Consider the following 144179-nt stretch of genomic DNA (forward strand, 5'->3'; position numbering starts at 1 on the left):
GGTAGACTATTTAGCACAGGATGAGGAGAAATTTATTCACCCAGAGAATGGTCGGCCTGTGGAATTCGCTACCCCATGAAGCAGTTGAGTGAGGCCGAAATATTGTATGTTTCCAAGAAGCATTTAGATATAGTACTTGGAGCGAAGAGGATAAAGGATATGGACAGGAAAGACAAAATCAGGCTATTGTGTTGGATGATCAGCCATGATTATATTGAATGGTGGAGCAGACTCGAACGACCAATGGCCTCCTCCTGCTCCTAGTTTCTCTGTTTCTGTGCAAGTTAATACCCTGAAAACACCTGCAGCTCATCCTGGCTAAAATCCTTTAGCACATTCTAGAAAAAGAAAGGTCCTTCCACTTCACCCCGCACACATTCGGAGGAAGTCATGCTGATTCGAAATGTCTATTTCTTTACAGATGCTGTCAGAGTTGCAGAGTTTTTCCCAGCACTTTCTGTTTAAACCTCATTAGTTATTCTTGGCTGATTTTATTTCAGATTTCTCGCATCCGCTGGAGTTCTCACTGTGGCCTGCATGGGGCCGGTCGTTTCCCCCTTTGTACTGCAGGTGGCGGTGCCGGTGGAGGGCGAGTCATGCCCGTGACCGGCAGGTGGCGGTGCTGGTGGAGGGTGAGGCGTTTTGCCCGTGCCCTGCAGGTGGCGGTGCTGATGGAGAGCGAGGCGATCTCCCCGTGCCCGGCAGTTGACTGTGGCGATGGAGGACGAGTCGTTCTGCCCGTATTTTGCAGAGGGCGCTGTCGTTGGAGGGCAGGTCATTTTGCCCGTTCCCTGCAGGTGTCGGTGTGGGTGGAGGGTGGGCCGTTCTGCCCGTGCCCCGCAGATGGCGGTGCAGGTGGACGGTGGGCCGTTCTGCTCGTGCCCCGCAGGTGGCGGTGTAGGTGGAGGGTGAACCGATTTAACCGTGCCCTGCAGGTGGCGGTGTAGGTGGAGGGTTAATCGTTCTGCCAGTGCCCTGCAGGTGGCGGTGTAGGTGGAGGCAGCGTCTCTCTGCGGCGTTTCCTACTCTCCCGCTGGCAGTTGCTGCTGTGCGGAGGGACTGATCGGGTCGAGGCCGCCTCCCGGGGCTGTGCGTTGGGCAGAGACAACGGGTGAGTAATGGGTTGACAACCTTCCGGTTAGGCAGTGACAGCTCGATCCCTGATTCACCTTGAACACCCACTGAATTCCATCACCTTGACTACAACCTCCCTCTCACTGCATTCCCCATCCCCACAGCCTCCCTGCATTCCCATTCCCCACACCCACAGCCTCACTGCATTCCCCACCCCCACAGCCTCCCTGCATTCCCATTCCCCACAGCATTCAACATCCCCACAGCCTCCCTGCATTCCCCATCCCCACAGCCTCCCTGCATTCCCATTCCCCACAGCATTCCCCATCCCCACAGCCTCCCTGCATTCCCATTCCCCACAGCATTCCCCATACCCACAGCCTCACTGCATTCCCCACCCCCACAGCCTCACTGCATTCCCCACCCCCACAGCCTCACTGCATTCCCCACAGCCTCCCTGCATTCCCATTCCCCACAGCCTCCCTGCATTCCCATTCCCCACAGCCTCCCTGCATTCCCATTCCCCACACCCACAGCCTCACTGCATTCCCCACCCCCACAGCCTCACTGCATTCCCCACCCCCACAGCCTCACTGCATTCCCCATCCCCACAGCCTCCCTGCATTCCCCATCCCCACAGCCTCCCTGCATTCCCATTCCCCACAACCTCCCTGCATTCCCCATCCCCACAGCCTCCCTGCATTCCCCATCCCCACAGCCTCCCTGCATTCCCATTCCCCACAGCCTCCCTGCATTCCCATTCCCCACAGCCTCCCTGCATTCTCCACCCCCACAGCCTCACTGCATTCCCCACCCCCACAGCGTCACTGCATTCCCCATCCCCACAGCCTCACTGCATTCCCCACCCCCACAGCCTCACTGCATTCTCCATCCCCACAGCCTCCCTGCATTCCCCACCCCCACAGCCTCCCTGCATTCCCCACCCCCACAGCCTCACTGCATTCCCATTCCCCACAGCCTCGCTGCATTCCCCATCCCCACAGCCTCACTGCATTCCCCATCCCACAGCCTCACTGCATTCCCCATCCCCACAGCCTCACTGCATTCCCCATCCCCACAGGCTCACTGCATTCCCCATCCCCACAGCCTCACTGCATTCCCCATCCCCACAGCCTCACTGCATTCCCCATTCCCCACAGCCTCACTTCATTCCCATTCCCCTCGGCCTCCCTGCATTCCGCATCCCCTCAGCCCCACTGCCTTCCCCACCCCCTCAGCCCCACTGCCTTCCCCACCCCCTCAGTCTCACTGCAACCCCACAGCCTCACTGCATTCCCCACCCCCTCAGCCCCACTGTCTTCCCCAACCCCACAGCCCCACTGGATTTCCTATCCCCATTCCCTCAGCCTCACTGCATTCCCCAACCCCACAGCCTCACTGGATTCCCCATCCCATTCCCTTTGTTTCACTGCATCCCCATTCCCTCAGCCTCACGGATTCCCCAACCTCCACCCCAATGTAATTTAACCTGACTGCCAGCTACAACCAATCCCCAGAGGATGGTGACGGTCTGGAATGCACTGCCTGGGAGGGTGGTAGAGGTGGGTTGCCTCACACCCTTAGAAAGTACTTGGATGCGCAATTGGCATGTCTTAACATTCAAGGCTATGGGCCAAGTGCTGGCAAATGGGATTAGGTAGTTGGTCAGGTGTCTTTCATGCATCGGTGCAGATATGATGGACGAAAGACCCTCTTCTGCACTGTTATTCCATGAAACATCCCTCCCCCCACTTTATCTTTACATTACTCGTAACTTTGCCTTGGCCAAAAGCCCTGACTTGGTCCTAATCCTGGCAAATTTTCTCTGAAATTAAAAATATGTCAACTAGTCTGCAAAAACATCAAACCCGTTATTGGTGCTGATATTTTGGGATGAATTGATGACGTCTTTTCCACTAAATTCTCAATTTTGTACTAAATATCTGCATTCCTCGGGTGCCTGTGAAATATCAATTGGGCAAAATCGTATACATGGCCTGTAACATTCCCAGCATCTCCTCCGTTCTGTGGTAGTTAATCCCTATTTCTGTTGTTTCCAGAATTCTTCTCGGGTATTTCTTTTGCGTAACCATTTGCTCCCAGCTCTTGGGTCCGTCTTCCCTTGGCCATTTTATTGCAACCTTAAACTCCCTTAATCCCTCAGAAGCAGTTTCCTGCTTCTCTCAGCTCTGCCTGATTCCCTCTGCTCAGTTGTTCTGTGTTTCTCCCCTCTGCTTTATATCCACTTTGTGTCTGAACCTGGCTGTAGCGCTGCTACTTGGTATCTGTGCCAGCTTTTAAATATATATATAGATCTTTACCTCATCTGCCTCAATTCTTGTTGATTGGCATGTCTGCTGGCTAGTTCTGTCCTGCCCTCAAATCCTTTTGAATTGGTAATTTTAGAATTGTTAGCTGCGTGAATTTAAACTTAATTATTCCAAAAACTATGCCACAAAGAGTTGGGGGGGAAAGTTGGTTGATAGTGGGCAATTACTGCAGAGGAACACACTTTGTGAGCAGCAGAATCCAGGAATCAGTTTCTTCCACTCTGGGTGTGTTGAAGGCTAGGCCAGCATTTTTACTGCTCATTCCTGAGGCGGTGGTAAGCCCCTCTTCCCCCCCCCCTTTGACCATGGAAGTCTGTGATGTAGGTACACCCACAGTGCTGTTAGGAAGGCAGCTCCAGTATTTTGACCCAGTGAAAATGAAGGAACGGCGATGACTTTGAGGGGAACTTGCAGGCTTGTTTCCGTGTAACTGCTGCTCTTGTCCTAGGTGGTAATGGTTAAGAGTTTGGGAGGTGCTGTCAAAGGAAGCTTGGATGAGTTGCATGTTTTAGTTGTACAATAAAACTGGAATATCGAGCATATATTTTCATCACATTCCCTGATGAGTATTTGGACCCTTGACTCTGCTGACTACCTCCTCCTTGGGTAACTCTCTGCTTACATTGCTGCTGTCTCTGGCCTTACTGCAGATTTCTCCTGTCTCCTGATCGCGCCCCTGTTGGCTACGTTATCACCTGGGCTTTTTGTATTTGCCCGAATGTTGGAGCATTTCAGATCGAAGTCTGCCTGACTGAGCTTCCATCTCACATTTTCTCTCAAAGCTTGCTGCCCTCCATGTGAGGTAGCGATCGAAATGCTTCTTGATTCGCACAACATGCTGCCAGTCTCCTTCCTGACATTCTCCTCTAATAAGGCTGTTTGACCCTGCACTGTCCATTGCTCTACCAGACATCGCCTCCCCTGCCCCTGCCATGCAACCAGTCTCTTTAATGCTTGATATTAACTTTTTGTTATTAAAAAGGTCACACCCCAAGCCGATTGACAGTAAAAGACTGTGTCTCAGGCTTCTGTAAAAAGTATTTCAAAGTGACCTTTGAATTTATCAAGCCCTGGTTATGGAAGAGGCCTTTTAAAAATCAGGAGCCAATCCGAAAAAGACACTTCTTTCTCTTGATGTCTCTCACAAACATCTTTCCCAATTATGTTTGTGAGGTCCAGGCATTAGGAAGTAAGAGTAGCCATTTAACTCTCGCGACTGAAGATGATCATGGCTAATTTACTCTGCCTTCACTTTCCCTAAGCTATCCCTTGATTCCCGTAATATTGAAAAATCTATCGGCCTCTGCCTCGGATTTACTCATTTGTTGTCTTCCGAACAATGTTTCGAGTCCAAAACGTTTGTCTGCTCTTCAGAGTGGCGTCTGTAGGTTCATTCATCCTCCGAGGCCTCATGGCTACTTTGTCAGCTGTGATGTTAACCAAACGTACAAATTCGTAATGGAGAACATGTGAAATTGGCAGCAAGGAAAGCTAATCACAACGTCATAGCTCTGCTGTCTTGAAATGAAATGAAAATCGCTTATTGTCACGAGTAGGCTTCAATGAAGTTATTGTGAAAAGCCCCTAGTCGCCACATTCCGGCGCCTGTCCGGGGAGGCTGTTACGGGAAACGAACCGTGCTGCTGGCCTGCCTTGGTCTGCTTTAAAAGCCAGCGATTTAGCCCAGTGCTAAACAGCCCTTAAAACATAGATCCTAATTGGGGAGGGGGGGGGGGGGGTGGTCATGAAGAAAGTACCAAATTACTGCATAGTCTGAATATTTTGCCAAGTTTAACTTTGTTCCTAACTGAAGACTGATCAATACAAATGTCTGGAAATGTAATTTGAACATAAACTTTCAACACCAGTTGTCAATAAAATATTTATTACTCCTTTGATCGGCGCAGTGACAGAAATGCCTTCAGAGGTTTATTTTTGTCTAGGTGGATGTTGAGTCTGGAGAAGAGTGTAAATAGCTTGGGTCACATTGAGATCCAAAAAGACGAAGTGTTGGGCGTCTTGAAAAATATTAAGGTAGATAAGTCCCCAGGGCCTGATGGGATCTACCCCCGAATACTGAAGGAGGCTAGAGAGGAAATTGCTGAGGGCTTGACAAAAATCTTTGGATCCTCACTGTCATCAGGTGATGTCCTGGAGGACTGGAGAATGGCCAATGTTGTTCCTTTGTTTAAGAAGGGTAGCAAGGATAATCCAGGGAACTAAAGGCCGGTGATCTTTACGTCAGTGGTAGGAAAATTACTGGAGAGAATTCTTTGAGACAGGATCTACTCCTATTTGGAAGCAAATGGACGTATTAATGAGAGGCAGCATGGTTTTGTGAAGGGGAGGTCGTGTCTCTCTAACTTGATAGATTTTTTTGAAGAGGTCACAAAGATGATTGATGCAGGTAGGGCAGTGGATGTTGTCTATATGGACTTGAGTAAGGCCTTTGACAAAGTCCCTCATGGCAGACTGGTACAAAAGGTGAAGTCACACGGGATCAGGGGTGAGCTGGCAAGGTGGATACAGAACTGGCTAGGTCACAGAAGGCAGAGAGTAGTAATGGAAGGGTGCTTTTCTAATTGGAGGGCTGTGACTAATGGTGTTCTGCAGGAATCAGTGCTGGGACTGTTGCTGGTCGTAGTATATATAAATGATTTGGAGGAAAATGTAACTGGTCTGATTAGTAAGTTTGCAGACGACACAAAGGTTGGGGGAATTGCGGATAGCAATGAGGACTGTCAGAGGATACAGCAGGATTTAGATCATTTGGAGACTTGTGCGGAGAGATGGCAGATGGAGTTTAATCAGGACAAATGTGATGTAATGCATTTTGGAAGGTTTAATGCAGGTAGGGAATATACAGTGAATGGTAGAACCCTCAAAAGTATTAAAAGTCGGAGAGATCTAGGTGTACAGGTTCACAGGTCACTGAAAGGGGCCAGACAGGTGGAGAAGGTAGTTAAGAAGGCACACTCATGCTTGCCTTCATTGGCCGGGGCATTCAGTATAAGAATTGGCTAGTCATGTTACAGCTGTATCGCTTTTCAAGGAGACACATCCTGAGTGAGACACATCTAGAGTGGGGATTGCAACTTGGTAATTTGGTGCAGTGAGGTAATTCGGTGCAGAGTGAGAGAAGGTGCTTTTTAACCCTGGTAAGTGACTGGTAAGTAGTTTTTCTTTTCATTGTCTTATTTATTTATTTTTATTTTGAAATTGTTGTTGTATAAGTTTACCTGAGGTATAAGACATGGCAGGAGATCCCAGACCCGTGTCATGCTCCTCGTGTGCGATGTGGGAGCTCAGGGAAACGTCCACTGTCCCTGGCTCTTTCACGTGCAAGAAGTGTGTTCAGTTGCAGCTCCTGTTAGACTGCTTGACGGCTCTGGAGCTGCGGATGGACTCACTTTGGAGCATTCGCGATGCTGAGGAGGTCGTGGATAGCACGTTTAGCGAGTTGGTCACACCGCAGGTGAAAGTTACTGAGGGAGATAGCAAATGGGTGACCAAAAGTCAGAGCAAGAGTAGGAAGGCAGTGCAGGTGTCCCCTGCGGTCATCTCCCTGCAAAACAGGTATACCGCTGAGGGAGATGGCTCACCAGGGGAAGGCAGCAGCAGCAAGGTTCATGGCACGGTGGCTGGCTCTGCTGCACAGCAAGGCAGGAAGAAAAATGGCAGGGCTATAGTGATACGGTTCTGTGGAAGCAATCGAGACTCCAGGATGGTATGTTGCCTCCCTGGTGCAAGGGTCAAGGATGTCTCGGAGCGGCTGCAGGACATTCTTGGGGGGGAGGGTGAACAGCCAGCTATCGTGGGGCACATAGGCACCAACGATATAGGTAAAAAAACGGGATGAGGTCCTACAAGCGGAATTCAGGGAGTTAGGAGTTAAACTAAAAAGTAGGACCTCAAAGGTAGTAATCTCAGGATTGCTACCAGTGCCACGAGCTAGTCAGAGTAGGAATGTCAGGATAGATAGGATGAATGCGTGGCTCGAGAGATGGTGCAAGAGGGAGGGATTCAAATTCCTGCGGCATTGGGACCGGTTCTGGGGGAGGTGGGACCAGTACAAACCGGATGGTCTGCACCTGGGCAGGACTGGAACCGATGTCCTGGGTGGGTGTTTTCTAGAGCTGTTGGGGAGGGTTTAAACTATTGTGGCAGGGGGATGGGAACCGATGCAGGAAGTTGGAAGGTAGTAAAACAGGGACAGAAGCAAAAGGAAGTAAGGGGAAAAGTGCAAGGCAGAGAAGACATAGTCAAAAATCAAAAAGGGCGACAGTACAGTGACTGAGGTGAGCTCAGTGAATAGGCCCAGTAATACTAAAAGGAATAAAACTGGAGATGTTAAGATTCAAAACAGAGGTAAAAAAACCATCATAAGTGTACTTTACCTGAATGCTCGTAGTATTCGGAATAAAGTAAATGAGTTGATGGCACAAATCATCGTAAATGACTATGATTTAGTGGCCATTACTGAAACATGGTTAAAGGATGGTCATGACTGGGAGTTAAATATCTGAGGGTATCAAACTATTCGGAAGGACAGAGTGGATGGTAAGGGAGGTGGTGTTGCTCTGTTATTTAAGGATGACATCCGGGCAATAGTAAGGGGTGACATCGGTGCTATGGAGTCTAAGTTGAATCCATTTGGGTGGAAATCAGGAATAGTAAGGCGAAAAAGTCACTGATAGGAGTAGTCTATCGGCCACCAAATAGTAACGTTATGGTGGGGCAGGCAGTAAACAAAGAAATAACTGATGCATGTAGAAATGGTACAGCAGTTATCATGGGGGATTTTAATCTACATGTCGGTTGGTTTAACCAGGTTGGTCAAGGCAACCTTGAGGAGTAGTTTATAGAATGTATCCGCGATATTTTCCTAGAACAGTATGTAATGGAACCTACGAGGGAACAAGCGGTCCTAGATCTTGTCCTGTGTAATGAGACAGGATTGATTCATGATCTCATAGTTAGGGATCCTCTCGGAAGGAGCGATCACAATATGGTGGAATTTAAAATACAGATGGAGGGTGAGAAAGTAAAATCAAATACTAGTGTTTTGTGTTTAAACAAAGGAGATTACAATGGGATGAGAGAAGAAGTAGCTAAGGTAGACTGGGAGCAAAGACTTTATGGTGGAACAGTTGAGGAACAGTGTAGAACCTTCCAAGCGATTTTTCACAGTGCTCAGCAAAGGTTTATACCAACAAAAAGGAAGGACGGTAGAAAGAGGGAAAATCGACCGTGGATATCTAAGGAAATAAGGGAGAGTATCAAATTGAAGAAAAAAACATATAAAGTGGCAAAGATTGCTGGGAGACTAGAGGACTGGGAAATCTTTAGGGGGCAACAGAAAGCTACTAAAAAAGCTATAAAAAAGAGTAAGATAGAGTATGAGAGTAAACTTGCTCAGAATATAAAAACAGACAGTAAAAGTTTTTAGAAATATATAAAACAAAAAAGAGTGGCTAAGGTAAATATTGGTCCTTTAGAGGATGAGAAGGGAGTTTTAATAATGGGAAATGAGGAAATGGCTGAGGAACTGAACAGGTATTTTGGATCGGTCTTCACTGTGGAAGACACAAATAACATGCCAGCGACTGATAGAAATGAGGCTATGACAGGTGAGGACTTGAGAGGATTGTTATCACTAAGGAGGTAGTGATGGGCAAGCTAATGGGGCTAAAGGTAGACAAGTCTCCTGGCCCTGATGGAATGCATCCCAGAGTGCTAAAAGAGATGGCTAGGGAAATTGCAGATGCACTAGTGATAATTTACCAAAATTCACTAGACTCTGGGGTGGTCCCGGTGGATTGGAAATTAGCAAACGTGACACCACTGTTTAAAAAAGGAGGTAGGCAGAAAGCAGGAAATTATAGGCCAGTGAGCTTAACTTCGGTAGTAGGGAAGATGCTGGAATCTATCATCAAGGAAGAAATAGCGAGGCATCTGGATAGAAATTGTCCCATTGGGCAGACGCAGCATGGGTTCATAAAGGGCAGGTCTTGCCTAACTAATTTAGTGGAATTTTTTGAGGACATTACCAGTGCAGTAGATAACGGGGAGCCAATGGATGTGGTATATCTGGATTTCCAGAAAGCCTTTGACAAGGTGCCACACAAAAGGTTGCTGCATAAGATAAAGATGCATGGCATTAAGGGTAAAGTAGTAGCATGGATAGAGGAGAGGTTAATTAATAGAAAGCAAAGAGTGGGGATTAATGGGTGTTTCTCTGGTTGGCAATCAGTAGCTAGTGGTGTCCCTCAGGGATCCGTGTTGGGCCCACAATTGTTCACAATTTACATAGATGATTTGGAGTTGGGGACCAAGGGCAATGTGTCCAAGTTTGCAGACGACACTAAGATGAGTGATAAAGCAAAAAGTGCAGAGGGATTTGGATAGGTTAAGTGAATGGGCTAGGGTCTGGCAGATGGAATACAATGTTGACAAATGTGAGGTTATCCATTTTGGTAGGAATAACAGCAAACGGGATTATTATTTAAACGATAAAATATTAAAGCATGCCGCTGTGCAGAGAGACCTGGGTGTGCTAGTGCATGAGTCACAGAAAGTTGGTTTACAAGTGCAACAGGTGATTAAGAAGGCAAATGGAATTTTGTCCTTCATTGCTAGAGGGATGGAGTTTAAGACTAGGGAGGTTATGTTGCAATTGTATAAGGTGTTAGTGCGGCCACACCTGGAGTATTGTGTTCAGTTTTGGTCTCCTTACTTGAGAAAGGAGGGTGTGCAGAGGAGATTCACTAGGTTAATCCCAGAGCTGAAGGGGTTGGATTATGAGGAGAGGTTGAGTAGACTGGGACTGTACTCGTTGGAATTTAGAAGGATGAGGGGGGATCTTATAGAAACATTTAAAATTATGAAGGGAATAGATAGGATAGATGCGGGCAGGTTGTTTCCACTGGCGGGTGACAGCAGAACTAGGGGGCATAGCCTCAAAATAAAGGGAAGTAGATTTAGAACTGAGTTTAGGAGGAACTTCTTCACCCAAAGGGTTGTGAATCTATGGAATTCCTTGCCCAGTGAAGCATTTGAGGCTCCTTCATTACATGTTTTTAAGGTAAAGATAGATAGTTTTTTGAAGAATAAAGGAATTAAGGGTTATGGTGTTCGGGCCGGAAAGTGGAGCTGAGTCCACAAAAGGTCAGCCATGATCTCGTTGAATGGCGGAGCAGGCCCGAGGGGCCAGATGGCCTACTGCTGCTCCTAGTTCTTATGAACCTTGGGCCACACTTGGAGTATAGTGTTCAATTCTGGTTGCCACTACCAGAAGGATGTGGTGGCTTTAGAGAGAGTGAGGAAGAGATTTACCAGGATGTTGCCTGGTATGGAGGGCATTAGCTATGAGGAGCGGTTGAATAAACTCGGTTTGTTCTCACTGGAACGACGGAGGTTGAGGGGAGAGCTGATAGAAGTCTACAAAATGATGAGGGGCATAGACAGAGTGGATGGTCAGAGGTTTTTCCCCAGGGTAGAAGGGTCAATTACTAGGGGGCATAGGTTTAAGGTGCGAGGGGCAAGTTTTTTACACAGACGGTAGTGGGTGCCTGGAACCCGCTGCCAGAGGAGGTGGTGGAAGCAGGGATGATAGTGACATTTAAGGGGCATCTTGACAAATACATGAATAGGATGGGCATAGAGGGATACGGACCCAGGAAGTGTAGAAGATTGTTGTTTAGTCAGGCAGCATGGTCGGCACAGGCTTGGAGGGCCGAAGGGCCTGTTCCTGTGCTGTACTTTTCTTTGCTCTTTGTCTGCTACAGTGAGATGGGCTTGAGGTTCAGTGGCTGGGGTGGCAATTATTGGGTTGAGCTTTGTATTTGAGCAGCATGTGTCACAGTAGTTCTATGAACAAGAACCCCACTCTGGCAATTAGAGCCCTCAATTGCGAAGCTAATCATCGCAAGTGGACTTGTTTGGAAGTAATCTTCCTGCAAATCCCTTTCGGGCAAATTGGGTCATTGACTTTATATTTTTATTATGTAAACAGTATATATTTTCCAGCATTTTCTGCTTCCGCAGTCTGGTTCAAGTTGAAGGAAGGATTGTAAAATGTACAGCACAGAAACTGTAGCAGGAAGTAAACTTCAATCATACTTATTTACCTGGAAAGTACTTAGGACTTCTTTTCATTGTGAAAGATGTAGGTAAATAAATGCAAGTTTTTAAAATTTGGTCCAAGTGATCATCTATAATCTTTTATTAGTGTCACAAGTCGGCTTACATTAACACTGCAATGAAGTTGCTGTGAAAATCCCTTAGTCACCGCACTCCGGCGCCTCTTCGGGTATACAGAGGGAGAATTCAGAATGTCCAATCCACCTAACAGTATGTCTTTCGGGACTTGTAGGAGGAAACCAGAGCACCTGGTGGTGTCACCAAGCCTCCTCCCTTCCATTATCACCACTCCATCAGCATAACCTTCTATTCCGTGGACTCTGAATTTGTTACCCGTTTAACCTCTGGAGCTAGTGTAAAATGCTGCTGATATAAGGTGTAAGCAATTTTTTGAAAGAAAGTTTACAGTGCCAGTCCTCCTTCCATGACAAGCGCTCCAACTGATCACAGGGCCCAAGGGAGCTTCAAGAGTGTTCCTTTTAATCACCAAATGGCATCTGCTGCATCTGCTTACACAAACAGCTACCAGCAGAATATTTAGTTCTGCATCACTAGTGGAATCTGCAAAATAGGATTGTTTAGGAAACGGATGACTGAAAGAAATACGTGGCACTCAATCAGGGAAAAAGGCGCAATCTTTTAGTATTTCATTTTTAATTGGGAATGTTACATTGAGGGAAGGTTCATGTTAAAAGGGGAGAAGAGGGATTGATCAGAAGGCAAAGTTGTATTTTAAATACCAGAAGTAATCCACAGTGTTATTGCAAGGAAAGGTACATTGTTTCAAATGCAAACCAGATGTCCTCCAGCACTGACGTCACGTTTCACAGCATGGAGAAAGATACAAGGGTTGCAAATGTAACCTTGGCATTAACAGCTACATTTAAACACATCTTCTGAATGGGAGATGGGGTTTGCTGTTGATGCTCCAAAAAAGATTCTGTAATGAGCGATATTGTCCTTTGGTTGGACCATATCGAACACACCGGTTCTCATTCTCCCTCGCCCTCTATCGCAAATCCTTTAGCTGACTTGGGCCTATTCCCTCAGACTCTGCCCTCAAACCTCAATTTCAAAGTTTTTGAGAAGCGATTCCCTCCTCCAAGCTCTTGGTTACCTGTCCTAACCATCACATACAGACTCTATGTCCTTTAGCTGAGGGCTTTTAACAATCTTGTGGCAGTGGGGAAGTAAATGGAAGCACTGAGTCGCAGATCTGATGGTCTGGGGTGCAACACTTGGTTTTGCCACTCTTAAGTTTGACCTTTGGAGCCATGTCGCCAGCTGGGGCATAATGATTGTGTGTGTGTGTGTGTGTGTGTGTGTGTGTATATATATAAGCAAGAAATGTTTGGCTGTATTTGGGAGACTGGTGGAAGACCAGTGGGTTCACCCCGATTATTAAAAGAAAAGTCATTCGATAGGCAGGCAATGCCTATAGCTAACTAGTGTAGCAACTTCAGGAGAGCAGGGGGAAATGCTGGTAGGAAGTAAGTTTCATGTATGATGTAACTGCTTTGTTTTTAAAAGTGAAATCACAAATTCAAATGTTGGAGTCTTTGTAGCCACAGTGAAAATAACACTTAATGAAGAATTCCAAACCTAGCCATTGTTATTAGCTGTCAAACCATAACATAGTGCGTTATCAGGGAGGAGAGCCTTGGGGATGCCATTTTCAAATGTAATTAACTTTCAATTGCTCTGTGATTGAAGGTTTTGCAAGTGAGCTTCTTTCCTCGCAGGTTTCATGTATATTTATATCAGCAATTATTTAACTCTGCACAAAATGTATTTTATTTTAAAATCCTTTCAGACAGCTTTGTGACCGGTGCAATATTTAAAAAATCACTGGCAAGGCCAGCATTTATTGCCTGTCCCGAATTGTCCTTGAGAAGATGGTGGGCAGCTGTCAACTTGAATCGCTACATTCCATGTGAAGGGTGCACCCAATGTCCTGTTTCCCTCGATGTCACACATCACCCTGACTTAGGCATTATCATTGCTCACACGTCCAAATTCTGGAACTCCCTAACACCCACGTAATTCATCGATTCAAGGTGACAGGTGGGGTTTGCTGGTTTGGAAGTTGTTGACGGAATTTTGGCAAGTTGTTGCAATGTGTCCTGTACGTTGCGTACATCACAGCCACAGTGTGGAGTTGATGGAGGAAATAGATGATTTTAGATGGTGTGTTTTTTTTTTACCTGGACAGCTTTGTGGTTCCTTTAAATTTTCCAATTAAGGGACGATTTAGCGTGGCCAATCCGCCTATCCTGCACACCTTTTGTGGGGGTGAGACCCATGCAGACACGAGGAGAAGGTGCGACCTTGGCGAGCCGAGCCGGCCGACCTTGGCGAGCCGAGCCGGCCGACCTTGGCGAGCCGAGCCGGCCGGCCTTGGCGAACCGAGCCGAGCCGGCCGGCCTTGGCGAGCCGAGCCGAGCCGGCCGGCCTTGGCGAGCCGAGCCGAGCCGGCCGGCCTTGGCGAGCCGAGCCGAGCCGGCCGGCCTTGGCGAGCCGAGCCGAGCCGGCCGGCCTTGGCGAGCCGAGCCGAGCCGGCCGGCCTTGGCGAGCCGCGCCGAGCCGGCCGGCCTTGGCGAGCCGAGCCGAGCCGGCCGGCCTTGGCGAGCCGAGCCGAGCCGGCCGGCCTTGGCGAGCCGAGCCGAGCCGGCCGGCCTTGGCGAGCCGAGCCGAGCCGGCCGGCCTTGGCGAGCCGAGCCGAGCCGGCCGGCCTTGGCGAGCCGAGCCGAGCCGGCCGGCCTTGGCGAGCCGAGCCGAGCCGGCCGGCCTTGGCGAGCCGAGCCGAGCCGGCCGGCCTTGGCGAGCCGGGCCGGCCGGCCTTGGCGAGCCGAGCCGAGCCGGCCGGCCTTGGCGAGCCGAGCCGAGCCGGCCGGCCTTGGCGAGCCGAGCCGGCCGGCCTTGGCGAGCCGAGCCGAGCCGGCCGACCTTGGCGAGCCGAGCCGAGCCGGCCGACCTTGGCGAGCCGAGCCGAGCCGGCCGGCCTTGGCGAGCCGAGCCGAGCCGGCCGGCCTTGGCGAGCCGAGCCGGCCGGCCTTGGCGAGCCGAGCCGGCCGGCCTTGGCGAGCCGAGCCGAGCCGGCCGGCCTTGGCGAGCCGAGCCGAGCCGGCCGGCCTTGGCGAGGCGAGGCGAGCCGAGCCGGCCGGCCGGCCTTTGCGACCCACCATTTTCACTTACCTTTAATGTGACAGGTGACCCTGCTTGGTCCTAAAAATCTAATTTGCTTTGTCATTCAATGTTACACTTCTACTAAGGACTTCAGCTGATGATTTAAGTTCTCGTTGCGTCCATTGAAGAAAATCAAGAGGTTTGTCCTTGAACTCGCCATGCTTAGACTCAAATGCCTTTGACCTTTTATGGGTTTTAAACTTTTCATTTGCCAGTATGTCCCTGGACACATGGGCCTGGAGCTCTGCACACTGCTCATCCCAGCACTGCTTTGTCTTGCCAAGGACTCTCCTGAGAAGTTCTCTCCAGCATTTCAGATGTGCGATCCTGGCCTATTTGTGTCTCTGGCCCTCGCTTTCTTATTACAAAATGATCCATCTTCGGTTTGTCACATGGTCCTGTTGCTTGCTTACTGGCAGCTACAAAATGGAGGAATCTTTCCTCTGATTTTATGCCTGAAGCATGATGTCCACTGGCAAATGAAAAGTTTAAAACCCATAAAAGGTCAAAGGCATTTGAGTCTAAGCATGGCGAGTTCAAGGACAAACCTCTTGATTTTCTTCAATGGACGCAACGAGAACTTAAATCATCAGCTGAAGTCCTTAGTGTATAGTGCTGAGCTGTTCTCTGCTGCTCCTTCTGGCACGAAGACTCCAGTGGTCGCAGATCTGTCGCAGCCAGCATTGTGCAATCGCTGGTCACTTCTCCCTTGATCAGGAGCGCCGCAACGTTCGCTCCACAACCTTCCCGACACCAGCCCGTGACCCACCCATGGATCGCGACCCTGAATTTAGAAAACCCTGATTTCTTGCAATTCTCAACAGCTTAATATGATTAGGAAAAATCTAAATCTGATAAAGCAACTGAAACTGATGCTGGAGATGAGAATTCTCCTGAACCCAAGGTCCAGTTGTTCAGAAAATTGTCATTGTTGCCACAGAAACCGTGCAGTCTCTATCTGGGTACAATACGTCCAATGGTAGCAGTTTCCATCCCACCTGTAATCGGCTCTACGTCTATATGATCACAGGTGGAACTGTGTAATCAAAGCAAATGCTCCAGTTAATTGCTGCATATTGAGAATGGGCCTGGTGTTGTATTTCTAATTGCTCCATTTGTCGTATTCCTTGCCCATTAGTAAAAAAATGAAATGAAAATGAAAATCACTTATTGTCACAAGTAGGCTTCTAATGAAGTTACTGTGAAAAGCCCCTAGTCGCCACATTCCGGCGCCTGTTCGGGGAGGCTAGTACAGGAGTCTGCTGTTCGTAGCATTGCACGGGTGTAGTTGAGGCCAAGTAGGTCAAGCATGTTCAGAGGATGGTGCGGGATAATTTGATCAAGGCAGGAAAAGATGGATAATGTGAAGAAGGAGGCTGGGAAAGGAGGAATCGGCCTTGTCGAGTGGGGAGTGGGGTGCAGGAGAGGGTGGGGGTAGTGGTTCCAAGAATGGGAAAAGTTCTTAAATAACCAGTTCTGGTAGCTTAAAATGCACTTGGGTCTAAAGTGAATGAAAGATTTAAAAAAATATTTGCAACATTGACAATATCGCTCCATAAAATATCCCAGAGTGCTTCACAGGGGCATTGCCAAGCCACATAAGGACATGTGATGAAAAGCTTGATCAAAGAGAGATTGTAAGAGATGATAGAAAAGTGGAGAGGCTTCGGGAGAAAATATTTTGGGGCTCACAGACCCGCTGAAAAAGTGGCTCGCCATGACGGAGTGAATGAAATTGGGAATGCACATGGTACCGGGATTGGGAGGGCACCGTTTTCTTGAAGGCTTGGAAGCAGCTGCAAATTCAAGCAGAGATGATGCCATGGAAGGATTTGAACACAAACATGAGAATTTTAAAGTTGAGGTGGTGGACTGAAAGCCGTTGTAGGTGGGGGAACCTGCGTGATGGGTGAATGGGACCTGGCAACAGAGGTGAGGCAGTGGGAGGAGGTGGCCCTCCTTGGAGAGGTGAAATTAAGCAGTGTTGCTGATGGGGGAAGATTGTAGTCAGAGGTCAGGATCAAAGCGGAGGTTAACTTGATTCATCCCACTCTTTATTGCTGCCTGCTCACGTCTAATAATTATTTTTCACGTGTCACAGTGGTTCTCCAGTGATAGTTGACGTTAATGCTGTCATCCATTCTGACTTGTGCATTCCCCACCACTTTAACAGTGATTTGTTTGATTGCTGGTGTTACTTTGGGCAGATCTAACATCATGAGTATTGAAACCACCATCACAAGTCGGGAAATTAGCCTATAGTCGAGGTTTTACTAGATTAATACCAGGAATGGCCGGGTTGTTTTATGAGGAAAGCTGGGAGAGTTGAGAAGAGTAAGAGGCAAATTGATCAAAACCTTTAATATCTTGCGGGGTATTGACAGGGTGGATGGCGAGAGAATGTTTCCTCTTGTGGGAGAATCTAGAACTAGGGGGCCACTGTTTAAAAATAAGGGGTCGCTCATTTGATAGAGAGATGCAGAGGGTCGAGAGTCTCTGGAAAACAATGCATCAAAAGGCAATAGAAGCAGATACTTTGAATATTTTACAGGTGGACCTAGATAGATTCTTGATTAACAAGGGGGTGAAAGGTTATTGTGGAGGGGCAGGGTGTCCGCAGCAGTGACAATCCAATCAGCAGTGACAATCCAATCAGCAGTGACAATCCAATCAGCAGTGACAATCCAATCAGCAGTGACCTAACCGAGTGGCCTATTTCTCCTAATTCCTACCTCCATATGTCGCCCCCTCAGTTAGGAGAAGAATAATGAAAGCACTTGTCAGCTCTTGCGTGTCATCAGGGTGTCAAAGTGCTTTGCGGCCAATGGTGTACTTTGACATATAGTCACTGTTGTTTTCTGTGGCAGCCAGTTTGTACATAGTACATTTACAATGACCAGGATTATTTTGTGTGGGTTGAAGGATATGTTGGCTGGAACATTGAGTGATCTCTGCTCCTCTTGCGGGATTTTTTGTTTGTCTTGAGCTTGCAGCGTCTTTAAAACATCTCGAGCTGACTTCTGGTGGAGGCCATGGAGTGAGTGGTCACACATTTGGTGGCTCCTGCTTGAGGCAGGGTTGTTTTGTCCTTGTTACCCGTTCACGGGGGTGATTGCCGGTACGTATAGGAACAGATAGACCTAAGGATTCTACTTTGGGTGATCATGTCTCAGTCCTATCAAACAAGAAGTGTAACTATAAAGGGGCAACAGACCAGGAGTTTTTGAGGAGTGCGATAGAAAGAAAGATAGCGGAGAGCTCTTATTGCCTGCTCAGTGGTCCACGGAGCAGTTGGAGATTTTGGCGGTCAAGTTTGGGCAGAGAAGGAAAGAGGCTTCCGAAGACCTGACTAAGGTGGCTGATCCAATTCGAGCATCGAGTGGAGCAGAGGCTGGAGGCACCTAGTGCGTTGGTGCAAAAAGTGGAAGATTATGTAGCGGACCGAGCTGAGGGAGAAAGTGGACGATTTGGAGAATACGTCAAGGAGGCAGAATCTCTGGATTTTGAGATTGCTCAAAGGTATTGCGGGAACGCAGCCACAAAATATGTAGCTAACATTCTTGAAAGCTCATGAGGGAGGGGGTCATAGACCGATTTCCGCCGAGGTGGATCGCTGAGGAAGGAGGCGAGTAGCTGAGGGCGATGATAGTACTACACAGATATCTAGACAAGGAAAAGATTCGGCGGTGGGCGAAGGAGACGAAGAAGTGCATCCTGGAAGGGAATATGATTCGGATCTACCAGGATCTGAGTGCGAAGATTGCAAAGCGCCAGGCTGGGTTCAACAGGGTCAAAGCGGTCCTAATCATGGAAGGAGTGACGTTTGGGGTGCTGTACCCAGCCCGGTTGTGGGTTATGTACCAGGGCCAGGAGTTCTACATGGATACGACAGAGGAGACGAGCAGATTTTATGCAAGAGCAAGGAGACTTGTAAGAATTTGTAAGACTATGGACTAATCAGGGAGGAGTGGGGGGGGGGGGGGGGGGGGCAGGGGAGTGTTTTTCAGTTGGGTTGAATGTTGTAAATGTTGTATCATGGGTTATTGAGTTGTGGGTATGAATGGCCAATTAGCTAGTTAATGGGAGTGAAGCTAGTTAATGGGAGGGAAGGGGCAGCAGGGTAGCATGGTGGTTAGCATAAATGCTTCACAGCTCCAGGGTCCCAGGTTCGATTCCCGGCTGGGTCACTGTCTGTGTGGAGTCTGCACGTCCTCCCCCTGTGTGCGTGGGTTTCCTCCGGGTGCTCCGGTTTCCTCCCACAGTCCAAAGATGTGCGGGTTAGGTGGATTGGCCATGCTAAATTGCCCGTAGTGTCCTAATAAAAGTAAGGTTAAGGGGGGGTTGTTGGGTTACGGGTATAGGGTGGATACGTGGGTTTGAGTAGGGTGATCATGGCTCGGCACAACATTGCGGGCCGAAGGGCCTGTTCTGTGCTGTACTGTTCTATGTTCTATGAAGTTCAGGATCGATCTGTTGAGAGGGGGGAGAGGGATCTTTTTTTCTTGTTGGAGATGGTGGGGGGTTCGTAGGGATAGGTTGCTGATGTGAACAGAGTTGGTGGCGCAGGTGCTTAAGGGGTAATAGCGGTGGACATCTTGGAGAGGCCCCAGGGAGTGAAAATGTAACTGATAGAGTTGAACAGGGAGAACCGGTGGATGTGGTTTATTTAGACTTTCAGAAGGCTTTCGACAAGGTCTCACACAGCAAATTACTGTGTAACGTTAAAGCGTATGGAATCGTGGGTAGTATCTTGAGATGGATAGAAAGCTGGTTCGCAGACAGGGAGCAAAACGTTGGAATAAATGGGTCTATTTCAGATTGGAAGGCAGTGATTAATGGAGTACTGCAGGAATGTGTGCTAGGACTGCAACTGTTCACATTATATTTTTAACGATTTTTGAGGGAACAAAATGTATCCTCTCCAAATTTGCACTTGATACAAAGTTGGGTGGGAGGTGAACTGTGAGGAGGATGCAGAGATGCTTCCATGGGATTTGGACAGGCTGAGTATGTGGGTTTACACATGGAAGATACAGTGTAATGTGGATAAATGTGAGACTATCTGCTTCAGTAACAAAAATAGGAAAGCAGATTATTGTTTGAGTGGGTGTAAATTGAGAGAAGTGGAAACTCAACGGCACCTTGGTGTCTTTGTGCATCAGTCACTGAAAGTAAGTGCATAGGTGCAGCTGGCAGTAAAGAAGGCAGATTGTATGTTGGCCTTCATAGCGAGAGGATTTGAGTGTAGAAATAGGCATGTTTTACTGCAATTGGTGTGGCCACATCTGGAGTGTTGTGTGCAATTTTGGTGTCCTTATCTGAGGAAGGATGTTCTTGTTATGGTGGGAGTGCAGCGAAGGTTTACAAGGCTGATTGCAGGGATGGCGGGACTGTCACAGGAGGGACTAAGTCAGTTAGGATTATATTCATTGGAGTTTGTAAGAGTGAGGGGGGGATCTCATAGAAACGTATAAAATCTAATAGGATAAGACAGGGTAGACTCAGAAAGAATGTTCCTGATGGTGGGGGAGTCGAGATCTAGGGGCCATAGTTTGAGGATAAGGGTAAACCTTTTAGGACAGGTGAGGAGAAATTTCTCCACCCAGAGAGTGGTGAATCTGTGGAATTCACTACCACAGAGAGTAGTTGCGTTCAAAACGCCTTGTAATTTCAAGAAGGAGATTAGATTTAGCTCTTGGGGCTAAAGGGGTAATTAGATTGGATTGGATTTGTTTATTGTCACGTGTACCGAGGTACAGTGAAAAGTATTGTTCTGAGTACAGTTCAGACAGATCATTCCCTACATGAAAAGAAAATACATAGGGCAAACATAACATACACAATGTAAATACATAGAAGCAGGCATGGGGTGAAACATACAGGAGTGTAGTACTAAGTAGAGAAGATGTGTGAAGAGATCAGGTCAGTCAAGAGGAGTCCTGTCAGGTCGGTCATCTGATCAAGTTCACGGGCCTCTGAGGATTTTCAAACCTGCAAGAGAACATAAAAGAGAAAGGTTAGTGTTAGAATTAAGTTTCAACAGATTAGTAGTTATAGGAGATGTAGGAATAGGATCTGTGTGAGAGAGCTCTGAGAGAGTCACCACGCTCCAAAGCCATCTTTATTTTCCAGCAGGGTATGGGGGAAGGCGGGATCAGGGTATTGAACTTGATGATCAGCCGTGATAATGAATGGCGGCACTGGGTCGAAGGGCCGTATTGCCTCCTCCTGCATCTATTTTCCATGTATGTGTATGCATAGGTGTTTGAGGACATGATCAGTCCTCATTCTCTTTAAATACTCTGCCTATCTCAGTGCTGTGGCAGTTAGCTTGCAATGCTGATCGCTCAATATTTACTGCCCAATCCCCACCAATCTTTCAGGGAGTGCACACTTTTGCTGTTTGATATCATCTGTGATGGTCAAGAGATTGGTTACATTTTTCTTACTTTGTATATTTTTTTTAGTAAACTTTTTTTTAATAAACGTTTTATTGAGGTATTTTCTTTGGCGGTTTAACAGCAACAATATCCATAATAGGCTCATTGCCACCCCCGTATTTAATACCGTGGACATGGTGTCGGCAAACCCCTGCCACAATCCCCTCAGTTTTGGACATGCCCAAAACGTGGACATGGTTCACTGACCCCCTCCCCCCGAACACTTCGCACATCTGTCCTCCACCCCAAAGAATCGGCTCATCCGGGCCACCGTCATGGGAGGACGGGGAGCAACCTTAAACTGGATCAGGCTGAGCCTGGCACATGTTGCGGTGGCATTGACCCTTCTTAGCGCATCCGCCCACAGACCCTCCTCCATCTCCACCCCATCTCCTCCCACTTGAGTTTCAGCTCCTCGGTCTGCACCTCCTCGGACCCCATAAGCTCTTTTTATATATATATATATATATATCTATCCGAGACCCTCCCCTCCCCTATCCATGCTCTAGAAACCACCCTATCCTGAATCCATCTTAACGGCAGGAGTGGGAAGATTGGCACCTGCCTCCGCAAAAAGTCCCGAAATGTAAATACCAGAGATCATTCCCTCCGGCCAACACAAACTTCTCCAGCGCCCTCATACTTGGGAAGCTTCCTTCTATGAACAAGTCCCCCATCCTCTCTATTCCTGCTCTCCGCCAAATACGGAACCCTCGATATCCATCCTCCCCGGGGCACACCTATGGGTATTGCAGATTGGGGACCACACCGATGCCCCCTCTGCCCCCGGATTCTCAGGGTCGCTACCACCACCGGACTAGTGGAGTAACGCGCCGGTGGGAACGGCAGGGGTGCCAGTATCAAGTTACTATTGAGCTATTTTGGTGGTAGGGACAGCTGGTTTTCAAACAGTCGTGCCAGATTGTCCCCTTATACGAGGCCGCCATGTTCACCCACGCCGGCCCACCAGCCACCTCCTATGGCTATGTTAGCCGCCCAGTAGTAATTATTGAAATTCGGCAGCGCCAGCCCACCATCTCTCCGATTCCCTCGAGCGTTGCCCTCTTCACCCGTGAGGGCTGCCCCCCCACAACCCCCCACACACACAAAGCCCACAATAATCTTATTAATCTGCTTGAAAAAGGAACGTGGGATGAAAATGGGGAGGCCCTGGAAAACGAAGAGAAACCTCGGGAGGACCGTGATTTTTAACGACTACACTCTACCTGCCAGAGACAGTAGGAGCGCGTCCCATCTCCGGAAATCCTCCTTCATCGGCTCCACCAACTGGGCCAGGTTCAATTTGTGTAGCCTATCCCAATCCCTCGCCACCTGAATATCCAAGTATCTAAAACTGTCCTCCACCACTCTGAACGGTAGTTCCCCCAATCGCTTCTCCTGACCCCTCGCCTGCACAACAAACAGCTCGCTCTTCCCCATATTGAGCTTGTAACTTGAAAACCGGCCGGATTCCCATAATTCCCCCATCCCCTCCATTGAGTCAGAGACATACAACAGCAAGTCACCCGCATACAACGTGACTCTGTGTTCCACCCCCCCCCCCCCTCCACCTCCCCCAGACCAGCCCCTTGAGGCCCTCAGAGCAATCGCCAGAGGCTCTATCGCCAGCACAAACAGCAGTGGGGAGAGGGGACATCCCTGTCTCGTCTCCCGGTGTAATCTGAAATATTCCGACGTCGACCTATTTGTCCTTGCACTAGCTGCCGGCGCCCGGTACAGCAGCCTTATCTAGTCAAAGCCCCTCCCAAACACAAACCTCTCCAACACCTCCTTAATAAACATATTATTGAGGTATTTCTTTGATAACAATGAAAATATTAACATAGTGCAAATACCGCCTCCCTCTCCCACAGGTCCCACCATTACTTAACCCCCCCCTAAGCTATGCTAGCCTAACCCGCCCCCCTTCTCTGACGATTTATTCTCTGCGAAGAAGTTGATGAATGGTTACCACCTTCGGGCGAACCCTAACAGAAACCCTCTCATGGCGAATTTAATTTTCTCCAGGCAGAAGAAGCCAGCCATGTCCAATAGCCAGGTCTCCGATATCGGGGGCTTTGAGTCCCTCCATGCCAGTAATATCCGCCTCCGGGCTACCACGGAAGCAAAGGCCTCTTTCTCCTCCTGGATTCCCGGAACCTGCGACACCCCGAAAATATGCCACCTCTGGACTCATTGCCACCCTCCTACTTAATACCTTGGACATGGCGTCGGCAAACCCCTGCCAAAATCCCCTCAGTTTTGGGCATGCCCAGAACATGTGGACATGGTTCACTGGCCCCCCCCCCCGCACACTTCGCACACCCCAAAGAATCTGCTCATCTGGGCCACTGTCATGTGAGGCCCGGGGAATGACCTTAAATTGGATCAGGCTGAGCCTGGCACATGTTGCGGTCGCATTGACCCTACCTAACGCGTCCGCCCAAAGGCCCTCCTCTATCTCTCCTCCCAGCTCCTCCTCCCATTTTTGCTTCAGCTCCTCGGTCTGCATCTCCTCCAAACCCATAAGCTCTTTATATATGTCCGAGATGCTCCCCTCTCCTATCCATCCTCTCGAAACCACCCTATCCTGAATCCCCATTAGCGGCAAGAGTGGGAAGGTTGGTACCTGCCTCTGCAGAAAGTCCCGTAGCTGCAGATATTGCAATTCCTTTGCCCCCGCCAATGCAAACTTCTCCAGCGCCTTCATACTCGGGAAGCTTCCTTCTATAAACAAGCTCCCCATCCTCTCAATTCCTGCTCTCTGCCAAATTCGAAACCCCCCATCCATCCTCCCCGAGGCAAATCAGTGATTATCGCAGATTGGGGAACATACCGATGCCCCTCTGCTCCCATGTCTCCTTCACTGCCTCCAGACTCTCGGGGTCGCCATCACCACTGCACTGGTGGAGTACTGCACCGGCGGGAAGGCAGAGGTGTGGTTACCAGTGCCCCCAGTCTTGTGCCCTTACAAGAAGCTGCCTCCATGCGCACCCACGCCGTCTCCTCTCCCCCCCCCCCCCCCCCCCCCCCTCACCAGCCACCTCCTCACCATGGCTACATTAGCCGCCCAGTAATAATTGCTGAAATTCGGCAGCGCCAGCCCACCATCCCCCCACTCCGCTCGAGCATTACCCTCTTCACTCACGGGGACTTGCCTCCCCACACAAAGCCCACAATGATTTTATTGATCCGCTTAAAAAAGGAGCATGGAATGAAGATGGGGAGGCATTGGAAAACTAATAGGAATCTCGGGAGGACCATCATTTTTACCGATTGAGCTCTGCCCGCCAGAGACAACGGGAGTGCAACCCATCTCCGGAAATCCTCCTTCATCCGCTCCACCAACCAGGCGAAGTTCAGTTTATGTCCCAATCTCTCGTTACTTAGATACTCAGATACCTGAAACTGTCCCCCAGCACTCTGAATGGCAGCTCCCACAGTCGCCTCTCCCGACCTCTCGCCTGGACCACAAACATCTCGCTCTTCCCCATATTGAGTTTCTCCCCTGAAAACCGGCCAAATTCCCTTAAAATTCCAATAATTTCTTCCATCCCCTCCATTGGGTCTGAGACATACAGCAGTAGGTCATCCGCATACAGTGAGACCCTGTGCTCCACCCCCCCCCCCCCCCCCCCCCTCCCAGACCAGCCCCTTTTGCCCTCAGAGCAATTGCCAGCGGCTCTATCGCCAGCGTAAACAATAGTGGGGAGAGGGGGCATCTCTGTCTGGTCCCCCGGTGCAGTCTGAAATAGTCCGAAGTCGTCCTGTTTGTCCGTACGCTTGCAGCCGGAGCCCGGTACAGCAACCTAACCCAGTCAATAAAGCCCCTCCCAAATCCGAACTGCTCCAGCACCTCCCATAAATAATCCCACTCAACCTGGTCAAAGGCTTTCTCCGCATCTATCGCGAACACTAATTCAACGTCCTACCTTCTGGGGGCATCGTGATCATGTTTCGCAGCCTTCTTACATTGGCCACGAGCTGCCTACCCTTAACGGACCCTGTCTGATCTTCCACAATAACGTCCGGTAAACAGTCCTCGATCCTGGAGGACAAAATTTTGGCCAAGAGTTTGGCATCTACGTTCAGCAAGGAAATCGGCCTGTAAGACCCACATAGCTCCGGGTCCTTGACCAGTTTCAGGATGAGCGATATCATGGCCTGTGACATCGTCTGGGGCAGAATCCCTCTTTCCTTGGCCTCATTAAAGACCTTCATCAGCACCGGCCCCAATATTCCGGAGAACGTTTTATAGAACTCGACTGGGTACCCATCCGGTCCCGGGGCCTTACTCAAGGCCTTCAAACCCTCCACTGTCTCCTCCAGCCCGAACGGGGCCCACAGCCCTTCTACCAGCTCCCCATCCACCTTTGGGAAAGTCAGCCCCTCCAAGAAGTGCCTCATCCCCTTTGGCCCCACAGGGGGTTCCGACCTATATAACCTGCTATAAAAGTCCCGAAAGGCCTTGCTCACCCCCGCCGAGTCGCCAACTAAGTTCCCATCCCCGTCAATAACTTTTCCTATTTCGCTAGTTGTCTCCCTCTTTCTGAGCTGCTGTGCAAGCATCCTGCTGGCCTTCTCACCATGCTCATAAATCGTCCCCTTCGCCTTTCTGAGCTGTTCCACCGCCCTCCCTGTGGTTAACAAACCAATTCGGCTTGTAGCCTCCTGCGTTCCCTTAAAAGCCCTGCCTCTGGAGCCTCCACATACCTCCTATTAACTCGTTGAATCTTTTACCAGTCGGTCCGTTTCTGCCTTATCCATCCTGTCCCTGTGGGCCCGGATCGAGATCAGCTCTCCTCTCACCACTGCCTTCAGCACGTCCCAGACCACCGCTCCGTATCATTTACCTGCAGGTAATTCAGCATGCACTTCCTCAGCCTCTCGCACCGCTTCATCCAACAATAGTCCTACATCCAACCTCCATTGAGGGCGCTGCTTGCTATCCATACTGACCTGCAGGTCCACCCAGTGCGGAGCATGTTCCGAGATCATGATTGCCGTGTCCACCACCCCAGCCAGTAGGGCCCTACCCAAGACAAAGAAATCGATCTGGGGACACACCTTATGTAAAAAGGGAGTAAAAAGAGAATTCCTTCGCCCTCATAGAACATTACAGCGCAGTACAGGCCCTTCAGCCCTCGATGTTGCGCCGACCTGTGAGACCCCTCTAAAGCCCATCTGCACTATTCCCTTATCGTCCATATGCCTATCCAATGACCATTTGAATGCTTTTAGTGTTGGCGAGTCCACTACTGTTGCAGGCAGGGCATTCCACGCCCTTACTACTCTCTGAGTAAAGAATCTACCTCTGACATCTGTCCTATATCTATCTCCCCTCAATTTAAAGCTATGTCCCCTCGTGCTAGCCATCACTAACCGAGGAAAAAGGCTCTCACTGTCCACCCTATCTAATCCTCTAATCGGCTGCATAAATCTTCATGGACCCCCCCCCCCCCCCCAGTCTGCTCCATGAACCCTTTCAGCTCCTTTGCCATTGCTGGCACCTTGCCCGTTCTCGAGCATGACCGGTCCAGGCGGGATCAATAACCGTATTATAATCCCCTCCCATAATTAGCTTGTGCGAGCCCAGGTCCAGAATCTTTCCGAGCACCCTCTTTATAAAATCCCTGTCACCCCAATTTGGCACATATACATTGACCAGCGCTACCTTCATCCCCTGCGCAGCTCGCCACTAACTATGATATATTGACCTCCCACATCTGAGACTATTCTTCCCACCTCAAATGTAACCCGCTTGTTAACCAAGTTCGCAACCCCTCTCGTCTTTGTATCCAGCCTCGAGTGGAAAACCTGACTAATCCAGCCTTTCCTCAGCCTGACCTGACCTGGTCCACTACTCGAAGGTATGTCTCCTGCAGCATTACCATGTCTGCCTTCAGTCCCCTCAGGTGCGCAAACACATCTTTACCGGCCCATATAGCCCCTGAAAATTCGAGGTGATCAGCCTAGTTCAGTGGTTCTCAACCTTTTTTAACCCATGGACCTCTTAATTTTTTTTTGTGGACCCCCATAGCCATTCCACAGAAAAATAAGTGAAAAACACGACTAAATCCTGATTCAACAAGGTAAGATGATGGAAAAGCTATAACGTAGAGCTGTGCTTTATCCCAGAGTAGTGGGTACTTTTTAGCAGTGTCATTTGTTTTCCATATATTATGCTTCCCATCTTTGAATTTTGCATGCAATATTTCATCACTTTGTAATTCAATGAGGGTCTCCTGTAAAGAAATGTCTACATCGGCAGCATTAACTTCAAAAGGAATTGCCACCCAAGTTGGTATATCCATCATGAGTAGGTCACTAAACCGAGTTTGCATATTTTCATGCAAATTTTCCAATTGCAAATTGACAATGCAAGGTCATCATCGTGCAAATCGCTGCCAATCGAGGTCAAACAAGGAAACTGTTCAAATGCACGACATCTGATATTAATTTTGTACAGCTGCAGTTTTCTCAGAATAGCAGTAATAGCACCTTTACTGGATATGAGATCAGAATGTTTTCCTTGGAGCTGTTTATTAAGTAAATTGATTTTTTCAAATATATCAGATAAGTAAAATACATCACATTTAGCTGCACGCAGTCGTTCTCCAAGCTGGGTGTTAGCCAGAAATAAGACAATAGAGTCCCAAAGTTCAGTAAAACGATGAAGATAATTACCCTTTGATAACCACCTCAGTATGCATTACAAGGCGTTCAAGGTAAATTAGATAGATTATAATCTCTCTTTGACCTTTGTCAGTGCGAGAGAGAGAGAGAGAGAGAGAGAGAGAGAGAGAGAAAGGTGAATATTCATCATGAAAACAAACATCTAAGGTCGCTGCCTGCTATCTGAGAAAAGATGGGTGATTTTCACCTCCGTTTGTTCTAGCTAACTTTAAATTTACGACACTGTCAAATGTAAAGTTTTTTTCTTCTACTTGATTGCCATTAAAAGTTCATAGCTACATGAATTTTTATACTTTTAGTATTTTAATAGATTACTGTAAAAATTTAATTCTCAGTAATAACAATTGTTCTGAAGTAGAATTGCTCTATGGACCACTAAAATATCACCGTGGACCCCCAATTCGGTATTTTTTTTGTGTGGACCCCCAGTAATGTTACATGGACCCCCAGGGTCCATGTGGACCCCGGTTGAGAACCACTGGCCTAGTTGGATGGTAAAGTGCACCCCCCTCCCCCTGCTGATCAGCCATCTCCTTGCTTGGGCCCGCTTCCATCCCCTGCGCCACACCTCCTCATGGCGGCCCCCACCCCCAACCTCTCCAGTGTCCCTCCATCGAAGTCCCTCCCTCGTCAGCAGAACCCATCCCTCCCCCAACAACACTACTCTAAAACCTAACCCATCTAGTAAACTAAATGTATACAGCCCCCCCCCCCCCCCCCCCCCCCCCCCCCCACCCCCAACTGTGCTTCCATGAGCTAGCTCACCCAGCTAGCTTGATGGCTCCTACCCCCGGTGCCGAGAGGTCTCCCACCTATTGTTCCCTCGCTCCCCCCTCCCATACAAACAAAATCCCTCATCTAACAGTCCCCAAACAAACATCCAACAGCAAGAAAATACAAAAACAAAAGCAACATCTACCAAAACTCAAACAGGAACGTCTCCATTCCACAAAAGTGCACATCAATAAAAACAAAAGGGACATTGCCAACATCTACCGAGAAAAAGAACCCAAAAACGAAAATTCGACTTCGCCCCCCCCCTCCCTTTTTCTTAAACAGAGCCCCAAAAACAGACACGAAACAATAAGAGAAGGCATAACCGATTTAAAAACAGGAAAACAAAATCCAAAAAAACCAAGGGGAAAAAAACAGAAAAAAGGGACCATGTATTAGGCCAACAAGTTGTCTCAAAGTCCGAGAGTTCTCAGACCCCCACCAGTCCTTTTCTTTTAGCAAAGTCCAGCGCCTCATCAGGCATCTCATAATAGTGATGCTGATCCTCATGCGTGACCCAAAGACGCAACGGATACAGCAGGCCGAACCTCACCTTGAAGAAAATAGATTTGACTTAGTTAAAGCCTGCCCTCTTCGTCACCACCTCCACGCTCAGGTTTTGGTACACCCGCAGGATGCTGTTGTCCCACTTCCAACTCCGCGTTCGCTTGGCCCACCAAAGAATGCATTCCTTGTCCAGGAACCTATGGAATCTCACCACCATTGCCCTCGGAGGGTCTCCCGCTCGCGGCTTCCTAGCAAGAGCTCGGTAAGCCATGTCCACCTCCAACGGTCGGGGGAATGCCCCCTCCCCAGCACCTTTTTGAACATACTGCCACGTATGCCCCAACGCCTGCTCCTTCAGCCCCCTCCTGTAGCCCGATAATTCTTAGGTTCTGCAGCCGGGACCGGTTCTCAAGGTCCTGCACCTTGTCCAGGAGCCTTTTCTGCTGTTCCCAAAGCATTCCCACCTCCTATTCCACTGCTGTCTGATGCTCCTCCTGTTCAGCCAGCGCCTTCTGAATCGCCCGATCCTGGGCGTCCAATCTGCTCTCTAGCCGATCGATCGATTCTTTAATCGGGTCCAAACATTGCTGCTCTGCCACCCCAGGGGTCCGATCCTCGGCCATACTGCCTCCTGATGCAGCTTCAACACAGATCGTGGCTAACGTCTTATTTCTGCCCTTTTGTGCACTTCTGGTTCTTTTCTCTGTTCGCCGATACGTGGAAACGGTGCCCAATTGCCTCAGCCTTCGAATTTACCGTTTAAAACCGGAAAAAAGTCCAGAGAAAAGGTCCAAAAGTCCAGCCAGAGCGGGAGCCACCAAATGTGCGACTTACTCCTTCATAGCCGCCACCCGAAGTACTTTGTATTTTTTTATTAGTCACATTCACTGGGAGAATTCTGTAGAAGGCAGCACCCCTCCTGCCAACCCGCTGTTCCAAAGGTGCAAAAATGACTTCCAAACACTTGCAGTTGCTTGTACCTAACGCGTGCTCACATAGTGAAAAAAAGTTAACAACTTCATAGACTTCCACCAATGTCAGGGTAAGAAAAGTAAAGGCCAACCAAGGCAGGTGGGGTTAGATGGCTCTACTAGAACGGGATTCTTACCGGGGAGGAGGGGGCATTCGCTCTCACCTTGTGACTGGATTGGGTTCATTCTGGTCTCAGGAATGTGAATATTTCAGCATTGTGTGTGTGCTTTTAGGGTGCAGGCAGGGGAATACAACTCCTGGCATGCTGGGGTCTCCAGAGCAGGCACAAAGCGCAGCACAGGAGTGGGCTGCTCATTCTCAGTTCCAGCTTTCCTTCCACAGCTGCTCAGGGACAGTGCGAAAAACCAACCAAGGCTGGGTTTTTGGATTGCACAATAGAGCTCCGGGCAACTGGAGCACAGGGGCAAAAGCCCAGGAGCTTATAGCTCTGATGCTGAGGAGCCGGGGCTCAGTGACACTTGGGGTGGGGGGGAGAGGGACAGCTCGGCAAAGTTGAGGCAATATCAGCTCCATTGTGTCTAGCTGTCTTCGTGCAGCTAGTGAGCTGGGACTGGGCCAGTGATTTTAGTGCAGGTGTGTAAATTCAGTGCAATCCAATCTCGGGTGAAGAGATTGAGCAATTGGGTGTTGACCAGTCATTGAGATAGTCTTGAGTTGCTGTCGAAGCAAACTCAGAAGCTGAATCTTTGATGGAGAGGAGCTGAAATGCCTTAGAATCGGCCCATCGAGTCTGCACCGGCCCTTGGAAAGAGCACCCCACTTAAGCCCACACCTCGACCCTATCCCCGTAACCCGGTAACCCCACTTAACCTTTTTGAAGACTAACGGGCAATTTAGCATGTCCAATCCACCTAACTTGTACATTTTTTGGGACTTGTGGGAGGAAACTGGAGGAAACCCACACAGACACGGGGAGAACATGCAAATTCTGCACACAGTGACCCAGCGGGAAATCGAACCTGGGACCCTGGAGCTGTGAAGCAACAATGCTAAAGCACTGTGCTACCGTGCTGCCCCTTATGAAGAAGCCAGAGTTTTAAAGATTTTTTATGACTTTGTGTTCATTGAAGATTGATCAGAAAATTCATTGGATCAGTCTTGGTTGTGTCTGACATTTAGTGTGGATTGTGTTCAACTGAGGTTTGCCCGGTAATTCACATTTTAATCCTGTATGCTAGAATATAAATTAGATGGTTCTGACTGTTTAGTATAGTAAAATTAGTGAAAGTTTGTTTAAAACCATGGAGTCGTGTGGATTTATCGTAGGTAACTGGGACATCAAATTTAGACAACTTTACAACAAATATTATTGGTTCCTAACCGGATCTGAACAGGATATTGAAAGGCTGATTTCTCAGGTGGTTAGCAGAGCGTGACAATTGGCATTGTGAAAGTGTTAATCCATAACTGGGCCAGTCTATTGAGCAGTTCCCTTACTAGCATTGTTTTTCGATGTGTAGTAACATTGTGGGGAAAATGTAATAGTGTTGGCTTTGTACCCGCGCTCGCCAAACTTTCAATTACTTTTGGAACGCATCTATTTCTTCACAGTGCCGAAAGCAATCATTAATGTTTCCTTGCAATTTGAGGTTCAGTTCATTTAGAATTGAAAAGATGTCTGCAAGATAAGACAGTTAGCATCCTAGTTCATCACCAAACAAAACAGCCAGACGGGATGATTTCTCGAGGAGGAAAGCATGGATTTGTAGTCCCGATCCCTTGTCAGCCAACGTATTTCTGGTGACAGTTAAATAACACTGTGCCCATCTCTCCACTGTAGCCAATATTTGCATTCACTTTCTGCTCCCTCTCCCGAGTCCTACCTCAACCCCTCACCATTCAACCCAACTTCCAAAAATTTGTAATTTAGATATCCAGTTCTGCCTCGAGAGTTTAATTTAATGTGCCTTTCACAGCATCAGGACATCCCAAATGCTTCAGAACCAATGAAGTACTTCTGAAATGTGACCACTGCTGGGGGATAGGGGCTGGTTTAGCACAAGGCTAAATAGCTGGCTTTTAAAGCAGACCAAGGCAGGCCAGCAGCACGGGTTCAATTCCCGTACCGGCCTCCCCGAACAGGCACCGGAATGTGGCGACTAGGGGCTTTTCACAGTAGCTTCAATGAAGCCTACTTGTGACAATAAGCGATTTTCATTTCATTTGAAATAGGCTGACTATTTTGTGTACAGCAAGTAGCCAGCTGCTAATACTCAGGTCACTTGTTTCAGTGGTGGTTGGTTATAATACAGTAGGACGGAGCACTCCCCTACTCTTTGCTTCCTCAATATTGTTATTGACGTTTTGGGGGCAGAATTACTATCTCCCTGCAGTTGCATCACAGATTGATGCCAGACTTGTAGACTGTCATTTGGTTAATTTGCAGTGCAGTCCATCTTGGCTAGATTGGGTTGGTTGAAGGCAAGTAGATGTTTGGTGCTGAAATGTGGATTCCCCATGAAGGATGATGTAGATGGTCTTTGTTCGTAACTTCCTTTGAGATTTTTCACTGAAGATTACAGTAACCAGAGGGTGAAAAGAGTGTTTGCTGGGAACTGCACTGTTGAATTTCAAAGTTCCTAAGCTTTCCCTCATGTGCAGTTACGAGCCTTAACTCTAACTTCCAAAACCCCTCCATGGCAGCCATGGGCAGATCCACGAACACAGCAACTATAACTTGAATAGGTAGCTATCAAACTCATCACCCCCTCCCAACAGGCATTTATCCCATTGATGAATTTTTCTAAACTCCCGTTCAATATATGAGAGACCAACCACAAAACATTCTGCCACCAGAAAGTAAGTGGCAATACAGCACAGTAGTGCAATATGAGCTGATATATCAGTAATAGAATGTTTTTTGTGCAAAATTCCACATGCACCCTGTTAGTTGCACACATTGCAATAAACAATTAAATCTGATTGCATCACAGGCCTGTGTGGATTTCTTCAATTAGAGCTCGTGCCTTGGAAACTAATATGTTGGGGTTGGGGAATTTACTGGATTTGACTAGGGGCATGATTCAACTAAAAGAGAACAAAGTCCCATAGCAAGCACATTTAGCTGTGTGTTTCCTGACACTCGAATCGCCACCCGTATCAGATGTGGGCCCTAAGCTGGCACCACCCTGCCCAAAGGGCATACACCCGGGGGCCTCCGATCCCCTGGGAGATTACCACAAGTTCCGGCTGGTCCCCATTTGTGGAGACCAGTGCTCGCCCGAGATCCCAGAGGCAAAGGAGATAGATAGGGTAGATAGATGGGGTAGATGGATAGAAAGGATAGCTCAGGAATCTGCGAGACTAGCTGTCTCGCTTTAATATATAGATTTGCTAAGAAGTGATTATGCCCACAATGGGCGGGGTTCACATCACAACGTCTTGTGAGATCACGTTAGATATCGTGAGGCATTGGGAGCGGGTCTCCCGGCTTCTATCGGCCATGCTAGGCTGCGGCAAGCTGCTTTTCAGGCACAGCATGGCTGTTGGATCGTGCCCTGGTGTATCCTTCTTACAGGAAGAAGGATAAATAAAGGAGAGCAGTGTATGGAGTTTGTGAATATTGCTGTCATCTCTCTTCTAGATAACAATTGTAAATGCTTAATTTTCACTTTTTGAGGTTTGCATGGTCGCGTCTCTTTATGCTAAGACTCTTTGTGTGGAATAATGTCATTGCAGTTTAAAACATAAAGTCAGTGTGGCGCAGTTAATCGGAATCTTACCTCAGTTCATTGCAGGTTTTCAGCGCTGACAATTTAATGCGTTTTTCAGGGCATGCTGATGTCATGTTTCAGTATGTGATCAACTTTCAGATCATACTTTATATTTTTACAACTGGGCTACTGGCTTCAAAGCATGGCTGCCCAAGTATCACCTGACTTCTTTTGCAAATTGGAAACACTGCCCTGTGTCTTAACGGTGGATAAATGACTACAGGTCTGTTTCATACAATATGCATTCACTATCACACGATTGTTACTGTTAATCAATCACACACATACACATACAACATAAGTTAAACTGCAAAGCTAGTACGCACAAGATCTGAACTTAAAATTCAGAGTGACTTTCAAGTACCAGGCAGATATGGCCTTTATCTGTGACCCGCAGTCTTGCAGTTCTCGATGGTTGGTTGTTGATCGTCTTCGTCCTTGGCTCTGGTCTTCCTTCAGCTGGTGTCGTGGATAGTCTTCTTCTTCGGCTGGTGAAGGGTCACCGTTGTTGGGTACTGCTGCACAGAGAGAGATTCTGAGGTGGTGCAGCACCTTTTAACCTGCCCTTGTGCCCTTTGGTGGGCAGTCTCTGTGTCATTGTTAATCAATTGATCAGTGCTCGATCACCCTGATTGATCAAGTCCAATCGAGCTGCCACATCGATTTTGGGGCCGTGCTTTGTTGGCCCTTCCAAATAAGGGGTTTTGGTGTTGCTGTGTCTAGTCAACAAGTGTGATTGACGGGATAGTTCCTGGAGATGGCCTTTTTCCTGTGTATTGTAGAACCTGAGCTGCAGTTTATTTCTTAAGTGTTTATTTGAGCTGCAGCCTGCTTGTCCTCAAACTTGGTCAATTCTCCCAGCATCCTTTGCAGGACGCCATTTTAGGTGGCCACACCTGTCGGGAGAAAAGGGAGCCATCCAGATGGATGTTGTATCAATGCCTTTTCTGAAATTAATTCAATGGGGTCATTTTAAATTGAATGGGTAATTCAGGCACAAAGGCACAGGCTGTCCCAGACTCGGTGTCAAACAGCAACACGGCATGTATGGCCAATATGCCACCTGCTTTGGAAAAAGGACTTTGGAGTTATACAAGGGCTTTGGACTTATACAAGGGACGCAATGAGAAGCCATTTTGTTGCTTACTTTAAAACTTCAACATGAAGCTGTTTGGTGACAAATTTTCACCAGAAGCCATTCATCCAAGCAGCCAAGGTTTTTTAAAAAAAAACAGCAGTACCTAGAACATGAGAGAAGAACTCCTCCAATCTGTTCCAACTTTAAGTTCACTTAAGAACCAACCTCCCGGAAACTCAACTACATGAAGCCTTGCAGTTTGCTGAGAATCTTCTGCTTTACAAGACTTTCACTTCATCTAAGAAACCCCTTGCATCGGGTGTCACGGTATTGCAATGGTTAGCACTGCTGCACCAAGGCGCCGAGGACCCGGGTTCGATCCCGGCCCCGGGTCACTGTCTGTGTGGAGTTTGAACATTCTCCCCATGACTGAGTGGGTTTCACCCCCAGAACCCAAAGATGTGCAGTGTAGGTGGATTGGCCGTGCTAAATTGCCCCTTAATTGGAAACATTTTTTAAATGTTTACCTACTGAGTGGGTCCCATATGTTTTATGATTCTTAAAGCAGGCCTGGACATATTTTAGTGATGCCTCGTCTGCCCATATTATGGTTACTGCCTTTGGAGTCATTGGGGGTTTAGTTCCAGTTGTCATGGGACGTTCCATTAATATCTCATATGGGGTTAAACCCGTATTATGATTTCTCTGATTTTGCAGGGCATACATTACTATGGGTATGGCATCTGGCCATAGCAGCCCATTTTGGTTACACGCTTGTGCAACTGCAGTTTTAATTATTCCATCCGCCTTTTCCACCATTCCTGGGGATTGTGGCTGATATGGTATATGCAATTTCCAATCAAATCTCATGGCTTCTGTTAGGGCTTTGGTCAATTTGCTAGTGAAATGAGTTCCCCTGTCACTGTTAATACCCTTTGGTATCCCAAACCTAGGTATTATTTATTTTAACTATTCTCTGCTCCCAGAATATTTACCATTGCTCAAGCATCATCTCTTTTGGTTGAAAAAGCCTCTACCCACTGTGAAAACATGTCCACTATCACCGATTATTCCTTTGACAAATCATACATGCACTACAACTTCATCTTCATTCTTTGATTTCTCCTCTTGTCTTAACCTATGACTTTGCGACCTTGTTACGACACAATCAGGAAAAATCCCAGGATATTCATCCTTCAACACTTCGGTTGTCTGATTTTCCACTGGCTTATCAACCACAGTAGGCATCACTTCCACCTGCGAGCCAGCATTACCCAAGATTAAACTGTAATCCTGGACAAGATAGTTTCTCTATTAATCCTACTACCACTTCACTCTTCACTGGACTTTCCAACCTTACCTTACATAATGGAACACTACTCCTCTCACCTTGAATTCCACATATTACCACCTTTTCTGGCAACATTCTTCCCAGACTACATAACTCCTCATCTCCAACCATCAAAGATTGACTAGCTCCCGTATCTCTTAAAATTGTGACTTCATTACCTGCTCCTCCTGATACACATGAGTAAACATGTAAATTCTTTAAAAAGATCTGGCACCATCTTATCAATCAACTCTTGATCAGACTGTACAATCTGATCAAGCTGTACAAGCCCAATCGCTTCCCTTGGGCTTTCCTTTACCACTTTAACAAACCCCACTGTCTTATCCTGTTTTACCACCTCAACCTTCCCCAGTTTCTCTCCCTCACAGGTCGAAACTGATGTCGGAAACCAAACTTTGATTTATGAACTAATTCATAATCATCTGCCATTTCTGCTGCTAATCTCACAGTTTTAATCCTCTGTTCTTCCACATGAGTTCTCACTACATCAGGAATTGAAATTTTAAACTCCTCCAAAAATATAATTTCTATGAGAGCTTCATACGTTTGGTCAATTTTCAAAGCCCTTATCCACCTATCAAAATTGTCTTGATAGCAACCTGTTTTTAGCCAAGAGCGATGCTCCTGCAGAGAGTCTTGCTCCTGTGCCTGTTTTAACTTTGGTTCTGTTATGGTGGACGGAAGTTCAAATGCAGAAGCTTGTAGTTGTGGCTGCTGTTTTGAGAGCCACTTTTTTGCTATTTTATCAGCAAATCTATTGTCGCATGAGACTTCATCGTCTGCGATAGTGTGCGCTTCACACTTTAAAACGGCTATCTTACTGGGCAGCTGAACAGCATCTAGTAAATTTAAAATCAATTTAGCATGTTTAATAGGTTAATAGTTATGAATCGCGTTTTTCCATAACTGGCCAAAATCATGTACTCCCCCAAAAGCGGATCGGGAATCAGTATAAATATTGACTGTTTTATTTTTAACTAGAATACACGCTTTAGTAAGGGCAAACTATTCGGCCGCTTGAGCAGATGTTCCCGAAGGCAGAGCAAAAGCTTCCACTATCTTGAATGGAGTTACTATTGCATCACCGGCCAGGAGGGTCATATCATTTGGTCAGTTTGCTAACCCATTGGTGAGAAAGATGATGTCTGGATTTTCTCGTGGGTGACTCAATAAATCAGGTCGAGGGGTTGTGGTGGCTTCAACCAATTGTAAATAGTCATGATCACACATATGTTGTCCTACCGAGGGCGTGGGCAAGTGTTGCAGGGTTAACAGCTGGCGCTCGCTTGTAGGTAAAGTTAGTTTTAGAGAGGAATACTCCGTACCCAGTGTGTTGAGCTGCAGTAAAATGCTACGTTGCAGATGAGTTAAACAGCAGCAAAGCTGATAGCCTCCTTTTTCTACTATGGCTGCTGTGGCTGCTACTGTTCTGAAGCAATTTGGCATGGTGCTATGTCTTTTCGTCCGACGTCATTTCGTCCAACGACACTTCGTCCACGTCTTTTGGTCCAACGTCTTTTTGTCCGCTCGTCTTTTGGTCCAACGTCATTTTGTCCGGTGATTTTTTTCGTCAAAGAATTTTTGTGACTTTTTACGTGTTTTTGTCGGATGATTTTCTTGGTCAAAGAATTTTTGTGACTTTTTGAGTGTTTTTGTCGAATGATTTTTTTTGTCAAAGAATTTTTGTGACTTTTTACGTGTTTTTGTCGGATGATTTTTTTTGTCAAAGACTTTTTTAGTAGCATAGTAATTTAGCATGACCAAACTTGCTTAGTAGCACTCCACTCCACTTTAACTTTTGTAAATAGAAATCTTCTCAAATGCACATAATATACAATAAAGGATCTTTATTACCAGCCTGTTTCCTTTAACGAGCCTCGTTAAAGGATAGTTATTATCGTTCTCTCCCCTTTAACGAGCCTCGTTAAATGATAGATATTATCGGTCTCTTTCCTAATCCCGAATTCGCCCATCCAGAAATGGCAAAGTTCAGGGAAGGGCTAATAATAGGCAAAAAGGCTCAAATTCTTCGGGGAGATCAGTCGACGTCATGTCCGCGATACAAGAAAATAACTGAACGCCTCAAAAGATTGGTCGTTGAATATGTTCCTACAGCGAAAATTGATTTCTTGAGGAATTCTGCTCACAATTTACATCAATTTTAAGTAATTTCGGGAATTCATCCTTAGTAAACTTTTAGATCTTTTTAAATGCATTTTTAGATTTTTTAACTTTTTAACTGCATTTTTCAGCTTGCATTTTACTTGCATTTCATCAATTACTTGCATTTTAGCAATTAAATTCACTTGCTGTATTGTGCCTGCTTTCTATCAATTAAATGCTTTTATACGGAGTTGATTTGTAATTGGTTAATTGGACGAAGTGACGTTGGACCAAAAGACGGGCGGACAAAAAGACGTTGGACCAAAAGACGTGGACGAAGTGTCGTTGGACGAAATGACGTCGGACGAAAAGACGCGACACGATTTGGCATACCCTTTACCACAGCACATAGGGCCACCAAGTAATAGGCAAGGGGTCTTTTTCCTCCTCAGTGCTCTTGCACCAGGACCCCTGTTGCAAATCCCCCTGCTTCATTCACATAAAGAGTAAAGGGCTTGCTGAAATTAGGAAGTCCCAAGGCAGAGGCGCTAATCATGGCTTGTTTCAAATTATGAAATGCTTGCTCCCTCTCTGGGATCCAGGTAACAATTGAAGGGGCTTCCTGTAGGGTAGCCTTGCGCAGTACTGCGTCCATCTCTCTATATCCACTGCCTGCAATAGCCCACCATTCCGAGGAAGGTAAAGGTTTCCTTTTAAGTGTGTGGAGTTGGAACCCTTGCTACAGCCTGTATTCTTTCAGACCCAAGCCTCCGCTGTCCTTGCTGCAGCTGAAATCCCAAATACTGCTGTCTCCTGACAGAATTGCAGCTTGTCCATTGAGAACCTATGCCCTCTTTCTGCCAGATGTGATAATAACAAAAGGATATTCTGTTGACAAACTAGCTCTCCCTCTGAGGCTATCAATAAATTGTCATCATATTGAGGGAATGTTGAACCTGCAGACAACTGACACTCGTCCAAGTCTCTTTTAATACTGTTAATTCCGATATGTAAAGGCAAATAGATATTGACTTTCTGGGTGCAATGGTATGGAGAAAAAGGCTGAGAAAGTATCCATTATTGGTGGTATAGAAGACAAAATGACATTTGTGTCCGGCACCAATGCAGCAATAGCGATAACAATTTTATTGATGGCTCTAAGATCTTGCACAAACCACCACTCTTCCTACCTTTGGAATGGGGAGTATAGGGGTGTTACAGGGGCTTTGTGTTCTCTTCATCCCCCCCCCCCCCTCCCCCCCTGCTGTAATAGTGCATTGATCACTCCCTCTATCCCTTTTTCTGCTCTGGTGCCAACCTGTATAGTTTTAAGTAGGGCAGGGCAATGTTCTTCTGTAACTGCACCCTATGCGCTGGGGCAGAATGCACTTTTCCAACATGATTTTTATGTTGGGCCCATAGATGTGCCAATACCTGGGCAAGGATTGAAGGGAGTAAATGGCTCTCTCGGGGAGGTTGTTGTCTTTCAAATGTAGCGGGCCATTGCTCCTCTTTCCAGGTCACTTTGCTCTCCTGTTTGCCATAAAATTCTATCAGGTAATTTCGTCCGTCCATTTCAATATAAATCCCATGTATTACCGTTTTCCTTTGGCCTCTTTGATCACTTCTCCTATTTGCTTTGCCTTAGCGGGATGTCTTACGGCCAATGTTAAATGGGGTTCTGAAGTTAAACCCATCCTAAAAAAGGTCCCTCCGACTATGGGTCAACTGTACTAACATTCCTAATCCCACAATACTGAAAAATAAAAAGGAGTGACATGCAATGATGTCTGCTGTCCTAAGTGATTTTGTGTTTGTAAATTGTATGCGTGCTCATCCTCATGAGCATACCAAGCCGTGCAATGGGTCACTATATTCTCTCATCTGGACTCTATCAGTTGTTTTAATAGCTGTGCCCAAGGGTCATTAATCTTTTGTAAGACTACCTGCAGTTAAAAATTTTTTTTTGTTAAACAGTGGTACTGTAAGGGTTAACGTTCAGCTGCCAGCATAGAACACAGACATAGAGCGATCGGGCGCAGGCTCAGAAGTTAGTCAATTTTGCATCTAGCGAGCTCGTATTTGAGACCGTTCTCTAAACATTCCATTATCAATGCAATGTATTACCGTCGTTAATCTGCAGAGTGTCTGCCTAATAGGGTCAGGTATCGCTAGTTGCGATGCATTCTTCCTGGGGGTTAAATACTTCTTGGCCCCTTGCATGATAGCCTCTTTCCCTCTATTTGCTAACCAGTGTTCGAGAGACTCATTTCCTTCATTCAAATGATTAGCGACACCCGATGCTCCCTCTGTCCCCTCATAATCCTCCGCCTCTCCACCGACCACCTGAGAGCCATAGCCAATGGCTCTATGGCCAGCGCAAACAGCAACGGCGACAGGGCACCCCTGACTCCAACCTGGTAAGTCAAAGCTTCGTGGGCTCATGCCATTCATCCTCACCCCCACCCTTGGTGCCACATACAGCAACTGTACCCATGTCACAAATCTCGGCCCAAGCCTTCCCAAAACTTTGAACAAATACCACCACTCCATCCGATCAAATGCCTTCTCTGCGTCCATGGTCACCACCACCTCCAGTACCTGAGCGCCCGATGGATTCATCACCACATTCAACAGACATCTTGTATTACGAGCGGCCTGCCCTTCATAAAGCCTGTTTGATCTTCTGCAACCACCCCCAGGACACAGTCCTTCATCCTCCCCGCCAACCATTTAGCCAATTCTTTGACATCCATATTCAATAGTGATATGGGTCTATACGACCCACATTCCACCGGATCCTTCCCTTTTTTGGGATTAGTGTGATTACTGCCTGCTTCATCGTCTCCGCCAACTCCTCCTCCAGTGCTTCATTAAATGCCCCCAACAGATGTGGTGCCAGGTCCCTCCCAAATTCCTTATAAAATTCCGCCGGGTACCTATCAGGCCCAGGGGCCTTCCCCACCATGCCCCTGATACTATCCAGCGCCTCTTTCAGTCCCAGGGGCTCCTCCAACACCTGCCTTTCTGCTTCCTCCACCTGGGGAAATTCCAGCTCGTCCAGAAACCGCCCCATGCCTCCCTCCTCTTCCCCTGGGTCCGCCTTGTAAAGTCCCTGGTAGTACTCCGGAAATGCCTCATTTATCTTCCCTGGCTCTGACACCACATCTCCAGCCCCAGTTCGTATCTTCAATATTTCCCTAGACACAGCCTGCTTTCGTGGACAGCAGGTTTTTAAAAATAAAAACAGGTCAGGCAGGAACCCATAAAGGTTAAAGCGACAAACCCAGGCCAGTAGAGTTTAAAGAGGCCAAGGCAAGGCCCATAGAATTAAAAAAGAATGAAGGGGTTGAGCCACTACTGCACGACCAACCCATGTATGTGACCATTGTGCACATTCCACTCTTTGCTTGAATACATTGCAAAACTGCACCCTTGTTTATCCATGCTTCATACAGTCACTTTTCTGGGTGCCTAGAAGCGTTATTTTAATTTTCTTCCCCAGAAATGAAGTTTCTCTGCTGTTAATACTTCCTGTAGTTTTGCAATCATGGGTGTGAAACATAACTGAATACAATTACTCATTCTTTGCTAACCAAGCTTGTAATATGGTAATTAAACGAGTGGCTTATTCTTATTACTTAGCTCACAAGGGATTTTAGCTGGCCGACCACAGGAATGTTTTTGAATCATGCAATGATACAACACAAGAAGTCGTCATTTAACTCCTCTTCCCCCCCCCCCCCCCCCAATGCCATCTCCTTGGTGGAGCTGTCTAATTGGTCCATCCCCACTGCTCTGTCTACATAGCCTTGTATTTTTTTCCCTCAAAGTATTTGTCTAATTCCCTTTTGAAAGTAACTCTTGAATCTGCTTCCAATGCCCTTCTTGACAGTATATTCCACATCACAATCTTTTACATAAAAATCTCTTTAAATCGCGTTTTGTTTGATTGCCAATCTTGTTGAATCTAGGCCTTCCACTCTTCTGCCACAGAACACAGTTCCCTTTCACATCAAATTTGTTCATGATTTTAAAATAGTTCTATTAAATCTCCTCTTAAAAAAATCTCTGCTCGAAGGAAAACCTGTACTTTTCCCAGTCTCTCCACTGATTAATCTTACCCATAGTGTCTTGACCGTAGAATCAACAGTGCAGAAGGAGGCCATTCGGCCCATCGGGTCTGCGCCGGCCCTTGGAAAGAGCACCCTACTTAAGCACCACACCTCCACCCTAACCCCGCAACCCTGTAACCCCACCTAACCATTTTCAACATTAAGGGCAATTTAGCATGGCCAATCCACCTAACTTGCACATCTTTGGACTGTGGGAGGAAACCGGAGCACCTGGAAGAAACCCATTCGGGCACGGGGACGTAGAACATAGAACATTACAGTGCAGTACAGGCCCTTCGGCCCTCGATGTTGCGCCGACCTGTGAAACCACTCTAAAGCCCATCTACACCATTCCCTGATCATCCATATGTCTATCCAATGACCATTTGAATCCCCTTAGTGTTGGCGAGTCCACTACTGTTGCAGGCAGGGCATTCCATGCCCTAACTACTCTGAGTAAAGAACCTACCTCTGACATCTGTCCTGTATCTATCTCCCCTCAATTTAAAGCTATGTCCCCTCGTGCTAGACATCACCAACCGAGGAAAAAGGCGCTCACTGTCCACCCTATCTAATCCTCTGATCATTTTGTATACCTCAATTAAGATCATAGAATTTACAGTGCAGAAGGAGGCCATTCGGCCCATCAAGTCTGCACCGGCTCCTGGAAAGAGCACTCTACCCAAGGTTAACACCTCCACCCTATCCCCATAACCCAGAAACCCCACCCAACACTAAGGGCAATTTATCATGTCCAATCCACCTAACCTGCACATCTTTGGACTGTGGGAGGAAACCGGAGGAAACCCATGCACACACTGGGAGGATGTGCAGACGCCGCACAGTGACCCAAGCCGGAATCGAACCTGGGACCCTGGAGCTGTGAAGCGATTGTGCTATCCACAATGCTACCCTGCTGCCCAAATTAAGTCACCCCTTAACCTCCTTCTCTCTAACGAAAACAGCCTCAAGTCCCTCAGCCTTCCCTCATAAGATCTTCCCTCCTTACCAGGCAACATTCTGGTAAATCTCCTCTGCACCCTTTCCAATGCTTCCACATCCTTCCTATAATGTGGCGACCAGAATTGCACTCAATACTCCAAATGTGGCCGCACCAGAGTTTTGTACAGTTGCAACATGACCTCATGGCTCCGAAACTCAATCCCTCTACCAATAAAAGCTAACACACTGTACGCCTTTTTAACAACCCTCTCAACCTGGGTGGCAACTTTCAGGAATCTATGTACATGGACACCGAGATCTCTCTGCTCATCCACACTACCAAGAATCTTACCATTAGCCCAGTACTCTGTCTTCCTGTTATTCCTTCCAAAATGAACTTTTCTGCATTAAACTCCATTTGCCACCTCTCAGCCCAGCTCTGCAGCATATCTATGTCCCTCTGTAACTTGTAACATCCTTCTGCACTGTCCACAACTCCACCGACTTTAGTGTCATCTGCAAATTTACTCACCCATCCTTCTACGCCCTCCTCCAGGTCATTTCTAAAAATGACAAACAGCAGTGGCCCCAAAATAGATCCTTGTGGTACACCATTAGTAACTGGACTCTAGTCTGAACATTTCCCATCAACCACCACCCTTTGTCTTCCAGCTAGCCAATTTCTGATCCAAACTGCTAAATCACCCTGAAACCCATGCCTCCATATTTTCTGCAATAGCCTACCGTGGGGAATCTTATCAAACGCTTTACTGAAATCCATATACACCACATCAACTGCTTTACCCTCATCCACCTGTTTAGTCACCTTCTCAAAGAACTCAATAAGGTTTGTGAGGCATGACCTACCCTTCACAAAACCGTGTTGACTATCTCTAATGAAATTATTCCTTTCCAGATGATTATACATCCTATCTCTTATAAACCTTTCCAAGACTTTGCCCACAACAGACCTAAGGCCCACTAGTCTATAGTTACCGGGATTGTCTCTACTCCCCTTCTTGAACAATGGGACATTTGCTATCCTCCAGTCTTCTGGCACTATTCCTGTAGACAAAGATGACTTAAAGATCAAAGCCAAAGGCTCAGCAATCTCCTCCCTAGCTTCCCAGAGAATCCTAGGATAAATCCCACCTGGCCCAGGGGACTTATCTATTTTCACTCTTTCGAGAATTGCTAACACCTCCTCCTTATGAACCTCAAGCTCTTCCAGTCTAGTAGCCTGTATCTCAGTATTCTGCTCGACAACATTGTCTTTTTCCTGCGTGAATATTAATGAAAAATATTCATTTAGCACCTCTCCTATCTCCTCGGACCCACGCACAACTTCCCACTACTGTCCTTGACTGGCCCTACTCTTACCCTAGTCATTCTTTTATTCCTGACATATCTATAGAAAGCTTTAGGGTTATCCTTGATCCTACCTGCCAAAGACTTCTCATGTCCCCTCCTGGCTCTTCTTAGCTCTCTCTTTAGGTCCTTCCTGGCTAACTTGTAACTCTCGAGCACCCTAACTGAACCTTCACGTCTCATCTTTAAATAAGCCTCCTTCTTCCTCTTGACAAGTGTTTCAACTACTTTAGTAAACCACGGTTCCCTCACTCGACCACTTCCTCCCTGCCTGACAGGTACATACTTATCAAGGACACGCAGTAGCCATTCCTTGAACAAGCTCCACATTTCGATTGTGTCCATCCCCTGCAATTTCCCTCCCCATCCGATGCATCCTGAGTCTTGCCTCATCGCGTCATAATTGCCTTTCCCCCAGATATAACTCTTGCCCTGCGGTATATACCTATCCATCACTAAAGTAAACATAATCGAATTGTGGTCACTATCACCAAAGTGCTCACCTACCTCCAAATCTAACACTTGTCCTGATTCATTACCCAGTACCAAATCCAATATGGCCTCGCCTCTCGTTGGCCTATCTACATACTGTGTCAGGAAACCCTCCTGCACACATTGGACAAAAACGGACCCATCTAAAGTACTCGGACTATAGCGTTTCCAGTCAATATTTGGAAGTCCCCCATAACAACTACCCTGTTACTTTCGCTCCGATCCAGAATCATCTTTACAATCCTTTCCTCTACATCTCTGGAACTTTTCGGAGGCCTATAGAAAATCCCTAACAGGGTGACCCCTCCTTTCCTGTTTCTAACCTCAACCCATACTACCTCAGCAGACGTGTCCTCATCAAATGTCCTTTCTGCCACCGTAATACTGTCCTTGACTAACAATGCCACCCCTCCCCCTCTTTTACCACCTTCCCTGAGCTTACTGAAATATCTAAACCCCGGCACCTGCAACAACCATTCCTGTCCCTACTCTAGCTATGTCTCCAAAATGGCCACAACATTGAAGTCCCAGGTACCAACCCATGCCGCAAGTTCACCCATCTTATTCCGGATGCTCCTGGCATTGAAGTAGACACACTTTAAGCCACCTTCCTGCCTGCAACACTCCTGCAACTTTGAAACCTTACTCATGACCTCACTACTCTCAACCTTCTATATACTGGAGCTACAATTCAGGTTCCCAATCCCCTGCTGAACTAGTTTAAACCCTCCCGAAGAGCATTAGCAAATTACCCCTCCCCCGGATATTGGTACCCCTCTGGCCCAGGTGTAGACCATCCCGTTTGTAGAGGTCCCATCTACCCCAGAATGAGCCCCAATTATCCAGGAATCTGAAACCTTCCTTCCTGCACCATCCCTGTAGCCACGTGTTCAACTGCTCTCTCTCCCTATTCCTCGTCTCGCTAGCACGTGGCTCTGTCCTAGATTTAAGTTTCCACCCTAGCTCCCTGAATTTCCTGCCTTACAACCCTATACCTTTTCCTACCTATGTCGTTGGTATCTGTGTGGACCATGACTTGGGGCTGCTCCCCTCCCCCTTAAGGATCCCGAAAACACGATCCGATACATCGCGGACCCTGGCACCTGGGAGGCAACACCAACCGCGAGTCTCTCGTTCCCACACAATCTCCTATCTATCCCCCTAACTATGGAGTCTCCAATGACTAATGCTCTACTCCCCCCCCCCCCCCCCCCCCCTTCCCTTCTGAGCAACAGGGACAGACTCTGTGCCAGAGACCTGTATCCCATGGCTTACCCCTGGTAAGCCCCCCCCCCCCCGCCCAATTGTATCCAAAGCGGTATACTTGTTACTAAGGGGAACGACCACAGGGGATCCCTGTACTGACTGCTTCCTCCCAGCCCCTCTCACTGTCACCCATCTATGTTTATTCTTCAGAGTAACTACATCCCTGAAGCTTCTATCTTTGACCACCTCTGTCTCCCGAATGATCCAACGTTCCTCCAGCTCCAGTTCCCTAACGGTTTCTGAGGAGCTGGAGATGGGTGCACTTCCCGTAGATGAAATCAGCAGGGACACTGACGGCGTCCCTCACCTCAAACATTCTGCAGGAGGAACATTGTACTGCCTTCCCTGCCATCCCCTCTAGATAAAAAACAAGAAAAAGAAAGGAAGAGCTTACTCTCTTGCAGAACGTGCAGACTCCGCACAGTCAGTGACCCAAGCCGCGAATCGAACATGGGACCCAGGTGCTGCGAAGCAACAGTGTTAACCACTGCTACCATGCCACTCGTGTCTGCATTAAAATTCTGGCTTGTATTTCTAAGTTAAAGTAGTTCCATTTTTCCTCGATGCACGTTAGAAGAGCTAACATATGTTAACTGTTCATGTTAATACCTAAACCGTACATGGGACATGGTTTGTTTTTGTCTGGAAGGGCATTTGTTGACCCAGGGATGAATGTTTAAGGCACACTGTCGCTGTACAGTTTTATAGCAGTTGACATGATCAGTTGAGACCTGGTTGTCCATCTACAGGCTAGAAATTATGTGGTTTATAAGAGAAATTACCGTCCACTCTTCACATTACTGCTAGTGAGAATCAACGGTTAAACATATTGGGTGTATGTAAAGCACCCTGCTGTTTATGGATAGAACAAATCAACACAATGTCCATTCACCAATTTTGTTACTGCATCTGCAGCAACGATGTTGAGGAATTATGTTACAGTGTTGATGACCATGGAAGAGCAGTAGGGAGCAATGTATTTGACAAGATCAGAAATGCAAACAAATGTATATATATCATGTAAATGAATAGCAAAGATAGGATCAAGTGAGGGACAAATAGAGACGCAATAACCGAGGTAGAGCCAACAAGCTTGGCAGTTGAGTTATGTTCACTTTTTACTTTATCATTTTAGAACGAGGTTTTCTGTAAGTCAGTGGTCGAAGATGATACCAAAGTGATTAAATCTGTATTTGCACAATCTAATATATTGTCAGTCATGGGAACTCTGATATGTATTATACACTCTCCTGATTCATGGTTGCTGAAGCAGTGCCGGCTTATTAGACATACACTCTTTCCAGCTTTTGCAGGCTCAAATAAATCCTGATGGGCTACTCATTATAAAATTAAGATACGAGACTTATTGCACCATTTTATACCTTCAAATGATGGCCTCCCTCCCTCCCACCCACTATTGCCTTTAAAAACTAAGCTTTGTGTCGTCTAATCATTTTCTGTCCGACTTTTCCCATGAACTTCAGATCTTTGTCCTTCTATTGAAATTTTTCAAAGTAAAAAAATAATTGCAGTCTGAAACTGTAAACATCTGTAGATTCACAATAGTTTTATTGGGATCATATTTTAAGCCACCAATGTTCTTATTTATTTCTGTTGGAAAGCAACTTGTTTTGTTGGAATCAACTTTTACTTTTTTTCCCTTTATAGGAAAATCAGTTTGAGCTGACAGATACATGGTAAAACTTAAAGTTGGAATGATGAGATTGTCAGGTAAGGTGCAACCTTGGATCAGCTACATTGAATAACATTTACTTATCAGCATTTGCTCTGCTCTGTGGCAACATTGCAGAGTAAGACGACTGTCTGAAATAAAATTTGGAATGCCATAGACCCACCATTCAGTACCCAGATTTATTTAAAGTTGGCTGCTTGCAATACAAATGGCAGCTGTGGGAAATGTTCAAAGTGCCATGCTGGTTTGTGGATGCGTTTGAAGTGTGCAGAAGATACATTATTAGTGCAGAGGAATATTACACTGCTATTATACTGCTTTTGGGAGCACTTGCTGTCAAATAGCATCCAAAGTTGTAAGCATGCTCCTGACCCCAGCACTGATGTGCTTCCAGAAGACCATAAGACATAGGAGCAGAATTAGGCCACTCGGCCAGTCTGCTCCTCCATTCAATCATGGCTGATATTTTTCTCATCCTGATTCTGCTGTGATCTCCTTATTAATCAAGAACCTATCTATCTCTATCTGAAAGTCACTCAGTGATTTGGCCTCCACAACCTTCTGCGGCAAAGAGTTCCACAGATTCAGCGCCGTCTGGCTGAAGAAATTCCTCCTCATCTTTGTTTCAAGGATCGTCCCTTTAGTCTGAGATGGTGTCCTCGGTTTCTAGTTTTTCCTACAAGAGGAAACATTCTCTCCACATCCACTCTATCCAGGCCTCGCAATATCCCGTAAGTTTCAATAAGATCTCCCCCTCATCCTTCTAAACTCCAATGAGTACAGACCCAGAGTCCTCTACCGTTCCTCATACGACAAGCTCTTCATTGCAGGGACCATTCTTCCCCTCAAATACAAAAATATTATCAAGGTAAATTTGATACCACCATTGAATGATCTCCATGTCAGTGCGGTAAATGCCACCAAGCTGCTTTCCATTGTTATTAGAAAGTCATTGGGATTCCTGCATGGCTTTTATGAGCAGTATCATTCTTGTCCTGGCAATAGCCCTAGGAAGAATAGATGGGTACCTACCTGGTGGTTGACTGCCGGTACCAACATTATCATGTGATACCTTTGTACTGATTTTGCTGAAGGGAATAATTTGTTGTAAATTTGTACTCTAATTGAAAATGAGTCCATTTGAACTTGCACTATGCAGTGATTCAAGAATGCAGCTCACCACCATCCCAGGGCAATTGGGAATAGGCAACAGTGACTTTGCCAATGGCATCCGTGTCATGTGAACAGGTTTTTAAAAAATTAGTTCCCGGTTTCGAACGTGGTTAATACATATTAGTCTGGTGTGGAATTGGGGATTCACTTTTGGCCTCACTTTAAAACATTTTGGAGAAGCAGCATTTCTTAATTGGGAGATTTTTTCAAGCTTACCATTTTAAAATAAATGTGGTCCTGTTTTCCTTCAAATTCTGCTTTCTAAGAATGGTTATCAGGCAAGATTCTAGCAGTAATGATAAAACAAAAGAATGGAAATATGCATTATATTTAAATGCAAGTGTCAATACTGGCTCTTTCGTCCATTTTCCAATGTTCTGTGCAAAACCTTCAGAGTCTGTTCAACTCTGTGCTTGAACTTCTGGCCTGTTTTTCAACGTAAAATGGTTCATTACTTTTGACAATTAAGTTAACAGTAATGCAGCTTTAGATTTTTTACTGTTTACGGGCAATAATAACGAGATGGTAAATATGAATTGGACATTTACTGCAGTAATTATTTGGATAACGAATAGGGTTCCAAACCTTCCAATAATTGAGGGGTCTTTCCCCCAGGCGCTATCCCCAGCAGCTAGGGGAAATTCAGCTATTTCAGATGTGTGCAAAATTGCTTCTTCCTCTCCACTTTTCACAGTAACTTCTTCATTGCAGTGTTAATGTGAGCCTACTTGTAACAATAGTAAAGATTATTATTATTACTGTATTATTACATGATTCCATGTGATAGAATAGGGGCAGTTCAGGAATCCTGGGCATTCAGCCCTTGCATTTGTTGCTGCTTACCAGCCCAAGCCTGGATATGGCCCAGGTCTTGCTGAATATGTACCTGAGGATTTGCAAATGGTGCTGTGCAATCAATCAGCAAATATCCCCACTTCTGACCTTATGATGGAGGCAAGAGCATTGGTGAAGTAGCTGAAGATAATTGGGCCAGTACCCTGAGGAACTCCCAACAGCTTTGGCGTAATTAAAGTGAAAGTTGGTGCAGTTGATCAATCAACCCAGTGACTTATGGCCAGTTGTGTTGGGGCTTGGTGAATCTTCTCTTTGGGATTGCCTCCTTTATGGACACAGCCATTCGCTGGGTACATTTCCTTTGTCCATGGTGTGTGGTCATTGTCTCTGGGTCAGGTGGGAAAGGTTGCTCAACATTCTAGGGGCAAGTGTCATAATTCCCTTAGCAGGAGCCATCATTGTTCCTTCGAATCGAGTGAAGTGACCACTGCTGCACCTTTTCTCCCATCATGAAGGGGGAGCGCAGGTGGTTCCCTGTGCTCCCAATGTGTCTGTTTACCAGAGAGAACTGTCTTCAGTGCATGCTGGATGCATCTCATTGCCACCAGCCAGTGCTAGGTGTTTACTGCAATGTTAGCGACAAACTCTACCTGGCTTGAAACTTGGGTCAAGGAGTCTAACAGGGGTCTGAATGTACAGGGTGGTTATTTACTACAAGTACTACTTATTGTTAATTAATCTGTCATCTTGGTTTAGTTGTGGTATCCCACCTCAGTCAGAAGGAAATAAGTTTAAATGCTTATGCAAGACTTGAATAAGTTATGAGAACTGAAGAATTGGTGCATTATCTGACGTGTTATTGTAGGGAGAGACCTGCCTGGCTATTCAGTAAATTACAACAAAGACAAAGTTCTGGGGATCTGTTCAGTATTCAGTCCTCAGCAACCACCACAAAAATAGATTATCAAGTTAGTTAGTACATGATTTGCAGGACCTTGCTGTGCCTACCTGCATAAGTGACTACATCTGACCTTGAAGATTTATGCGAATGAAAGTTAATTGTTAATGGATCTTGGGAGGGAGGTAAGGAGGTGGCTGCAGTGTTAATGGAAGCAACTTAGGCTAGGCTTCTGCCTTCAGCTTGCTGCTCTGGTGAATTATTCTGATGGTGGGTGGTGAGGCTGACGTGAGATGATGCTATGTCTCTCTTTTTAAGCAGGTGACGGACTGAGGTTCCGTTGGCAGACAGAAGAAATATTCCAAAGATTGAGCTATGGAAAATTTTACAGGAATAAAAGGAAACAAATTAATCTAATGGGTGATATTTGGGAAAATAAATGCTTCAGTGGAATTATTTGGTAACGTAATTACGTTTCTGAACGTTAGTAATATTACATGAAATAAATTGAATGAAAAACCAGAACAGGGACAGAAACTTGTATTTGCAAATGGAAAATAAAAGTTTGAAATATCACTTATTTTGGAAATGAAATTTAATATTCAGGATCTTGGGCGTCAATTCAATATGTTGAATGAAAGAGTGAGATTGAGGCCTTGTGCATAGGCCAAGTGGATACTAACGACTGTCATGAGCTAGTTTCCATTGATTTGAAGCAAAGAGTGTTACAGGGGCATTATACTTACCGTTGGTTAGTTTTATTTGCTTGAACTTTGTGTATGGAGAAAATTTAATTTTGGGGGTGTCTTCTGGGAATTTTCACTGAATGTATGTGTTTACTGCTGTCACCACGGTTCATGTATTGAGGGTGGCAGCATGGAGCACTCCCTTATTTTCTTTTGTTTTATGGTTTACTATAATGAGAATGCTGAGCTTGCAATGTGAATGAACCAGTTTTAATTAAAGGAGACTAGAATCATAGAATTCCTACAGTGCAGGAGTGGACCATTTGGCCCATCGACTCTGCACTGACCCTCTGAATGAGCACCTGCCTCGGCCCAAGCCCCCACCTAGCCTTTTGGACACGAAGAGGCAATTTACCATGGCCAATACACCTAACCTACACATCTTTGAACTGTGGGAGGAAACCGGAGCACCCGGAGGAAAGCCACGCAGACATGGGGAGAACATGCCAACTCCACACAGACAGTCACCCAAGGCTGGAATTGAGCCCGGGTTCCCTGGCGCTTTGAAGCAGCAGTGCCAACCATTCGGGCCCGTAATGGTTATTTAATTATTGTGCGATTATGGGACCAAGGAAAAAACTGAATGGCACCAGTGTGAAAACCTTTCATTGAAGGGAAGCTCAACAGTGCCGACTGGCACAAGTGTTTATTGAAAAGAATTACAGCTGAAATAATGGCACGTCGGGAGCTGAGCAAGGCTAGGAGAAGAATCTTATCATTGATTGGGAGGTAAGTGAGCAGGAGAATACCAGATAGCGAGAGTTAACAGGCGTTGAAGTTATGTGGTGCAGGAGTATGCCGAGATGGCAAAACAGACAGGGCAAATGGTTGTGCAATACTGGGGAGTGGGGGACACACAGGCGGAAATAGTTGCAGTTCTGTATTCCTTACGGCATGAGGTGCTGGGCAGTTCAACTTGAGGCATTTTAAGTTTTACCTTATGCAGGTTGATTTTTTTTATTTTTGTAGCTCTCGTGTTTGCATTGATGTCAAGAAAACCAGATTTTTAGCTACTGTTAGTTTGCCTTTACAGTAATTTCAGTGTTCGCTGTTTGACTTTTACTTCTATTTGCTAAAATCGCAAAGTCAACTAACTTTTCCCTTAAGCATGTTTGCTTTATTTAGAATACATTTGTCTGTAATTGTGACTGGAATTTTCTATCAATTTTATGATATTGGCAGCCTCATATGGTGCTTCTCACAGCAAGTGAGAAGACACCGTTAGAAGAACATGATATTGCTATTGCATCTTTGACAATGTTACTGGATCCATAACTAATTTAAGAGAATTGGGTTGCATTGCATTTTTTATCAGGTTTTCTTGTTCTGTGAATTATTCTGTGAAAACTGTAAACAAAAGGCCATTAAACAGCGATTTCATTGATAGCTATCTGTATTCGTGAATATTGTAGACAGCGTGTAAATTGGAAGTAGATATGTGTGGTTTGCAGGGTGAGTTATGGGGCTTCTGGATCTCTTACCAATGGGGAAACTTTGTTCACACTAGAGAGTGGATTGTGGAACTTGGCAACATTGATGGGCCTGGTACAATCAACGTGATTGAAAATGCAAAGTGTTTCAGTTAAATATTTCTTTAAAAATCTGTTACAAATTTTTAAAATGACAGTTTTCCTGCGTGCCAAGAGCGATGCTGATTTTAATGCCAATGTAACAGAATGAAATTGAATCTGAGAATTAGTTTGTTTTCAACAGAGCTGAGAGCTCTGTCAGTGTTCTCAGAGCTTTGCACCTCATTTAATTTCAGCAGTCATTTGCTGTACTTGTGGAGAATGGTGCACTGGAGTTTCTTCTGGATCTGTCACTATTACTTGTAGATTTCTGAGTGGACGGCCATGAGAAGATTTCCACCTTGCCTTTGGGGTGGCAAAATCATGACTGTACTCCTAAAGACCATATTTTCAATGATGCTGCAAAGGCATATCATTGCAAACTTTCCACTTGAGTGAATTTGCGTGTGTATTGCTTCAGGATCTTGAAAATGCGCCTCAAATTGATGTGTGCTTCTTTCTCTCCACTTTCAGGTTCAATAAAGTTTGCAGTGGCTGGCGTTGTGTTTTTGCTGGTTGGTTATTTCACATTACAAATATTTGAAATCAAAATAGATGCAAACTTGGGATCCATATTTGGTAAGTATTTTAATACCCATAACTGGTGCCCTGAAATGTTAGCGTTTTTGGTATAAAATAAAGTACAAAGTTTTGACATGAATCAGAAGGTGAATGAAGTAATAAATTGGTTTCACAGAGTGTAGATGGCACGAGTCAATTCTGAAATGTAGTTTCACAATGATTATTCATGATAACATGGTCAAGTGTGATTGTGGTTTTTTTTCTTTTAGCTAGATGTTTAGGCAAGTTTTGCCTCCTTCTTTCCACCACCTTCCTTCTCCATTTCTGTATTTTATTCTCATCTTTAGATGTGGCCTGGTACCTCTACAGGCTAATGGTTCAGTGACCTACCTGTGTCCAATGCACTGCATATGTACATAATTGTTTCCATACGCTAGGAACTAGATGGAGAATTTAATGAATAACTCTGAAATGAGGCTAGTGAGCAATGGTGACCATGAAACTACCATGGATTTCTGTAAGAACTCATCTGTTTCACGAATGACCTTTAGAGAGCTAAAGCTGCCACATATTCCCAGTCTGGCCCGCATGTGAATCTGGACTCTCAGCAATGTGATTGACTCTTAATTCCCTCCTGACATAGCCCAGCAAGCCACTCAGTTCAAGGGCAATTAAGGGTGGGCAATAGAGGCTGGTCTTGAAGTGATGCCCACATCCTGATAAAATAATTTTAAAAAAATATATTGATGAACTTTTAGATACAAACTCTGTTCAGATGAATTAGCACAATGGTTGTAGACTTCTCAACTTTGAATACAGCTAATTTTTTAATTGATTTGCAGGAAGAATATAGCGCTCGCCAGAGAGGCAGGTGGTGTAGTATTGAAGTGTATGGGCCAGGAGCTTCCCAGTTCCTAATTTCTGCTAATCCCATCTTTGGCCCCGTTGACATCAATAGCTCATACTAGGGACGCTGGTGTCGCTTGCTCAGTTGTGTGAAAATCAGGTGATAGCAAGTTCTGCTTTGGCCAGAGTTTGGGACCATACATGAATGATGGTTACCAAAAGGCTCTATGAACCACCGTCTAACCCCACTTCTGCTTATATGTTTAATATTTCTCCCACTTCAAATTCTTTCTTCAAAAATCATATGCATTTGATTTAATCATTTTGTGGTGGAGAATTTCACACACTGTTCAGTTTGACTAGTACCACTCAGTAAGTGGCTAATCTTCATATGTTTTGGGCAGTGAATGTTGACGGCCTGCTTGACCCTGAGCTAATGAAGGTGAGGAACTTAAGTAATTATTACTCCTATGAGGAAAAAGTACTGGAGGAGTTAATGTGACCAAAAGCTGGAAAATTCCTGGGACCTGATATCCTTTATCTCCTGGGGTTTTAAAAGATGTAACTTCAGGGAGATGGTGAATGCATTGGTCTTGATCTTCCAGAATTTCTATGATTTGAAAGATAGCAAATGTCGGCTGGCTGCTCAAGAAAGGAGAAAATGAGAAAGCCAAAAACTGAAGGCCAGGAAGGCTGACATCAGTAGTAATGTCAAAGCTAGAATCTTTTTTTTTAAGGATGTTGTTAATAATGGGGAACTTGGAAAACTTCATTAGGTAGGGTCGAAGATTCATGAAAAGGAAATTCTGTTTGACCAGTGTTTTCGAGGATGGAATAATAGAATCCTTACAGTACAGAAAGGCCATTCGGCCCATTGAGTCTACACCAACTCTTTGCAGGATTGTGGCAATCCTCCGCCCTGTAACCTCACTCTTGGGGAAATTTTGCATGTCCAATCCACCTAAACTGCACATCTTTGGATTATGTATTTGATTTCCTAGCAGACATTTAATGGTGTGCACAGGAAGTTGTTCCTCGGGATTGTGGCTCATGGGATGAGGTAATACATTAGCATGAATTGTGGATTGGTTAACGAGCAGAAAAGAACAATAGGAATAGACAGGTTAGAATGAAGGATTGAGCTTCTAGGACGGAGATGAGAAATTAATTCATTCAGAGGACTGTGAATCTTTGGAATTCTCCACACCAAAGGGTTGTGGATGCTGCCATCATTTGAATTAAGGCAGAAGATCTACCACAATCATACTGAACAGCAGGGCAGGCTTGAGAGGCGTTTTGATCTATTCTTTTTTTATATTCTTATGTCACTTTGTGATCTATCAAAGATTTATACTGAAATGGAGGGGGCATGATTAAAGTTTGCCGATGGTACAAAACAGGTTGTGTAGTTGATGGTGATGAAGAGGATGTACACTGAGGAAGAGATCTATGGACTGGTCAGGTGGGGAGAAAAGCGGCAATGGAATTCCATCTGGAGAAGCAAGCTAATTCACTTGGGGAAGCCAAACCAGGAAAGGAATCCTTACTAAATTGTAGGATGTCATAAAGTGTAAAGGAGCAGAGGGAGTAGGAGTGCATGTCCACAGGTCCCTCGAGGCAGAAAGACAGCTAGGGAAAGAATGGGTAAGAAGGCATACAGGGTGCATTTCTTTATTAGCTGTGGCATGGAATAGTATAAGAGCAAGGAAGTTATGACAAAACTGTACAAAGCACGAGGAGGGCCATAGTTAGGGCATTGGAAAACAAATCTGGTGCATTACAGGAAGTGATCTTATGAGAGAAGGTACAGAGGAGATATATAGGGATATTGCCAGGACTGGAAAATTTTAACTGAGGAAAGGTTAGAACGACTTGGGTTATTTTCTTGGAATGCAAGAGGATGAGAGGGCAATTTAATTTAGATGTATTAAATTAAACGTGTAATCTGTATTTTTTTTTTTAAATTTAGAGTACCCAATTATTTTTCTTCCAATTAAGGGGCAATTTTAGTGTGGCTAATCGACCTGCTCATCTTTGGGTTGTGGGGGTGAAACCCAGACAGACACTGGGAGAATGTGCACAGACAGTGACCTAGGGCCGGGATTCAAACCCGGGTCCTCAGCGCCGCAGTCCAAGTGCGCCACATGCCGCCCATGTGTAGCCTGTATTTAGTGGGTTTGAAGGACCTGTTTATCTTAGCAAAAGAAATGTAGATTTGAAGTAATTGATGGAATTATTAGAGGGAAGTTGAAGAGAATTTCTTTCAGCCAGAGGATGGTGGGTGTCTGAAGTTCATGCCTGAAATGTTGATAGAGGTGGAAACCGACGTCACATTTTTAAAAGTACTTGGATGTGTCGTAACTTACAGAGCTAGGGACTGAAAGCACGAAAGCCTTTTGTTGATATGCTGGGCCAAATTCCTTTTCTTTATTATTAATGACTTGAATTTAGGATTACATGGCACAATTTTTGAATGCAGATCACAAATAACTTAGAAGTGGTGGAGGTTTGCGTGGGTTTCGCCCCCACAATCCAAAGATGTGCAGGGTAGGTGGATTGGCCACACTAAATTGACCCTTAATTTGAAGAAAATGAATTGGGCATTCTAAAATTTTAAAAAAAGGTGGTGGAAAGTATTGAGGAAGGTGATAGACTTTAACTGCATCAGTGTGTTATACATTTCTGCACAACTAAGGATTTTGCTATGGTAAGCTGAACGCCCTGTTGTCACAATGCGAGAACTTCATGTCAAATTAATGGAAGCTCCATAAGAATGCATTCAAACTAAGTAGATTTAATGTTTAATTAAAATGTGGGTTTGCAGAATATATGCTTATCAGTATGTGAATCGTATAGCTAAGCGTAAATATTTTTATTTTGCAGCCAGATCACAAGCTGAAGTGGATGTAAAACGTAAGTTTAAAAAAAAATAACAATTCAATGATAGGACGCACAGATTGAAAACTTTGGCTTATTTCAGACTGAAAATATATATTGAACTTGGTTATTTGTCATAGAAACAGAATGTAATGGTTGTAATGCTGCACCTTCAGTTATCTGCACACCGGGAAAGCTCTCCTGGAGTGTCCTGTGGCAGTAATGCCTTGATTAGGTCCAACTTGAATGCAAAAGTGAGGCATATTGAATGATTTTGCACCAATTCCCAACACTCGCAAGTGTTTGTGTTATCAAGTGATCTTCCAGAGTTCCGAGAGAACAGAATTACCCATTGCACACAGCTGGAACTTGCCAAACAGGGGAATTGAACTCTGTCACTTCAGTATGGATCATAACATAACTTGATTTGAGAAAGATGAGCATTTTGTCATCTGCTGTCTCAATGTTACTCCACTAGCAGGTTATCAACCCAGTGGACCGAAGGGATTACTGTACCTCGCATGACATTTGTTTCTACAGCTTTAAATCCAGACACCATTCTCTTTACAACTCCTTGATCACTTCCAACACCCCTTTCCCCTCTTGAGGCACCTTTCCATGCAAGCGCAGGAGATGTAACAATTGCCTTTTAACTTCCTCTTTTCTCACCATCCAAGGCCCCAAACACTCCTTCTAAGTGAAACAGCAACATGCACGTACTTTCAACTTGGTATACTATGTTCACGGCTTACAATGCGGTCTACTCTATACTGGGGAGACCAAACGCAGATTGGGTGACCACTTTGTAGAATATCTCCATTCGGTCTGCAGCTATTGATGGTTTGCCATTTTAATTCTCCACCTCACTTTGCGCTGACATTTCTGTCTTCAGTGAAACTGAATGCAAGGAACAGCGCCTCATCGTTTGATTAGGTACATTACAGCCTTCTGGACTCAACATTGAGTTCAACACTTTCAGATCATAATCTCTGCCCCCATTTTGTTTCCTCTTCTTTGTACGTGTCAGCCTTAATCTCCAGTCTGCCGTTCACACTTCCTCTGAACGCATCTTTTATCTCTACTTGTCCCATTCCTACTCCCCTCAACTGCCCTACCAGCTCTTTTGTCAGTTAATGTTTCCCATCGCCTTCTCCATCTCAGTTCCTCTCTTTTGTTCTTTTCCATCCCTCCCAATTTGACCTACTTAAAAGCGAGTATATTTCTAACTTCTCCAGATTCTGATGAAGGCTCATCAACCAGAAAGGTTAACTCTGTTTCTCGCTACAAATGATGCTGAACCTGTTGAGCCCAGAATTTTCTGTTTTCATTTCATAAGCTCATCAGATATAGAAGCAGAATTAGGCCATTTGATCCATCGAGTCTGCTTTGCTATTCTGTCATGGCTGATCCCATCCTGACCTTAACTCCACCTTCCTGCCCGTTCTCCATAGCCCTTCAACCCATTACCAATTACAAATCTGTCTAACTCCTCCTTAAATTTAATCACTGTCCCAGCATCCACCGCACTCTGGGATAATGAATCCCACAGATTTCCTGCATCGGCAGAATTCTGCTTTCGTAAACTGGAAAGCTTATGGCCCATTGTTATAGGCTGATAAAATGGGTTAAAAGGGTGACAGGCGAAAGGGAGCAAAAGCTACATACTGTAAACCTCAATTGTGAATCAGTCATGTTCTTAAAAGTCCTGTCTGATTTTTACTTATAAATTGCGGATTTGGTATGTGGATGAGAAGTCTTTTTTTTAAACTGTTGTTTAAAACTTTGCCATAGCAACAAAACTGTTGAAGTACAAATGCAGCCTTGCAATGCCTTGCCCTGAGAACCATTTTGCATTCAAAATGGCAAGTGGAGCAGCGAATGTTGTTGGACCCAAAATCTGTGTGGAAGATAAAATGTAAGTATTAAAATATTTCTGCTTGTGTACTACATTGAAGATGCAACTTGATGTTTTGTACCTTAGAATCATTAGACAATACCCTGCAATTTATTGTGTCGAGACATTCTCTCATCTCTTTTCATTCCTGCAATATCAAAGGGTTCCCCTGCCCTGCTGTTTAGAAGATTAAATTAAGAGGACAGGCTGCATGAACTCCTGTAAATGCACGAGGGGTGATCTGATAGAGATGGTTAAAATGTTAAAATAATTTAACGGGTAGATACAGAGAAGCAATTCCTCTTATGGGGAATCAAGAATGAGAGGTCGTAAAATTGGAGCTAGACCATTCTAGGATGGAAATCAGGAAGCACTTTTTAAAACAAAAGGCAGTACAAATCTGGAATTCCCACCCCCGCCCCAAGAAAAAAATGACTGAGTACTGAGACAGTCAAGACTTAAATTGATTTTTAAAAATTTACTCAGAGTTACCAAGGGAACTGGAGCCAAGGTGGCTAAATAAAGCTGAGATACAGATCAACCACGGTCTAATTGAAATGGCAAAGGCTTGAGGTCTAATTGAGCCAGTCCTTTTCTTATGTTAGATTCAAATCTAAGTAAAAGACCTGGCATCTTAAAAAAAACACTCCTTGTGCCATTCAAATATCCCACCATTTCACAACCACTCAGTTCCTTTTGATAACGGGTATTCGCTGCTTGTAGGCAGACAGAGCAGTCATTTTTGGGGACAGCAAGGTTCTATGGGCGACAATGAGATAAGTAATCAACTGGCCAGATGGTCAGTATTTTGATGCTGTCAATTGATTAAAGAATAAATGTTAGCCAGGACCCCAGAAGAACTTGCCTGAAGTACAGGATGAGATTTATCTGCAAATTATGGGATGAAAACTACTTTCCATCACTGATCACTATGAGAATTGAATTTGGGCAGCCTTGAACAAATTCCTCAAGTACAAAGTCCTTAATACAAAATTAATTGGCAGTCATGGCAGTCACAGTAAGGCCCCAGGAATGTTCGGTGTTCGGGTGGATAAAAGAACTATTAACATGTGTTGTGGAGTCACTCTTTTGAATTTAGGGGTCACATTACTCTGTTGGGTTTGTGTAAATTTCCTTCAAATTTGTCCAGCGCAGTTACTGACTCAGAGTTCAAGACACTGCAGGAGTAAGAAATTGTTTGATCCACAGCACCAAGATTCCTCACTTTGAGGAATAGAACATGGGGGAGGGGCAGGGATATAATTGATTTATTTTTAACGGGGATCAAAATCAACATCATAAGATAGAAGAAAATGTTAGACAAATGCACAATTCAAGTCATTGAAGGATAAATCTCATCATTTAAGTTCAAGGTTTTATCAAAGTAAACTTCAACTGCTGTTGCAATTGGTAATTTAAGAATGGACTTTTTTGAAGTAAATATGGATCAAGTAAAATTCAAGCCAAGTAAATAATTTCAAAGATTGATTGCAGCCCATTGCTTATCTGTTCTCCACACTGACCAAGGTGTCATGAATTTCCATCAAAGAGATCTAGCAACTCTGACTGGGCATTCATGAGGTGCTGAGGGCCATCGGCAGCAACAAAATTGTTGAATAATGTGCAACCACATGGCTCGGCATATGCCCAACTCTACCATTGCCACCAAGCCAGAGGATCAACTCTGTTTCAGTGAAGAGTGTAGGAGGGCCAGAAACAATACCAGGCATACCTGAAAATGAGGTGCCCACCTGGTAAAACTAGAGGGCTTCTTGCATAACAAACAGCATAAGCAGCAAGTAATAGATAGACCTCATCCATTAGTTGTGGAATCGACCGAAGTCTTGCCACATCCAATTGTGAATGGCGGTGGAAAACTAAACAACTCACTGGAGGAGGGGGCTCCACAAATATCCCCATCCTCAATGGAGAATCCCAACAAAAGACAAGGTTGAAGCATTCTCAATAATTAAAAAAAATAAATTTAGAGTACACACTTATTTTTTTTTCCAATTAAGGAGCAATTTAGTGTGGCCAATCCACCTAACCTACACATCTTTGGGTTGTGAGAGTGAAACCCACACAGACACAAGGAGAATGTGCAAATTCCACACACACACACACACACACACACTCACACTCACACAGACTCTCGTGGTGGTTGTAGCTTCAACCTGAGCTCCAGGACATCACTACAGGAGTTCCTTAGGGTAATGTCCGAGGCCCAACTATCTTCCGCTTCTTCATCAATTTACTTCCATCATAATGTCAATAGTGGGGATGTTCGCTGATGATTGCACAATGTTTAGCACCATTTGGGACTCCTCACAACTGACGCAGTCCATGTCCAATTGCAACGTGTCCTGGACAATATCTGGGCTTGGGCTGACAGTGGCAAGTAACACTCGTCACGCAAGACCCAGGAAACTACCGTCTCCAACAATAGAAAATCTAACCATTGCCCACGATATTACCATCACTGAGTCCCGCACTATCAACATCCCGGGGGTTACCATTGACCAGAAGCTGAAGGCTACAAGAGCAGATCAGAGGCTACAAATCCTGCAGCGAGTAACTCACCTCCTGCTTCCCCAAAGCCTGTCCACAATCTACAAGGCAAAAGTCAGGAGTGTAATGGAATACTCTCCACTTGCCTGGGTGAATACAGCTCCAACAACACAAGAAGCTCAACATCATCCAGGACAAAGCAACATACATGATTGGTACCCCTCCAATAACCATTCACTCCCTACACCACCGACACACAGTAGCGTGTACCATCTGCAAAATGCACTACAGGAGGTCACCAAGGCTTCTTCGGCAGCACCTTGCAAACCCATGACTGCTACCATTTAGAAGGACAAGGGCAGACGGCACATGGGAACACCACCACCTGGAGGTTTCCCTCCAGGTCACTTGCTAGCCTGACTTAGAAATATCACCGTTCCTTCACTGTTGCTGGGTCAAAATCCTTCAATGTCCTCCCTGGTATCAGTGTGTGCCTCCAGCACAGGGAGTGCAGTAATTCAAGAAGGCGGCTCACCACCACCTTCTCGAGGGTAATTAGGGATGGGCAATGAATGTTGGCCGAGCCAGCGAAGCCCATATGCTGTGAATGAATTTTATTTTTTTAAACTGGTTAGCAGCATGACATTTATATATGCAAAAAGAGACTAGTTGGTTCACATGAACTTTCAGAACAACCGAAGAACACCACACACCATATGCAGAGTAATTACTTCAGGTTGAGCAGAAAATGGTGTTGAAGTAGAATTATTTATTTAAATTCTACCTGGACAAAAGAGAGCGTGATATCTGCAAGTATGCCTGACCACTAGTGACTGGAGCAAACGTGAAGAAAATAAAACTTTACTGAAGTCTGATTAATATTGTTCACTATGTTGCAGAATAATGAGTGGTGTTAAAAATAACGTTGGTCGGGGGATGAATATTGCTATAGTAGATGGTAAGTGAACCAGTCCAGTTTGATCAAATTCTACCAAGTTATTAAAATGAGTTAATCATCCATTTTTGTGTGCAAGATCTATAAGTTGGATTTCTTGAAATTTAATTCAAATTGCCTTTGTTTGACCAACCTATTTTCTTTTATTTGGTTGTTTTCTTCCTTTTTTTTCATTCTTATGTTTTCAGGCATTCTGTTATAACCCAGTATTAACTGTTATGTATAATTGTTGAATATCGTTCACATGCCATTTACAAATTATCAGTGCGATTGAGGGGCCTTTATCTGGCGGTGTAATATCAACGGAAAGCATTTTCTCTCATTTTAAAGGCTGAAAAAAATCTATGGTTTTGAACTAAGCCAATTTACTTAGCAACGCAGCCATTGTTAATTTGACAACCAAGTATTCTTTCTCTACCTTTGTATCTCTTTTCTTTAACTTTGCTATCTCGCTTTTGGACATTTTGGTTCATTCCACATGTGATTCTTTTCAGGTAAATTTGGAAATGTATTGGACACAAAAGTTTTTGACCTGTGGAATGGAGGTACAAAGTTTGCATTTTTGATTGTGTTTATTAAAAATAATCTCCACTTATTTATAACCTTCAACCCTGAATATTCACATGAAAAGGCTCACTTAGATTATTCAGTTTGAAGAAGCCCCTCGGAGCTCTCATTGAGAACATGCTGGTAGTTTTCCAGATTTATTTGAGCAGAAAAGAATTGTGATGATCATACCATTCTGCTTTAATAACCAGTTGCGTTCATGTATTTTTTGAGTAAAATTAAATGTGCCAAGGTATTTTGCAATGAAGAAATGGGCAGATAACCACAGTAGGATAAGAATTGGTGATGCGTAACCCATGACACTGTTGAGTGGGTTATATATTTAGATATACAGGATGCAGGATTTGAAGAGTCTTTTCAAGCAGAGGAAATAAGTGCCAGGTGAGAATTCAGAATGCAGAATTGAGACAGTTTGAGGCATCTGGCACCAGCTGAGAGAATGAACTGAAGACTCAAGAATGGGGATGATAATAGAACATAGAACAGTACAGCACAGAGCAGGCCCTTCGGCCCTCGATGTTGTGCCGAGCAATGATCACCCCACTCAAGCCAACGTATCCACCCTATACCAGTAACCCAACAACAACAACCCCCCCCCCCCCCCCCCCACCTTATTTTTTAGGACACTAAGGGAAATTTAGCATGGCCAATCAACCTAACCCGCACATCTTTGGACTGTGGGAGGAAACCGGAGCACCCGGAGGAAACCCACGCACACACGGGGAGGACGTGCAGACTCCGCACAGACAGTGACCCAGCCGGGAATCGAACCTGGGACCCTGGAGCTGTGAAGCATTTATGCTAACCACCATGCTGCCTGGGGTTGAAAGATTACAGAGGCAGATATGTAGAGGCAAAAATAAAACAGTTGCATTAAATGCTTTGATGGATGGGAAAGACAGTGGAGCTTGATGAGTTCTGGGGTGAACATAAATGTGTGGAGGGCGTGATGTGTCATGTGCGTTTTTAAATGTGCTCAAATTCATTTTTAAAGGATGTAGCTCAGGAGATCTCTGGGGGAAAGTTTTGAGAGAAGCTAAAGTGGACTGGTACAGAACCACAGAATCCCTAAGTGCAGAAGGAGGCAATTCAGCCCATCAAGTCTGAACCGACCCTCTGAAAGAGTACGCTACTTAGACCCACTCCCCAGCTCTATCCCCGTAACCCCTGCACATCTGTGGGCTGGCATGTTTTGAGGGTTTCAACTCGAGTGGTGAGGGTTGAAGCAGGCAATGTGAAATTTGGTTCTCTGAATTAAGTTGCTTGCAATTGGCTTGTGCAGGCGTTTGACGGAGGGATTGAATCCAGTACGTGGGTGCAGCACTTTTGATGGAACTTGAAAAGAACTTGGAAATTGCAAAAGATGCCATCACTGAGTGTACATTCAAACCAGACTGAAGGATTTGAACAGTCTGTGGAAGTGTTGGACCCGGGATCCGAAAGAAAAGTTTACGGTTGAGCTGATAGTTGGGAAGTACTTTTTGAGGAGTGGGTTCACGTTATTTTAAGGGAAGAAATGGTGTTCAAAGGTCGCGATAGTAATAGAGTGCCTAAACTGGCACTTGTTTTTTTTTTAATGTTTTTATTCCAAATTTTTCAATAATTTTTACAAAACTACAAAAAGGAGAATAATACAAAGAGAACAAAGCAATATATCAACAAAAAACGCTTAACCCTCTATTCTGCTAAGAATTTAACAAACAAAATAGCTGCTGCTGACCTCCACCTATCGTTCCGCGAGAAAGTCAAGGAACGGTTGCCACCGCCTGGAGAACCCCTGCAAAGACCCTCCCAAGGCAAACTTTATCTTCTCCAACCTGAGAAACCCCGCCATGTCACTGACCCAAGCCTCCACGGTGAATCTGAGGAAGGAGCAGCGCTCCGAAAGCCCGTGTTTGAAACAAACCTGTTGGACTTTAACCTGGTGTTGTAAGACTTCTTACAGTACTCACCCCAGTCCAACACCGGCATCTCCACATCATGGCCACATTAACAAGAGCCTTCTCCGGGCTACCAAGGAGGCAAAGGCTAGAACTCCGGCCTCTTTTGACTCCTGCACTCCCGGATCTTCCGATACCCCAAATATCGCTATCCCCCAATTCGGTTTTACCCGAGTGTCAAGATCTTGGACATAGCCTTTGCAAAGCCGTTCCAAAATTCCGTAAGTGCCGGGCATGCCCAGAACATATGGGCGTGATTAGCTGGACTCCCTGAACACCTCACACACCTGTCCTTTACCCCAAAAAACTTACTCATTCTCGCCCCTGTCATATGCACCCGATGCACCACTTTAAACTGAATCAGGCCAAGCCTGGCGCAAGATGAGGAGGAATTGACCCTGCCCAGAACGTCAGCCCTCATCCAGCTCCTCGCCCAGCTCCTCCTCCCACTTGCCCTTCAGCTCTTCCACCGAGATCTCCTCCGCCACCTGCAGCTCCTGGTATATTTCCGATATCTTGCCATCCCCAACCCACACGCCCGAGACCACCCTGTCCTGTATCCTCCGGGCAGGCAGCAGTGGGAATTCCCTCACCTGCTTTTTCACGAACGCCTGAACCTGCATGTACCTAAAGGTATTCCCCGGGGGTAACCCAAATTTCTCTTCCAGCGCCCTCAGACTGTCAAAGGTACCATCGATAAACAAATCCACTATTCTTTTGATTCCCATCCTATGCCAGCTTAGGAACCCACCATCTATCCTACCTGGAAAGAACCTATGATTGTTCCGTATCGGGGTCCAAACTGAGGCCCCCACCTCCCCCCTGTGCCGTCTCCACTGCCCCCAGACCCTCAATGCCGCCGCCACCACCGGGCTCGTGGTGTACAGCGTTGGCGGAAGCGGCAACGGTGCTGTTATCAGTGCCCCCAAGCTAGTTCCTATACAGGATGACGCTTCTAGCCGTTTCCACGCCGCCCCCTCTCCCTCCATTACCTACTTCCTAATCATAGACACATTCGTTGCCCAGAATAGCTGCACAAGTTCAGCAGTGTCAACCCACCCTCCTCACGACTGCGCTCCAAGAACAGTTTCTTAACCCGCGGGATCTTATTTGCCCACACAAATCCCGTAATACTCCTATTTACCCGCTTAAAGAAGGACTTGGGGATGAGAATAGACAGACACTGGAAGGCAAACAGGAACCTAGGGAGAACAGTCATTTTTACGGACTGCACCCTACCCGCCAGGGAGAGTGGCAACACATCCCACCTCCTAAAGTCATCCTCCATCTGATCCACCAGGCGTGCTAAATGAGCTTGTGTAAAAACCCCAAACTCTTGGCTACCTGGATACCCAAGTACCGAAAGCTCCTCTCCACCATCTTAAGAGGTAGCTCCCCCAATCTCTTTTCCTGGCCCCTCGCATGCACCACAAAAAGCTCGCTTTTCCCCACATTCAACTTGTACCCCGAGAAGTTTCCAAAATCCCTAAGAATCTGCATAACCTCCCCCATCCCCTCCACCAGATCTGCAATATACAAAAGCAGGTCATCCACATACAGTGAAACGCGGTGTCTCCCCCCTCCCCCGGACCAATCCCCTCTAGTTCCTAGATTCTCTCAATGCCATGGCCAACGGCTCAATCGCCAGTGCAAACAGCAGGGGGGGGGACAAAGGGCAACTGAAATACTCTGACCGCAGCCGGTTCGTCAAAACACTCGCTACCGGGGCCTGGTACAACAATTTGACCCATCCTATGAATTCCTCCCCAAACCCAAACCTGCCTAACACCTCCCACAAGTACTCCCACTCTACTCGATCAAAGGCTTTCTCCGCGTCCATTGCCGCTACCACATCTGCGTTCCCCCCCTTCCCTCCAAGGGCATCATGATAATATTCAGGAGCCTTCGCACATTCGTATTTAGCTGCCTGCCCTTCACAAACCCCGTCTGATCCTCATGAATCACTCCCAGGACACAATCCTCAATCCTAGCGGCCAGGATCTTGGCCAACAGTTTGAAATCTACATTAAGAAGCGAAATTGGCCTATAGGAGCCGCATTGCAACGGGTCCTTATCATGCTTGAGGATAAGCGAGATCATCGCCTGTGACATCATCGGGGGAAGGATTCCCTTTTCCTTAGCCTCGTTAAAGGTTCTCAGCAACAGCGGGCCCAACAGCTCCGAGAACTTCCTGTAGAACTCAATGGGGAATCCATCCGGCCCGGGGGCCTTGCCCGTCTGCATACTCCCCAACCCCTTAGCCAACTCTTCCATCCCGATCGGAGCCCCCAATCCCTCTAACCGCCCTTCCTCCACCTTTGGGAACCTAAGTTGGTCCAGGAACTGTCGCATCATCCCCCCCCCCCCCCCACCCCCTCCGGGGGTTCTGACTCGTATAATTCACCATAAAAGACCTTAAAGACCTTGTTTATTTTAGCTGGACTCCGCACCTTGTTCCCCCTCCTATCTCTAATTTCCCCAATCTCCCTGGCCGCCTCCCTCTTCCGCAGCTGATGTGCCAACATCCGGCTTGCCTTCTCCCCATACTCATATACTGCTCCTTGTAGCTTCCTCAACTGGGCCTCAGCCTTCCCCGTGGTTAGCAAGTCAAACACCGTCTGGAGGCTCCAGCGCTCCTTCAACAGCCCCTCCTCAGGGAATTCCGCATATAAGAACATAAGAACATACGAACTAGGAGCAGGAGTAGGCCATCTGGCCCCTCGAACCTGCTCCGCCATTCAATTAGATCATGGCTGATCTTTTGTGGACTCAGCTCCACTTTCCGGCCCGAACACCATAACCCTTAATCCCTTTATTCTTCAAAAAACTATCTATCTTTACCTTAAAAACATGTAATGAAGGCGCCTCAACTGCTTCACTGGGCAAGGAATTCCATAGATTCACAACCCTTTGGGTGAAGAAGTTCCTCCTAAACTCAGTCCTAAATCTACTTCCCCTTATTTTGAGGCTATGTCCCCTAGTTCTGCTGTCACCCGCCAGTGGAAACAACCTGCCCGCATCTATCCTATCTATTCCCTTCATAATTTTAAATGTTTCTATAAGATCCCCCCTCATCCTTCTAAATTCCAACGAGTACAGGCACCCCATATAGCCAACACGGACATCGAACACAGTTTCCCCGCTTCAGGTATCGCCCCCACCATTTCGCGGGAAAAAGCCACGCTCCCTGCCTGGGCCGACCCCACCCCCTGGTCCTTTTAACTGCAACCTCACCTCCGTGCCCGAGGGCCCCAGGCTACGGGCCCACCAATTCCCAAGAAAGCGCGGGGGGTAAAAAAGAAATAAACCCCACTCGAACAAGCATCGCCCCCACTCCCTCACCAACATCCCTCATAACATACTGCAAACCATTAATTCAAATCCATCCAGTTCCAGGGGCCTCAGGAAGGCCCCACACCCATCAGCATGCTCAGCATCGTGGTCACATACGCCCCAGCATCCAACCCCTCCATGCCTTCAGGGAGACCCAGAATCCACAGGTTCTGCCTCCTCGACCTGTTCTCCAGGTCCTCCAGCTTCTCCTGCCATTTTTTGGGAAGCGCCTCGTGCGCTTCTACTTTAACTGCCAGGCCTAGAATCTCGTTCTCGTTGTCAGAGACCTTCTGCTGCACCTCCTTAATCGCCGTCCCCTGCATCTTCTGGGTCTCCACCAACCTTTCAATCGACACCTTCATAGGGCCAACATCTCCGCCTTCAAGTCAGCAAAGCAGCTTTTTAAAAACTCCTGCTACTCCCGAGATCACTGGGCCCACGCTGCCTGGTCCCCGCCCGCTGCCATCTTGTTTTTTCGCGCCTGTTCTCTCTGCTCTAACGCCACCTTTTTCACCGCTCCATTCCTGGTCCACTCCATACAGTGCTGGGGGACTGTCACTGCCTACTTCCCACACCGGGAATCGTCGAACAAATGCCGCTCAGGCTCCTTAAAAGGGACCAAAAGTCCGTTATCGGCGGGAGCTGCCAAACGTGCGACCTACCCAGGCATAGTCCTCAAACTGGCACTTGTTAAGGATTGAGCAGTTTCTGTAAAAATGGACAGCGAATTGTCGCACAGCACTAGTTCTAATGTGATATAATATTTTCCTCCTTTGTTGGTTGTTCTACATTTCTGTTCAACACAGCATCGCCGCGCGTGCCAATGGCAGGCCACCGCAAAACATGCTGCAGGGGCGCATGGAAATTCCCGGCCTTTATTTCACCACCCTCTTCTGTGCTGCTAGTTTAATTTTTTCCATACCAAGTTAACTGTGCTTCGGTTCAGCTGCTGAACCTAAAATAAAACTATCTCAATTCACTTTTACATAAGAGTTGTATAAACTGCCTGTCGCAGCCACACGTCACTCACTTCCAATTTATCTGTTTTTAATGACTGCAGATAGGAAATAGGTGTAACCAATGATACGCTACTTTGCATAATTCTTGTTTAACCTTATTTCTCTTCCAGTCCCTGTCATGCACATAACAACGCTTGAGTGACTTAACGGTAGTCAATTGTTGTGAAAATCAATTGTAAAAAGATTTAAGAAATATACTTAACCTGATTATTTGCAATGCACTACCTATATTTATTATTTTGTGACAGTATGTTGAACTTGAAATGCTGTACCCCAGAACAGTAAGACATATTTGGTTCTGTATTTATAAATGTGGATACAGTTGATCTTTGTCTTCCCCACAGATGTAAAACCTTTCATAGATTTCCTGAAGACCTTGAAGGATGGAACAATAGTGTTCATGGCTACATATGATGATAGTGCAACCAAGTTAGTAATTACCAATTCCTTACAAATCAAGAATGTGTTTGTCAATTTACTTCAATGTTTTCATTTAAAATTGAACTGGTCTGGTAAATGTATCTGGTCAAATCAACCAGTTTATCAATTGTGAATATGTCTTTGAAGAAAATGACAAACTCAATGTTAAAATATATGCATATTTTATATCATGTAAGTTTAAATAGTGATATGATGGCTTACAAGCTCAGGTCTAAAGTGCCATAAAAGAGGAGAAACTGCAATATGGTCTTCTTCTGGTGGATAAATAACTGTCATGGTGGAGGAAAATCGGTGGAGACAATCGCATAACTATGATGGAGTCTCGCCTAACTTTTTCTCTGGGCATTGCACGCTAGAAATTCTTTCTAACTGAGTGAAAAAGGGACCGCACCCACGGTATATCTTTTAAGTGATATTCCAAAAAGAAAGTCTGGTTTACAATGCTGTGTCTTTCAAATTGGTGTTCTCCAGTCAAAACCTATTATTGAAAGTATTGTGTAACTTATTTAACCCTTTTTTTGGTTTATTAATCTGTTTCGACTTTGCAGGTTCTCGTTATGCAATTGTGGCATTTTGTCCACTTGTGCATTTTCTTCCTTCCAAACCTTTATAGTTGTGTGCATTGTGAACACTTCTCCCAACGTTGGTTATTGGCACTTTGCCTTGATACTATCAGCAGTGCACACTTTGCTCACTGGTGGCAGAGTAAGCAATCTTGTAATCACGTGTCGGCCTACTTTTAAACTAAGCGTTGTGTGCTCAGAAGAGCTAAATTAATTCCAGCAGAAAACAAAATTCTTTTGGCTTTTCTTAAAATGAGCTCTCTTTTGCTGCAGACTTAATGACGAAGCACGGAAACTTGTAGGCGACTTGGGGAGTTCATCTATCTCCAGTCTTGCCTTCAGGGACAACTGGATTTTTGTTGGTGCAAAAGGCATTCAATCAAAGAGCCCTTTTGAACAGGTAAAATGAGTCTCGTCATGCTTTTTCCAAATTAACTGCAGTGAAACGCTGATTCCTTTCATCTGTAACTTTGCTGAGCTACGTAATTTTGCCTCATGAGCGGAGTTTTCTGCAATGACAGTTTCATGATTAAATCATTCTCCATTTTGCTGCTGAAAAATAAATAGCTGCATGGCATATCTGAAAGTTTTTGAGGAACATTTGGGAGGAAGAATGTTTTCTTCAATAATGACATCTGTACTTATTCCAGAGTTTCAGGCAAGTGTCTTTAGTTCGATTCAAATTCATAAGGCGACTGCTCAAGAGCAAAACTATCACAAATCAATGTAATTTCAGTATTTGAATGGTTTTCCTAAAATTCCCGGTGGAGGGAAGCAAATCACTTTGCTCAGTGTTTGTGGTGTAGGGGATGAAATCATAACTCTGAAAATCATATACTTGCATAACCCTCTGCTATCAGCAAAGTAAGGGCATCAGTGTGTTATCTTTGGTAACTCAATTAACATTTTTGCATCACCATGAAATTGGATTATTAAAAAACTCCAGAGTAACATTGCCACACCTTATGGGCTGAATTTTTGGGCGTTTCTTCTGCAGCGGTACGTAAAATAGTGTGGGTGCCCAATCCCACCACTTTCTGTACTTTATGCACAAGGACTCCCAAATCCCTCTGTGCTCCAGCTTTCTGCAAACTTTCTCCATTGAAATAATATTCATCTTCTTCATTCTTCCTCCAAAGTGCATAATTCACATTTTCCTACATTATATTCCATCTGCAAAGTTTTTGCCCACTCACTTAACCTGTCTACATCCCTCTGTAGACTGTTTTATCCTCACCACTTGCCTTCCCACCTACTTTTGTGTCATCCGCAAACTTGGCAAGAGTACATTCACTTCCCTCAAATAAGTCATTAATATATATTGTAAATAATTGTGGCTCCAACACTGATCCCTTTGGTACTCCATCCTGAAAATGCTCCTCTTATCCCAACTCTCTGTCTTCTATTAGTTAGCAAATCCTCTATCCATGCTAATATACTACCCCGAACACCATGGGCTCTTACCCTAATAAATTGTCTTTTGTGTAGTACCTTATCAAATATTTTTTGGAAATCCAAGTATATTACATCTACTGGTTCCCTTTTATCAAAATTATTCATTACCACCTCAAAGAATTCTAATAAATTTGTCAGGCATGCTTTCCCCTTCATGAAGCCACACTAACTCTGCTGGATAGTATTATGTGTTTCTGAGTGTTCTGCTATTACATTCTTTGTAATGGACTCTTAATATTTTCTCAGCGACAGTCAAGCTAACTGGTCTACAGTTACTTGTGTTTTTTAAATCTCTCTCCCCTTTTTGAATAAGTGTTAGATTGGCAGTTTTCCAATCTTTTGTGACTTTCCTAGAATTTAGTTAACTCCTCTACCAATTCCTAGTTCTTCATTTTTATTTCCCCAGTGTCATTCTCTAAGGGGCCTATTTTCACTTAGGCCTCTTCCTTTTTATATATTTAAAGAAGCTCTTACTCTCCGTTTTTATGTTACTTGCTTGTTTACCCTCATGGTTCATCTTCTCCCTCTTTTTTTTGTCCTCTTTTGTTCATTTTTAAAGCATTCCAAACTTCAGGGTTACCACTAATCATTGCCACATTGTAAGTTTTTCTTTCTTTCAGTTTAATACTATCCTTAACTTCCTTGGCTAACCATGATTGATTTATCCCCTTTCTCGAATCCTCCTCCTTCACTGGGATATTGTTGTGTGTCATGAACTATTTTCATAAACGTCTGCCATTGCTGATCAATCGTCTTTTGATAAACTCCTTTCTCAGTCCACTCTAGCCGACTCTCACCTCATTCCTTTGTAATTACCCTTATTTAAGTTTAGCACTGTTGTCTCTGACCCGATTTGTTACTCCGACTGAATGCTAAATTCCAGCATGTTATGGTCACTGTTTCCTAGGGGATCTTTTACTCAGAGATTGTTTAAATCCTGCCTCATTGCACATTAAGATCCAAAATAGCCTGATTCCTGGCTGGTTCCAGGAAACCGTCCCGAATGCGCACCTACGAATTCTTCCTCATGGTTACCTCTGGCAATTTGATTTTCCCAATCCACATGAAAATTAAAGTCACCCATGAATAAAATAACTACCTTTTTTACATGGAGCTGAGATGAGTCCTGCTATTTCTTCCTCCTGCTATTGTAATCCATGCCGATTGATGCTATAATTCAGGCAAGGGCTTTCAGATGATTGATAGTTAACTCACTCATTTAGATACCTATTTAACTAGGCTATGATGGAGGCTACTTAACTAACAAAAGAGTTTCCAGTCCAGTTCTCACTTTGCTTCAAATTACCAAATATACTCACTTGGACCATGTCTCATTCAAGATGTGCTCTCTCCCACTGCTCTTGTCCGTTTACTGATCCAAGTATGACTAACTGTCTGCTATAAATATGAACTAGGTTTTGTGCCAACTTTTCCCATTATAAATTTTTAGCAGTAAATAACATTTTGCAGGCATATTTTTAACATGAGATATTGTTTTACATTGTACGTGTTCTAATGTGAATCTTTTCTACTTGCAGCACATAAAGAATAATAAAAATACAAACAAATATGAAGGCTGGCCAGAGGTTTTAGAAATGGAAGGATGCATCCCTCAGAAAAGGGACTAAAAGTCGAGGGCACTCCACAACAAAAAAAAAGTTATATTTTGCAGTTCTGATTTTCTTTGTTTTGTGTTGCTGAATTCTCAAAGCCTGTTTTATTCTAAACTTATCGATTTGTTTGGCAGTGATCTGGAAATGGAAGCAAAACTATTTTTCTTACAAGTGCTGAGAGGGTACTTTTTCCCGTTCCAGTCATACTTCTGCTTCGATTTTTTTTTAATGAATCTGCTGAACCTTTCAGTGTCTGAATCTGGCATCCATACCTGAACAAAGAAGTTAATGTTCTCCCTCCTCTTTAACAAATATTTGTTAAACTGGGTTTTTACATGACTGCTTGCAGTTCTAAGATGAATTCACTCTGGACGTCGGTCTCCGATAAATTGCAATGACTGGGAATAAAATTGGTCGGTAATTAAGCTGTCCATCGTATTTCCTAGAAGCTGAATTTAAGAGATCCATTGTGTTTGCAGCCTGGTCTGCAAATATACAATGCAACATGACAAATGAAATATTGTATTCACAATTTTTTTTTATACTTCAGATTTTTCTTAGAAAGCTAGCATGTCAAACTGAAGCCTGGAGGCATTATTCTGAAATGATTCTCATCAATGTTAAATAGTACTTGCGACTTATAATTGTCTTTAAAATAAATGATTCTCTATTCCTAATGATTACCAAGAAAAATTAATATTTTAGCCTTAAATATTGATTTTCCTCCCCCCCCCCCCCCCCCCCTCAATGTAATAAACTATGTTTATAATTTTCAGAACATGAGTGAATTTATGCTGTGATACAATGATAAGTAATGTTTGGGTCTATTTATTTATTCTGAGTTTTTTGTATGTTTTTAAAATTTATGAGTGTGGTAGTGATTAAACATGTTGATTTGATGCAGATCTCAAATTGAGCAATTTGTTTTGCAGCACAGATGATTCTGTACCATCCCCAGGACAGCAATGCTCATCAATTTTAGTACTGCTTTTTTTTCGAATCTTTTCTATGTAGAGAATTAATATTTGACATTCCTGGAGCGCACTGGTCCTAATTTTTTCAGGAGAGTGTGTCATCTAACCAAGGAGAAACCATCCTTGCAAGAGATGTCTTTTTAAAAAATTAACGTTCATAAGTTGTGCAAGAATCTGAGGCAGGAATCCGAGGGCTCGGGGTGGGGGGGCCCAGTTTTAGCATTGGTGTGTTAGTATAAATGGAAATGTGACTGAAACCACACCTTTAACAATACTCCTTTATGGAGGAGCTTTCTTCAGAACCAAGTGCTTTCTATTTATTTCCATTGTGAATAATTCTACAAGACCATCTCTGTCAGTTTTACACTTGGCCGTTTGAAAAATCATGTACAGACAAACTTCTCCAAAGGCCACTATGCATTTTTGTAATGATGTAGACATTGCTGCTCATTGTAAAGTGTGATTGCTTTTCTGCCTGTACTTGTTTACTTATAAAATGAATCACGTCCAGTGCACCACATGTTACGTTCATAACGTTATGTAATTGAGAGTACGCCACTGCTTAACTGTGAACATGCTTCGAGACCATCCCAGTTCAGAAGGCAAATGTAAATAGATTCACTTGTATTTTGGACGGGTGGGAGTGTGGAATTTTCCAGTCATTTTCTAAGTCAGATATTTTTGTGCTTTTGGAAATTGTAAAAGGTTAGACAAAACAATTGTAATGGGTTTTAAAAAAACAAAACTCAAATGGAATTCAAAATAACACTGTAATATAGAGCTTAAAAAATAAATTCAATTGAAATTTGTATATTTTCTGTAAGCTTTAAAATCAAAGCATGAACTGTTCTGGCGCAGAGGTTTAAGACGTTACTAAGTGTTTTGTTTCCTCCAAGGAGAGTTAACAGCTCACTTGCGTTTCATGCTGTATATCAATTATTTAAACTTAAATTTTGGAGGCATGTTTTACAAAGTTTATAGATACCACAAATTGTTTGCTTGATTGAGAATGAAGAAGAATGCGTACAGCAGGGAGATCTCAATGCAATGGGTAGAAAAGTGGCAAATAGAATTCAATCCAGTGTAAGTGTTGTATTTGGGGAGGGTAAACAAGCAACAGAATACACATCTGATACTGAAGTATAGAGAAATGAAGGGACCTTGGAGTGCATGACCACACCTACTGTGGGACATGTAAATATGGTGATTAAAAAGTAATACAAGATGCCTTCCTTTTTTAGCAGACAAAAAATATAAGAACAGGGAGGTTAAGCTAGAACTGTATAAAACAAAGACCACAGCTAGTGTACTGCATACAGTTTCTTGAATGCAGGAAGGATGTGAATGCATGGGAGGGGGAACGTAACAGATTTATGACTGTGTTCCCAGGAATAGAAACTTAGCTAATAGGAATAATACAATAGGTGGGAGATGTTTCCTTTGCTTAAAGGTGCTGACGAAAAATTTAACTGTACCAGAGGCTATAGATTTGAAATAATTGGCAGAAGGATTTGAGGAATTCTAGAGGGTCTCAGAGGCAGAAACCCTCATGGCATTTTTAAAATACTTTCATTTGGAGTCATGTACCAACTGGACTGCAGGGAAAAGTGGGAAAATGGGTTTCGGCTGGAAATCTCCTTTGCCCAGCTTAGACAAGGTAGGTTGAATGGCTTTCTGTGCCTAAATTTGCAATGCTCCAACATATCTGAATACAGTGGACATAGTTAACAGTTCTCAACATAAGAGTCCGGTTGTGTGGGGCCTACTGAGCTGCAGGGTTAAGTTAGAGAATTGAGCTTTGCAAGGTTATGAGTGTGTCTTGAGTCACTGGCAGTTTTCCTGAATACAGTCGCACACTGCATTTCAATAGCTGATCCATAACCTCTTGCTGGCTGTGCCAATAAAGACTAAGTGTACAGCTTTGTTGGCCCTTTTAAAGGCAGTTTCTAGTTGTTTGAATTGCACTATGCAGTTTTTGCCAGCTGGAATTTTTTTTAAATGTATTTTTATTGGATTTTTAAATTTTTACAAATACAAAGCAAAATAAAAGAACACAAAGTCATCCATGTAGGATACAGTCAACAAAGGGTGGCACGATGGGGCAGTGGTTAGCACTGCTGCCTCACAGCGTTCGATCCCGGCCCCAGGTCACTGTCCATGTGGAGTTTGCGCATGCTCCCCCTGTCTGTGTGGCTCTCACTCCCACAACCCAGTTATGCAGGGGAGGTGGACTGGCCATTTTTAAAATGTTTAATAATCTGTATTGTCACAACTAGGCTTACATTAACACTGCAGTGAAGTTACTGTGAAAAGCCTCTGGTCGCCACATTCTGGCGCCTGTTTGGGTACACACAGGGGGAAATTCAGAATGTCCAAATTACAGAACAGCATGTCTTTCTGTACTTGTGGGAGGAATCCGGAGGAAATCCACGCAGACACGGGCAGAACGTGTCGACTCTGCACAGACAGTGACCCAGCTGGGAATCAAGCTTGGGACCCTGGAGCTGTGAAGCAACAGTGCTAACCACTATGCTACCATGCTGCTCCTTAATTGTTTAAAAAAGTATTGGATATTCTATAATAAATTTAGTCAACAATACCCAACAAGCAAAAAGGAATAAGCCAGCCACCCACCCACAAAGCAGATTTCTCTCTCTCTCTCTCTCTCCCTCTTTCTCTCGCCCCTGCCCCTCCCCCTCCAATATCCTGCCAACGGGAAACAACAGGATAAACATGAAGCCAGAAATTAAAGGAAGGACAATCTGTACCCCAGTCACAAGGAAGAGCCACACCCAGGAGAAAGGAACTGTCAAGACGTCGCCCCAAAAGTGGCTTCCTGAGAGGGAAGGCTGACCCACCTCCTCCCTTCAGTACAAGGGCCCCATCCCAGCAACCAGCACACCCAGGAAAGAAAAAAACTAGCATCACCATAAAATGAACACGAGGTGGGCCTACTCCCAATTTGCCTGAATACAGAAACCCTGTAAACCCCGTACGCCAAGATAAAACTTCACCTCAGGTGCCCGGGGTAAATAAACAAGTACAGGGTGAGGCAACGCAACAATCACCTCTGGAATCTCTCAGGAGAGAAAGTAAAGAAAGAGAACCATCAGAACGAAACACACCAATAACCAGAAAGCAGCAACCAACCCAAACCCCAACTTCTCGCCCAACATGTGTCACCAAGGAGAAGAGCCAGCCAGAGAAATCACAGGGAATATCACTCCTAACTCAGGCAATGAGTAATAGGGGGTGGGATTCTCTGACCCACTGCACCCATTTTCTGGGATCCCGTCAACGGAGAATCCAGCCCAGGATGTCTACTAAGCATAGCACTAAGCCCATCCCAGAATCCCAGAAGTCAAACCCAATCCCTCCAAGCTCCATCCTTAGGTGTCCTCAAGGGGAGGGCACCCTATATCCGTGGGGACAACAGGATACTGATCACAGTGCCAGGCCTGGCTTAGCTCAGTGCTGTCCAAAAAAAAAAAACCACGAGAAAATGACCCTGGGGACTTCCACACAACCCCAACACCTACACCCTGGGAGCCTACAATAGCCTAGTCCCAATCAGGGCAAGGTGCCACTCCCAGCTACACGAGAAGGGAAAGGGTAAACACTCTGACTTTAGCCACAAGGGGACCAAACAGAGGAAGAAGAACCATCAAGACACCTACAACATGGACGTCCTAGGACGGAGGGCCAGTTCTAACCCCTGTAACCCCCCACCCCACCCAACATCCTCCTTCCCAAAACTAAGCCAGAACCAGGATTAGCACCACACCCACACTAATTAGAAAAGAACCCCCAGGGAAGGGACACCCAACTGGATCACAGAAACCTCCACCACACAAAAGATACACAAGGCTACCCTCATCTCCAGTCCCCAGCTACAGAAACCAAGTCCACTTCAAGCTGACTGAAAACAGAGCAGAAACTCTTAACAGAACAAAAGTATGGAAAACAGCTAAAGAGTGAGACCCAGATAAGGATAAAAGCAAAACCTGAACCGAAGGAAAAGTCAAAGAGGTCTGCCCGGGCCTAAGAAGGATAACAGCCCGAATTCCCAAACCCAAAACCAACAAACAAAAAGCCTGAAACTGATTAGCTCTAATTGTGTGGCGCGACAGGGGGAGGGGACCTGCACCTCAATCATAGCAACGGCAAACTAATCCAACAAACCCCAATATTCCACCCTTTCCCCACTCCGGTGCTGCTCATCTTCCCTCCAAACGGGACTCTTCCCTCAAGAGGGGTGGGGGAGGGGAGTGGGAACCTCCTCCTCCCTCCACCACAAGTACAGTCAGACATAATAGAGACCTAGGATGTAAAGATAATAAAAGATTAGCAGAACCAGAGCTCATTTACGATTGAAATTGTGCACAAATCCCGCATTCAACATGACATGAACTAGCCAAATCAAGATAACCATCGCACCCAAATTACACATGTTACTGTATTTTTGGGCAGCACGGTAGCATGGTGGTTAGCACAATTGCTTCACAGCTCCAGAGTCCCAGGTTCGATTCCCGGCTTGGGTCACTGTCTATGTGGAGTCTGCACGTTCTCCCCGTGTGCGCGTGGGTTTCCTCCGGGTGCTCCAGTTTCCTCCCACAGTCCAAAGATGTGCAGGTTAGGTGGATTGGCCATGCTAAATTGCCCTTAGTGTTGGGTGGGGTTACTGGGTTATGGGGATAGGGTGGAGGTGTGGGCTTGGATAGGGTGCTCTTTCAAAGAGCCGGTGCAGACTCAATGGGCCTCCTTCTGCACTGTAAATTCTATGATCTATGAAAGAAAAAGTCAACATTAAGCCTGTAATAACATGATCAACGGAGTAATGTCCAGGATAACAACTGAGTTTCAGGACAATGCACAGGATAAAGGCTTCACCACAGACACACAAAAAAAGCAGAGGCCAAGGATAAAACAGGATCAGATCGGCGAGCACATCTCAGGATCTTTCAGGGATTCCAGCGATTGAAGAATGAGGCACCAACAATAAATGTATGTCCCTGTCAGGCAGGGAAGAGATGGTCGAGTGAGGGAACCGTGGTTGACAAGAGAGGTTGAATGTCTTGTTAAGAGGCAGAAGGATACTTACGTACAGCTGAGGAAACCAGTTTCAGACAGGGCGCTGGAGAGATACAAGATAGCCAGGAGGGAACTGAAGAAAGGGATTAGGGCTAAGAGAGGGCATGAAAAATCTTTGGTGGGTAGGATCAAGGAAAACCTTTTACACATATGTGAGAAATATGAGAATGACTAGAGTGAGGGTAGTCCGATCAAGGACAGTAGTGGGATGTCATAATATACACCAGTATATCATGGTGCAGACACACACTGATGGACACACACAGGGACCAATCAACATGTACAAACACCGCAGCCAAACACCAGTTAGAATACATACACTATAAAGGCAGAGGGCACCACGGTTCCCGAGGATTCTGGGTGCTGCCTCTGAGTGTAACAAGAACTCATCCAGCCCAGCACAGACTCACAACACGTGCTGAGAGAATCAACTGGTTCGGACAAGGCTTAGGTCTCTAGTTTAAGTTAGCATCATTTTGTCCCACAGTCATCGTGTGTTAGTTAGTTAGAAGTAGTTAATAAAATTGAGTTGAACCTTCAGTGTCTGTTCATTTCTCAAGTCTACACTCACCAACACATTACGGGAGATTGTGTATTGAGTCAGAAGAGATAGGAGAGGTCTTGAACGAGTAGTTTTCTTCAGTATTTACGAATTAGAGGGACCATATTGTTGGAGAGGACAATGTGAAACAGACTGGTAAACTCGAGGAGTTACTTGTTAGGAAGGAAGATGTGTTGGACATTTTGAAAAAACATGAGGATAGACATGTCCCCAGGCCTGATGGGATATATCCAAGGACTTTATGGGAAGCAAGAGATGAAATGGAAGAGCCGTTGGCAATGATCTTTTCGCCTTGCTGTCAACAGGGGTGGTACCAGGGGATTGGAGAGTGGCGAATGTCGTGCCCCTGTTCAAAAAAGGGAATAGGGATAACCCTGGGAATTACAGGCCAGTTAGTCTTACTTCGGTGGTAGGCAAAGTAATTGAAAGGGTACTGAGGGATAGGATTTCTGAGCATCTGGAAAGACACTGCTTGATTAGGGATAGTCAGCACGGATTTGTGAGGGGTAGGTCTTGCCTTACAAGTCTTATTGAATTCTTTGAGGAGGTGACTAAGCATGTGGATGAAGGTAAAGCACTGGATGTAGTGTACATGGATTTTAGTAAGGCATTTGATAAGGTTCCCCATCGTAGGCTTATGCAGAAAGTAAGGAGGCATGGGATTGTGGGAAATTTGGCCAGTTGGATAATGAACTGGCTAACCAATAGAAGTCAGAGAGTGGTGGTGGATGGCAAATATTCAGCCTGGAGCCCAGTTACCAGTGGTGTACCGCAGGGATCGGTTCTGGGTCCTCTGCTGTTTGTGATTTTCATGAATGACTTGGAGGAGGGAGTTGACGTGCGCGTCAGTAAATTTACAGACAATACGAAGATTGGTGGAGTTGTGGATAGTGAGGAGGTCTGTTGTCGGCTGCAAAGAGACATAGATAGGATGTAGAGCTGGGCTGAGAAGTGGCAGATGGAGTTTAACCCTGAAAAGTGTGAGGTTGTCCATTTTGGAAGGACAAATATGAATGTGGAATACAGGGTTAACGGTAGGGTTCTTGGCAGGGTGGAGGAGCAGAGAGAACTTGGTGTCTATGTTCATAGATCTTTGAAAGTTGCCACTCAAGTGGATAGAGCTGTGAAGAAGGCCTAAGGTGTGCTAGCGTTCATTAGCAGAGGGATTGAATTTAAGAGCCGTGAGGTGATGATGCAGCTGTACAAAACCTTGGTACAGCCACATTTGGAGTACTGTGTGCAGTTCTGGTCCCCTCATTTTAGGAAGGATGTGGAAACTTTGGAAAAGGTGCAAAGGAGATTTACCAGGATGTTGCCTGGAATGGAGAGTAGGTCTTACGAGGAAAGGTTGAGGGTGCTAGGCCTTTTCTTATTAGAACGCACAAGGATGAGTGGCTACTTGATAGAGGTTTATAAGATGATCAGGGGAATAGATAGAGTAGACAGTCAGAGACTTTTTCTCCGGGTGGGACAAACCATTACAAGGGGAGATAAATTTAAGGTGAATAGTGGAAGATATAGGGGGGATGTCAGAGGTAGGTTCTTTACCCAGAAAGTAGTGTGGGCATGGAATGCACTGCCTGTTGAAATAGTTGAGTCGGAAACATTAGGGACCTTCAAGCAGCTATTGGATAGGTAACTGGATTACGGTAGAATGATGGGGTGTAGATTAATTTGTTCTTAATCTAGGACAAAAGTTTGGCACATCGTGGGCCGAAGGGCCTGTTTTGTGCTGCAGTTTTCTATGTTCTATGTTCTAACACTTCCACCAACTCAGGCAGTCTACAGCGCAGGCCCCGGCCAGGAAGATGACCCATTGTGGCCACCCCACGCCATCGGAAAACTCGAAGGCATGGGTGCGCTGCTGGCGACGCAAAGGATCCTAACGACGGCGAATCCCGCAGCCTAACTTTTATTTATTTGTAAAGGAAAGTGGAGAGCGGCTACTGTTCAGAGTCAGAGTCTGCTGATGATCTATTTACAAAAGAATAAAATATTTCTTAGACAAGAAAAGATGAACCACATTACACTACTCCTTCAACCGCAACTATAGCTTTACAATATCCACAACTTTGTCAGGATAATGAAAATTACAAATGAAAGTTTCAAAATTTATCACATTCTCTAACGTTCACATTAAGTACATAGTCCAGTAAACAAATAGGTGATCTGTGGTCAGACACGCCATACTGAAGCCAAGTGCCACCTGAAACAGATGCTCTTGATCTCTCGTCAACTCATCCTAGATGTCTGTCACACTGGTATTTTGTCTTTCACATGAAGGTTTCCAATCTCAATGCTCAAAGGATTTGCTTTGGAATCTTCTCCCAAACAATGTTTTCTACCGGGCGCCTTCCACAACCGTCGACCTCCAGTGTTTTGATCTGTCCTTCCAACATTCCTCTGCCCCGGATCACCATGTGCATTCAAGCTTTGCATTCCTCATACTCTCTCAGGTATTCAGCCGTATCAACAGAATACTGTTGCATCACATCCTATTTTACTTGGAAGGCTACTTCCTGAAGTCTTAGCTTCACTAAACAAGATCTGTTCCAGATTCCTGTTCCTGTTCCTGGACTTGAGTGTCTTTGTTCAGAACCTGTCCCTCTCCCAGTGGACTGCTTTGAATCTGGTATCCCTTGAGATCCAGAATCCAACATTCACTGTTACTTTAGCTTTAGAGCAACGTACCTAAGATGCTTCTGACTTATTTTCCCCAGAAATCTGTTAGTACAGTATATCAGTTAGTTTTGAACTGCTCCCTTTACCTTCAGAACATAATTACCAACTGAACTAAGAACTGCTGTTCCGTCTCTCTGGGGTCCCTTCTCTAGGCCTGTAGACAATAGCATAGCTTTTTTCGACTTGCTTTTTTTAGATTCAACTACTTTGATTCGTAAAACCTCATTAAAAATGCGGGTATACAAACAGCTCCAGAAGTTGTCTCGACTCTAAAATTAAGCTAGACCCAGAATTCACCTTTGTAACTCACACGGTAGCACAGGAGTTAGCACAGTTGCTTCACAACTCCAGGGTCCCAGGTTCGAGTCCCAGCTTGGGTCACTGTTTGTGCGGAGTCCGCAAGTGCACCCCGTGTCTGTGTGGGTTTCCTCCGGGTGCTCCGGATTCCTCCCAGAGTCCAAAGATGTGCAGGTTAGATGGATTGGCCATGCTAAATTGCCCTTCGTGTCCAAAAGGGTTGGGTGGGGTTACTGGGTTACGGGGATAGGGTAGAGGTGTGGGCTTAGCTAGTCTTTCCAAGGGACGTGCAGACTCGATGGGCCAAATGGCCTCCTTCTGCACTGTAAATACTACTCTATGATTCTATGAAACAACGAATATCAATTAAACTTCAACATAAAGCTAAAACATTTTCCTAATACTCACAAATACAAACTTCTGACCAGTGTTCACTCCTCCACTGCTGTTTTATAATGGATGAGAAGGATGCCTTCATGAAGGGATACGTCTGCAGACAGAAAGACAGCTCCCATGATATGCACAAACTCACTAATATCTAGGAACTGCTTGTTCCACTCTGCCACTCTACCAGGGCATATCAAAGATGATGTATTTTCAACATCTCTGCTTGCTGGCAGGTGCAGTTACCAAGCTTATGCCATCTGTTGCAACAGATGACATGATATCAAGCTAGCAACAGAGACAGCATATTTCTAAAATAGCCATCGTACCAGCCCACTGTTTGAATTCACTGACAGGTAATCCAATCTGCAGTTCATACTCGCATCAAGTGTTAGATTCCGACAACACAAAAGGGAATCTAGCACTCAATGCTGGCAGAAGTTCCCGTCCAGTGACACAATTGTCAGCAAACTGTGGTGATGCTGGACACTTTCCCCCTCTCTCTCCATCAGCAGCCACAACGCCGATTTCATGATTTTTAAAGGCACAAGTGAACTGCGCTATCGGGAACTCGACCCTCCTGAGGCGGAGAATCGCGGAGGCCCCGGAAAATTCCAGGTCAGGCCTGCTAATGATATTCAAGCGTTGTTTACTGTACGTGCATTCTTGACCGCATTGATGCTGCTGCCGAGGTGACGGAGAATCGCGATTTGGTGTCAAATCGACACCCACCGCGGTTTTGGCATCAGAACCTATTCTCCGCCCAATCGCGTTTCCCGATTTTAGCAGCAGCCAACGGAGAATCAGTCTTTGTGATTCTTGTAAAAATCCTCCCTCTGCGTGTGTGAGTGGGTGGAATGGAAACTTGCAAACACTCCTACCTCAAACTTTCAATGTGAAATACAAACTTCTGACCACCACAAACTTTTTAAAAATTCAAAACACCTTCTGCTTACAGACAGGTCAAAAGAGGAAATAGCTAGTTTACCTGTCCCCCCTCCTGTCTGCGAAGGAAGCAAGTGACTAATGTCATGTTTGTCAGGGAAAACCAATTTTTTTTTTCTATATTTAGAGTACCCAATTATTTTTTCCAATTAGGGGGCAATTTAGTGTGGCCAATCCACCTATCCTGCACATCTTTGGGTTGTGGGGGTGAAACCCACGCAGACATGGGGAGAATGTACAAACTCTACACGGACTGTGACCCAGGGCCGGGATTCGAACCCGGGCCTTCAGCGCCGTAGGCAGCAATGCTAACCACTGTGCCACCGTGCTGCCCTGGGAAAATCAATTTTATCTGAGCAGAGAATACTTTCACCGGTGTCATGATATACAGACACGCAACCAATGGGTCATCGGAACAGGGCACAACCAATGGGTAATCAGGGCACCCAGAGGTGGCATTACCACAAGAGGGCACTACACGACCACTATTAAAAGGACAAGGCACACAGGCCCTGCCTCTTCCACCGGCAGAAACCTAGAGAGCAAGAGCGGATTGATTAACAGCAACGTCACACCGTAGCACGTGGTCTAGAGCAAGCTTGTATAGTTAGCAGAGTAGACTGAGTTACTAGAGTCAGATTAGCAGAGTGTCGAACTCATTTAGAAGCATTGTTAATCACTCAATAAATATGTTGAACTTATCTCAGAGTCTGGAGCACCCTTCAGCACTGCCTACATCAAGTACAACAACCGGCTGGTAGGCTTTCTAACAAAGCAAAACTTCATTAACATCCTATTTATTTTGAAGGACTCCTCATGACAATCCCAGAGCATGCATCACCATCATGGTACCATTCTTTCAAAGTCATTTGCATGTCAGTGCTGCTAATCCTGGTGTTCCCACAATACTTGCAATCCACAATAGTGCCATTGTTTGATGTGCAACAGAATACCTGATTTCTGAAGAACCTGTTAGTCTCCTTCACAACAGTTTCCAATTGAAAACGGCAACAACACAGTAGAGCCGAGCTCCAACCACGCTCGTGGCACCACAAGTCAATGTTGGAACACGCCATTCAAAAGCTGAATTAATAGTACCGTTTACTGAACAAGTCAGATGGGATGCTAAGATATGGTTCACCTGAGCTGCACAAAACCATTACTGTATTGCATGCTGCATCATTCCGAGGCGATTATATATGCCGCAGACCCAGAGGAAAAGAATGAGGCAAACATGTAGAATCATAATATTCTAGCATATAATAATAATAATAATCTTTATTATTGTCACAAGTAGTCTTACATTAACACTGCAATTAAGTTACTGTGATAGGGGCGGCACGGTGACACTGCTACCTCACAGCGCCAGGGACCCGGATTCAATTCCGGCCTTGGGTGACCACCTTTGTGGAGTTTTCACATTCTCCCCATGTCTGCGTGGGTCTCCTCCAGTTGCTCCAATCCTCTCACAGTCCAAAGATGCGTAGGTTAGATGGATTGGCCATGCTAAATTGCTCTTAGTGTCCATAGATGTGTGGGTTAGGTGAGGTGATGGCAATAAGGCAAGGGAGCGGGCCTAGGATTGGTGCTGACTCGATGGGCAGAATGGCCTCCTTTTGTACAGTAGAGAGTCTATGATGAAGAAGTCTTTGACAACCACTTATTGTAATTGACACTGATTTCCCATATCATCTTTCACTCAGCTATGATATCCCAAACACTGCTGACTGCATAACTCACACATTTTATATTCACATATTACACTCGTAATTCTACATATATCTCGGCATTTGTGCGATCTGTTTTGTCCTCCCCAAACAAAATCATAAAAATGTCAAACAAAGGGAAACAATGAACAGTTGATATAATTTATTGAAGTGTATTTTTAACATCCTCCGTTTGCTACACTAAGACAATTGTACAATGAGTGCAGTATCTGTTTCTTAATCTTAGAGTCATAGAACATAGAACAGTACAGCACAGAACAGGCCCTTCGGCCCTCGATGTTGTGCCGAGCAATGATCATCTTACACATTGATAAAATGCCACCTGAGTTTCAATGTTGTTTTCCAATGAGAAAAATGACAGTGCTTTAAGGGAGAGCAATTATCCCTGGAGAGAACAATCCAATATGAGGAAGCAAGCATGACTCTTTCTCATAACATGCTCAAGATCACCCTTAAGATCAACAGATTCTTGAATCAAATCGACCCATCCAAGGAATTTTGACATAATTTACAAAATAATTTTTTTGAAGAATCATTACTTCATAATTACTTGGATGGTTGTCTTTACAATGCTAAAACAGATACTGGAATTAAAAACAACAGAAATAATTATAACAACATTAAAATCCCCCACTATTTTGAGTAAGGAGTTAACATTTTCAGAGCCAAGAAGAAACTGGATAGATCCAAAATCCATCAGTCATGGATTCACTGATATTCTAAGGTTTTCTATATTTTCAACAGGGCTCACCACCTTGCTGTCCATGCTGCGGTTCCAGTTGTCACCTTCATAGCGACACGAACAGAAACCTGAGTGTAAACCTCCTATTGACTATCGGAATTCTTAATAAAGGCATCAGAGGCTAATGTCAGGAGAATGGGGATGAGGAACATATCAGCCTTGATAGAATGGTAGGGCAGACTCTCATAATATATGGATATTGTAAGGAACATAAAGGGTTAAGATAATGTTACTACTCTAGTCACTAGATGGTGATATAGAGCAACAATATAAATATCACATGCCTCCTTGACTTCTGGGAGAGAGTGGAAGGGAGCCAGACTGAGTAGATGTGAAATAGCAGAGTTTAGTATTGTAGAAGTGTAGTGTATTCTTTACTTATCTAATTCCTTAGCACATGTTCAAATCCAATTAAGTGTAGTGTGATAAATTAGCTTTGCTTATTAAACCCTGCTTGCTGTTCTTTGTCAACACTACAACCTTCATCATCCCGAAGAACAATACAAAGAACACTTCAGATGGGCCGAATGGCCAAATTCTGCTCTTTATATCTTATGGTCTTATATTCCAGGCGAAGCAGAACTGGGCCTGGCTTCTGCAAATTAAACAAAAACATTCAAAAACACTCATTCTCTCACATTTGTCGTCAGTCAGCGTATTGCAGTTTTCATTTTAGTTTGTGCCAGCAGCTAACAAAAAACATTGCAAAAAGAAAACTTGTAACATAGCTGACCATGAAGAGAGGAGAGCAGAAAATAGTAGCAATTAAATTTGCCAAAAAATCAAAGGGATACAACTGCTTAAAGGTAAGTGACTGCATATAGCAGTCTTAGCACTTTAGTCTTCAATAAGATTGTAAATGTTTATGATATACATTTCAGCCTTTTCAAAGAACATAGAACATAGAACTGTACAGCACAGTACAGGCCCTTCGGCCCACGATGTTGTGCCGAACTAGTCTCAAACTAAGATCAAATCAACCTACTCCCAATCATTCTAGTGCCTATCCAATAACCGCTTGAACGTTCCTAAAGTGTCTGACTCCGCTACAAAGCTGGGAGTGCGTTCCACGCCCCAACCACTCTCTGAGTAAATAATCTACCTCTGACATCCCTCCTATATCTTCCACCATGAACCTTATAGTTATGGCCTCTTGTAACAGCTACATCCACCCGAGGAAAAAGTCACTGACCATCCACTCTATCTATCCCTCTTATCATCTTATACACCATAATTATGTCACCTCTCCTCCTTCGCTCCAATGAGAAAAGCCCTACCTCCCCCAACCTTTCCTCATTAGACCTACCCTCCAATCCGGGCAGCATCCTGGTAAATCTCCTTTGCACCCTTTCCAATGCTTCCACATCCTTCCTATAATGAAGTGAGCAGAACTGCACACACTCCAAATGTTGTCTAACCAAGGGTTTGTACAGTTGCAGCATAACCTCATGGCTCTTAAACTCAATCCCCCTGTTAATAAATGCTAACGCACTGTAGGGTTTCTTCACGGCTCTATCCACCTGGGTGGCAACTTTCAGAGATCTATGGACATGAACTCCGAGATCTCTCTGCTCCTCCACATTCTTCAGAACCCTGCCGTTAACCCTGTAATCCGCATTCAAATTTGTCCTACCAATATGAATCACCTCACACTTATCAGGGTTAAACTCCATCTGCCACTTTTCAGCCCAGCTCTGCATCCTATCAATGTCTCTTTGCAGCCTACAACATCCCTCCACATTATCCACTACTTCACCAATCTTGGTGTCATCAGCAAATTTACTAACCCAACCTTCAACTCCATCATCCAAATCATTGATAAAAATCACAAATAGCAGAGGGCCCAGCACTGATCCCTGTGGTACACCGCTGGTGACTGGGCTCCACGATGAAACTTTACCACCTACCACCACCCTCTGTCTTCTATGTGATAACCAGTTACTGATCCAATCGGCCAAATTTTCCTCTATGCCACGCCTCCTTACTATCTGCATGAGCCGACCATGGGGCACCTTATCAAACGCCTTACTAAAATCCATGTTTACGACATCAAATGCTCTACCTTCATCTATGTACATTGTTACCTCCTCAAAGAATACAATCAAACATGCGAGGCAAGACTTACCCCTCACAAATCCGTGCTGACTATCCCAGATTAAGCTGTATCTTTCCAAATGATCATAAATCCTATCCCTCAGGACCCTTTCCAATAATTTACCTATGACCGAAGTGAGACTAACTGGCCTATAATTCCCAGGGTTATACCTATTCCCTTTCTTGAACAAGGGGACAACATTCGCCTCTCTCCAGTCTTCTGGCACTATTCCTGTAGACAGTGAGGACATAAAGATCAAAGGCTCTGCAATCGCATCCCTCGCCTCCCAAAGAATCCTAGGATATGTCCCATCAGGCCCAGGGAATGATCTATCCTCAGGCTTTTCAAAGTTTCTAACATATCTTCCTTCTGAATATCTACCTCCTCCAGCATACCAGCCTGTATCACACTATCCTCCTCAACAACATGGCCCCTCTCCTTTGTGAAAACTGAAGAAAAGTATTCACTTAGGGCCTCTCCTATATCTTCAGACTCCATGCACACGTTTCCACTACTGTCCTTGACCGGCCCTAACTTCACCTTGGTCATTCTTTTATTCCTCACATAAGTATAAAAAGCCTTGGAGTTTTCCTTGATCCTACCCGCCAAGGACTTCTCATGCCCCCTCCTAGCTCTCCTAAGCCCTTTCTTGAGCTCCTTCCTAGCTATCTTGTAGCCCTCGTGCCCTAACTGAACCTTGTTTTCTCATCCTTACATAAGCCCCCTTCTTCCTCTTGACAAGACATTCAATCTCTTTTGTAAACCATGGTTCCCTCACTCGACCATTTCCTCCCTGCCTGACAGGGACATACATATCAAGGACACGCAGTATTTGCTCCTTGAACAAGCTCCACATCTCAATTGTACCTATCCCTGACAGTTCCTGTTTCCATCTTATGCTCCCCAATTCTTGCCTAATTGCATCATAATTACCCTTCCCGCAGTTATAAACCTTGCCCTGCCGTATGTTCCTATCCCTCTCCATTGCTATAGTAAAAGTCACCGGATTGTGGTCACTATCTCCAAAGTGCTCTCCCACAACCAAACCTAACACTTGGCCCGGTTCATTACCCAGTACCAAATCCAATGTGGCCCTGTTTCTTGTCGGTCAATCCACATATTGTGTGAGGAAACCCTCATGCACACACTGGATAAAACAGCCCCATCCAAACTATTCGAATTATAGTGGTTCCAATCAATATTTGGAAAGTTAAAGTGACCAATGACAACTACCCTGTGACTACCGCACCTATTCAAAATATGCATTGCAATCTTTTGCTCCACATCTCTGTTACTGTTTGGGGGCCTATAGAAAACTCCTAACAAAGTGACCGCTCCTTTCCTATTTCTAACTTAAGCCCACACTACCTCAGTAGACAGATCCTCCTCAAACTGCTTTCCTGCAGCCATTATACTATCCTTGATTAACAATGCCACTCCTCCACCCTCTTTTACCACCTTCCCTCATCTTACTGAAACATCTAAACCCCGGAACCTCCAACAACCATCCCTGCCCCTGTTCTATCCATGTCTCCGTAGTGGCCACAACATCGTAGCCCCAGGAATCAATCCACGCTTTAAGCTCACCTTATTCCTGATGCTCCTCGCATTAGAGTAGACACACTTCATACCACCTTCATGTCTGCAGGTCCACTCTTGTGAACTTGGTGCCTTCCTCAGTACTGCACTACCCTCAACTTCCTGAACTCTAGTAATGCTATCTCCTGGACTACAAATCAGTTTCCCATCCCCCTGCCAAATTAGTTTAAACCCTCCTGAAGAGCTGTAGCAAATTTCCATCCCAGGATATTGGGTTCTCCAATATCCTCTGGTTCTGGCCCCTCTGGTTCAGGTGTAACCCGTTCTATTTGTACAGGTCCCACCTTCCCCAGAATGTGCTCCAATTATCCAAGTACCTGAAACCCTCCCTCCTTCACCATCCCTGTAGCCATGTGTTTAACTGCACTCTCTCCCTGTTCCTCACCTCGCCAGCACGTGGCACTGATAGCAAACCAGAGATGACAACACAGTCTGTCCTGGCTCTCAGCTTCGACCCTAGCTCCCTGAATTCCTGTTTTACATCCCTGTCCCTTTTTCTACCTATGTCGTTGGTACCGACGTGTACCACGACTTGTGGCTGTTTCCCCTCCCCCTTAAGGATCCTCGCCAACACTACGGGCATTCAAATAGTCATTGGATAGACATATGGACGATAAGGGAATAGCGTAGATGGGCTTTAGAGTGGTTTCACAGGTTAGCGCAACATCGAGGGCTGAAGGGCCTGTACTGCGCTGTAATGTTCTATGTTCTATGAAAACACGATCAGAGACGTCACGGACCTTGGCACCCGGGAGGCAACACACCAACTGTGAGCCTCGATCGTTGCCACAGAACCGCCTATCTTTACCTCTAACTACAGAGTCTCCAATAACTAATGCTCTCCCCCCCACACTTCCCTTCTGAGCCACAGGGACAGAATCAGTGCCAGAGACCTGGCCACCGTGGCTTACCTCTGGTAGGCCGTTACCCCCCACAACAGTATCCTAAACGCTGTTTGGGAAAAATAAAGTGGGTGGAAAATGAAGGTGAAGGCACAAAACGGTATGTAGAATCATAGAATCCCTAAAGTGCACTCCACCACACCCACCCTAGGTTCCACGTGAAGCTTTTGAGGGATGTTTTCCGATGCTGAGAGCTCTATGCAATCGCTAATAGTTGTGCGATTGCATGCCCAGTACTAGTTTGGAAATCAGACCTTCCAAAGCAGTTATCATAGAATCCCTACAGTGCAGAAGGAGAGGCCATTCAGCTCATCGAGTCTGCACTAACTCTCCAAAAGTGGACCCTACCTAGACCCACACCCCTCTCTACCCCGTAACCCCACCCAACATTTTGGACACGAAGGGACAATTTATGGCCACTCCACCTAAACCTGCACATCTTTGGACTGTGGGAGGAAACCGGAGCACCCGGAGGAAACCCACACAGATATGGGGAGAAACTGCGAACTCCACACAGACAGTGACCCAAGGCCAGAACGGAAGACGGGTCCCTGTCGCTGTGAGGCAGCAGTGCTAACCACTGTGCCGGTCACTTACTGAAATTAAAACAGAAAACGCTGGACAATCTCAGCAGGTGTGGAGAGAGAAGGGAGCTAACGTTTTGACTCTGGATGACTCTTTGTCAAAGGGTGTTTGTCAAAGCTCCGTTCTTTCTCTCCACAAAGATGTCAGACCTGCTGCATTTTGGTTTCAGATTCCAGCATCCGCAGTCATTTGCTTTTAACTTACTGGAAATGATTGGTTCAATGAACGATTTTTTTCTAAATTCTGAATTGGGAAGGCAAGCATCCTGGGAGAGTGAGAGAGGGTTGGTGTTGCCTGTGAAGAAGAGGTTATTTGGCTGTGTTTTTTTTAAACACAGTTTTGTGTTTGTGCGGGGGGGGGGGGGGCGGGGAGAGACTTTGCCTTTAAGAGCTGCTGCGGGTCTTCAGCAGCCAGACTGCGGAGTAACAACTGCAGCCGATCGCTGCCCAGGCCAGTAATGTCAGCGCAGGGTTCCCGCAGACAGGCAGCAGCAGGTAAGTTCAGGCAGCTCCCTGAGCCTCTCAGCATCCCGCCCATACACCGGCCAGGGAACAAAGGGGCTTGTTGTACCTGCATTGCGCACCATTGCACGTACACATTACAGCCCAATTGCAAATTCTGCCTCTTTATCGCCAACGACAGTTTTTAATGTCAAACTTTTCTGCTGCAGCTTTAGGCCCTGGGCGCTCAGTTCACCCTCTGCCAACGCGGAAGCGGAACGGCAGAATCGCTCTATTTAAAGGGGCAATGCTTCAATGTAACAAAATAAAAAGTGTTGGCCGAATTATATTTGGAAAAGTAAGGGCACTGCGAGACGTGGGCCCATTTCCATCAGAGAGGCACCTCACATAAGCCATGCAATCCTATATCTCACCTTTTCATGGTTTTTTTAAAAAATCGCTGAGTATATTTTCATGAAGGACTCTGGCTCTGACCATGTCTTGGATTTATCATCACTAAAGTTCAAAGGCCATGTGGGTTCTTCGCTATCCAACTCACAGCAGCCATGAATAAATTGGAGGTATTCATCATGGGTTGCTTCGAGTGTCTATTCTAAACCTCTGGATTAAAGTTTCCTTCTGACCTGAAGAATATCTGCTACCATTTACATAGAATGTACAGTGCAGAAGGAGGCTATTCGGCCCATCGAGTCTGCACTGGCCCTTGAAAAGAGCACCCTGCTTAAGCCCACATATCCACCGTATCAACGTAACCCAGTAATCTCACCGAACCTTTTTGAATACTAAATGATAATTGATCATGGCCAATCTACCTAACCTGCACATTTTTGGACTGTGGGAGGAAACTGGAGCACCCGGAGGAAACCCACACAGACACAGGGAGAACGTGTGGACTCCACACAGTGACCCAAGCTGGGAATCAAACCCAGGTCTCTGGCACTGTGAAGCAACAGTGCTAACCATTGTGCTACTGTGCCACCCCAAAATTAAATTTTGTCATGGCTTTAAGTGTTTTTTAAGTAACGGTGCCCTCACTTGCATCAAAAGATTGTAAAAACTCCTCTTTCAAGTAATTTTAGCGACCTTTGCTGCAGCCAGTTGTACTGTTATTGACTATCACCATTTTTTAATTTTGTTAGTCAGCGACAGGATGCACTGATCGAGCCATTGCAGCACAAAAAGTGACCATTTGGCCCTTTGACTCCATACTATCTCCCTGTATAGCAAGTGACAACCAATGTTATAACATGAGCACACAAAAATGACAGGTAAAGACTTGACAGCTCACACTTACATTGGCTGGAGTATGACCAGTTTACAATGCTTACAGGACCTGCTTGCGAACCACAAAACATTGGGTATTCAGGATATTTGGTGTACTTTTTTTGTCTCACACTTTCAACCATCCTTGTTTCATTTTTGGCTATCTTACTCTTTTGACAACCACCTCTGAGTAATTTTGCTTTTCTTTGCAGCGATCAAAAAAGCCTTGACATGAAGGAATTCCCTGATAGCAGAATGGATGGTTTACCCTTTCACTGGGTCAGTGATCACACCGGCTTCTGTGGCACAATTAAGAATTCTGCCAGTGACTTTATGGTAACTGAGATTGATGTGCACGGACAGCTAGTCAGTGATGCTGGATCTGACTGTAGCCAGGATTCATGTAACACTGAAAACGAGCAAGAAATGGCCCATCCATCATGCAACAAGAGACTGAAGAGACAAGAGAAAACACTGGAAAACTTTCCTGAATTGCCAAAAGTTGACAAATCCAAGGATGCTAACGTTGAGCACAGCAAAATTAACCAGACTGCTGATAGAAATGTGTCAGAATCTGCACCTAACTCTCCTTCAGTGCAAGCATCAGAAACACTGGGAGATACCTTGGATTTGCTTTTGGGTACCTCTGTAGCAGAAATGCTGGAAACATTTGCATTAGCCGCTAAAGAACGTAAGCCCGCAGAAGGGGAGGGGACGGCAGAAGAGGCTATATTTTCACTGGGGACCTTTCCAGAGAAAAGCCAGCGAGCTGCCATTCACTCGGCTGTACGCCAGAAATTCCCCTTCCTAAAGACTGCTACCAACAGTGCCGAAATCCAGGCCATACCTGACCCTCAGTATTTAGAGCTGTGCCAGCTGGTGACTGAAGAAGAAGCCAATGGCTTTTTCTGTTTCTTGGATTCAAAAGATCGAAGTTCAAAGTTCATGTTTCATCCTGATGGCAATAAGGAGCACCGGAAGGCCGTCCACCACCTTGTCAGCAAGTGCTTTGGGAAACTGGTGGAAACTAAAAGTTTTTCGGCGCAAGAAGGCGACGGTCACCAAGGCGCAGTGATCACTGTGAGGTTTCGAGACAAAATTATATCTGGCAGGAAGCGACATGCCAATGATTGTGGGGCAGTGCCAGCGATTTACACAGGTATTGGAGGTTACTTTTGAACAATGTGTGAAGCTGATCTGTATTTTCATGTGCTATTTGAAAAAGTTTGCGCAAATTATTTTAAATATTTTAGGTAACCTCAGAGGGAAAGGGGAGGGGAACATTGACTTTCTGAAGGATACGGAAACATCAGACGTTCTACGATGTGGATTGGAATTGAATTGAGATTGAAGGGTGAACGTTATCATGAGGGCCACAAGGTGCTCAAATGAAATGGTTCTAGAGGTGTGAATGATAGCGCCAGAGACATTGATAAGGAAATAACAGGAAGTCTTTATTCAGTCACCTTGTAACGCAATGCATCTCCTCTGAGTCTAACACTAACACAGGAATATGAGTGTACGTTGATGGGGGCAGATGAAGAAGGGTGGCAGAAAACTTGCCTGGCGTACAAAATGCAGCATAGACCTCTCGGTCAAATGGCCTTTTCTGTGCCTTAAATACAATATAACAGGGCGACACGATGACACAGTAGTTAGCACTGCTGCCTTACGTCGCCGAGGACCCGGGTTCGATCCCGGCCCCGGGTCTCTGTCCGTGTGGACTTTTCACATTCTCCCTGTATCTGCAGGGTAGGTGGATTGACTATGCTGAATTTCCCATTAATTGGAAAAAAAATTAATTTGGTACTCTAAATTTAAAAAAAATACGATGTAACAATAGAAAGGCTTGCATTAATATAGAGCCTTTTACTCCCTCAGCACCTCCCAAGGTCCTTAGCAGTGTTGTCACCGTTGTAATGAGATTAGAGTTTGTGGGTAACCATAATTGAGATTGAAGCCAGTTAATTAACGGCCAGGGGTTGACAACAGAAGTTGTCCATATTGGACACAAATGGTGAGTGAAGGGCTGGTGTCTCCCAAGTCTGGTTAGAATGATGGAAGTATTAATTCAATCAAATTATTATTATTTTCTAGATGGATAGTTATCCAGGAGAGAATAATGAGGGGGAAGAATTTATAGTTATACCTAATGTGATTGGGCCGCAGATTTAAAAAAAATATATATTTTTTACATTCTTAAAGCATTTACCCTGTGTAAGGTGAACATGGAAACACTTGAGGCAGTCGCTTACCTGGCCTCAGAACTTGGCGTGGTGCCATCGGATTTCAGCTACGCGGGTATCAAAGACAAGAAGGCCATTACTTCCCAAACTATGGTCGTGAGGAATGTGACAATCAACAGGCAAGTTCAAAATTCTGTTATTTTCTTAATTCATCCTCGGATTGTTGGTGCCAATGGCAAAGCTGACAATTACCGTCCATTCCTGTGTGTTATGAGAAAGTGATGATAGAAATGAGTGATCCACTTCGGGGGACAGTTGAGAATCACCAATGTTGATGTGGGACTCGAGCCAAATATAGGCCCGACCAGGTAAAGATAGTCGGTTTCCTGGTCCGTCTATCTTCCACACTCCGTAAGCTCATCCAACATTCTGCTGCCTGTGCTCCAACTTGGAGCAAGTCCAGGTCACCCATTATCCTTGCGCTCAATGCCCTGCATTGGCATTTACCCATTTTGAAATTTTCAACCTTGAGTTCAAAATCCCTCCGTGCCTTCACCCCTTTCTATCTCTTCAACTCCCTGCGAAATCTGCATTGCGCCAACTCTGGCCTCTTTTACATCCCCTACTTCCTCCCCTCCACCATCGGCAGCCGTACGTTTAGCGACTCGGCCCTAAGCTCTGAAATTCCCTCCATAAATCTCTTTGCCTCTCCAACTCCCTTCAAGACCATTTTATAAACTACATCTCATACCAAATGTTTGGTCAGCTGTTCTAGTTGGTTGGCTCAGTATCGATTTTTGTCTGCTGTAAAATAGTATTTTTCAAACTTTTTTTCCTGGGACCCACGTTTGCCGCCACCCGACCTTTGTGACCCATGCCAGCCGGCCTTCGCGACCCATGCCGGCCGACTTTTGCGACCCACGCTGCCGACCTTCGTGACCCACGTCTTCTGACCTTTGCGACAAACGCCATGGTTGCTTACCTTCAATGCGAAAGGCGAGCCTGCTTGGTCCTCACAATCCCATTCCAATCAGGTGCAAAAGAGGAGAGGGCAAGGCATATATCAGATGCTATCTTCAGCCAATTCCTTTGTGCCGTCTAGGTCGTTGTGAAGGGTAATAGCAACAAAATGTGTGTTTTACTCAGCACTGAATACTCCGGGGAGATGCAAATCCAGAATGCTGATATCCCCACGAGCTTTTAATGTTGTAATACAGGTCAGCTACAGCAGTATAGTCTTTTAATTTGGAGTCTACTCTAAAGTGAATAGCTGACTCTGGGGTCTTAACTCAAAACTAATTTTTCACCCACCATTTCTCTTTCAAAATATGAAACTTCCCCTCTCATTTGCCAGTGCTTCCCTGCATATAACGCACATGGGCTTTGCATCCTTATTTGCATTGGCACAATTGACAAAACCATACCTCAAGAAGAAATCATCTTACTACTCCTTAGTTCCCGAGTTAAGTTTCTTCTTTGTAGGCTGTTACCCATAGGATGCGGAGCTGTGTGCAGAAATGTGTGCACAGTTTGTCCTGTTCTGACTCTCCTGCGAAGCTCTGATGTCCAGATTCTGTTGTAAGATCCTATCCAATAGGTAGACTGTGTATTTGAGTCTCTGGCCGTCTCTTACTTTTAAGAAAACCATTTTCTTTGTTTGCAATAAGTATTTTATTTTGGACAGATAGGCACCAGAGATCCCAACATAACCAATAGTAAAGAGCATTATTGCAGATGGTATCACAATTGAGCTTTAAAAGTCCATCATTTTTCCAGAATGGTAAATTTCTTCAAGATAGCAATTTTGAATCGTGACACAGAAGTTTAATGATCGAGAACGTGCACCACTAAAGCCTGCATTCTCCAAACATTATGATCTCCTGCTCGGTTTCGGTTTCGGTTTATATCAAAAGAGGGGAGTCCTTCTCAGGAGAGACAGGGACTTATTTTCAAAATGCGACTTCAGATACTAAAATAAAATGTAAAAAGCCGTGGACACAACCCCTGAGAATAATCACGCTGACTGTCATTTCCGTGCCCGGCACTCGGTGCGGCACAGGGCATTGGCAAATACAGCCCCCAACCCAGACCCCCCATCAAAACTAAAACCCGGTGCCCAGTAACCCCAAAAACCAAACCACAAACCAGGGCTGGGCCTCACCCCAAGTGGGGGTGGGGGGAGTGGGGCCTCAGTCACCAGGGCCTGTCTCAACAGATGAACTCGGGCCCGCACAAGCCTAATTTGGCAGATAAATCACCGAGAGGAGCTGCGCTGGGGGGCAAGGGGAGGGGGGGGGGGGTGTGGGCGAGCTGCACACGAGCCTCGGGCACACATGCACTGGGAATCGGATCAAAGCACTCACAAGACGCCGGAATCTTCCTCCCAATAATAATAATCTTTATTGTCACAAGCAGGCTTACAGTAACGCTGCAACAAAGTTACTGTGAAAAGCCTCGAGTCGCCAAATTCCGGCGCCTGTTTGGGTACTTGGAGGGAGAATTCAGAATGCTTAAATTACCTAACAGACACGTCTTTTGGGACTTGTGGGGGGAAACCGGAGCACCCGGAGGAAACCCAAGCAGACATAGGGAGAACGTGCAGACTCCGCACAGACAGTGACCCAAGCCGGGAATTGAACCTGTGACCCTGGAGCTGTGAAGCAAAAGTGCCAACCACTGTGCTGCCCCGACAGTGTGGCGGCTTCACTCCCCCCCCCCCCCCCCCCCCCCCCCCCCCCCCCACACCCCCCCCACACCCCACACAATCACTGGGTCTCACTCACTCCGAGCCCTTGTCACAAAATCTCCCGGACACCAGCCAACACTCGAATGTCTTGACACAAACCGGGGGTGAGGCCCGAGCCCTGGACATCCACCCCGCTGACCGCCCCCCATTTCTGACTCGCCCAATCCGTCGGAGCCGTGGACGTTTTCAAACTTTGTTACCATTCTCAAAGTAAAGGACAGGCATTCCTCCTGCGAATGGGACCACCGCAGGATCGGCGTGACTGATTGTTCCACGACCCTTCCGATGACACCCTTGGATTGCGACCCCGAAGTTGAAAAACCCTGCTGTAAAATATTTGAGTAAGCTACTATATGAAAGGAAAGTTGTTGTCCCTTCCTTAATGGACATGAGTGGTTTTTTAATGTCAGATTTATCATCATTTTTTTCTGGCCTTGAAAAGCTTTAAATTAGTAACAAAAAGACTTAAGATAAAAGTATGGCACAGTATGCTCCTGTTTCCTCACTAGCAGCTCTGGCCTGGAAATGCCGCTGGCCCAGGGGTTAACATTCTGCACATGCTTCTTTTTGCTGGTCGGAAAAGGAGCCATTGTAATCCTTTTCCTCTTGGCTGGCCTGCTGCATCTGCCCTCCTCACCTGCAAAATCACCCTCGTCCCTATCATCCCAAGAAGGCAGATTCCCAGGAAGCCTGGTAAAGATCAATCCTTTCAAGAATAATTGCGCGTGTTGAACTGTTAAACGGGTGAATATCCATTTACTGAATTAGGCCGCAGCAGACGTTCTGATAGTTCACAACTGTTTTAATGTGACACTCTCGTTCTGCCTCTCCCTGCCCAGAAGCAACTACCGCAATGGGAGAAAACCCAGTCCCTAAGTACAGGCTTCACCTACTCTCAATTCACCCTGAAGCTAGTCCTGGGCTACTCTTAACATTTCTCACATTGCCAGAACTGCATCAGGAGTATTTTTTGCTTCGGGGATTAGACTTAAATCTAAATGAGGTTGATGTTTACAAGGACTGCGTTCATCTTATTATTGTGCCTTGGGAGCTCGTGAACTTGAATTCCCAGGTCTGCTGCATGTTGCCCTTGTTTAGTAACTGTTCAAATATATATATATATATTTCATGATCACAGATACCTTTTTTAAACTCTGTGTTTGTATTTCAAAGGCAGTGATAATTATGAGCTGTCCAGTTTTGGCTTGATTTGATGAGGCTATCTCAATGTACTTGCCTCACTGACCCTGACCCCATGGACCTTCTTTCAAGGGCAGCAAACATGCTGCTGTTGCTGTGGGGATGGATGCAGTCCCAGTAGTGGCCACCACTCGCAGTGGCGCTGCTGGGACTGGCAGCCATCTGATTGGCCAGCAATTCTTGCCAAGGATATGGGGGCTGGTTAAATCTCAAGCCTTAAAAAAGGGCATGACGTGAAAATATACCCGTTGGGGGATGGGAGCTCGTTTTGCCAGATGTCACACATACCATTCTTGGAACTGAATTTTGTCAGGGCAGCACACATACCATTCTTGGAACTGAATTTTGTCAGGGCAGCACACATACCATTCTTGGAACTGAATTTTGTCAGGGCAGCAGGGACTCCAGTGGGCTGGGTCATGGGGCACAGCCCAACTTGGCCATTTTAGCTTCTGTGGCATAGATAACTGATGAATTGCTATTGGCTGCTCCTGTCTGTTTTTTTAAGGAATGAAATCCCCCCCCCCCCCCCCCCCCCCCACTGTTCCCGATGCTGGCTCCCTTGGTTAGGCACTGACCCCTCAGGGGACCACCCCTCACCGGCACGGTGGTTAGCACTGCTGCTCCAGAGACCCGGGTTTGATTCCAGCCTTGGGTGACTGCGTGGAGTTTGCACTTTCTCCCCCCTGTCTGCGTGAGTTTCCTCCGGGTGTTCCGGTTATCTCCCACAGACCACAGATGTGCAGGTTAGGTGGATTGGCTGCGCTAAATTGCCCCTTGGTGTCCAAAAGTTTAGGTAAGGTTACTTGGTTTTGGGGATAATCTGGAGGCGTGGGCTTAAGTAGGGTGCTCGTTCCAAGGGCTGGCGCAGACCCGATGGGCCGATTGGCCTCCTTCTGCACTGTAAATTCTATGATTCTATGATTATAACCCCCTCCTCAGGAGCCCAGAAGAAAGCATTCCAGGATTTGCTTATCTTTCTCCCCCACCGCACCCACATCCACTGCATATTCCCCTCAACCCCTCTCCTGCCTTCACTCACCTGTCCCTCCTCCTTTCGAGGCCTCACGTGGGTATCATACCGGCAGCAGCTACTGCCTCCCCGGTGCCCGCTGCTGAAGAGCAGCTGACATCATTGGCTGGCAGCTCTCAGTGGGTGGGACCTCTGCCCTCAGGCTTCTAAATCCTGGGGAAGGCCTACTGCTGGCCTGTCAAGTGCCTGACTGCCATTTAATTTGGCAGAAGTTCCCAAAACAAGACAACACGGGGCCCCTGCTGTCCATCCGTCAGGTGCCTCCATAAATACTGCCCTGCGTTTCATAGCATGAATCAAGAACTGAATGAACTTAGAATCCATTACCATCTCGTGGGATAATCTCAAAGTTACGTCAGAAGATCCTTTTTCTATCTAAAGGGCATCCTTGACATTGATTCTTAAGGCAAGTTTTAAAACAAATAACAGCATACGAGTCCCTATGGCCCTTCTTCAGAGCTGAAGAGGGCTAGAAATGTGATGAATTATATCGCTATAAAAGGACATTAAGTCAACCTATCCTTAATTATCAGATGCAATAATTTCCCTCTATCAGATGTTAGTATAACTGGTGTATAAACGTCCTGGGTTCACGCTTGCATCTTTCTTAAATAACAGAGTAGCACATACAATTTTCTGATCCAAAGGAATGATTTTGAGAATCACCAGAACTTGCTCCCACCGGGCCATCTGTCACTTGTTCATTTGTTTTGCTTTTATTGAGCACTGGCCTTTGTCCTCCCATTAGCACATTCTGGTACTGTCAGCGCCTAATTTAGTTCTTAATGCTACCATCGAAGCTCCCTTTCTCTTGTGTCCATGACAACTTGGTCAAACTCTTCTTAGCTCCGACCGATCCCTGATCTATTCTGCCCCACCTCCTCCACCCACTTTTCCAGCAATGTAATTCAGCACATTTCTAGCCCTCTTCAGCTCTGAAGAAGGGCCATAGGGTCTCAAAACATTAGCTCTGTTTCTCTCCCCACAGATGCTGCCAGACCTGCTGAGTCTATCCAGCATTTTCTGTTTTCATTTTGGAAGATTATAGTTAGGGCATTTGCTATGTCTTCACTTCCTTCCTAAAATCACCTGGGATGGAAGCCCATCTGGCCCTGGCAACCTGGCTTTCCCGAGGCTACAGCAAACACATTTGGGCCATCCTGTCTCCGATTCTGGCTCTTCACCTCTCCACAACATTACGAGCTGTATGCTGTTATTTGTTTGTTGACAGTAACTTCAATCAAAGAACGAGGACGACCATACTAAAAGTCACTGATCTAACTCGCGTTACTTAAAACATTTTAGTTTAGGTCGGCAGTGTGTGTAAGAATGAAATCAAATGTTTGCGCTCCACCCAATGAGCTGTGGTTATACGTAAAACTTTGTTCCCCACATCAAGGTTAAAAGCGACACAATTGTCAATCCAGAGCAAAGGCTTGAAAGTGTATAATCTGCGCCCTGCAACTCAGCATCTGCACGTCGGTCAGCTAAAAGGAAACCATTTCAGCATCGTGATACGAAACATCAGCAAGCACCAGGAAGACGATCCAGATGCAATTCTTGCTGATAGGGTGTTGGAAGCAATTGAGAAAGTCAAGGTAAAGTCCCATTAAACGCATCGCGTTTTAAACCATGTTGTTGCATCCTGAAGACTAAACGTCTGGCCAAGTGATTGCTTTCTGAGGAGGAGATGAAAAAAGTCACCACTATGATCATCTGGCAGCCAATTAACATTCATCGATCGACATTTTCCTTACTTAGTTTTTCCTTCTACAAGCTTGTCCTGTTTTTTGGATAGTGCTACATAATTCCACCTGCATAGGACCATAGAATCTCTACAGTGCCGAAGGCGGCCATTTTGCACTGACCTTCTGAAACGATACCTTACCTAGGCCCACTCCCCCACCCTATCCCCGTAACTCCACCTAACCTACACATCGTTGGACTATGGAAGGAAACGGGAGCACCCGGAGGAAACCCACGAAGGCACGGGGAGAATGTGCAAATTCCACACAGACAGTCAGTCAAGGCCGGAATTGAACCCGGGTCCCTGGAGCTGTGAGGCAGCAGTGTTCACCACTGTGCCACCGTGCTGCCTTTTGGGTTAGTTTGTGTTATAGGGATAAGGATGAGTCTGTCGTGCCGATCAATGTAGTGTGCACTGAATCTAGGAATGAACTGGTCTATGGATAGGCTACAATGTGCATCTATGCGTTATCAGCCCTCCAACTGTAAGCTGATAAAGCACTGCACTCCCTGGCCTCACAACAATGTTCTCTTTTTTTTAATAAACATTTCTTGAGATAGTGCAAAATCCGTTTACCTTTCATACAGGTCCCATCCTTATTACCCCCTACTCTAACCTAAATTACTCCCCCCTTCCCCCTGTCTGCTGAATATTAATTTTCCGCAAAGAAGTCGACGAACGGTTACCACCTCCGGCGAACCCTAACAGTGAACCTCTCAAGGCGAACTTAATTTTCTCCATACAAAGAAAGCTAGCCATGTCCGATAGCCAGGTCTCCGACTTCGGGGGCTTTGGGTCCCTCCATGCCAATAGTATCTGTTTCCGGGCTACCAGGGAAGCAAACGGGAGGGCCTCTTTCTCCTCCTAGATTCCCGGATCTTCCGCCACCCTGAAAATCGCCACCTCTGGACTCAGCGCCACCCTTGTTTTTAAAACCTTGGACATGACATCCGCAAACCCCTGCCAAAATCCCCTAAGCTTCGGACATGTCCAAAACATGTGGACATGGTTCGCTGGACCCCGCACATTTTGTGCACCTGTCTTCCACCCCAAAGAATCTGTTATCCGGGCCACTGTCACGTAACCCCGGTGAACAACCTTAAATTGTATCAGGCTGAGCCTGGCACATGTTGTGGAGGTGTTGACTCTACTCAATGCGTCCGCCCATAGACCATCCTCTATCTCACCTCCTAGCTCCTCCTCCCACTTGCGCTTCAGCTCCTCGGTCTGCGTCTCCTCTGACCCCATAAGCTCCTTATAGATGTCCGAGATGCTCCCTTCCTCTACCCACCCTCTGGAAATTACCCTATCCTGAATCCCCTCAGCGGTGGGAGCGGGAAGGATGACACCTGTTTACGAAGGAAGTCCTGCACCTGCAGATACCTGAATTTGTTTCCCCTCGCCAGCCCAAACTTTTCCTCCAACGCCCTCATACTCGGAAGGCTCCCCTCTATGAACATATCCCCCATCCTCTCAATCCCTTCATATTCTGCCATATCCAGAACCCCCCCCCCACCCCCACCAACCACTTCCTGATCATGGCTATATTATCCGCCCAGTACCAGCCCGCCCTCTCCTCGACTCCGCTCAAGCATTACCTTCATTACCTGCGGGTCTTGCCCGCCCAGACGAAGTCCGAAATCACTCTGTTGACCCGCTTAAAAAAGGACTGCGGAATAAAGATGGGGAGACTCTGAAATACAAATAGGAATCGCGGGAGGAGCGTCATTTTCACCTTTTGCACCCTCCCGGCCAGAGACATCGGAAGCGCGTCCCATCTCCGAAAATCTTCCTTCATTTGGTCCACTAGCCAGGCCAGATTCAATTTATGCAGCTGGTCCCATTCCCGCGCCACTTGGATGCCCAGGTACATAAAACTACCCCCTACTGACCTAAACGGCAGCTCTCCCAGTCGCCCCTCCTGTCCCCTCGCCTGAACCACAAACATCTCACTCTTTTCCATATTTAGCTTATACCCCGAAAACCAGCCGAATTCCCCTAAAATCTTCTGTCTGGTCCTCCCCAATAACGTCCGGAACACAATCCTAAATCCTGGAGGACAAGATTTTGGCCAGCAACTTGGCATCCACATTCAACAGGGAAATCAACCTGTAGAACCCACACAGCTCCGGGTTCTTGTCCCGCTTAAGAATCAGCAAAATCGTTGCCTGTGACATTGTCGGGGGCAGCACCCCTCTTTCCCTTGCCTCATTGAACACCCTCAACAACACTGGCCCCATATCTCCGAGAACGTTTTATAAAACTCCACAGGGTACCCGTCCGGACCTGGAGCCTTACCCGCCTGCATGGCATTCAAGCCCTCCACTATCTCTTCCAGCCCAATTGGGTCCCCCCAGCCCTTCTATCCGTTCCCCATCCACTGTTGAGAAATTCAGCCCCTCCAAGAAGTGCCTCATCCCCTCCGCCCCGTAGGGGGTTTCAACCTGTCCAGCTGTAGAAATCACTAAATGCCTTATTCACCCCTACTGAATCACCAACCAGATTCCCATCTCTGTCCTTTACAGTCCCGATCTCCCTAGCTGCCTCCCTCTTCCTAAGCTGCTGTGCAAGCATTCTGCTGGCCTTCTCTCTATGTTCATCAATCGCCCCCCTTTGCCTTTTTCAGCTGCTCCACTGCCCTCTCTGTGGTCAGCAGCTAAACTCCGCCTGCAACCTCCGCAGTTCCTTTGAAAGCCCTGTCTCTGGGGTCTCCACATACCTCCTATAGATCTGTAGTATCTCCTTTACCAGTCGGTCTGTCTCTGCCCTTCTCAACCTTCTCCCTATGAGCCCGGGTCGAGATCAGCTCCCTCCCTGACCACCGTCTTCAGTGCTTCCCACACCACCGCTGCTGAAATTTCCCCCGTGTCATTGACCTGCAGGTAGCTCTGAATGCATTTCATCAACCGCTCGCACACCCCTTCATCCACCAAAAGTCCCACATCCAACCTCCAGTGCGGGCGCTGGTTACTGTCTTTACTAACCTGCAGGTCAACCCAGTGCGGAGCATGGTCTGGGATTGTAATCGCCGAATACCCCGTGTCCACCACCCCAGCCAGCAAGGCCCTGCTCAAAATAGAGAAATCAACCCGGGAATACACTTTCTGCACGTGTGAGTAGAAGGAGAACTCCTTCACCAACAATGTTATCTTTAAGAAGGTTTCTTGTAACTGTCACATCATACAACAGCAGTGATTATGCTGCAGTTTTTAAACATCTTGAGTTAGACATCTCCCCCATCAAGTCTGTTGCTTATTAGCATTTGCAACCACGCAAAGAACAAGGCAAATAAAAAGGCCATTGCCCCATTATCTCCAGGTTAAGATGAGGATTCCAGACCATTACAGTTGATTTAATTTAAATTCTTATGTAAGACACCTAATAGAATAATTTAATGTTTTATTTATACCGCAAGTGCAATGCCCTTCTGCTGACAATGTGACATTAGTGCCAAAAGCTCCGTTTATAAAAGATCGTCGTGCTTTACCACATCAATAAGTAAATTTACTTCTTTTAACTACAGGAAAAGGGATTTGTGAACTATTACGGACCTCAGCGATTTGGCCTGGGACAGAATGTTCAGGCAGATCAAATTGGTTTGGCTCTCCTCAAGGAAACACTGGTAAGGCTCCTTTCGCATTAAGCATTTTACGACCTTAGCATGCACACGGGTCAGGAGCTAACAATGCTTTGTGCAGTTCTCGAGACTTACTTCCTGCTTCTGTTGCCAGCCACGTACTGAAGTGTTCCCGAAAGGGCTGGGAGGTTGGGATTTTTAAAGCATCAGCGAATCCTTATCGCAGGCAACATAAATATGCAGCTCGCCTGAAACTGGAGTTAACGTTTGACCTCTCTGAATGTTTCTGGAATGGTGACTGGTGCCACGTGATCATTCAATATCTTATCACAGACTATGCAGAACTGAGTGTGCAACATTCTCAAAATAGTTGGCTTATTGTGTCATGAGGGGACACAAGTTCAAGGTGAGGGACAGGAGGTATGGGGGGATGTGAGGAAAAACATTTTTTACCTAGGTGGTGATGGCCTGGAAGGCACTCCCTGGGAGGCTGATAGAGGCGGGGTGCCTCACATGCTTTCAAAGTACCTGAATGAACTTGGCATGTCATAACATTCAAGGCTATGGGCCAAGTGCTGGCAAATGGGATTAGGCAGGTGGGTCAGGGGGTGTTTTTCACATGTCAGTGCTGGCTTGATGGGCCAAAGGGTCTCTTCTGCACTGTGTGATTCTGTGAGAAATTTATTAGGTACGATTAATTGAGATGGTGCATCTGAAACATGCTACGACACCCTGGGCTAGTGCGTGGCAATTTCAGCCCCAACTTGATCTGGAGTCACAATACTGTCTCTTTTCATTTCCGATTTTCAGCAGCTGCGCTATTTTGCTTTTTGAATTGGAGAATAAACCCCATTGCCACTTCAGCGGAGGCAGTGTTTGCCTGATACTGTCAACCTCCCTGTGCCAGTGAAAAACGGTGCTTTTTCTTTTCTTGGCTTTCGGATCGAGAAGTTGTTGGTTGCCATGGATCTCAAGGAAAGAAGGAAGTTGTGTTTATATTTGGGCCTTTTGTGAGCCAAGGACACCCCACCGAGCTCAGCAATCAATGAGGTACTTCAGTCACTGCACTAATGTAGGCAAATGCAGCAGTCGGTTTGTGCAGAAGGTTCCTACAAACAGGAATGAGATACGTAAGGAACATTTTGTTTTCGCGCTGCTGGTTGAGGTATAAATTTTCAGGCTGGGCACCTGCTCTTCAAGAAGTGTTGTGGGGCCTTTGTAGATGGGGCCTGGGTTTAATATTTACAATGTAGACAATTCAATATTACCACATAATTTGTTTCTTGTGTTTAAAAAAAAAAGAAACAACAGTTCTGTTTTTTTTGATAAGCTTCCTGTCATCTTCCTATCAGTTTGCAGATAAGGGGTTGGATTACATTTTTTTTCTGTCAGTGACCCCTTGTGGTGCAGTACAGCAGTGTTCAAACTTTTTTTCCGGGGACCCATTTTTTCCAACCGTCCAACCTTCGGGAGCCATGCCGGCTGACCGTCGCGACCCATGCCAGCCGACCTTTGTGACCCACCATTTTCACTTACCTTTAATGCAACAGGTGAGCCTGCTTGGTCCTCACGATCTCACTTGCTTTGTTATTCAATGTTAAATTTCTGTATGGGTTGTTCATCAGAGGTCGTGGAGGTCACACCACCACTGCTTTGTCCTGTTGTGGACCCTCCTAAACAGCCCTATACCACCACTGTTTTGTCCTCTGTGGATTTTCCTGAGCCACTCTCCCCAGCAGAAATAATTGTGTCATCCTGGCCTTGCCTGTGGAAGTAGTTGAGTCGGAAACATTAGGGACCTTCAAGCGGCTATTGGATAGGTACATGGATTATGGTAGAATGATGGGGTGCGGATTAATTTGTTCTTAATCTAGGACAAAAGTTTGGCACATCATCATGGGCTGAAGGGCCAGTTCTGTGCTGTATTTTTCTATGTTCTTTGTGTCTTCCTTACTACAAAACGACCCATTTTAAATTTTACAGTCCTGTTGCTTGTTTGCTGCTGACAAAATGGAGGAATCGCAATCGCGTCCAGAGCACATGACGTCAGTGTTCGAGGCGCACGACCTGCCCTCTGCCGTCGCTTCAGGCAGGAACACTACGTTGAATTTAAAATAAACCGTCTCCTGGGTCAGCGAGCTGACGTCAGGAGGGGGCGGAGTTTCTCCAAGCACGCGCATTGGTGAGCGGGCACGCATGCGCAGCCAGCCCGGATTCTGAAAGCCGGTGGCGGCCGTCATTTTTAAAGCCGGCTGCTCAGGGTCATTGCGCATTAATTTCCGTGATCGGGAACGCTGCGATGGATGGATCCACGACCCTCCCGACACCCGCCCACGACCCACCCGCGGGTTGCGACCCCGACTTTGAAAATGACTGCAAATTAGGAACACTGGATTGGGGAGCGGGGGAGGGGGGGGGGGGGGGGGACAGGAATAACAAGCCAGTTGTAGAATTGGCAGCTGCTTTAATAAATACAAAGTTTCTGTTACTAATGAAGGCTGCCGGGAACTGGCTCACTCACATTAATGGTGACTGCCAAGGCAGCTGCGCATTACCTGGCTACAACTACAGGGTATAAATTAAGGGACAATGACCCAGAAGGAAAAAATACAAAAAAAGGGAGCAATAAGGATGCTGGTCCTGTAAACTTTAAAAGGGAAGACCAGTGAAACGGGGGAATAAGAATACTGGTTGGAACTGCTTTTTAATATTTTCCTTCTGGTAATTTTTGTCCAGGGGAGTCTCCATCCTTTTTTGAAGTTTAAACACCAAGAGGGTCAAATGATTATTTGTCAAAACTCTGCTGCTGGTATTAAAACTTGCAACGGGTTTCCGCCACCCATCGTCTCTTGTGCTCCTGGAGCTACACTGGCGACTGGTCCACCAACACCTCGATTTAAAATTCTTCATCCTTATTTTCAAATCCCTCCATGTCCTCTGCAATAGCCTGGAACTTGAGAACCCTTCAGGACCCTTGCCTCTCGCACATTCCTGATTTTCCCGGTTCCGCTTTTGGAAGCTGTGCCTTCAGTTGTCCAAGGCACTGAACTCTGAAATTTTCTTGTTAAACCCCTTCACCTCTCCATCTTTCTCTCTCTCTCTATAACCCGCTTATTTGTTTAAGCATTTGGCTATTTACCCAAATATCGCCCTTTCTTAAGTTAAAATCATGGTGGCAGGGACTGGTTTAGCACAGGGCTAAATAGCTGGCTTTTAAAGCAGACTACAGCAGGCCAGCAGCGCGGGTTCAATTCCCGTACCGGCCTCCCCGAACAGGCGCCGGAATGTGGTGAATAGGGACTTTTCACAGTAACTTCATTTAAAGCCTACTTGAGACAATACGTGATTTTCATTTCATTTCTTGGCGCCTGCAAATCACCTTGGGATGCTTTGCTGTAATACCAGTGCAATATAAGTGTTAGTGTTGTTGTCAGCATACTGGATTATGGAATTCCTGTCCGTCCTTTTATATTTGTATTCTGTTTAGGTGAAGGCGGTGCATTTATTCTTTACACCCGAAGTAGGAAATGACCCTGTCAATAAGGCCAAGAGACATTATATACAGACTGGTAAGTGTCAACAGCCATGATCAGAAATATTGCAAAACAATTTGAAACGTAATCTGCTCTTGTTTAAAGAACCAACTCGATATCAAACATATTGTAAACAGAATCTTACAGTTTGGAGGAAGGCCATTGATGCGCAATCAATAACTACTGAAACGAGGATGTAGTCCGAATTGAAGGCTTTAATCAACAAGATGTTTCCCCGGCAGCTCGAGTACAGAAAAGGCAGGCTGCTGGGAAACACGGGCTCTTATACTCCGCCTCACTGGGCGGAGCTACCTTACACTCTGACCAATGAAATACAAACCATTGGGCCAATGAGCAGCGAGCCTTCTCCACCAATGGTGGCTCAGCACTCCCAGGTACTGTAGTACCTCCAGTCATACTACCACAGCCATTTGGTCCATCATGCCCTGTGCTATTCATTTCGACCCAGTGGCTGGGATTTCCCAGCTCTTCCCGCCTGCGGCATCTTTTGGTCCCGCTGATAGTGACCCCACCCCCAACCCACAGTGGTGCAGCTGGTGAGCAACGCAAATGGCCATCGGCTTCGGCGGCACTGGACGATCCCGTCAACAGCCAATGGCGGAAAACCTGCCGCGAGGGGGGGGAGGGGGGGGGGGGGCAGAAAATCCCAGCCACTCTTTTCCCATTGCCCTGTTAATATTTCCTTTTCAAATCTATATTCATCCACCTTAACGTTATTCACCGATGTAAGCAGTGCAGCCCAGATCATCATCTCATTGTATATTTAAATAAAAATATCTAAACTTTGGTTCTTTTATCAATTGCTTGAAATCTGTGTCCGCTGGTTAACCATCCAATTATAATGGATTGTTATCAGTCAGAAAGAAACCTATACTGAAACAGCATCTGACCTTCGGGATGTTCCAAAACTCAACAACCATTTCATCATTTCCATTTTTTTTTGATTGTCCATTAGCTTATTCTAGACAAAATGCACGACAATTTTCTTTACTTCACAATCAGCCTTGGCTTCCTTGATGAGTCAGTGTTAAGGTGATTGAGGAGAAAAAATTATTTAGCATCTTTTGAAGATACTCTGTTTCCTCCCATTGGGCATAAGTTCATGTCTGAGTGCTGTCCTTCTGATTTCATTAACTTGAGCCGCTCGTCAAATGAAGAAGGAAGTCAATATTTTTTTTGTTCTCAGGATGTGACCGTTGCTGGCGTCTATCACTCATCCTTGACAGCTTCCTGTACAGGTGGTGGTGAGTTGCTCGGACATTTCGGAGGGCAGTTAAGATAACCATATCAGTTTGAGTCTGGATTTAAATGTAGGTCAGGCCGGGTTAAGGACAGCAGATTTCCTTCTCAAGCAAGGCATTGGTCAACCAGATGGGCTTTTACGATAATCTGGTAGTTTAATGATCATTATTAATGAAACCAGCATTTATTCCAGATTTATGAACTAATTGGCTGTTTTGGGATTTGAACTCCAAATACCTGGGTCCCTCGTCATTATCGCCATGCTGCCATCCTCTAGGCTAAAGCCTGAGACATTAAGTGCTGGTGTTCTCGACACACACTGACTGACCCGTTTTGTGAATCCAGTTTTTATTTTCTATTTTATTTGCTGAATTTTATTTTGCTGTTTTTTTTATTGATTGCTGCGTTCATTCGAAGGAGTATCATATGTGGTTTCTCACCACTTTGTAAATGCAGCAAAGTAAACCCCAGCTAAAAGTGTCACCACCTTTTCTTGCAGGTGATACCATTGGCACCTGAAATGTAGCACACACTATAAAGTTTGCCAAACATCTCCACCTCCCCCCCCCCCCCGGCCTCCCCCACCACCACAAAGCACCAAATCATGAAACAACTCCCCTTTAAATATGTGGGGAACTTATTGTGTGTGCAAGAGCCCTGCACACACATGTTTGTCACAAATTTGTATTTTCCCCGTGCCAGAGGACGGTAAGTTCTTGGCTCACAGTGTGCAGTTGTCCCATTGTGAAGAAATGCAGATGAGGATAAGGTTTCCTACACCAGATACTGAATCAGCCTCTTATTCAATCACTCACTCAGTCCAAGTTACTGTCCTTACCCAGTGGTTGGCAACAGAGATAGGTTTGCTGAGTGCAGGAAGCAAGTGATTTTTGTATTCATTCTACGGATGTGAAGACATTAGAGCGACTGAAGAAATGGTTCATGGGAATTGTTCCAGGGATAAGGATCTTCAGTTAGGAAGATAGATTGGAGAAGTTTGTTTGTTTTCCTTGGAGAAAAGAAAGTTGAGAGGAGATTTGATTAAAGGTATTCAAAATCGCGAGCGGTCTGCGCAGAGCAGATGGGGTGGGGGGGGGGGGGGGGGGGGGGGGGGGGGGGGGAGGGGGGGGGAGAAGAGAAGCTATTTCCACTCCGCAAAGGATAGAGAATGAGAGGACACAGATTTAAAGTAAGTAGTAAAAGAAGCAAAAGTGATATGAGGAGAAACTTTTCCTCACAGCGAGTGGTTGGGGTCTGGTATGCAGCCTACGATACCATCATTGTTTACTGCAGTCAGCCAATACAGTCTTGGGCGTTAACGTGAGGTAACCCAGGGATCAATGTGTGTTTCTCACAGAAAAGTTTAAATACCACTGGAATACACTCCGCCACTGTGCCGCTGAAAGTTCTTTGACCTCATACCAATACTGTTTTCTCTTCATCAGGGGATGTCAAGGGGACGCTTGCCCTGATGCCAGAGTACAAAACAAGAGAGCGGTTGGTGCTGCGCGCATTAAATCGCTATGGCAACGACCGGGAGGGTTGTGCCCGGGCTTGGTTTAGTTTGCCACACTCCATGCGTGTTCTTTACATCCATTCGTATTGCAGTAAGATCTGGAATAAAGCTGTCACTTTTCGCCTAGAGACTTACGGCTTGAAGGTTGTCGAAGGAGACTTGGTTACCTGTGATAATCTCGAGTGGGATCTGTCACCTCAGAATAACACGGTACGGTGAAAAATTGTTTTTTGTTTTGCAAGTATATTTTTATTAGTGTTTTTCCATTTTTTAAAATAATGTTTTAATTACATTTTTAACATTTTATACAGAATTATAAAACATATAAACAAATGCCTTTAACCAAACACCAACCCCATACAAATCCCCCCCGACATCCTTCCAACCCACAAAACAAAAACATAAAAGGAAAGATACCCCTCAGCTACTACCCCCCCCCTCCCAATTTACAGGATCCGCCTCCGTTTCACCAATGAGGCGAAGGCCAGGACATCTGCCTCCGCCCCTGGCTGCAGCGGTAAACAACCAAAACCCTAAAGATAGCCACCGGGAGCAGGGCTCTAGCTCAATATTTATGATTGCCGACTTGGTGTCGAAAAGGACCTCCAGAAAACCACCAGCTTAGAACAGAAACTGAACATATGTCCCCTACAGCAATACTCGCAACTATCCTCCACCCCCTCAAAAAACGACTCACCCTAGCCTTAATGAGGTGCGCGTGAAGTACTACCTTTAGCTGGATAAGACTCAGTCTTGCACATGATGGCATAGCATTCACCCTCTACAGCCCCTCACTCCATGCCTCAGTATTGAGTCCCGTATTGGCCTCAATCTTCCACCCATTTAGTTTTCACCCCCTCCTCCGAACTCAACTCTTCCCTTACTATCCATGAATACATACTGGACAACCCTCCTCCAATCCTGAACAGGAGAGAATCGTCTTCAAAAAGGAAGATGGCGGCACCACTGGGAAATCCGGGGCTAGGGTGCCGCCATCCAGAGTTTCACTGGAGTTCCTCTGCATGTCATTGTCACGAAACCCTGGTAAAGAGACACCTGCCCTGGAGGGTGGTGGAGGCTCATCCTGACCATCCATCTCCAACCCTTCTTGATGAACACCGAGGACAAAACAAAGTAAAACCAGTGGTCGAGCTTCCGACTGACCCCAGGCCTCGAAGACCGGTCCAACGTGTTCTGTCGAACGCGAAACAGCCAAACCTCAAATCAAGATTGTGAAAGCATGATAGCCAATTCGCAAATTCGTCGGAAGTTCACCCCAGCTCCCCATCGACCGACAGGATTCTCTTCTTCACTTCATCCATTCTCTTTAGGATATCTCCCAAGTTCTTCAACGTGAGCACCAATAATTTGTGCCGGGGAGCCGAGACCATCATCCACAACTTTTCTCACAATGGCAGCCATCATCCCGATGCCAACTGCATCACTAAAATGCAGCCCCGTTCACCATTGAAACCCCTGCAACTGTGAACTGGGCCCCACAGTGGCCATCTTGGATTGTCTCAATCAACCTAGGATTTTAACTCAACTCCCCATCGCCAAAACTTAACCAGGATCTTTCAGGAACGTAGCACAGCTCATACACATCAGGATCAGACGGTTATAGATTGTGCATCAGGATTTTAAAAAAGGATTAAAAGATGAGAGAATCTGCCAGAGCTCGCAGAAACGCAGTACGCCCGCGCTCACATCACGCGACCCCGATTTTATTCTAAAATTAGTATAGCACTTTTATTTCAACAATTTCCTATTTTGTGGCAGTACAGAACTAGAGTTTTGCCAAAGTTTTTCATCTTTCACTCATCAGAACATTGCAAGAATATAATGTATGTCCTGATATGTGCAAGATGAAAAACTTTGATTAAAAAATTTAATTTTTTCATCAATACTTAAGATCCTATTGCTTCCTGCTCTGCACTTATATTGCAGGAGATATCACTGGAACACCCAACGCTTTAAGAAACTGCAAGAATCTTACTCTTTTTCTTTTTGTGCTATGTATAAAAAAGATGGTTGATTTGAGTATATCTGGTGGTCATTCGCCATTGTCTGCTGCGCATTTATTCCCATCACAGGTTTGCCACCGCAGACTAATTCTGAAAACATTTTAATCTTCTTTGTAACACAGGCAGGTACGCTTCCCCAGGAGTAAAAACAAACCTTTTGCGGGAACAATTATTTTTGCCTTGTTCACATTTCTTTGGCGCTTTAGGCCAACCGGCCGATAAATGTGACCTCTCCGACTCTACTCTGGTGTGCTGAACAAGATTTAATACAGGGATGCGAAATAAATATGACACGTGATCATTCTCACATCTAGGTCTAGCTCGGTGTGAAGGAGCTGGAACAGGATGCACAGGTGGTCGCTGATGTCATGATTTCATGTCTATATTCATCTGCATTGTCTCTCATGGATTCCCTGAGGAGATGAGTTGTGCCATTATCATGTTACAATAAGCTTATGTGGTCAAATTGTTTCAACTTTTAGTTTTTAAACATACTTGATCAAAGCCAACCCATTCAGATCTAATTGATTGCAGCCTCTTCACTAATGCACATAGGCTGAGAAACCTGGTTGGAAAGCATCATCATTGGTATCTTGTGAGGAGCTGTGGAATGTGGACAATATCAGTTATTTCTGATGCAAATCAAATTTCTTTTGACAGGTCGAATATGGAAGTTAATTTCCCCCTGTGACTGCTAGGCATGCTTCTTCCTATAATCTCCATTTCCCCTTGTGCCTATAATCTCATTGCGTCCGTGTCCCAGGATAAATAGTAGTAGTTCATTACCCATACCGTTCTCCATTATGAAGACCTCCTACTTGAACCCCTGTAACATTGTCCCGTCTCTGCCCCTTGCTTCAGCTTGTCGGCTGTTAGAAGCCCTCATTCATACCCTTTGAAACCTCCTGACTTTTCAAATGCTTCCTGGCTAGTGTTCCACCTTCCTTAAACTTCAGCTCATCCAAAGCTTTGCTCGTGCAGGTTGCAAATCCCTTATCCAAAGTGCTTGGGGCCGAGTGTGTATCAGATTTTGGATTTTGGAACATACTGCGCAGGTGTGCTGTGCATGTGCAGAACATTGGGAACTGCGCATGTGCGGCGCGTGTTGGAAACTGTTCCTATGAGGTGCGCTTTGGGAACTGTGCATGCGTGGAACATTGGGAACTGCACATGAGTGGCGCATGTTGGGAACTGCGCAAGTGCAGCGCACCCGAAAAAGTGCAGATTTTGGAATTTTCTGGTTTCAGAATTTCAGATAAGGGATGCTCAACCTGTAGTCTTACCCGCATCACTTCTCGCTCGTTTGGGACGCCTCTGCTTGCTGTACAACATTGGCGTTCAGTTCACCAACACCTGTTTTACCACCTTCTCAAGGACAGTCAGGGATGGGAAATAAATGCTGGCCCGGCCAGCAATGCCCACATCCCATGAACGAATTAACTCCCTCCCTCCCCCCACCCCCCTCCACATCTGTCATATTTCTTCACCCCTACAACCCTCCAGTAACTCCATCCCTTGAATTTTTTTTAAAATTTAGAGTACCCAAGTCACTTTTTCCAATTAAGAACCAATTTAGCGTGGCCAATCCACCTGCCTTGCTCATCTTTGGGTTGTGGGGGCGAAACCCACGCAAACACGAGGAGAACGTGGAAACTCCACACGGACAGTGATCCACAGCCGGGATCGAACCTGGGACCTCGGTGCACAAACAGTGCACATTATGGAAATTATTCTCATCTGGCCTGTAATTTAAAATAATCCGCAGTCTGCAACTCTCCAATTTCCCAACATGCGCTCACAACAGCTGCTGCTATGCCCAAGAGGCAAGTCTGCCCATGTATACCTTTTCTTTGGAGCAAGGTGAGATTGGCGCAAGCTTGTATTCATCGCAGATGCACTGAGAGCCCTATGCATATTCTTTTTTTATAAATGTTTTTTTATTGGGTTTTTGAACAAAGTACATTTACCGTTATGCACACAGAAAAAGAAATATATATATATATATATAGAAGAGAAGGGCACACCTAAACATACCAAAAAAAAAAGTAATAGTAAAAAATAAAATAAAAAATAAAATAGAATAACTGGTAGGGTATTGTGCACCAGCTCAACAGCAGCAACTCTGTACAAGTGGCAAAATTATTTACAACACATAATTAGAATTCACAGTGCAGAAGGAGGCCATTTGGCCCATCGGGTCTGCACCGGCTCCTGGAAAGAGCACCCCACTCAAGCCCACACCTCCACCCTATCCCCATAACCCAGTAACCCCACCCAACACTCAGGGCAATTTTGGACACTAAGGGCAATTTAGCATGGCCAATCCACCTAACCTGCACATCTTTGGACTGTGGGAGGAAACCGGAGCACCCGGAGGAAACCCACGCACACACGGGGAGGATGTGCAGACTCCACACAGACAGTGACCCAAGCCGGAATCGAACCTGGGACCCTGGAGCTGTGAAGCAATTGTGCTAACCACTATGCTACTGTGCTGCCCATAAAGTCCCATAGGGGCTGGTTTAGCTCACCAGGCTAAATCGCTGGCTTTTAAAGCAGACCAAGCAGGCCAGCAGCACGGTTCGATTCCCGTACCAGCCTCCCCGGACAGGCGCCGGAATGTGGCGACTAGGGGCTTTTCACAGTAACTTCATTGAAGCCTACTCGTGACAATAAGCGATTTTCATTTTCATTTCATTTCAAGTAGGCAACTGTTTTTGTTGGGGAGGGGGGGAACTGGGGAGGTAAATAGACATTTGGGTGCTGGAGAGACAATTATAGTGGATTGGATTGGATTGGATTTGTTTATTGTCACGTGTACCGAGGTACAGTGAAAAGTATTTTTCTGCAAGCAGCTCAACAGATCATTCAGTACATGGGAAGAAAAGTGAATTAAACAAAATTCAAGAAAAATCAAGAAAATACATAATAGGGCAACACAAGATATACAATGTAACTACATAAGCATTGGCATTGGATGAAGCATACAGGGTGTAGTGTTAATGAGGTCAGTCCATAAGAGGGTCATTTAGGAGTCTGGTGACAATAGGAAAGAAGCTGTTTTTGAGTCTGTTTGTGTGTGTTCTCAGACTTCTGTATCTCCTGCCCGATGTAAGAAGTTGGAAAAGTGAGTAAGCCGGGTGGGAGGGATCCTTGATTATGCTGCCTGCTTTCCCCAGGCAGCGGGAGGTGTAGATGGAGTCCATGGATGGGAGGAAGGTTTGTGTGATGGAATGGGTGGTATTCACGACTCTCTGAAGTTCCTTGCGGTCCTGGGCCGAGCAGTTGCCATACCAGGCTGTGATGCAGCCTGATGGGATGCTTTCTATGGTGCATCTGTAAAAGTTGGTAAGGGTTAATGTGGACATGCCGAATTTCCTTTGTTTCCTGAGTAAGTATAGGCGCTGTTGTGCTTTCTTGGTGATAGCGTCGATGTGAGTGGACCAGGATAGATTTTTGGTGATGTGCACCCTAGGAATTTGAAACTGCTAACCATCTCCACCTCGGCCCCGTTGATGCTGACAGGGGTGTGTACAGTACTTTGCTTCCTGAAGTCAATGACCAGCTCTGTAGTTTTGTTGACATTGAGGGAGAGATTGTTGTCGTTACACCACTCCACCAGGTTCTCTATCTCCCTCCTGTATTCTGACTCGTCATTATTCGAGATTCAGCCCACTATGGTCGTATCGTCAGCAAACTTGTAGATGGAGTTGGAACCAAGTTTTGCCACGCAGTCATGTGTGTACAGGGAGTAGAGTAGGGGGCTAAGTACGCAGCCTTGCGGGGCACCGGTATTGAGGACTATTGTGGAGGAGCTGTTGGTGTTCATTCTTACTGATTGTGGTCTGTTAGTCAGAAAATCGAAGATCCAGTTGCAGATTGGAGAGCCAAGTCCTAGGTTTTGGAGCTTTGATATGAGCTTGACTGGGATTATGGTGTTGAAGGCGGAGCTGTAGTCAATAAATAAGAGTCTGATGTAGGAGTCCTTGTTTTCGAGATGCTCTGGGGATGAGTGTAGAGCCAGGGAAATGGCGTCTGATGTGGACCGGTTGCGACGGTATGCAAATTGAAGTGGGTCAAGGCGTTCCGGGAGTATGGAAGTGATGCGCTTCATGATCAGCCTCTCGAAGCACTTCATTTCAATTGACGTCAGGACCACCGGGCGGTAGTCATTGAGGCTCGTTGCCTGGTTCTTCTTTGGTACCGGTATGATGGTGGTCTTCTTGAAGCAGGTGGGGACCTCGGAGTGGAGTAGGGACAGGTTAAAGATGTCTGTGAATACCTCTGCCAGCTGGTCTGCGCAGGCTCTGAGTGCACGACCAGGGATCCCGTCCGGGCCCGTCGCTTCCCGCAGGTTCACTTTCAGGAAGGCCGATCTGACTTCGGAAGCTGTGATGGTGGGTATGAGTGAATTATGGGCTGCTGGGGCAGTCAACAGCAGATTGTTGGTCACCTGGTCGAACCGAGCATAGAATGCATTAAGTTCATCGGGGAGGGTATGCTGCTGCCAGAGATACTGCTCGGCTTCACTTTGTAGCTCGTTATGTTGTTTAGTCCTTGCCACAACCACCGAGAGTCTGTCTGTGACTCTAGCTTAGTTTGATATTCTCTCTTGGCATCTCGGATGGCTTTGCGGAGGTCGTACCTGGATTTCTTGTATAGGACAGGGTCGTCTGCCTTGAACGCCTCAGATCTGTCCTTCAGTAGGAAGTCAATCTCGCGGTTGAGCCATGGTTTTCGGTTGGGGAATGTACGTACTGCTTTCTTTGGCATGTAATCATCCACACATTTGCTGATGAAGTCTGTGACGGTGGTGGCATACTCATTTAAATTAGTCGCTGAGTTCTTAAATATGGACCAGTCCACTGTCTCTAAGCAGTCACGTAAGAGCTCTTCTGTCTCCTCGGACCAGCACTGCACAACCTTCTTAGCTGGATTCTCCCGCTTGAGTTTCTGCTTCTAAGCCGGGAGAAGGAGCACAGTCTTATGGTCTGATTTCCCAAAATGCGGTCGGGGGATGGAACGGTAGGCACCCTTGATTTTTGAGTAGCAGTGGTTTTAGTTATATCGGTATAGGTATAGTTTATAGTTATAGCAGCGGGCAATACTCGAATGGGTTTGGTGTTGCTGTTGTCACTTCTCTCAGATGGATCTCGTGCTCACCTCTGCTTCAGCCGTTCCTCCCGTCTTTCGCCTGTATTCTCCTTGTTCTCTGTTCCTGTAGATTCCAAGTTTCCTGTGCCCTACTTCCGGCTGTCATTTCCCTGCCTCCCCCCCACCTCCCTGGTTCTCCTCTCTTATTCCCTGTCCCTTCCCTCTCTCCCCCCTCCACCCCCAGCTTCTGCCCCCTTCCCCCCGTCCCGTGGTTCGACTCTCTTTCCTTTTAGGTTTAGTTGTTGTCGTCCCCTCCCGGTCTATCCCTGCCTCTCACGCCTTGGCTACTTTCCCCGATTCCTGGCTATTCTTCTGCTTGTTTGTTGGCCACAAACAGGTTCCGGAACAATTGGGTGAATGACTCCCACGTTCTGTGGAAGCCATCGTCTGACCCTCTGATGGCGAATTTGATTTTCTCCTTTGGAGAGATTCCGAGATGTCGGACAGCCAGTCTGCAGCTTTGGGTGATGCTTTGGGTGACCGCCAGCCGAACAGGATTCTACGGCGGGCGATCAGGGAGGCAAAGGGAAGGGCGTCCGCCCTCCTCCCCAGGAATAGATCTGGCTGGTCTGAAACCCCGAAGTCTGCCACTTTTGGGCATGGCTCCACCCTCACCCCCACCACTTTGGACATTGCCTCGAAGAAGGCTGTCCAGTATCCCGCAAGTCTGGGGCAAGACCAGAACATGTGGGCGTGGTTGGCCAGGCCTCCTTGGCACTGTACACATTTATCCTCCACCTCCAGGAAGAACCTACTCATACGGGTTCTTGTTAAGTGGGCTGTACCACTTTTAGCTGCGTCAGGCTGAGCCTTACGCACATGGAGGTGGAGTTGACCCTATGCAGTGCTTCGCTCCAGAGTCCCCACCCTATCTCCATCCCCAGGTCCTCCTCCCATTTCTTTCTTGTTGCGTCCGGTACGGAGTTGGCCCTTTCTACCAGTCGGTCATACATGTCGCTACAATTTCCTTTATCTAGTTTGATTGCGTCCAGTAGGTCTTCCAGTAATGTCTGTTGTGGCGGTTGTGGGTACGTCCTTGTCTCCTTTCATAGGAAGTTTTTGAGTTGTAGATACCTTCGCTCGTTCCCCATGGCTAGCTGGAATTTCTCTGTCAGTCCATCCATTGTTGCGATCCTGCCGTCCGTGTATAGGTCCCTGACTGTCAGTGTCCCTCCGTCCTGTTTCCACCTTTTGACAAGGCCTTGGGGATGTAGATCGCAATGGATCTAAACAGGAAGAGGAATCTGGGCAGTACGTTCATTTTGATCGTCTGGACTCTCCCCGCGAGGGAGAGCGGGAGTGTGTTCCAACTTTGCAGGTCTTTTTTTACTTCCTCCGTCAGACTGGTGAGGTTCCATTTGTGGATCCCTTTCCAGTCATGGGCTATTTGGATCCCCAGGTAGCGGAATTTGTTGTTGTTTGTTTGGCTTGTTTAAACGGCAGTCCCATTAGTGCTGCCCCACCTACTTGTGGGTGTACTGGGAAGATCTCGCTTTTGCTCATGTTGAGTTTGTAGCCCGAGAAGGCGCCAAACTCTTTCAGGAGCAATGATTCCGTCCATGCTGCTCTGTGGGTCCAAAATGTAGAGGAGCAGGTCATCTGCATAGAGTTAGACTCTGTGCACTCTGCCTCCCCTTCGGATGCCCCTCCAGCTTTTTGCTGCTCTGAGCGCGATTGCTCGTGGTTCGATTGCTAGTGCGAACAACAGCGGGGACAGTGGGCATCCTTGTCTGGTGCCCCTGTGCAGCTGGAAGTATCAGGAGTTGGTGTTGTGGCTCCATACGCTCGCCATGGGAGCGTTGTATAGGAATTTTACCCAGGGTGAACTCTGTTCCAAGCCCGAACCGCTCTAGTACCTCTAGTACCTCCATTCGACTCTGTCGAAGGCCTTTTCTGTGCCCAGTGAGACGATCACCTCTGGTGTTCTCTCCCTGGGTGGGGTCATTATCACGTTTAGCAGGTGCCTAATGTTCGAGGTAAGCTGTCTACCTTTGACAAAGCCCGTCTGGTCCCCTGCGATCACCTCTGGTACGCAGCCTTCTCGCATTTTGGCTAGGATTTTGGCCAATATTTTGGCGTCTGCGTTCAGCAGTGAGATGGGTCTGTATGGCCTACATTCCGTTGGGTCTTTGTCTTTCTTAGGTATCAGCGAGATTAAGGCCTGTGCTAGCGTGGGTGGCAGTGTGCCCCTCGCTAGCGAGTCTGTGAACATCTCCCGCAGGTGCGGGGCCAGTTCTGTCGCAAATGTTTTGTAGATGTCCGCCGGGAACCCGTCTGGTCCCGGCGCCTTCCCCGTCTGCATGGAGCTAATGCTCTCCATGATCTCTCCCAGTGCTAGTGGTGCTTCCAGGCCCCGTTTTCTGCCCTCTCCCACAACTGGAATGTCCAGTCCATCAAGGAACCGTTTCATCCCGGACTCCCCCCTTGGGGGCTCTGAGGTGTACAGCCCTTGGTAGAAGGCCTTGAAGGTTTTGTTGATCTTTTCTGGTTCTGTTTCTAATGTGCTTCTGGTACCCCTGATTTGTGCAATTTCTCTGGCGGCTGCATGCTTTCTCAGCTGGTGTGTCAACAGGCGGTTAGCTTTGTCTCCGTGTTCGTACAGGGTCCCACGTTGCTGGTGGAGTTGGTGCACTGCTTTCCTGGTTTAGAACAGATCAGAGTTCCTTTGTAACTCTTTCCTCTCCGCCAGGAGCTCTACGGTCAGGGACTCAGAGTATTTACGGTCTACCTCCAGTATTGAGTCGACCAGCTGCTGCCTATGCATATTCTTGATTCACGGTGCCATGGCTTCTTTCAAGCTCATGAGGTAAATACTCCATGTGGCAAATGTTGGTTGGGACTGGATGACAATGCAAGAACTCCGGACTTATCAGTGTACAATTGTGAATCAAATGCTACCAGGCAATGATTTAATTTATGGTAAGGTGGTATGCAGCCATGTTAAGTAGTTCATAGCATACTTGAGGCCCCATTTGCCTGATCTGGGGCTTCTCCCCTACCCGGCGTGACGGGGGGTCCCGGCGTAGGGGAGTGGCGCCAACCACTCAGGCGTCGGGCCTCCCCAAAGGTGGGGAATTCTCCCCACCTTTGGGGCTAGCCCCGCGCCGGAGCGGTTGGCACCAGAAGACTGGCGCAAAAGACCGGCGCCCCCGGCAGCGGGGCTGGCTGAAAGGCTTTCGCCGGTCGGCGCATGCGCCGGCGCTGACGTCACCACCGGCGCATGCGCGATGTGGGTTTCCCTTCCGCCATGGTGGAGGCCGTGGCGGCCGCGGAGGAGAAAGAGTGCACCCAGGGCACTGGCCCGGAGTCTGAGCGGGGGGCCCCGATTGCGGGCCAGGCCACCATAGGGGCACCCCCCGGGGTCCGATCGCCCCCCCCCCCCCCCCAGGACCCTGGGGCCCGCTCCCGCCGCCGGTCCCGCCGCCACCAGAGGTGGTTCAAACCTCGGCGGCGGGAGAGGCCTCCCAGCGGCGGGACTTCGGCCCATCCGGGCCGGAGAATCACCGCAGAGGCCTCGCCGATCGGAGTGGCGAGATTCCTGCCGCCGCCACTTCCTGGGTGGCGGAGAATCTCTGCCACGGCGGGGGCGGGATTTTCGGCGGCCCCAGGCGATTCTCCGACCCTTCTGGGGGTCGGAGAATTTCGCCCCAGATGTGTGTAAAAGATTCCGTGGCATTATTCAAAGAAGAGCAGTAAATCTCTCCCATTTCCTGGCCAATATTAAATCCCAAAATCAACCAAACAATCAGATTATTAATCATTTATACATTGCTATTTGAGGGACCTTGGACACGAATGGAGTCGAGCGGTATGAGGATGGGTAAGGATTCTGGAGTTGAGGTAGAAGATTAGCTGTGATGTTATTGATTGGCAGAGCAGGCTCAAGAGCTTGTGTGAGGCCTACTCTTCCTTCTTTCTCTTATATTCTTGCTGTCCATAAATTAGCTGCCGTGTTTCCTGCATTGCAACAGCGACTAGACTTCAAAAATACTTCATTGATTGTAAAGGACTTCAGCGCATGCTGAGATTGTGAAAAACACTTCATAAATAACAAGCCTGTGTTCTTTTTCAATTAACCCTTGTGTCGTGGCCAGATGATTTCATTCCGTGCACTCGTTTTGAAAGAATAAAACCGTGCCTCCACTGTCTATGAATTTAAATGGTTTTGAACTTGCTTGCTTTTAGAATTTGACTTGTGGTGAACATCCACTGTGACACTGATAACTGAGGAAAACACTGATCCTAAAAAATACAACAAAATCCCTCAGATCCTGGTAACCTGGAACACAACCAGAAAATGCTGGGGGAAAACTCACCAGGTCTGGCAGCATCTGTGGAGAGAGCAAACTTTTCAAGTCCGGATGGCTCCTCTAGAACGCCGATCCTGTTATTTTAATATTAGCAGCTCAAACCCTGAGCAGCGGTTTTGCACCGTACAACACAGGAAATAAGTCTCCGGATTCCGAGTACCAGCTACAGGACGAATTTGTACTCTGGAAAACATTTGTTCAAATTGAGCTGCGGGAAGAATTATCCTTCCCAGGGTCACAAATCCTTCTGGTGGAATGCACCGTTAGTTTTCAGTCCACAAGCTACAGAACCCCATCGAAAGGGGACAGGGGGGATAGGGTAGGGGTGTGGGCTTGGGTAGGGTGCTCTTTCCAAGAGCCGGTGCAGACTCGATGGGCCGAATGGCCTCCTTCTGCACTGTAAATTCTATGAAAGCAAGTTACATAAATCACTGAATGAAGTTGTAGAATGCAGCAGTTGGAGTTGACTTTGGTTTATTATTACTCAGTTTAACTTTGTACTTTTCCGCCCCCTTAACTGTCCCCGAGCAACATTCTGTCACTCAGCACCTGCGTAGGGAGTGATAAAAGTGACTTCACATCATTGCTGTGCTTAGAAAAAAATTCAATTTTTACTGTTTAATTTCCTGTTAAAATGAGCATCATTTTAATTCTTATTTCCACCCAGCAGGTGCACGTTGTGACAGCTGAAGACCTGAAATCAAATGTTTACTCCATTAACCAAGTAAGGCTTCTTCCTCAATGCTCACCGTTAACTCATTCTGCCAGAGTAAATTAGGCACAAGTGTTCTTCAAGATGTTCTTTATTTTACGTAGAAAAAGACTGATGTGCAGGTTAGTTGAATTGGCCATGCTAAATTCTCCTTAGTATCCAAAGATGTGTAGGTTAGGTGGGATTACAGGGATAGGGTGGGGGAGTGTGTCTAAGTAGGGTCTTCTTTCAGAGGGTTGGTGCAGCCTTGATGGGCCAAATGGCCTCCTTCTGCACTATAGGAATTCTATGGCTCAATTCTACTCTAAGGCCACATTTTTTGCTTCCATCTTCCTTCTTCCAAGTTTAAGCCACATTTCAGGACTTAGACATGTTTATCTATGCTGACCTTTCAGTTCAATGAGATTCAAACCACATCTATAAGACCATAAGACATAGGAGCAGAATTAGGCCACACGGATCATCGAGCCTGCTCCACCATTCAATCATGGTTAATATGTTTCTCATCCCCATTCTCCTGCCTTCTCCCCATAACCCCTGATCCCCTTATTAATCCAGAACCTATCTATCTCCGTCTTAAAGGCACTCAGTGATTTCACCTCCACAGCCTTCTGCGACAAAGAGTTCAACAGACACCGCCCTCTGGCTGAAGAAATTCCACTTCATCTCAGTTTTAAAGAATTATCCCTTCTGTTTGAGGATGTGCCTTCGGGTTCTAGTTTTTCCTACTAGTGGAAACATCCTCTCCATGTCCACTCTATCCAGGCCTCAGTATTCTGTACGTTTCAGTAAGATCCCCGCTCATCCTGAATGGAGGAGAGTCTGTGCAGGGGTTCGGGGCTGAGGGCGACGCTCCCGATGGCCTAGAGTAAATATTCTGGGAGTCCGGTGGTGGTGGCAATGCTGAAGATTTGGAGGCAGTTGAAGCAGCACTTTAAATTGGGGGCAGAGTCAAGAGAGATGCCGATTAGAGGGAACCATAGGTTTGAGCCAGGGAAGTGGATGGGAGGTTTCGGAGATTGTAGGAGAGGGGAGTTAGGATATTAAAAGACCTGTTCCTGGAAGGTCATTTTGCGAGGTTGGAGGGTTGGGGGACAAATATGGCCTGGGGCAGGGGAAGTATTTAGATATCTGCAGCTGAGGGATTTTGTTAAGGAGGTTCAGAGCTTCCCGATAACGCCGGCCTCCACATTGTTTGAAGAGGCATTGATGACGGGTGGAATGGAAAAGGGGGTGGTGTCGCTGATATATGGGAAATTTCTTGGGGAGGACAAGGTATCTTTCGAGGGGATTAAAGCCAAGTGGGAGGAAGAGTTGGGGGAGGTCCTGGAAGATGGTCAGTGGTGTGAGGTGCTCCGGAGGGTAAAGGCCTTAAACTCGTGCGTGAGGTTGGAGCTGATACAGTTGAAGGTGGTATATAGGGCGCACCTCACGAGGGCGAGGATGAGCCGAATCTTTGAGGGGGTGGAGGATGTGAGCGCTGTGGGAGGAGCCCTGCAAACCATGTTCACATGTTCTGGTGCTGCCTGAAGCTGGAAGGCTATTGGAGGTTTTTACAGTCATTTTGGGGATGGTGCATGGGAATTTGGAGCCAGGCCCCCATGAAGCCATTTTCAGGGTGTTGGACCGGCCCGGGCTGCAGGCTGGTGCAGGGGCAGATGTCTTGGCCTTCGGCTCGCTGAGTACCCAGAGTCGGGTACTGCTGGGGTGGAGGTCAGCTTCTCCGCCCTGTGTCTCGGCTTGGCGGGGGGACCTGCTGGAATTTTTGACGCTCGAGAAGGTGACGTTCGAGCTGAGGGGGAGGATGGAAGGGTTCTACAATTCATGGGCATTGTTTATCTTGCACTTTCAAGAATTGGATGCCATCAAACATTGGGGAGGAGTGCTATTGGGGTTGGGGAGGGGGTTGAGTATATTGTTCACTGTTTACTGTGTATGGGATAACAGTGGACTCTTTTTTGGTCTGTTTTGCTTTGTTGTATTTGGAATGTAGGGGTGATGTTTGGGTTTGGATGATGAAGGGGATGTGGGTTTGGGGAGTGATATTGCATTTGTTATTGTTGTATATTTGATAAAAATGTGGAAAATGGCGAGAATTAAAAATTAAATTAAATAAAAGACTCCCTCCTCATCCTTATAAACTCCAATGAGTACAGACCTAGAGTCCCCAACTGCGGCCTTCTGAGGCAAAGAATTCCACAGATTCACCACCCTCTGGCTGAAGAAATTCCTCCTCATCTCTGTTTTAAAGGATTGTCCCTTTAGGCTGAGATTGTGTCCTCTGCTTCCAGTTTTTCCTCCAAGTGAAAACATCTCCACGTCCACTCAATCCAGGCCTTGCAGTATCCTGTAAGTTTCAATAAGACCCCCCCTCATCCTTCTAAGCTCCAACGAGTACAGACCCAGAGTCCTCAACCGCTCCTCATATGACAAGATCTTCATTCCAGGACCATTCTTGTGACCCTCCTCTGGACCCTTTCCAAGGCCAGCACATCCTTCCTTAGATACCGAGCCCAAAACTGCTCACAATACTCTAAATGGGGTCTGACCAGAGCCTCATACAGCCTCAGAAGTACATCCCTGCTCTTGTATTCTTGCCCTCTCGACACAAATGCTAACATTGCATTTGCCTTCCTAATTGCTGACTGAACCTGCACATTAACCTTACGAGGGCTCCTATTTCCCTTTGTGCTTCTGATTTCTAAAGCCTTTTCCCATTTAAAAAATAGTCTATGCCTCCACTCCCCATTCCAAAGTGCATAATCTCACACTTTTCCACATTATATTCCATGTGCCATTTATTTGCCCACTCTCCTAGCCTGTTCTTTGCTCACTCTGCTAGCCTGTCCTTTGCCCACTTTTCTAGCTTGTCCAAGCCCTTCTGGAGCCCACTTGCTCTCACTACCTGTCTCTCTGCATATCTGCCTCCTTAGCCATAAAGGATCCAGCATTATTCGGAAGAAGAGGGGGCAATTCTCTCATTGTCCTGATCAACATTTACCCCTTAGGCAAGGTGGCCAGTGTTTAGCGCTGCTGCCTCATGACATCGAAGACCCGAGATTGATCCCAGCCCCAGGTCACTGTCCGTGTGGAGATTGCACATTCTTCCCGTGTCTGCATGTGTCTCACCCCCACAACCCAAAGATGTGCACGGTGGTTGGATTGGACATGCTAAATGGCACAATAATTGGGAATTTTTTTTTTTTGAAAGATCCAAAAAACATTTACCCCTCAACCAATATCAGTAAAACTAATCAAATGGTCATTGCTTGCGGGGACCTCATTGCACCTTAATTGTCCGCTGAGATTGCCTGATTGAAATAGTGACTGAACTTCATAAATGCTGAATTGTGAAGCTCTTTGGGTCTTTAGGATTAATATAGAAATGTTCTTCCATTAGCAGGAATCGAATAGCGCTCTCTTTTTGTTGGACTACAAATTCTCGTACTGCCTACATTCCTTTTTTAAAACTGTGATTAATCAGGCTCCTGTTTCTGCTAATTTCAGTCATTTCTTTGATGCCACTTGATTTAATTGTGCCGTAATCGATGCTTCGTTTTAATTCAAGGTCGTCCTTCCGATGCCTGGTAATAATATCCAGTATCCATGCAACGAGCTAGCATCATGGTATCAGGAAGCTTTGGCGAGGGATGGACTGAAGGCGTGCAAGTTCAGAATCCCTGCCTTGCAGCTGAACATCCCTGGATGCTACCGGCGGCTCCTCGCACAACCGCAGCAACTTGTGTTTCACTGGTTAGAAAGCAAGGACGTGCCTTCCACAAACGGAGATTGTGGCCTTGATACCGGTGAATCCAAGCAACCTCAGAAAATGAGAGACTCTCTTTCTCTGTCCTTCAGCCTGAATTCCTCATGCTACGCAACAGTGTGCCTAAGAGAAATAATGAAATGCAACGTCTAATTCTTTTCACTTTATTGTTTTATCAACCACCATTCCATATTATCACAGAGGGACAAAGGATTTTGGGCTCTCGATTGCTCTCTTTTGGGAACAGGCGTTTATCTCTGGTGGCCATTCCGGAAATAAAAACAACATTGATGTGTCCTACTCTCCATAGAGTTTAAGCTGTTACAGATTGATTTGGTTTTACATGGTGGCAGCGTTACCATGCTCAAGAGTGGAATTGTGGTTAAAGACACTGTACACTCGATCATCTGTGCGTCGGTGAGAAATCACACCGACTCAGAACATGTCTGATCTAATGTGGCGCGCAAAAGTCGGGACTTATCTCAAGGAGGCCCTGGGCAGCTGGCAGAGATCCAGGGAGGGTAGTGGGGGTTAAATGGGCAGAGGGAGCTGGTATTGTGGGAGGGTGATGGTGTGATGGTGTTGTGTGAAGGGTTACCAAGGGGACTCAGAGATGGACATGGGCTTGGGGGGGGGAGGGGGTGCCAGTGGGGGAGGGGGGGGGGGGCGGAATGAGAGTGGGCGTCAATGGTAACAGAGTGGGATTCTTGGGATGGAAAGGGAACTCGGCGTTAATCTATAAATTGTCAAAGTGATGAGCGTAGGTTGAAGGATGATGGTGGGGCAGTCAAATGTTGTACTTGGGGTGGGAGTCATCGGTTATGGGGTTAGGTTGTGGATGACTGGGAGAGGGGGGGAGGTGATTGGATCGAATGTAGAACAGCATTAATACCATTGCTGGCCTGGTCACATCTATGCGGAGCCTTGTGGTGGTGATTTTCAGATGCTGCTTGGGAGTTGGATCATCTGGGATGAGGGATGATGTAAGTCAGCTCAGCTGGAGAACTGAAGGGGAACCTCAACGATTCTGGGGACCTACGGCACATGAGAGTTTGAAGGCCAAAGACTGAGTGTGCGTGGTGAGTTGTTGGGGGGGGGGTTTCTTGCACATGGTTCACGGGAGCCCCTGGCAAATACATTTGTCTCTCTGCAGATGCCTCGTTCTGGGCGTTGGGGTGTCCCCAGGACAATGAAGAGGGTTGGGGCAGCTCTGAGCCTTAACTGAAACAACATATTAGGTATTATTAAAGTGAAAGTGAATGTATTTACATATGTTTGATATTTATGACGTTCAATAATGCACCCATGCAACCAGTCACATCAATGGGGACCCAAGTTGTAGGGCGGGAATCGCAGCAGGATGCCTCCATCCCTGCTGTGTACCATCTGGGGATCCACCTAGATGTAGCGTTTGGGCCTGTAAGGCCAGAAAGTTAGACACCAGTTAAGTTGGCATGGGTGCAGGGCACAGTTTAGTTATAGTTTTGTATATATGTTGTCACATTAAACACCTGTTCACACTGTTACAATCTGCCTCGATGCTCTGTCAGATGGGTGTGACAGGTGGGCTAGTCAGGACTCTGATCACGGGAGGGGAGGAATGGGCAGACGTTGTGGGTAGCCCGGGCTCCCCACCCTCCCGCCTCAAAAGCTTGCACCTCCATCACCCCAGGGATTTGATGGCACCGTATGATGGAATGGCCAGCTCGCATGCAGGGATCACCCAGGTGGACAGTGCAAAGTGCTACCTAGGGCAGTAGTCAGACGTTGGCAAACACTGAGGAGCATCATAGAGCGGGTTGTCATCATTCTCCATCCCATGGACCAGACCCGGTGTTAGTGCCAACCCAGGGTCTACATCCTGTAGTGCGACAAGTATGTATCATGGAGGGGTGGCCAGGTGGGGGAGGGAGGGTGCGGGTGTGGGATGTGGTGTCCGTGTTTCTGGCCATTGTCGCCCCTCACCCTCACCCCCAGTCGGTGAACCTGGAGGCAATCAGAGTGTCCCATGCGCGTTGGCTCCGGCGCACACACCGGGTGGCCTCCCGTGCCTGCCTGGGCCACATGTCCTGCCCATCCTCCCCTCCCCCGCAGCCTCCACATCAGACTAGGCCTGGCCTTCATCCTCCAGCTCGTCGCCCATCTGATGTGCGATGTTATGGAGGATGCAGCAGGCTGCCACGATGCGGGCGACCCTCCCAGTATCATACTGGAGGGCCCCTCCAGAGCCATCCAGGCACCTGAACCGCTTCTTCAGGAGATCGCTCGATCACGAACCTGGCCACTGTATGGATGTCGTTGTAGTGGGTATCCACGTCAGTCGGTGGCCTCCGGATTGGCATCATCAGCCCTATCGCCCATGAGCCAGCCTCCCCCCCCCCCCCACCCCCGGTTGGGGGGGCATCTCAAAAATGTCAGGAATCGTCAAGTGTGCTAGGATGAGGGCCTTGTGCACACTGCCCGGGTATCGGGCGCAGATGTATATGATGCGCCACTGATGGTCACATATCAACTACATATTCATCAAGTGGAATCCCTTTCAGCTTGTGAAGATCAGCCTGTCATCTTCAGGTGCTCATAGGGTGACATCCTTCCTGTCGAGTACCCCCTGGGCCCGGGGCATGGTGGCGTTGGCGATGAACTCCGCTGCCCGGGAATCCTTGTGGGCTCGGTCCACATTGAAATGGATGTATTGAGTCGCCTGGGCACACAAGGCCTCCTTGACGGTGCGGATGTACCTGTGCACCAAGGTCTGTGAGATCCCGGACAGGTTCCCCCCCTTGGCACCTGGAAGGAACCCGTGGCATAAAAGTTCAGGGCAACCATCACCTTGACGGACATTAGGAGCGGGCGTCCTCCCCCATACTCCCGCGGTGCCAGGTGTGCCATGATCTGGCAAATATGTCGCACTGCCCCCCTGCTCAGCCAGAGTCTTCGATGACATGCTGAGTCGCGCAGGTCCTTGAATGATGGCAGTGCCGGTACAACAGAGGCCTCTTGGGGTGCATCCTTGGCACCTCCTCCTCCACCTCCTTGGCGTATTGGACGGACGGCTCCCCATCCTGGGCACCTGCCTCCTGTGACTCTGCGGCACGCTCCGCTGCTGCAGCTTCCTTCTCATTGAGCAGCGCCCGCTCATACAGCTGCCGGGCATCCCCCAGGGCTGCGGTAACTAGCAGGAACGCCAACATTGCTGGTTGTATTCCAATATCCATTGTCTGCAGGGGGTGAAAGGCTAACATGTTAGCATGGTGCATACCTCCATGCCAAACCTGGTCCAATGGGCTACATGGGTGCCCTGGTTGGCACTGCAGATTCTGTCCCCGCATGCACCCCCATCTCCACACCCTTGGCCTCGTCGATGCCTATCACTGTGGGGGCCTTTGGCCCTGGCAGTGGTCCCTGCTGCCAAGGGTACGCTTGGCTGGTGCAGCCCTTGCCAGCGGTATGCTCTATGACCCACGCCCGGCACCCCGGCTACAGTGGGCATTGTATGGGTAGGCACCCTGATGCCTTGCTGGGAGGTAGCGGCTGGGTTGGGGGAGTATGGCTGAGGGTGGGGTGCATGGGCACCCATACGACCAGGGGCCAAGGTGGGTGGTCAGTGAGGTGCGCAGCAAAATGTCTGCCTTGCAGGCCATGGCAATGGCGTCCCATGACTGGACACTGCCCTAGTCCCGTGGGGAGCTACCACCAAGAAAGCACAACAGCGCTTATACTTCCTCAGGAAACTAAGGAAATTTGGAAAATTTTGGCATGAACACGTCGACGCTATCACCAAGAAAGCACAACAGCGCCTATACTTCCTCAGGAAACTAAGGAGATTTGGCATGTCCACATTGACGCTTATCAACTTTTACAGATGCACCATAGAAAGCATCCTATCTGGCTGCATCACAGCCTGGTATGGCAACTGCTCGGCCCAGGGCCGCAAGGAACTTCAGAGAGTCGTGAACACCGAAGTCCATCACACAAACCTGCCTCCCATCCATTGACTCCATCTACACCTCCTGCTGCCTGGGGAAAGCGGGCAGCATAATCAAAGACGGCTTACTCACTCTTCCAACTTCTCCCATCGGGCAGGAGATACAAAAGTCTGAGAACATGCACGAACAGACTCAAAAACAGCTTCGTTCCTGCTGTTACCAGACTCCTAAATGATCCTCATTAACTAGACTGACCTCATTAACACTACACCCCTGCATGCTTCTCCCAATGCTAATGCTTATGTAGTTACATTGTGTTACCTTGTGTTGCCCTATTATGTATTTTCTTTTATTTCCTGTTCTTTTCATGTACTTAATGATCTGTTGAGCTGCTCGCAAAAAAATACTTTTCACTGTACCTCGGTACACATGACAATAAACAAATCCAAATCCAGACTGCAACTGCAGGTGCAGGATGCTTCTGACAACCCCTCATGTAGTCCCTCACTCTGCGGCTGCATCTCCACAATCGATGGGACTGTCCGTTTCAGAAGCCCGAAACCCGTCTGGATGGCAGCTAGTTCTTTCAAATGATGAGTTTCTTCAAATGGACTGCTGAAGGTGAGGCCCACACTTCAAACATGTAAAAGTGTTGCTAAGGAATATTTTGGAAAGTTCTAAATGAGATATTCTCATTTTCCTCCATTCCTTCCCTAGCAATTCAATTGATTTACCTTCAGTGACCAAGCCTCCTGGTGAGGGCCGCAGAGGGAGCTGATGAACATTGCATGGAAGAACTGATCATACAACTTTTTTCTCCTGTGGGTTAGCGTGAGTTCTTTCGCAATTGTTGAAATGTGGATGGTAAAAGGAAGTGAATTACCATATCTGTGCCAACAATGGGATTATGGATTTATATGATCATTCACTTCCTTGTGCTCTGTCTACATTGTCAAAAGGTTTTTCTCAATTTGAGCAATTCCTTGTTGAAGCAGGCCAAAGCTGGCAAAACCGGTTGAAACGTCACGTCTAAGGGGAACATCGGAAGTGTTGGATCAAAAATCAACCTTCATATCCGCTGTCAAGCATGAACGCCAATACTTTGAAGGTTTTGTTCAGTGCTGAATGATGATGTGCAGTTTCTGTGTTATTCAATATTGTGACATTGTGAAACTTTTATTGCAGAGATTTCTGCCCTTGCAAATAGTTTTTTTTTTACATTGACACAGAACCAGTGAGCGGATTATTTTTAGAATTATCAGAGGGATTCTCCGACCCCCACACGGGTCGGAGGATCCCTGGGGGGGGGGGGGGGGCAGCGTGAATCCCGCCCTGCCGCTCCGATGCCGGCTGCCGTATTCTCCAGCACCTGTTTTTGGACGGGGGCGGGGTTTACACCATGCCGGTTGGGGGCCGTTGACAGCGCCTCCCTCCCCCCCCTCCAGCAATTCTCCAGGCCCTGATGGGCCAAGCGGCTGTCAGTTCCTGGCCAGTCCCGCCAGTGTGAAATGAACATGGTCCCACACGGCGGGAGGGGAGGATATGGCCGCTGGGAGTGCCCCCATGTTGGCCTGACCCGCGATCGGGGCTCACCAATCTGTGGGCGGGCCTGAGCTGTGGGGGAACTCCTTCCTTCTGCGCCGGCCTCTATAGGGCTCCGCCATGGCTGGCGCGGAGAAGAAACCCCCTGCGCAGGCGCAAGAACATGCCGGCGGTTCTGCGCATGCGCGGGACCATGGCGGCCCTTCGGCGCCGGTTGGCACGGCGCCAACCGCTCCGGTGCCAGCCTAGCCCCTGGAAGTGCTGGAGTGGTTCGTGCCATTTTTGCCGCCGCCGTCGGGCCATACCGCCGATTATGGGAGAATCGCGTGGCTTCAAACTGAAAGGTGTTTTGAACACATTTTTTCACTGTACATGTGGAATCTGGACAGTAGGTGGCAGTACCGTCCTATGAAAATTATAGTACTTTAAAAAGGTACCATTCCTGTAGTATGGAGGGTGTTCGTGTCTGGGGGGCGGGGGGACATAGCTGGGCAGTACACTAGCACTGCCTCCCTGACCCTGCCCTGACGGAGTCTGGGGCAGTAGTGTCAGGGGGCAATGCCAGCGGCAGAACCCAGAGGCCGTGCCAGTGGGGGACTCTCTGAGGAGCTACATTGGGGGCAGGGGTAGGGTGTGTGGCTCCGTGTGCATTGTGGTGGTGGGGGTGGGGTCATTCCGATTATTTTTAACTGGAGATCGGAGCGTCCTTTAAAAAGGCTGGCATTTTCTGGCCCCGCCCTGCCCTGCCAGCTTGACGGCGTGGCCCTTTCCTCCATGTTTCTTCGCACAGACTGCTTCACAATGTGGCGAGGCAGACGAGTGCGCAGTCAGCGAGCTGCACGCCGGTTTCCTCGCCTCAGCCAGCGCTCTGTGCAAATAATGGAAAATTCCGTCATTCCGCCCTCAATCTTTCAGCCCTGCTGGAGCACAATCTGGTGGATGTTTCTGCGTAGCTCACTGCTTGTTCAGTTTAAATTTCAATCAAACTATTAATAAAAAAAAAGCCAAAGCAATTGCTACAGAATCTTGTCACAGCTTTGTACAAATTTCTACACTGAGAAATTTGATAAAAACTTTCTTTGAGGTGTCCGAATTGGATTAAGATAAATGATGGGGTTGTTCTTAATGATCTTAAAGTACTTTTATAAATTTAAGAGTGAGTTAAGAACTAATAAAGAGTGGGAGTGGAGTTGGGGGATGACACAAACCATGAGAGCGCCTCAAAATTAGCTTGTAAATTCCATCCAAACCTATAGATGGAATTGCTGCATTTTAGGTCGGAGATAATTGTCAGAGCAAGTTATCTGAGTTATAATTGTTTGACCTGAACTGCGAGATATACTGGTGCTTAGCTTTTTTGTAGCTATTTACTTGTTAATATATTTACATTTACTGGGTTATGATTGAATCCCACCATTCACCCCCTAGCGTAAGTCTTTTTGAAATGGAAAATTCTCATTAAATGCAATGAGCCTATCCTTTTACTTATTACAAAACAGGCCTACAACCTACTATCTTAGCACATCTTTCAACCTCATTATCTGTTCAATCTACTTCCACTCTGGTTTATTCCTTATGTTCCTGATTGATTGTTACGTGGAGAATATTGAAGTAGCCTGTGTATTTCCATGGCCTGACGTGGCAGGATCTAACCACGTCAGCCATGCTTCAGAGTGGACTGGACCTGACTATGGACAATCTGACCAACCCAAAAAGGGAACTCTAATGTAAAAATGAAATGAAAATCGCTTATTGTCACAAGTAGGCTTCAAATGAAGTCACTGTGAAAAACCGCGAGTCGCCACATTCCGGCGCCTTTCGGGGAAGCTGGTGTGGGAATAACCTAACGACATTGGTTGCAGGTTGGAAGGTCTGCCAGCTATTTTGCCTTGCTTTGAAGGGGGAGCAGAGGGCGAAGGAATGAGTGGCTGGAAATGGCTCGACACAAACCCCTTTTATACAAATTGTCCTGCCCAAATTTATAGCCAGCTGGAGGAGGAGGAATAATGAACCACGCAATGTAGTCGGGAGACATATTTGTGTGTCTTTCTGTGCACGGAACCATATACAGTGTTGCAAATCTGAGGTTCAGAAGTATCCTGGATAAGTAGGAAACCGTATTTTGGGCTTGCACTGAAAGTGGATTGTTGTTTAGTAACAATACACTCAATATTTCTGGCATTCCAATTGACTACACCTACTAGAAATGATTGCTGTTGGAAAATCGATAGCGTCATGCCCAATACAAGCATGAAGATATCACACATTTTAAAGCTATATGTTAAAATGTGAACTCAAAAGCTGAAAACATGGCTGCAGAATGTCATGTGACTTTTGACATTTGAACTGTCGACAGCAGAGTCGACAACCAACACCTGATTAAATATGGATCTGAGTGCAGGAACATCATAGCCACTGGAGAAATTCACACATCTCATTGTTTAAGGATGGACCAAAATCTACAAGCAATGTTTTTTGAAGACAACTCATCTCTATGTTTCACCAGGGCCAAAAGAAACATTAAAACTCGGTGGGTGTTAGATGAATGTGAAATGGATCCCATTTATCTTCCATTGTATTGTGATAGCCTCTCATCCAGGCATAAAGACCTTGACTGTCTCAAACTCTCAAGGTATGAAAAGCTACACCAGAGCATGTTTATTGGCCTAATACACCACCTTATTTGGAAAAGGAATTTGTAACAGGGCATATGGGTAAGCCACGTTTGTTCCCTGCTTTTAAAATAATAGCAGAAGGTGCTCTGAGGAGAGAGACCAGCGAAAAACCATTGAACCGGCTACTGTAAATTAAGCAGCCGAGGTAATAAACAGTCATACATAAAAAAATTGGGAGAAGGATTCTCTCCTGAGAATGAAGCTCTCAGTTATAAGAAGCCTCATGGTTCACAGAGAATTCTCTGCTTAGAAAATCTTTACTTCAAGTGAAAGCATCAACTCATTTAAGAAACGACAGGCATGCCATGACGGACTGAGACAATTATCGGTTGTAATTGTATTGTTTCATTTTCTTACTTGTATCTAATCTTTGTGTCAATGGTAGTGTGGGTGAGTCGAGATATGATTTTAAACCTCTGGGGCAAATGTACGATAATAAATAACCTTCTTTATTTTAAAACTCAGCAAAAGGCTTGCTGCTGGGATTATTTAAATTGGGACAATCTCTTTAAGGGTAAAAATACACACGTCACATATAAACACTTTACAGTCATGAAAGAAAGTGCACAAATCCTGCCCTAGCAGTTAGAACCAAAAGGGCAATGCACGGGAGCATAGGCTGACTGAGTAGTACAGGTTGGCTAGAAAGGAGAGGAGGGCTATATCACGCTCACACAGATATATTATTTAGCTGTGATGATATCAGGTCACCTTTATCATCATGGCCAAAAGTGATAATACAGTAAGCAGGCGGGCCTAGAAATTAGATCACCCACCTTATTGAAACTCCATTTAATTACTTGTTAATGTTCCAGTTGACAGGAATAATGCATGCTGGGAGCAATAAAATACTAAGAAGTAAAGTCTGGTCCAGGATCAATTGTCAAAACTCCTCCTCTTGACATTGTCACATTCCGTGACAGTCAGGGAACCTTCTGGTTTGCACTTCAGCCCCACGTTCCTGACTTATGGGCACCCATTACGGAGAGGGGCAGGGAAGGAGGAAGACCTCCTCATGAACCTGCTCCTGGGCCTGGCCAAACTCAGCATCAACCTGCTCCTGGGCCAAATTCTGCATCAACAGGTCCAGGTATCGGGCGACCAAGGGGGCTGTCTGACTGACTGCTCCTCCACTGTGGCTGTGTTTACAGCTGGATGGCCCTAGAGAGGCAACGCGTGAAGTCCACCAGTACTGTACCACTCAGGCCTTTCATGCCCAGTGGGCATCATGTTGACTGGGGTGCTTTATCGACCCTTTTAATCCTATTTTGGTTTATCAGTTTAATTTTAATTTGTGATTTGCTTTTTGTTTCAGGCAGTATCCCTTTAAGGGCTGCCCTTTTAATTTGCCCTGCAGTTTATTTGATTTGGTAATTGATTATTTAATTTACCCAAATTCAGGACAAAACACTTAAGAGGGTGTGAATCATGTTAGGTAAGAATTTCCTTTTTTCCACTAAAAGATTGTGAGGGAGGGTTAAAAGTCACGAGTTTGACCTCAGCAGTTCAGGCTGATGGGAATGCTGTCAGTATTTACTATTGGAAGCTGTGTATCCAGGGGACATTATCGTTACTTTGAGGTGTCAGTTATCCTGCAGAAAGGTGCATTTAGACACTCGACTCTACCTCAACCTGTTAGGTAGTAAAAACATGGGATACTGTCTCAGTGGGAGGTACATCCCCCCAGTGAGGGGGGAGAGGAGGAGATTGAGAGGGAGTGGAACAAGACCAGATGGTGAGGTTCATAAAGTATTGTGGTGCTTGAGGGTCACAGGTCACCGCTGGAGCAAGTCGCTGAGGAGGTGATAATGCTGCAGTAATGGAGGCATGGAGGATTTATGCTGCCAGTTGAGTACATAAGCAGAGAACCTTCAAATTTCTTTATTCGCTCATGGACTGTGGGTGTTGCTGGCTCGCTCGCTGGGCCAAAATTTATTTCCTACCTCGAAGTCCCTATGGACTGAGTGTCATTTCAGAGGGCATTGCTGTGGATCTGGAGTCACATGTAGGTGAGACCAGGTAAGGATGGCAGATTTCCTTACCTAAAGAGCATAGTTGAACCACATGGCACTGGTACATCCATGAAATCACCAAGCAACTCACACTAAAAATCCAGCATTGGCTGCCTCATGGACGACTCCAGAGGCTCATCATTCAATGTGGGCTCGGTCTCTAGATCACCCCAGACATTCCTCCAACTGCTCGTGGTCTGCGCCAACATACTCTCTGGTAGCTGCACCTGTGAATGTGAAGTGCCCCCACCAGATTGTGCTTGACACTTCCCGAAGCCCTAATCCCTGCCAAGGTGCCAGTATCTGCGCTGGTTGTTGGTGCTGAGAGTGGGTGTGAAGCTGTGCCCTGCGAGGTTTCTTCCTTCTCCTCAGAGGTGAGTGTGGGTCCTACAGGGCTGGTGGGGTCAGGCAGAGGTTCATTTGCGCAGGTCACACACTTCATGGAGTGTGCAAGATCACAATGTTCAACACCATCAGTAACATGTGGATTATGAGATATGATGCCTTGCAACCATTAAATTACACTTGTAGCAAGCTCATAACGTTTCTACCAGGAAGCCTCTCACTCTTTAAGTGCATAAACCGCACATGCGTTATTTGTGTGAGTATACCAGACACCAGTTTTCACGACGGCCCAGTAGTCCCAAAAGGGACTATCTGTGGACGACAAATGTCTCCATTATGATAAATTTCACATTTTAAAAATACATTTACAAAAGTTTGTTTGTGATATTTTAGCTTCTACCTTAATCTTACATGTTTTCCTCAATAGCGTATTTCACTCACTGTAGAATTTAATCAAAAATTAAGGATAATCAGCAAATTTTACTTCCTGGTCTGCTGTCTGTGAGAATACTTCCTTGTAATTGGCGTGTTACCCAGCTTGCTGATATCTCTGTTTTTGGAAGCCTAAAGATTCTCTTGACTTGTCACCAGATTCAGATTGATGTTGAAGGATGAAATCAGGACCACAGCGATCAGTAAATTTGTATGTGCGCCATTTTCTTCCCCCGACGATATCACAGGCCATGATTTCCTTGATCTTGAATCGGGACAAGGACCCGGAGCTGTGTGGGTCCTACAGGCCGATATCTCTATTGAATATGGATGCCAAATTGCTGGCCAAAATTTTGTCCTCTAGGATTGAGGACTGTGTGCCTTCACATACACGTTATTGGGCAGGAACAGACGGGGTTTGTTAAGGGAAGGCAATTGGTGGCCAATATAAGAAGGTTGTTAAAAGTGATCATGATGCCCCCAGAAGGAAGGGAGGTGGAGGTAGTGGTCACAATGGACGCAGAGAAGGCTTTTGCTCGAGTAGAATGGGAATATCTGTGGGAGGTACTGAGACGGTTCGGATTTGGGCGGGGCTTTATTGACTGGGTCAGGTTGCTGTATCAGGCTCCTGTGGCCTGTGTAAAGATTAATAGGACAACATTGGACTACTTTAGGCTGTATCGGGGGACGAGACAGGGATGGCCCCTCTCCCCACTGTTGTTCGTGTTAGCCAAAGTGCCACTGGCAATTGCACTGAGAGCCTCAAGGGGCTGGAAGGGGCTGGTCCGGGTGGGGGGGGGGGGGGGCATGGAACACAGAGTCTCGCTGTATGCAGACGAACTGCTCCTGTATGTATCGGACCCAGTAGAGGGGATGGAAGAAATCGTGAGGATTTTGGGCGAATTTGGCCGGTTTTCGGGGTATAAACTAAGTATGGGGAAAAGTGAGATATTTGCGCTCCAGGCAAGGGGACAGGAGAGGCGACTGGGGGGACTGCCATTTAGAGTAGTAGGGGGAGTTTTCTAGGCATCCAAGTTGCGTAGGAATGGGAACGACTGCACAAACTAAATCTGGCCCAACTAGTAGACCAAATGAAAGGCGATTTTCGGAGATGGGATGCGCTCCCGTTGTCATTAGCTGGGGGGGGGGGGGGGGGGGGGGGGTCCAGACGATGAAGCTGACGGTCGTCCCGAGATGCCAGTTTGTGTTTCAGTGTCTCCCCATTTTTATTCCGCGGTCCTTTTTTAAACGGATCAACAAGGTGATCACTGGCTTTGTGTGGGTGGGCAAGACCCCGCGAATAAAAAAGGGGATGCTTGAGTGGAGCCAGGGAGAGGGCGGGCTGGCGCTGCCAACTTCAGTAATTACTACTGGGTGGCGAATATAGCCATAATCAGGAAGTGGGTGGTGGTGGAGGGGGGTGTGGGAAAGGGGGGGGGGGCGGAGGGGGGGTTAGCATGGGACCGTATGGAGGCGACCACGCAAGGGTACCAGTTTGGAGGCGGAGATAACGGCACCTCCGCCGTTCCCGCCGGCACGGTACTCCACCAGCCCCGTGGTGGTGGCGGCCCTGAGAGTCTGGGGGCAATGGAGGAGACATGAGGGAGTGGAGGTAGCATCGGTCTGGTCTCCAATCTGTAATAATCACCGGTTTGCCCCGGGAAAGATGGATGGGTGGTTTCGGAGATGGGAGAGAGCAGGGATTGAGAGAATGGGAGAGGTGTCTATAGAGGGGAGCTTACCTAGCCTGAGGGAGCTGGAGGAGAAATTTGGATTGGCGAGGGGAAATGAGTGCAGGTACCTGCAGGTGCGGGACTTCCTACGTAGGCAGGTTTCAACCTTCCCGCTCCTACCACCAAGACGGGTACAGGAAGAGTAGTTTCTAGAGTGTAGGTGGGAGAAGGGAAGGTCTCCGACATCTACAGGGAACTCATGGGGTCAGAGGGGACACAGACGGAGGAGCTGATGCGCAAGTGGGAAGAGAGTTGGGCAGAGAGATAGAGGATGGCCTCTGGGTGGATGCGCTGAGTAGAGTCAATGCGTCCATATCATGTGCCAGGCTCAGCCTGATACAGTTTAGGTGCGCAAGGTGTGCGGGAAGACCAGCGAAGCATTTCCACATGTTCTGGACATGCCCAAAGCTTAGGGGAGTTTGGCAGGGGTTTGCGGATGTCATGTCCACGGTGTTGAAAACAAGGGTGGCACCGAGTCCAGAGGTTGCGATTTTCGGGGTGTCGGAAGATCCGAGAATCCAGGAGGAGAAAGAGGCAGACGTTCTGGCCTTTGCTTCCCTGGTAGCCTGGAGACGGATATTATTAGCTTTGAGGGACTCAAAGCCCCCGAAGTCAGAGACCTGGCTATCGGACATGGCTAGCTTTCTCTGTTTGGAGAAAATCAAGTTCGCCTTGAGAGGGTCACTGTTAGGGTTCGCCCGAAGGTGGCAACCGTTCGTTAACTTCTTTACGAAAAATTAATCGTCAGCAGAAGGTGGTGGGGGGGGGGGGGTTAGCTTAGTTTAGTGTAGGGGGTTAATAATGGACTTGTAAGGGAGGAAGACAGCTTTGCACTATGTATATAAATTCATGTACATTGTTTATTTTATTGTTGTTGTAAAACCAAAAATACCTCAATAAAATGTTTATTAAAAAAATAAATGAATATACTCAACAGCTCTGACCGCTAAAAAAGAAAATGGTGCCTCAAACCCCTGTGATGTGATGGTTTTCCTCAACAGTCCCAGGGTGAAGGAGTCGGCTCTGATGAATAACGTCACATCAGATCTCTTATGATCTCCTGCTCTGCTGTCCTGGCCTTTCATTGACAGGTCCCTTGAGCTTTCGCAGGAGCGTTTCCCATTCTTCATCTTGATTGCAAGGACTTCCAATTGGTTTACATTTGCCCTCCATGCCAGTGATTATTGCACCACAAATTGAAATCCTTATACGTAGTCAGCTTCTGCTGCAGGGGAAGCCAACTTATTATAAACTCAGGAGAAGTCTAGATGCCTAATGGCTTAAGTTAAGTATTAAATGGCCGCTAGCTTGATTAAACACTCAACAGATCTCTGACCAGAATTTTGGTCGGTCATATTTTGTGCTGTTGCAGGGAGGAAGCAGGAGCTAGAAAAGCTGGGGTATGAAAGTTGTATGCACTTCTGAAAGGATTCAGAAAAACTTCAGGAAACCTTTCTCAATATGGTATCATAAGTATTTCTGATTGATTGCTGGAAAATGAATTGGCCGAGATTTTCTGTGTGATCTGCAGTGTTTTCTTTGCTCATCAGATGTGATTTACCGGACTCTGAATTTCACCAGCTCTTTAACAAGTGGGTGGACCTCATGGCCTGCAATGTGCCTGCACATATGTGGGTGGGAATATACAAATTCAATTAAAGGGAGCTTAAGTCATGATTTTAACATTTAGTGTAGTTTTGTCTCGGTATTGGGGAGTTCAAGCTAAAATGAATTGCGGCAGTATTTCCAGATAATTCTTAGGTTATCTTGTAAGAATTTGACAGAGTTTGCAAACTGCATCCAGATATTCGCAAGACATCCAAGTTTCCAATGTTTGTTGCTCTTTCAGTGAGCCTAGTGGTGCTCTAAGGTATTGCAACTCGTTAAAACACAGTTAGTTGCATAGCATTAATCCCACCTCATTGTTTTGACCTGCGCTCGGTATCCATAAAGATCATCTGTTGTCAACCTCTTACATTGATTTCCAGCTCATATTTATTCTCTTCTTTTGCATCATTGAAACCAGACTTCATTCACAAATGGGCCCTGAAAAGATGTTGCAGGTAGCTAGATGCATAGTTATTGGGATCATTTCAGTTCCTCTCTCCACTGTTATCAGTGAATATTAAAAGTCAATTCGTATTTGTGCAGATGTGGCAGGATTTCAGAGGAACATTTGCAGGATTAGAGTATTCCCTGAAGTTGTTTGAAGGCCCTCAAAGTTGTCTCAACATCAAGTTCAATGTGACTATTTTTGCTCGCTGCCAGTTCTGAAGGATAATACTGTATTGAGGCCATAATGTATTCACTCACTGGGCTTTGATATGTTTTCCTTTACTGTAGATTCCACATCATTCACAGAAGCAGGCTGTTCAGCTTCTCAGGCCTATCTAATGTTTCTACTCCACAGGAACCTCCTTCCGTTCAATGACCTCTTTCCACCCGGGCCCCTTGTTAACTGT

At 46.2% G+C, this 144179-nt stretch overlaps 2 protein-coding genes across 6 annotated transcripts; both read left to right on the top strand.

Annotated features, from left to right (window-relative positions):
• The first annotated feature begins 967 nt into the window (after nt 1–967).
• fam3c (FAM3 metabolism regulating signaling molecule C) lies at nt 968–75759 on the top strand. Its single transcript, XM_038780264.1, has 10 exons — nt 968–1111; nt 48239–48301; nt 53918–54022; nt 57695–57724; nt 59480–59603; nt 62990–63048; nt 63540–63590; nt 70249–70333; nt 71182–71308; nt 73902–75759. The coding sequence occupies exons 2-10, from the start codon at nt 48265–48267 to the stop codon at nt 73989–73991; spliced, it is 708 nt and encodes a 235-aa protein (XP_038636192.1). The 5' UTR covers nt 968–1111; nt 48239–48264; the 3' UTR covers nt 73992–75759.
• A 17183-nt stretch (nt 75760–92942) lies between these two features.
• Nucleotides 92943–129359, top strand: pus7l (pseudouridine synthase 7 like). Of its 5 annotated transcripts, none has more exons than XM_038780931.1 (9): nt 92943–93055; nt 94498–95444; nt 96491–96650; nt 102850–103048; nt 106721–106819; nt 110262–110343; nt 113016–113296; nt 125242–125298; nt 128855–129359. In XM_038780931.1, the coding sequence occupies exons 2-9, from the start codon at nt 94517–94519 to the stop codon at nt 129203–129205; spliced, it is 2157 nt and encodes a 718-aa protein (XP_038636859.1). In that variant the 5' UTR covers nt 92943–93055; nt 94498–94516; the 3' UTR covers nt 129206–129359. The 5 variants fall into 5 exon arrangements, with proteins under 5 accessions (XP_038636859.1, XP_038636860.1, XP_038636861.1 ...); XM_038780932.1 differs by having other exon boundaries at nt 125245–125298; XM_038780933.1 differs by having other exon boundaries at nt 113214–113296.
• The last annotated feature ends 14820 nt before the right edge of the window (nt 129360–144179 follow it).

The sequence above is a fragment of the Scyliorhinus canicula genome, chromosome 20, assembly GCF_902713615.1.
Source record: "Scyliorhinus canicula chromosome 20, sScyCan1.1, whole genome shotgun sequence".
Classification (NCBI taxonomy): Eukaryota; Metazoa; Chordata; class Chondrichthyes; order Carcharhiniformes; family Scyliorhinidae; genus Scyliorhinus; species Scyliorhinus canicula.

Coding starts and splice junctions, on each gene's coding strand:
- fam3c (XM_038780264.1), top strand. CDS start 48,265: ATGGTAAAACTTAAAGTTGGAATGATGAGATTGTCAG. Junction 63,049..63,539: donor GAATATTGCTATAGTAGATG/GTAAGTGAACCA, acceptor GATTCTTTTCAG/GTAAATTTGGAAATGTATTG. Junction 71,309..73,901: donor CAAAGAGCCCTTTTGAACAG/GTAAAATGAGTC, acceptor TTCTACTTGCAG/CACATAAAGAATAATAAAAA.
- pus7l (XM_038780931.1), top strand. CDS start 94,517: ATGAAGGAATTCCCTGATAGCAGAATGGATGGTTTACCCTTTCACTGG. Junction 96,651..102,849: donor AGGAATGTGACAATCAACAG/GCAAGTTCAAAA, acceptor CCCCACATCAAG/GTTAAAAGCGACACAATTGT. Junction 113,297..125,241: donor TGTCACCTCAGAATAACACG/GTACGGTGAAAA, acceptor ATTTCCACCCAG/CAGGTGCACGTTGTGACAGC.